General features: G+C 47.0%; 1 protein-coding gene across 2 annotated transcripts; it reads left to right on the plus strand.

Annotated features, from left to right (window-relative positions):
* The first annotated feature begins 14,811 nt into the window (after window positions 1-14,811).
* On the plus strand, window positions 14,812-83,077 carry LOC126521199 (uncharacterized). Of its 2 annotated transcripts, XM_072288621.1 has the most exons (3): window positions 14,812-14,970; window positions 78,950-79,064; window positions 81,576-83,077. In XM_072288621.1, the coding sequence occupies exon 3, from the start codon at window positions 81,588-81,590 to the stop codon at window positions 82,641-82,643; it is 1,056 nt and encodes a 351-aa protein (XP_072144722.1). In that variant the 5' UTR covers window positions 14,812-14,970; window positions 78,950-79,064; window positions 81,576-81,587; the 3' UTR covers window positions 82,644-83,077. The 2 variants fall into 2 exon arrangements, with proteins under 2 accessions (XP_072144722.1, XP_050025774.2); XM_050169817.3 differs by lacking the exon at window positions 78,950-79,064.
* The last annotated feature ends 33,465 nt before the right edge of the window (window positions 83,078-116,542 follow it).

The raw sequence follows: 116,542 nt of genomic DNA on the forward strand, positions 1-116,542 counted from the left end.
ACTCGCGAAACGCTATTGCGTTAGTAATCTTCCGGTGTAAAGTGACGGCCACAAACGCGCAAATCCTGGCGCCGATCAGATAACGGCAGTCCGATGCGCAGCAGGCAGTTCGCTCGTACGCTGCCTTGCAGAGGGACACGATGTCGCAGCTTGACATATTGCCAGTCGCTACGTTTGCAGTCCACAAGGCAACAAAGTTGAAGGTGCTCGCGAAAAGACTAAGACCGACTCTGACCGCGGAGCTCTTGTCAAAATGGAGTACGTTGTAACACAAGCAGACGACACTTGCTGTGTGCCGGAAGTGCTTAAGTGTACTGAAAAATTGTTCTTGTGCATTCTCTTTATGTTACTTTCTTTTCATAAAAACAATTTAGCTAACATTCCAACTATTACGAAGATCATTTGTTTACCATAAAGTTGGAAAAATTATCGATCACGCGCCCTGGTCAGCCAATCGGATAGCTCGCCCCAATGACGTCGTATGGGTGATTTCGGTCATATGGGTAGGGGCGGCTTAAAATTCCGCCGAGCAGTGTGCTGCGATCGGCAGCGATGGGCATTTTTAAAACCTTATGATAAATTACACGCTTTACGCGGGGCACTTAGATGTGTCAATTAATGATCAGAAGGACCTACTCTAACGACTCAGTACGTTTGTAGAAAATCGTCAAAAGCGTTTCAGGGTCCCTTTAACGCGCACTGACATCATACGGCACACGGGCGCCTTGGATATCGCCTCCCTGAAAATGCGACCGTCGTCCTCGACATCAGCAGTCAATATGCGTACCGTAAGACCTGTAAACTGCAGACATTACCTGATAAAGTCTGGATGTATTTACAAACAACTTTTTGTCTGCCCTTGCAGACCTGTAGCATGTCATTTTGACGCTCATATAAGCAATTTACTATGATTGCAGACAGTGAAGCAACAGATCTGGTCATGAAATCGTTTATTTACAAGTGAGGAAAAATATTTACAACACACAAGGTTTCAGTGTTTTCCGTTTCTTCTCACTGCTCTGCTGATTGACACCTTTAAGCAAAAAGTGAATCCTTTGTGAGGCAACAAAAACGTATAACTGAAAACTAACTAGAAAAACCTATTCTAGTAACGTTGAGTTCGTCTGCTACGCCTGCACGTGTTTTGCGATGATCTCGCCATTATCGTCGTCGTTTTCGTCGTCCAGTGGCGTCTATTTCCTGCTTGCGGCAGTCTCCGCCGTATTAGACGTGGCCAACCAAATAATAATAATAACATTAATAATAATAATAATAATATTAATAATAATAATAACACTTTATTGATGAGTTGAGTATAATACAATGCAAGAATTGGGCCTGCCGAAGCCGCAGTGGGCTTGAACGGCAGTGCCTGGCAGACAGCGACAGAGCCATCAGTAAAGGCTGTTTCACATGCTGCGACTGGAATGACGAAAATCGGTGCAGTTGCACGCGTCGCAATGCGATCTTTAGAGGGCCCATTTCACATGATTCCGATTTTAACCACAGAAAACCTATACAAATTAGAGAAGGGAAACTGTACCCAAGGTAAATATACCTGGTAGCGAAGCTTCCATAGGAGCCCATACGTTCAAAACATGGCGGTCCGTCGGCGGATGGATAGATGGATGGATGCTATGAGCGCCCCCTTTGGAACGGGGCGGTGGGTTGCGCCACCAAGCTCTTGCTATTATGCTGTCTAATGTCCTACCTAGGTTAAGAAAGAAAAGGAAAAAAACACTATGAACTCTCACAGCCAAATTTTCTGTATCGACATGTTTGCACAGCGCAAAAGACGAGGACTGAAGGAAGAGCACAACAGAGGCACTGACTTCAACTGAGCTTTATTTGCAAGGTCGCCAGAACTATATACATGAGCAAAAGTAATGAAAAAATAACTTTTGCATTAAGTCACACGTGAACCTCTATTGAATCACAGCCATATACTTGATTTCGTTTTTTGTGGGGGCAATAGACGGCATGCTCATGCAAAGGTCGCCCAGCCGCTGTATCTTGTCAGCCTTTATGGTTTCACGTGTAAGCTGTTCTCAGTGTTTGGGAATTATGACGCAGTTTTCAAATTCAGGGTTACAATGGCAGTCTCTGCAGTGAATGCCAAGATGACCTTGCACGGCGGTACAAACATTGTAAAGATGCTCCTTCAATCGCTCATTTAAACGTCTGCCTGTTTGGCCAACGTATTTCTTTCCGCAAGACAAAGGAATCATGTAAGCCACACCCACGGCAGACGCCCCAAACCGCTTCCTATGGTTAGTATTCCAAATATTCCGTCGTGGCAAAACACGGGGAAGGCAAGAGGTGGAAACGCAAGACGATGAGCAACACGAGAACAAGGTGAAAGCAGGAGCCTACGTTTCGACAAGTGGACTTGTCTTCTTCAAGGCGACGTATGCTTTCCTCGCCACAGTATATATAGGTGGGGTTCTTCTAAAGGGGAGAGGGCGTAAGGCGGGTGGGTGCAGGAACAAGCGAAGGTGTGTTAGCGTGTCGAATTGAGAATAAAGGAGTGCTGTGCACAAGGCCAGGGACCCGGCCGTCTGTCAATCACGTGTCAACGCCCGCGTGTAAACCGGCGTGTCAACGGCGTGCACAGCAGCCCTCTTTAGTGGTCGTAGGCTATCGTGTCTCTGAAAGAGATAATAGAAGGAGCGGTAGAAACCGGTGCTCGTAAAAGGAAAATACTGAAATGGTATCAATAAATAAAGGGGGAAAACGGAAATAAGAAGGAAAAAAAAGAGAACAAGAAGGAAAAGAAAGAAACGCTACGAAACAAAACTAATTGTTGTTGCCTATAGCTTGAAATTTAGCATAGCGAATAAATTCTAAAGCTCCCTCTGAAACACTTATGCCTATTGGTTGCAATGTCTTGAACTTATGGATAAGGTATGATTTTGTGTATTTTCTTTCTCGTTTAGGGTGGAAATTTGACTGTAATATGTAGAGTTTACGTTCATCAATGTTATGACATGGTTGGCTGAAATGCTCGGCGACGGCTTTGGGAAGCTTTTTAGCTGTGTCCGCGCTATGTCCGTTTAATCTGACGTTCATTGATTGTCCTGTTTCACCGATATATTGTTTGTTACAGAAGGAACATTCAAGCATATAAATCACATCCGAACTTGTACATGTGAAGCTAGATTTGACTTCAGGTGTATAACTATTTGAGGGGCTTTTAATTTTAATGTCACTTTGAAGGTGCTTGCAGGTTTTGCACCTGGGGCGACAACATGCTTTTATTACATTGGAATGCTGTTGGCTGACTTTTGCGTGCACTAACATGTCTTTAAAGTTCCTGTTGCGGCGATAGGTAACCCTAGGTACATCCGGGAACGCCTTTCTCAGATACTCGTTACTTGATAATATTGGGTGGTATTTTCGTAGGATGTTGTTTATGTTCGGGAGTGCATTATAATATTTTGTTATAAAGGCCGGCGGTCTGTCAGATTCTGGTGTGGGCTGTTTCTTCGCCAATTCCGGCTGTCTCTCCAATCTTGACGCGACATCATAAGCTCTATCGATAGCAACTTGGGGACAGTTCCTTTCTGCTCATCATCATCATCATCGTCAGCCTGGTTATGCCCACTGCAGGGCAAAGGCCTCTCCCATACTTCTCCAACTACCCCGGTCATGTCCAACTACCCCGGCTGCTAGCGTTGTTTTAAGGTCATTTAAGTGGTGGATATAACCGTGTTCTTCGCTGCAAATTTCATTCTTCTTTCTCCGTCTTTCCCCCCTTATTTATTTATTTATTTATACCATATCAGTATTTTCATTGTTTCCTTTCTTTCCTTTTTTGTTTCTTTTACGAGCACCGGTTTCTGCCGCTCCCATTATCTCTTTCAGAGACACGATAGCCTATGATAACCAGCGAAAAAGGTAATAGAGGGCTGCTGTGCACGCCGTTGACACGCCGGCTGACACGCGGGAGTTGACACGTGATTGACAGACGGCCGGTTCCCTGGCCTTGTGCACAGTACTCCTTTATTCTCAATTCGACACGCTAACACACCTTCGCTCGTTGCTGCACCCACCCACTTTACACCCTCTCCCCTTTAGAAGAATCCCACCTATATGTACTGTGGCGAGGATAGCATATGCCGCCTTGAAGAAGCCAAGTCCACTAGTCGAAACGTAGGCTCCTGCTTTCACCTTGTTCTCGTTTTGCTCATCGTCGCAAATATTTCGTCGTGTGGCATGAACACTCACACGCCTAGAGAGCACTGATAATTTTTCCGGGCAGAAAAAATAACTTTAACATCTACTTTACTGCCTGTCTTCTTAAAGCTGTGCGAAATCTTGTGCAAGTAAGGCAGCACCGCGACTGGCCTATTGTCTCTGGCAGCGCTGTCAGCTGGTGCTTTGTCTCCCAACTTGATTTTCTTTCATATATATTCTGCGACAAAAACTAACAAAAGCTTGGGGTACCCAGTATATGTTAGGCGGGAGGCATGCGCTTGGAGACTGCACGTTAAATAGTGGAAGTAATACTTGTTTAGGGCATTTGTGAAGCAAAGATTTACAATGCCCCGTTTAACCAGCTCAGAATGGGCCGACAGATAAGATAAAGGTGGCTTGTTTCCTCTGGGCTCATACATCCGGCACAAATTATCTCTAGAGATACTAAGTGACAAATCTAAAAACCTTAACGAGTCATCTACCGGTAGTTCATGCGTCAGGACAAGTGGCGACAAGCACTCGTTGAATAGGCAAAGTGCATCTGAAACAGCAGGCTCAAAACCTTGACCTTCACACGCAAAAAGTAACAAGAAGTCATCCACAAAACGGAAATCATTTACAAGCATGGTGCTATCAATGCGACTAGCAATAAGTCGGTCATGATAAGCGAGAAAAAATATCGCTTAAAATTGGTGCTATGCAATGAACCAATGCAGAAACCGCTTTTTTTTAATTGTAAATGTGTTCATGCCATGAGGCAAACGTTGACCTTAAATATCACCCAAGCAGCTCAAGGAAACCGCTTACCGAAACAGCAGAAGCATTCCGGAACGCAACTGAGCAGTAGTTGTCAATACAATCCTCTACGCGCTGTAGCAGCTTATCATCCGGTAAAGAGTAGTACAGGTCTTTGATGTTAGTGGAGCTGGCGTTGAGGCCCTTGTCATTACCTGACGTATACGCAATGATATAATCAGAGTCTTTTACTCAAAAAGGGTCGTCAATTGTTAACAGGTTAAGTTTCTCGAGTAAAAACAAAACCACTTTCTGTCAACTCCCTTTCTCGGAGATAATGACTCGTAGCGGCCAGTCAACCTTGTGGGTTTTTACAGTGACAAACAAATCCAAGCTAGGCTTTTTGCTTTTGTCAGTAGAGCTGGCTAACCGAGTTAGACTCAATGCTTTTCAAAGTTTTTTCGCTTCCGTTCTTACTTTTAAAAGCGATATGTCGTCACGGCATTTGAACACAGAACTAACAGCCTCGTGGTCTTTTGAGCCAAACACGTCATTTGGTAAAACAACAAAACCTCCTTCCTTGTCAGCAGTTAGCAACGAAAGGGAATGCTCTGTAAAGAACGGCACGACGCTGTTGACAGGCAAGCTTTTGCGGAATGCATTAGACTGCGACAAAACATGTACGCCTTCACAAACACAACGTTCAGTCTTAGCCTCAGGCTAAGACTGAACGCTTGGCTACTTGTCGAACAAGAGTGAGCAGTTCCGATGGTGACATTTGAGGTTCCACTGCAAACTTGAGACCCAAGCTTAACACCCGTTGCACTCATTCCGGAATGCGCACATCACATGCTGTGTGAACTGGGTTGCGTGGTGCAGGGGTCTTCTTGGGGGTGATGGCCCCCCAAGACCTCGTCTTTTGCGCTGTGCAAACATGTCGATATTGGATCACCAACTCGCTCAAGCTTTCACTATATCAAATTTTCTGACCACCTATTGCGAACTTTGCTTTTGTACGTCTCCGTTTTTTGTCCATAGGCGGGCCGGAAGCGCGCCCTCTCCTATCGCGAGCGAGGCAAGGGTGTGAGGCGAGGGAGGGGGGGGGGGGGGGCGTTCTTCTCCAGCGGCTTCGTATGCGCTGTGCTTTCGTCATTTCGTTCGCGTTGAAGCGAGAGATTCACGATAGTGTTCCTGTATATTCTGTCGCATAGAGCAGAGTTGCGCATAGGTCCGGCATTATGTTCCAGCTATGGAGTGAAGCCACTCCTCGCGCGCGCAGGAAGCAAATGCCGTGCGGTGTTCCATTTGCTTTTTTGTCTGCTGGTCGCGAGCTACATGCGGCATTGTTCGCAAGTGCTGAGCAAGATGACGCTTTTTAATGCAGGCTACGCTCGAACCATTGGCGGAACCGGAGGGGAGTAGTGTTCGAACCCGCCGAAATTTTTAGTTTGTATGTACATATATACACGGATTAACGTGCATGTAGGGGGCCGGACCCACCTCGATCCCCGAAATAAAATCCTGACAACGCCCATGGCTCGAACAGCTCAAGAGTTCGCGTGCAAACACGCAGTACCTTGCAACAAAAAGCAGTGCAATGTTTTTCAGCATGCATATGAAGCTTTCTCGCCGAGGCCAGAAGGCAAGAAATGTTTTAAAGGGACACTAAAGGTCAATATTAAGTCAACGTGGACTGTTGAAATACCATCCCAGAAACCTCAATACGCTTGTTTCATGCGAAGAAGATACTTATTTTAAGAGAAAATGCGTTCTGAAGCGTCCACGTACCTCTAGCGCAGTTCAAATCCCCCGCCCTCCGATCGAGGAGTGTTGACGTCATGGTCTCATAGTGACGTTGCGCCATCGGTGAGTAAAACGGCGCCCGCAGACGGCGCTACGGCTTTTCTGTGCAAAACGCAAACGCGCGGCCAGAAACAGAGCCAAGACAGAGCCGACATGCAGCGCGAAAGCGAAACTATATATTGTGGCTAGCGGAAGGGAAAGCTCGCGACGATAAGCTCGTTCTTTATTTTATGACGCCAACTTTGACGCTCGTTGCAATGGACGACCCTGACAACGACACATTGGTTCGCGATGCTGGGCTCGACTTCAGCGATTTAAGCACTGATGAACGTGACCTGCATGCTGCTGAGGGATCGCGCTGCCGGCGTCGTTGCGTACTATATACTTCGACAGCAACTGTATGTCATGGCTGTACATATTCGCAGATTTGTGTAGCTCTTTCTTCCTGAAAACCAAATGCCGCACTCACCGCCTCTTCGACCTGTAGTTGTTCTTGCGCTTCGGAGAATGCAGGCAAGACCGACGGAACAGCGCTACTGGAAATCATTTCTTTGAAAGGCATGCACTCCACACGACTTCAGTAAGTCGGCGTTGAACTCGTAATCCACTGGACGAAAGTGCAGCGAGCACACTATGCGATTTTTCGGCTCTTTGCCAACGCGTTGTGGCAGAGATAAGGCACTTAACCACTTCGAACGGAGAGGTTCGCTCGTTGGCACACAGTAATAAGTGACGTTGGATTCGCCGCTGCAACTGCCCTTGGCCTGCAACTGCCCTTGGCGATGTTCCACGGACCGTTCGCGCATTCCACGACATCACATGGACGTGCTGTTTTCGCTGCTTGTTCCAAATGCAAGTTTCGCGAGCCAGCAGAACCAGCGCAGCATGACGCGATAACGAAACAACTGAAACTCCAAAGAGCGCGCGGCGCAGAGTCGAGCGAAAACGAACCCTTTCGACCACCCATACTACTGAAGGGTAAAGTCAAGATGTTTTTTCTTAGAATCGAACAGAAGTAGACAAGTATAATTTTCTTCCGCCTTATAACCTAATGAAATGATCTTTTTAATACGAGTAGTTGAGTACTAGTGACATAAATTATGACGAGGAATGCCTTCGTTATCGGGCTAGTACCGGAATGTCGCTGGGGGGTCTCAAATCGTGTCATGCATTTACCTTAAATTCTCGGTTACTAAAGCTCAGTTCGCGATAATATTGATGCCTTAGACGTTCTTGAGCATTGCTTTATCACTTTAACTTCACTTCATGGTAACCTTTAGTGTCCCTTTAAGGGATGTTTAAAGAAAACTTCACACACATAAGGTGGAGAATTATGTGAGCGCATTTTGGTGGCCGAAACCAGCCGATTAATGATCGTCACCAAGCAGACTATCGTTACTGCAGTTATGTCAGTGACCGTTAACAGAGCGTGATTTATCACTAACCTCACTAACCGTTGTTCTCAGCAGCTGTACCTTTTCGATAAATGCGGTGCAGACACATAGATTTAAACGCATTTAAAATATTCACGTGCGCACATTTTAGGCATAGCTTATTTTTACGATTCATTCACACCACAGACTAAACAGCTGCTTCGTAGCAGCAAATCTCTAAGTGGAAAAAGATCAAGATGCAGGAGTTTATAGATCAAATTTATTTCGTACAAGGAAATGGATGACCAATGGCTGCTGGCAGCAGGACAAGAGTGCTGGTTCTTGGAGCCTTGGGAGGCAGAATTCAAAGCAACTGGAAAGGCAACAAGCTATTAAGAGTAACAACAGGTTATTTTTATTGCACTAATCACACCAAGATTGCAAACTTGCAAAGTAATTATTCACACATTTCAGACTGTAACATGGGAACACATTTTTCTTGATCTATTCATACTAATCAGATGAATTTACTGTAACACAGCGCTTATTAAACATACAGGCAGAATGTTACATTCCTCATGTGGACTAAGGTCGATCTAACAAGCAAGATATTGAAGGCGGTAAATGCTGAAGCTATCACAGCTGTCTAATAAGCGGGGGCATGTGAGGTTTTCGCTTACTATGCAAAAACACTAGCACATCAATCAACGTTACATGAAAACTACAACGCCTACAAAAAATAAAATGAAAAGCAGAAGAGAGAAAACCAGGGTGCGGCGGGCAAATTGTACCTGCTAGTATTTACACTGTTTTGAACACACTGATCAAGACCCGCATAGTCAGAACAATCGTACAAGCAACACAGCAAATTGGGCGAGTTGGTAAGTTAATATTCTTAGCGCATATGTGCAGCGTGACATGGTCATATCGTTCATTCTTCGTCCCGCATCTGTGTCGCGCTGCACATATACGCCAAAAATAGTTCAAAAAGGGAACAACCTCTCATGCCAGGCGTACGCATCTCGCCGTTAAAAGTGGTGTTACTCGGGATAAATGTTCCATTAGTGTAAACAAGGTGAACGCACCTCGCATATCCTGGTCTCTTTCGGAGCCAGCCGGTCTCAGTGCACATCTGTCCGTTCGCACGGTACCGCGTAAGAAGCTTTGCCACCAAACCCCTCCCTGCAACTCCGACCTCCACTCGGACTTCCTCGACGCGAAGCTACGCTTCTCTGTCGCCTCTGGTTAGGAGTTGCCTTCACAAAGGCATACTCTACATTAATTGGAGTGACTGACAGTGCAGCATGCGAGGTCTGTGGCACCGAAGAAAACATCGGCCACCTGCTGTGCCACTGTACAAGATATGTCCTAGAGAGACAAGAACTTGCCAAATACCCCGTTACGGGGTCTTTAAGGAATAAAAATGAAATGAAATGAAATGAAAGCTTTCCAAAAACTGGACAATCGGCCGCTTTCTGTGCAGGTGCTGCTGGAACACCGTCCCCATCGCCCGTCGGCCCATAAAGCGGTGAAGGCGCTTTTGTGTTTCTTAAGGACGACGGGTTTGTGCGACCATCTGTGACTATTAATGCAATTTCTGTAAAACCACACGCGTCAGCGCAGTTGCCGCAATTTCCTTCTTTCCTTCCCTCCTCTCTCTCCCTGTGATCTTTGTTTTCCCCTTTCCCATTCCCCCGGTGTAGGGTAGCCAACCGGACGTTATTCTGGTTAACCTCCCTGCCTTCTACTTTTCTCTTTCCTCCTCCTCCTCCTCCGTGCAGCTTGTGCAGTTTGGTGCGCTGCACCCCGTCATACTGGAATACAAGTGTCACAATGATGTGTTTCGTATCACAAGCCGATGAATGCAACGCACGCTCGACGGTCCGCTGATTGCAATGTCGATGGCACTGACGGAGACGACGAGTCGGCGTCATGCGCGTAAAGTTGGCTTCGCAGTGGCGCAGTTGAACATTTGACGTTTATTTTGCGCCACGTGATAGCGCTCGGCGAATAGCGATGCGAGCGGCGCCGGAAAAGTTATGCGCAGCTCTGTTCCCCTGCGGGAGCATATACAGGAACACTAATTCACGATTGCGCCCTCTCCTATTGCGTGCGAGGCAAGGGGGTGAGGAGAGGGAGGGCGGCGTTCTTCGCCAGCGGCTTCGTATGCGCTGTGTTTTCGTCTTTTCGTTCGCGTCGAAGCGACAGATTCACGAAGGTCAATTCGATCGCTGCTGCTAGCGCGATTCCTCACTCCAGCGTTTTGGCAGCGAGCTTTCGCGCTCATCAAGCGAGATTGTTCATGTTTACCTGTGCACGCGTGACACCATGCTTGTTAATTTAGTTAAAACACGTTGGCGGGCTACTTGGTTTGAATCCACGATAGAATGTATAAGCGCGACAGAACGAAGACGTGGAAAGAAACAGACGCATAGTGAAGCATGTGTCTCTGTGTGTGTTTCTTTCTACGTCCTCGTCCAGTCACGCTTACACATTATACAATTGATAATTTAGTAAGCGAATGCTTACAAGTTCATACGGCCGATAAAACTACTATCCTTACTTCGTATTGCTATCTACTAATTTGCTATCGCAATCGGTGCTTCGCTTTAGGGGCGAAACTGCGACTTCTTTTTTTTTTTTACTTATTTAGGTACAACTGATTTAAAAGTTGATAAGGTGGAAGCTTGGGCGGCTTGGTGATTCAATATCGACATGTTTGCACAGCGCAAAAGACAAGGACTGAAGGAAGAAGTTCTTTAGAGAGCATTTCCTTTAATTGCTAACTGCTGACAAGGAAGGAAGGAAGGAAGGAAAACTTTATTTCGTCCTGCAAGTAGTGATAATTAATCGCTAAGCGGGCCGCTCCCACGTCGGGACCGGAAGGCCAAGCCTCACGGCCACGTCGTGAGCCTGCTGGACAGCCCAGAATTGCTCATCCAGGTCCGGGCTGCGAAGTGCAGCCACCCACCTGGACGCATCCTTGATCGCCGAGTCTTCAATTCTTTCGCAAGACCAGAGCATGTGTTCGAGCGTGGCTAAAGCACCACAATCTTGGCAATAAGGCTCTGTATACGTCTCTGGATAAAACATGTTCAGTCTCCGTGGGCAAGGATAAGTACCAGTCTGTAGTAAGCGTAGTGTAAGTGCCTGAGCCCTGTTTAGTTTAGGATGCGGCAAACTGTAAACCCTGCGATTAAGAAGGTAATACTTCGTGATTTCATTGTATGTGGAAGGGGAGTCTCTGTTCTCGGGGAGTACCGCCACGCCGTTGCGCGGGGCAGAGCGGAGGGTAAGATCTCGCGCTGCCTCATGAGCGGACTCATTGAGATTCGGAGGGGCTCCCTCGATCAGGTATCCTTCCTGCCTGACAGGAAGGACCTGACATAGTCATGAAAGCGTGCGCCGATCGAGACCAAGATCCGAAATGGACTTAAGAATATAAGAGTGTCGAACGTTGTCAAAAGCCTTCTCCAGGTCCAGCCCTAGGATGGCCTTAACGCCCCTTCCATCTCCATCAATGACCTGATGCTTGATGAGCTTCATTGCGTCTTGAGTCGACAACCCGGCCCTAAAACCAATCATAGTGTGGGGGTAGACCTGGTTCTCCTCAAGGTACCTTGTAAGCCGATTAAGCACCGCATGCTCGGCTACCTTGCCCACACACGAAGTGAGCGAAATAGGCCTTAAGTTATCAATGCTCGGGACTTTGCCAGCCTTGGGAAGCAGCACCGTGAGAGCTGTCTTCCACTGCTCCGGAACCACCCCGTCTCTCCACATAGCGTTAAGCTCCCCGGTAAGGTACTTGATTGACCTATCGTCCAGATTTTTCAAAAGCTTGTTCGAAATCCCGTCCGCTCCGGGAGCCGACTTGCTCTTAAGGTTATGCAAAACCGTGCGTACCTCTTCCATAGAGAAGTCCTCATCTAGGGAAAAGTTGTCCTCTCCCGTGTAGGCTTGCTCCGTCAGAAAAGCATCCGGGTCCGCAACAGGAAGGTATTTGTTGGCCAGCTTTTCAACCAGCTCTTCCTCCGAGGCAGACCCCACTGCTTCGTGTACAGCTCTAGCAAGGACGTGCCCCTGACTAACCCTCGTATTGGTGTCGTTCAGCAAATGCTTAAGCAAGCCCCACGACCTCCCGTTGCGCACCTGCTCGTCCACCGAGTTGCATACCTCATCCCACTGTTGCCTATAGACAAGGAAGGAGGTTTTGTTATTTTACCAAATGACGTGTTTGGCTCAAAAGCACACGAGGCTATTAGTTCTGTGTTAAAATGCCGTGACGACATATCGCTTTTAAACGTAACAACGGAAGCGAAATAACTTTGTAAAGCACTGAGTCTTACACGGTTAGCCAGTTCTATACTGACAAAAACAAAAAGCCTAGCTTGGATTTGTTTTTCACGCTCAAAACCCACACGGTTGACTGGACGCTACGAGTCATCATCTCCGAGAAGGGTACTTGTCAGAAAGTGGTTGCTTTGTTTTTACAGCAGAAACTTAACCTGCTACAATTGACGACCCTTTTTGGGTAAAAGACTCTGATGATATCATTGGGTATACGTCAAGTAATGACAAGGGCCTCAACGCCTGCTCCTGTTGGGCTGCTGATCGAGCACGAGGTCGCGGGATCGAATCCCGGCCACGGCGGCCGCATTTCGATGGGGGCGAAATGCGAAAACACCCGTGTACTTAGATTTAGGTGCACGTTAAAGAACCCCAGGTGGTCGAAATTTCCGGAGTCCTCCACTACGGCGTGCCTCATAATCAGAAAGTGGTTTTGGCACGTAAAAACCCATAATTAAAAAAAATAATTATCAACGCCTGCTCCATTGACATCAAATACCTGTACTACTTTTTACCGCATGATACGCTGCTACCGTGCGTAGAGGACTGTATTGACAACTACAGTTGCGTTCCAGAATGCATGCTTCTGCTGTTTCGGTAAGCGGCTTCCTTGAGCTGCTTGGACTACATTAAAGGTGAACGTTTGTCTCATGGCATGAACACATTTACAATAAAAAAAAGCGTTTGTGCTTTGGTTCATTGCATAGCACCAATTTTAAGCGATATTTTTCTCGCTTATTATGACCGACTTATTGCTAGTCGCATTGATAACACCACGCTTGTAAAAGATTTCCGTTTTGTGGATGACTTCTTGTTACTTTTTGCGTGTGAAGGCCAAGGTTTTGAGCCTGCTGTTTCAGATGCACTTTGCCTATTCAACGAGTGCTTGTCGCCACTTGTCCTGACGCATGAACTACCGGTAGATGACTCGTTAAGGTATTTAGATTTGCCACTTAGTATCTCTAGAGATCATTTGTGCCAGATGTACGAGCCCAGAGGGAACAAGCCACTTTTGTCTTATCTGTCGGCACATTCTAAGCTGGTTAAACGGGGCATTGTAAATATTTGCTTCACAAATGCCCTAAACAAGTATTGCTTCCGCTCTTTAACGCGCATTCTCCAAGCGCAGGCCTCCCGCCTAACATATGCTGGGTACCCCGAGCTGTTAGTTTCTGTCGCAGAAAAGATAATAAAGAAAATCAAGCTGGGAGACAAAGCACCAGCTCACAGCGCTACCAGTCGCGGTGCTCCCTTGCACAAGATTTCGCACAGCTTGAAGAAGATAGGCAGCAAAGTAGATGGTAAAGTTGTTTTTTTCTGCTCCGGAAATATTAACAGTGCTCTGTAGGCGTGTGAATGCTCGTGCCACACGACAAAATACTTGCAATATTAACCATAAGAAGCGGTTTGGAGCATGCGCCGTGAGTGTGGTTTACATGATTCCCTTGGCTTGCGGAAAAAAATACATTGGCCAAACAGGCAGACGTTTAAATGAGCGATTGAAAGAGCATTTTTACAATGTTTATACCGCCGTGCAAGCTCATCTTAGCATTCACTGCAGAGATTGCCAGTGTAACCCTTAATTTGAAAACTTCGTCGTAATTCCCAAACACCGAGAACAGCATACACGTGAAATCATAGAGGTTGACAAGATACAGCGGCTGGGCGACCTTTGCATCAGCATGCCGTCTATTGCCCTCACAAAAAACGAAATCAAGTATCTAGCTGTGATGCAATCGGGGTTCATGTGTGACTTAATGCAAAAGTTGTTTTTTTCAATACCTTTGCTCATGTATATAGTTCTGGCGATATCGCAAATAATTATCAGTTGAAGTCAGCGCCTGTGTTGTGCTCTTCCTTCAGTCCTCGTCTTTTGCGCTGTGCAAACGTCGCTATTGATTTAAAAGTACCCCTATTTATTATATGTAAGCAATGTGCTTGATTCACACACGAAAATAAGCCCGTATACATCTTTCGAAATGGCAGCCGTTCTAGACACAACCCCCCCTCCCCCCGCCCCTTCAAGGAAGTGCCGGCTGACGGCCCTGCGCGCACACGCACGCACGCACGCACTCACTCACTCACTCACTCACTCACTCACACTCACACACACGCACACACGCAGCAATCTCACCCGTTGGAGACGATCACTCTGAGCAACCGCAGCGTCGCAGGCTTGGCGCCAAGCAAAATTCGCCCCGCGCCGTAATGTGGGTTTGTGAAATTTCTAGTAACGCGTGCCGGCGCCACCCAGACTAGGACCCTACCCAAACGCCCGTTTGCCTCCTCATCTCTCTGTTCCTCCACGCGGTGCATATGCGCATGCGCGAGCAGCAGACGCGGAGGAGCGGCCATGTTTACAAAAGCAGCCGCTGGGGCCGCGCAGCCGGTTCGCGCTACCCGCCGGCTGTGCCCGTGTGCAACGGCGTTTCCGCGGACCGTGAATGGTGCCCGAAGACACGACTTGCACGGCGTACCGCGCAGATCTCTATGAAAGGACCGACCAAACAGTTCGGTGAGCGCCCGTTCTGCTTGCTGTCTGGTGTGTGGCGGCCGTTGAACGGCGTCGATGCGACTACCTTGGCGTTGCGAGCTCGCACATTCATTTCCCAAAGTACTGCACTTGATTTGGAAGGAGCAAACGACCCACTGTGCATGAATCATGTTGAGAAGTTACTCGATTTCAGCTGCCGAATTGCACGCACGGCGTGCATGTGCGAATTTGCCTTCCGTTGCACGAATAAAAAATCGATTCTGTGCCTGTCTTCGCTTAATGCTACCGCCTCTATGATGCTGTACTTGCTTCACGTTCTCCGCTACTACGTCATGAAGCAGCATAAGGGTACAACACATCATTACAGGCGCTATTAGCGCCTCATCGTCAATAATAGTAATAATAGTAATCAAAAGCTTATTTACCGTGCCCAGAATCAACTTTGAGGTCTGATAATTGCGCACGGGTATAGTAACGTAAAATTAATTTCAGAAAAACTACACGATAATGAAAGTAAAAACGAAGGAATCATTCTGGCGGAATATAAGAAAAAGAAACTAAACACAATAACAGGTAAGAGGTCAATTACAGAAAGGAACAGTCAACATTAAACTAAACGCAATTAAGGAAAATTCACAGCAAGAATGAAGGATGGAATATTTCAGCAGAACTCACATCACGATGAAAGTCGAAGTTAATGCGATTAGCATTGAAGCACAGAGAAAATAGCGGGAAGGCGGGAGATGGAAATTCAAGACGATGAGCAAAGGGAGAACAAGGTGAAAGCAGGAGCCGACGTTTCGACAAGTGGACTTGTCTTCTTCAAGGCGACATATGCTTTCCTCGCCACGGTGGGTATTCTTCTAAAGGGGAGAGGGCACCCGCCGTGGTTGCTCAGTGGCTATGGTGTTGGGCTGCTGAGCACTAAGTCGCGGGATGGAATCCCGGCTACGGCGGCCGCATTTCGATAGGGGCGAAATGCGAAAACACCCGTGTGCATAGGTGGTCGAAATTTCCGGAGTCCCCCACTACGGCGTGCCTTATAATCAGAAAGTGGTTTTGGCACGTAAAACCCCATAATTTAATTTAAAGGGGAGAGGGCGTGAGGCGGGTGGGTGCAGGAACGAGCGAAGGTACGTTAGCGGCGAGGGTGTCGAATTGAGAAAAAAAGGAGTGCTGTGCATAAGGCCAGGGACACGGCCGCCTGCCAATCACGTGTCAACGGCCTAGTGTCTGATGGCCGTGGGCTATCGTGTCTCTGAAAGAGATAATAGAAGACACGGCAGAAACCGGTGCTCGTAAAAAAAAAAAGAATCAATAATTAAAAGAAAAAAACACACACTAAGCAACCAAACGAAGTGTTGTCGCCTGTAGCTTGTAATTTAGCATAGCGAATAGATTCTAAAACTCCCCTTTAAACGTTTATGCCTATTGGTTGCAATGTATTGAACTTATGGATAAGGTATGATTTCCTGTATTTTCTTTCTCGTTCATAACGGAAATTTGGCTGTAAGATGTAGAGATTAAGTTCATCAAAGTTATGACCCGGTTGGTTGAAATGCTCGGCGACGGCTTTGTCAAGCTTTTTAGGTAGACAAAGTCTTGACAAAGTTCTGAACGAGAAAGAAAATATAGAGAATCATACCTTATCCATAAGTTAAAGACATTCCAACGAATAGGCATAAACGTTTCAAAGGGAGCTTTAGAATCTATCCGCTATCATCCCCCATTGTGACCCTTTTCTTCCCCTCTTCCCCTTCCCTTACGTAGAGTAGCAGGCCAGATGCTCCATTATCCGGCCGACCTCTCTACATTTTGCAATCATTAAAATACTTCTTCTATTCGCTATGCTGAATTTAAAGCTATAGGCAACAGCACTTCGTTTGGTTGCTTAGCGTTCTTTTTCTTCCTTGCCGTTTGTTTCTTTTTTTTATTTAGTTATTCATTTATTCCATTTCAATATTTCCTTTTCTTGTTTCTTTCTTTTTCTTTTTTACGAGCACCGGTTTCTGCCCCTCCTTCTATTATCTCTTCCAAAGACACGATAGCCCACGACCACCAGACACGCCGGCTGACACTAGGCCGTTGAAACGCGATTGACAGACGGCCTTGTCACTAGCGTTGTGCACAGCACTCCTTTTTTCTCAATTCGACAACCTCGCCGGTAAGAAAAGAAAAAAAAAAAACACTAAACAACCAAACGAAGTGTTGTCACCTATAGCTTGAAATTTGACATAGCGAATATGTTCTAAAGCTCCCATTGAATCGTTTATGCCTATTGGTTGCAATGTATTGAACTTATGGATAAGGTATGATTTTCTGTATTTTCTTTCTCGTTCAGAACGGAAATTTGACTGTAAGATGTAGAGTTTAAGTTCATCAAAGTTATGACGTGGTTGGTTGAAGTGGTCGGCGACGGCTTTGTTAAGCTTTTTAGCTTGACAAAGCCTTGACAAATTGACCTTCGCTCGTTGCCGCACCCACCCGCCTTACGCCCTCTCCCCTTTAGAAGAACCCTGCCTATATATATTGCGGCGAGGACAGCATATGCCACATTGAAGAAGACAAGTCCCCTTATCGAAACGCTGGCCCCTGCTTTTATTTATTTATTTATTTATTTAAAGACACCTTACAGGCTCCTAGAGGCATAGTTTAAGGGGGGATAGTACACTCAAAGGTTTTACAATAATTAGAATACATATGTGAATATATATACAAAAAATGCAGTGTAAGAAATGCGCTAACATGCAGTAATGTAGTGTTAAAAATTGTGCAAAAGACAAACCGAATGCTTTTGAACGCGAGAGGTAAGTGAACAAGAAATTTTCCCAAAGTAAAATATATAACCAATATACAGAGCGAGCGGGAAAATATTTGGCTATAATAAAACAGTATTTAAGGGGTAGTGGTACAATAATAACAGCAAACTCCAGAAAAAGTAACACGTTAGGTTATGTAGAGTTTGAAAAATGCGTTGCTAGAAGATGCCGGAATTTTTCTTGGTCACTCTTATAAGCGATGGCATTAGGAAGATTGTTCCAAAGGCGAATGACTCTTGGAAGATAGGAGTAGTTAAATGAATTAGTCTTTCCGTAGATACGCATGAAATTGAACTGATTGTACGGCCGGTGTGACCTGTAATGAGGAGGTTCAAGAGGCAGGACTGATGGTGCTGTATTATGGCCATACTTATGAAATAATGATAGCAGAGCTATGTCACGACGATCATGCAAGGGCTGTAGTGAGAGGTCGAGTTTAATTTGGGTTATGCTTTTGTTATAGTCATAACAACGTGAAATAAAACGCGCAGCCCTTGTCCACATTGTTCTCGTTTTGCTCATCGTGTAGCAGTGAAGCAGAAACACACCCTATTACCGAATTCGCCACTTCTGTGTTGCCGACGTTTTTCAATTTTATGTTACCGACACTTCCATTTCTCTGTAGCTCAACGCCCTTCGCTCTACGCACGCTCCGGTCCCATTCTGTTCACTTTTCTATCACCACATGTACGCGGCTGCTTTTGATGCCGACTTTCTCGCTTCTTTCTGACTTGAATTTCCTGTTGCCGACTTGTTCACTTTTCACGTCTTTTTCTGCTTGTCAGTCAGTGGCACGAACCCATTCTTGGAGTTCACGTGCCCAGTTGGACATACTGAATGGCCCAAGTTGTCTGTTCGGGCAACTTGAGCAGTGACCCAAGTTATTCTTGCACATGCACACTTCCACATACCTGTAGCAGCCCAAGTTGTATACTCCCAAATTTTCCATGGACCCAGTGAAAGTTGGCGTGAAAGAACTTAGAAATGGACATCATACCGAAAAGTGCGTCAAGTTCCCAAATGGAGCCAGTCACATTAAAAGACATACACCCTTGCTATTCGTTTAATAATATCGCACTGGCGTCGGCCGCCATGTAGCGGCGAGGGGTGGTACTGATCCGAACAGCGCAGCAGAGTACATTCCATCTGGAAATAGCCCTGCACGTCCGCGCATAAAGTCGACGATGCCACCGCCCCTCTCCGCTACAATTAAGGCTGCTGCCACGCCTTGCGGTCCGCGCTTGCGCGATATCATTAAAAATTTGCAAGGGTATCTATGCGGGAAAGTAATTAAAACACAAGATTGGTGAAGCTCGGAACGAAATAATGATAGCGGCATATAAAATATATGAAGATTAACAAAATAAATAAAAATATTTTATATTCTACCTGTACGCACACTTGACGCTGCCCGCCCATCTTATGCGAAACACGATGCAACTGAGGAGTTCGGGGCAAGTGAGGATGCCATGTAGGAGGAGGAGGACAAACATTTACTGAAAGAAAGACAAACAGGTGTCTTTCTGCTTGTGCGGGGATGCGCCCTCAGTCACGGGCTCCTGCGGCTGTAGCTGTCACCCGGGCCCGCCGTACCAGTTGTTGCTGGTCACGAGGGTCGGAGCTTGTCAGCACGGCCTTCCACTGCTCTGCTGTGGGGTTGAGTAATTGCGGGGCCGCCTTTATGTTGGAGCACGCCGACGTGGTGTGATGTAGGGAGGCGTAGTCGTTACAAACGGGACATTTGTACGAGTATTGCGTGTATTGCGAGTATTGCGAGTATTGTAAGGTGTATTGCGTGTAGTCTGCCTAAATTTGGTTGGCTTGTAATTTCCGCCATGCTACGACGTGTTCAGCCTCCCCCCCCCCCCCCCTGTCAAAAGTGTGGGGGTTCAAAGTATGTCATTTGCCCCCCCCCCCCCCCCCACACACACATACTTTTGAAAGCGGGCACTTTCGGCTGCATGCTGGAAAGTCCAACAAATGTACAGCTGAAGCTAAATTTTCTTTCTCAATAGAGAGAGAGAGAAGTCATAACGGAAAGGCAGAGTGACCACATAAGTAATGCTTTCATCCTCTGCTCGGACAGCGAGGATTGTCTTTTGTGCCTTCTCGGGAAGCCCCGTAGCGAACGACGCGCGGGATTCGCCATAGACGCACGCGTAGCGGACAACGCCAGGCGTTGGGCAGTTCCCGCCGTAACAAATATCAGCTTGCGAACTTGCATCATGCCCAGTTCTTTTGGGACCGCTATATCCGTATTCGAATCAGCTTGCTACATTTAACCTGCGGGCGAGGGGGAGGTCCGGGTAAAGTATTTATAATCAACCGCGCTGAACGATTGGTATGCCTTACGACGTGAAATCATTGGATTATCAAATGCCGGAACTATTTATCTCTGTACAGAGATAGCCTACATAGCTTTGCGGTCTCAGTATCTTATCAGCATAAAAATCTAATCAACCTCTTACAGGTATAACTTTCGAATTTCATTGTGTAACCACGACTTATTGTAGATATGCTCGTGAAAATGACCTCGGTCGAACGTGCAGAGCCATTTCAATACCAACAGAACACCGACTTGAGCGTTTTCTAAAGGCATGTGACACTTCTGACTTTGATGATTTCATTTTCAGGCTGTTTCTAAATAAGAGCTACACACTATTACGCATTTTCCCGGCAGGAGGAAAAAACAGCAGACATCTCGTATTATGGAAAAAAAAATGAAGGCCAATTTTTGGTGATGAGTACTGAAGACTTGCACTGTGTAGGTTGCTTATGTGCTCTGAAACCAGTTACTGAATAGTCGCTTTCTTATTATTCCTATGCGTTATACATGCCATTAAGTTTTCTCCCCCGATATCCTCGGTAAAATATGCGGGGCGGGGTGTATATATTTATTCGAAGTACAAATCATTGTTCTGAGTGACCACTGAGATCTGTTTATTCTGCGTAGGTTCATTACAGCCTTTGTAGAAAGTTACACAATGAAGCGTTTCAGGGTGCCATACTGCCGCTAATAGAAATGTGTCCCAGACACCTAAAACAAGAGCACGAGATACAGTTGAAACCCCATGAAAATGGAAAGAATCTTAAGCGCCGTGGGTTGCGAAACTTTCACTTTCCTGCTTTAAACCCCCGTTTTTCCATGTGCTTTCGTGGATGATGCGAGATTCGTAATTTGTTTCTCCACTGTGCTCGGTGAGCTAAACAAGGCATCTTGTTTATATCTGGAGAAATGAGGGGCATGGTATGGCCAACGTAATAATAATAATAATAATAATAATAATAATAATAATAATAATGTTTATTTCCCATCAAGAAAGATGGAGGAGGCTGCAGGTAAAAGCTGCACGAACAAACGGCAGCTTGACAGGGGCCCGCAGCCCCCTCTATAAGGCGGCAGTAAAAGGGTTACAGTAAAGAACATCGAAAACATACATAGGCACCGAAATGGACACTGGGAATGAACACAAAAATCATCCAATGTGAAAGACTAGATACCTTATACATAGTGTTGCCGTATTGCAGCATTAGTTATTTTTAAAATATCAGTGGTAGTTTTGTTGTAATTATTCAGTAGAGTGGGCAGGATGAAGGACAGTTTTTCTCTAGAGTAGTTAGCCCGAGGGGTTATAACATTCCATTTTTCTTTGTGCCGGGTAATGTGTATGGAAATGTTCTCTTTTAGTGATGATAAGTCGCGTAGAAACGTTCTATTTTCAAATACTTCGCGTTTGAAGGCTAGTGTTGGCTTATAGTCATAAAGATTTTTTACTGGTATAATGTTTGTTTTTTGAAAAAGACTGTGTGTATGGCTGTTATATGGTAAGTCATAAAGCAGTCTGACGATTTTTTCTGGAGGACAAAAAGTTTCTGTAAGTTAGTTTGAGTAGTTGTGCCCCAAACCAATAAACAGTAATTTAGATGAGAGTAAAAAAGCGAATTATAGAGAAGAAGTTTGACCTTGAATGGCAGGTATGTTCTTAGGCGAGATAAGACGCCAACTACGCGAGTTAACTTTGTCAAAACAGTTTCAATGTGGTTATCCCAAAGCATATTATCGGAAAAAGTTACGCCAAGGATTTTAATGTGATCAGTTATTTGTAGTGGTTCGCCCCCATGCGTTAAGTTTGCTGGAGCGTTGAACTGTTTCGATTTCAGCCTAAATATAACAGCTTTTGTTTTATTAACATTGATTTTCAGCTGGTTTGCTATTGACCATTTTTTCAGGTTTATAAGGAGGGAGTTTGCGGCACTTACCAGTTGATTGCAATCGGTAGCTGTTATAAAAATACTGGCGTCATCCGCATATAAAATATATTTTGATTTTGTACGGATATGTGTAAGGTCGTTGATGTAAATATTAAAGAGCAGTGGACCCAGAATGCTCCCTTGGGGAACACGTCTAATAATAGATTTTAAGTCAGGTTGATATGATTCAATTTTTACAAACTGTTGCCGGTGACTAAGGTATGACTGAATCAGTTGCAGGAAATGTCCGCGGATTCCATATATTTCAAATTTTTTAAGTAGTGTACAGTGATGAATACAGTCAAAGGCTTTAGAGAAATCCACATAAAGACCCAGTACTAACATTTGTTTTTCAAAATGTGACAAAATAAATTCTTTCTGTTCAAGTAACGCCATTTCCGTAGATTTGTTTTTGCCGTATCCAAACTGTGCAGGTGAGATTAAATTGTGTTTATCAAGGAAGCTGGACATTCGAATATGGATAAATTTCTCCAATTCCTTAGAGAATATGAGTAGTACAGAAATTGGTCGATAATTACCCATGTCATTCGCATCACCTTTTTTGAACAATACAGTCACTTTTGCAATTTGCATTCTTTTCGGAAATAAGGCGCTCGACAAGCAGATGTTAAAAATGTAAGTTATATAGGGACACAGAATGTCAAGAACATATTTAATTGGACGAATTTGCATAAGTTCTGCGTCACAGCTTAGACTATATTTAAGTGAGGAAAAAACTTACATCACCTCGGATCCGGTTGCTGGACTGAGAAAAGCGCAACGTTGGTTGTGAGCAGGCATGAAGTCGATGAACTCATTGAGTACTCCACAATCAGAATACTGAAGGAAGTGATCATTAAAGGAATTGGCAAGTGCGTTGTCGCTTACTTCTCTGCCATCCTATGACAATTTCCAGATACCTGGTGTCGATTTTCTAGGCCTTATAAAGGTATTTAGTTTTTCCACAATTGATCACTTCTGTATACACAGCTCTCAAATTCAGAGTAAAGGTAACGAGATTTGCTCGTTCTAATCTCTTTGTTTAGCTTATTTCGAAATGTTTTATATTTCTTGAGAAGTTTCGGACCTTTTGTTTTAACAAAACTATGGTAAAGCGAGTTCTCGTTGTTAATTTTGCTGCGCAGTGCGGGTGTAATCCAGGGCTTACGAATATTTCTACCCAGGGTAAACGTTTTTAGCGGGAAATGTTTCTTATAAATCTCCGTTATTTTATTAATAAACCTGTTGTATGCGTCATCAGCATTTTCTATTTCCAGAAGCCATTCAAAGTCAGACTGCAGTAATTTGTTTCTAAAACTGTCTAGACCAGTCTTCGTAATGGGTTGACAAACAACGCGCTGTCGGATTTTACGGGCTTCCATATTGTGTTTCTGTATCATGAGAATTATCGGGAGGTGATCACTAAGATCGGATGATACAACTGCCGTCGTGATGTTCGTTTTGTCAATGTTTGCTATGAAAAGGTCAAGTAATTTTTCACAGTCTTTTATTACTCTTGTGGGTAATGTAATTGTATTCTCACACCCATTTGAGATAATGAGCGTTTCCATTGCTTTTTGCAGATTAGTATTTGCCAGCATATCAATATTAAAATCACCGCCCGAAATCACATAGTAACCATTGTTAGAAATGAAATCCAGGAATTGCTCATAAAAGTGAAAGAAGTTCGGAGCATTTCCATCAGGAGGCCGATAGCAAACAGAAAATGCGTGTTTGTTCACACGTGCTGAGAGCATTTCAAAGTCATAGCAAACAACGCAAAACGAATCAAGCAGTTCACAATTGACACCCGGCTTTATCAGCAACATAACACCACCACCACGACGCGTGGATCGATTTAACGAAAACGACTGATCAGAGGAGAATGTGTAGTTATTTTGGCCGTCTTTACGCCAAGTTTCCGTCAACATGACGACATCAAACAAAAAAGAAAAGCTAGAGATAAAAGCGTCAACTTCGGTTTCCTTGTTACACAGTGAACGGGTGTTTAAGTGAAGACATTTGATGGAAGTTTTGTTATAACTTGCTACAACTGTGCTTACCTCATCAGGTAAGCACAGTGTAGGCAATGTTCCAAGAGGGTAGGTTAAATACACATGTTCTAGTAGATGTATGTAAGTGGTCCATAGCGTTATTAACTAGTCGGTTTTATAAAAGGTGTAAAACTTAGACGGCTGCGCTGGCGTAGTTACAACTACAATTGAGGTCAAATTTTGCAAACATAAGGGGAACAACAGTCTCCAAGTTTCCGCCCCATATGTCAGCACCGGTAAAATTCACTGATTGTACACCTTCCGTTTCAATGATGATGGTAAGCTTCCAGACAGGAGCTGACAATGTCTGCCGTGTGCAATGCAACCCATTTTTATTATTCTGTGAATTTCCTTCTCATGATCAAGGTCCCCTGTGAGTAATTGACCTGTGTAAACGTACTCCTTCACAGACTCTAGAGGCCGACTGGCGATCCCGATTTCTTGTTCCCTTGCCCGGTTATTCATCATTATCTTTGTCTTCTGCATATTAATCTTCAGCCCCACTCTTACACTCTCTCTGTTAAGGTCCTCAATCATTTGTTGTAACTCGTCTGCAGTGTTGCTGAATAGAACAATGTCATCGGCAAACCGAAGGTTGCTGAGGTATTCGCCGTCGATCCTTATTCCTAAACCTTCCCAGTTTAATAACTTGAATATTTCTTCCAAGCACGCAGTGAATAGCAATGGAGATTGTGTCTCCTTGTCTGACCGCTTTCTTTATAGGCGTCTTCCTATTTTTCTTGTGTATAATTAAGTTAGCTGTGGAATATCTGTAGATATATTCCAAGATATTTACGTAAGCGGCCTGTACTCCTTGATTACGTAATGCCACTATGACTGCTGGTATCTCCACTGAATCAAATGCCTTTTCGTAATCTATGAAAGCCATATAGAGAGGCTGATTGTACTGTGCGGATTTCTCGATTACCTGATTAATGACATGGATGTGATCCATTGTAGAGTATACCTTCCTGAAGCCAGCCTGTCCCCTTGGTTGACTTAGGTCCAGTGTTGCCCTTACTCTACTGGAAATTATCGTGGTGAATATTTCATATAATACTGGAAGTAAGCTAACGGGCCTATAATTTTTCCATTCTTTAACGTCTCCCTTTTGTGGATTAGTATAATGTTTGCATTCTTCCAGTTTTCTGAGACCCTTGCAGTCGATAGACACTTCGTATAGAGAGCTGCCAGTTTTTCAGTCATTATGTCTCATCCATCTTTGATTACATCGACTGTTATCCCATCCTCTCCTGCCGCTCTTCCCCGTTTCATGTCTTGCAAGGCCCTTCTGACCTCATCACTAGTTATAGGAGGAATCTCTGCAACCTGTTCAATACTGCTTCGAATGGAGTTATCGTGGCTCCTCTGGGTACTGTACAGGTCAGTATAGAATTCTTCCGCTGCTTTTACTATACCTTCGAGATTGCTGATGATATGACCCTGCTTATCTTTCAGTGCATAAATCTTGGTTTGTCCTAGGCCAAGTTTACTTCTCACTGATTTCAGGCTGCGTCCATTTCTTACGGCTTCCTCAGCCTTTCCCACGTTATAATTTCGAACATCCCTTATCTTGGCCTTGTTGATCAATTTTGACAGTTCCGCGAATTCTATGTTATCTCTTGAGTTGGACACTTTCATTCTTTGACGTTTCTTTATAGGCCCTTTGTTACTCGGGAGAGCTTGCCTACTGGTTGCCTTGGTGTCTTTCCTCCCACTTCGATTGCTGCCTCTGAAACTAGCCTAGTTACGGTTTCATTCATTACCTCTATGGCATCTTCATCTCGCTGTTCTAAGGCTGCATATTTGTTTGCAAGGACCAGCCTAAATTGGTCAGCTTGTACCCTTACTCCGTCTAGGTTGGCCCTGTTTCTTCTTAACCAATTTTACTCTTTCTCTCTTCAAATTGAGGTGAATCGTAGCCCTCGGTAACCTATGACCACTGCACTTTGCCCTACTTAAGACTTTTACATCCTGCACTAAGCTGAGATTGGCAGAAAGTATGAAATCAATTTCATTTCTTGTTTCACCGTTAATGCTTTTCCAGGTCCACTTTCTGTTGCTACGCTTCCTAAAGAAAGCGTTGATTATTCGCAGCTTATTCCTTTCTGCGAATTCTACCAGCATCTCTCCTCTAGCGTTCTTAGAATGGACGCCGTAGTTGCCAATTGCTTGTTCACCAGCCTGCTTTTCCCCCACTTTTGCTTTGAAGTCGCCCACTACTACAGTATACTGAGTTTGCACTTTCACTCATCGCTAATTCAACATCTTCATAAAACCGGTCTACTATATCATCACCGTGAGTGGATGTTGTAGCGTAGGCTTGTAGTACCTTTAATCTATACCTCTTATTAAGTTTGATTACGACTACCTTTTTTCACCTTTTTTCCTTCTGGTTGATTTTAACTTCCCGAACGTAAAATGGCAATCCCAACTCGTTTCTTTAGAGCACAATTCGTCTGAGTGTACTCAATTCATAAACCTGTGTTCTGATTTCAACCTCAGTCAGCTCGTCCACCAACCAACACGCATTACTCCTAATTGCTCTAACACCCTAGATTTGATCCTCACTACCTCACCTGACCTTGTTTCTGCAATAAGTTATCAGCCAGGAATAAGTGATCATTTAATGTTGCATTTTGATATCCAAGCTCGTGTTTGTATAAAAAAAAGTGTAAAGCATATCCGTGATTTTTCGAGAGCCGATCTTCAGGCTATGACGGTAGAAATGGAACGCTTTGTTGGTGAATTTATTGCTGAGCTTGATCAGCGCTCGGTCAATGAAAGCTGATTGATGTATAAAAGCAAATTACTGTGCCTTATTGATCGTTATGTACGCAAAAGAATTGTTAAATCTGACCAACGTTCCCCGTGGTTCAATACAACATTACGCCGCCTACGCAACAAAAAGAAGCGCTTGTTTCGATGCGCGAAACGTTCTAACCACGTTATACGTTGGTCAGATTATCAAGCTGCTAACGCTGCTTATGTTCGGGCGGTTGCTGAAGCAAAACACGTTTTCTTTACTGTTACGCTTCCTTCATACTTGCACAGTAACCCTCGTAAATTTTGGAGCATTGTTGACGGGAAAACTAACAGGCAAATACATTTAGAACATTCCGACATCGCTGTTCCTGTCGATGAATGCTGCATTGTGCTGAATAATGCTTTCACATCAGTTTTTCATAAAGTGTCGCCTGTTTGTAACCCTTTGCTTGCGGTTCGGAATTTCCCACCTATGAATCCCATTGTAATAGATTGGGACGGTGTAACCAATCCAATTAACGGCTTAAAAATATCTTCACCTGCAGGACCCATTGAAATCATGTCGAAAATTCTAAAATGTACTGCCGTTTATTCACCTATTATTCTATCTAAAATTTTTGAACAGTCCTTACAGTGCTCAATTCTACCCGACGATTGGAAAGATGGGAAGGTGGTTCCTGTTCACAAGTCAGGTACTACACATTCACCCAATAACTATAGCCGTATCTCATTAACGAGTATTCCTTGCAAAATTCTAGAACATATCATATATTCACACCTAGTTAATTTCCTAGAAACCAATTCATTTTTTAACCCTTGTCAGCACGGCTTTAGGAAGCACTTTTCATGTGAAACTCAGCTATTATAATTTATCAATGACCTGTTCTTTAATGCTGACCTAGGTTTTGATACTGACTACATTTTCCTGGATTTTTCCAAGGCATTTGATACGGTCCCACATAATTTACTAATCCTTAAGCTCAGCAAACTTAATATTGACCCTAACGTCTTATCTTGGATTAGAAACTTCCTGACTAACCGAACACAGTATGTAACAGCTAATGATTACTCATCTCCCTCCTCTGCTGTAACATCGGGAGTGCCGCAAGGATCGGGGCTGGGTCAATTGCTTTTTCTCGTTTATATTAACGACCTCCCTGACTGCATTACTTCTTCCTTTATTAAGCTCTTCGCTGACGACTGTGTACTTCACCATAAAATTACTAATCCAGCTGATGCAAGCAAACTTCAAAACGATCTGAATAATGTGTCACTCTGGTGCAGTAAATGGCTAATGCAACTTAACGTAACCAAGTGTAAAGCTATGCAAATTTCCCGCCGTTCAAAATGCAGTGACACGCGCCTATACTTTCTTAATAGTAATGAGCTAACACCTGTTGACTGGTACAAGTATCTTGGTCTTCATATCACAAATAACCTCTCATGGCACACCCACATTGAGCACGTCTGTAATAATGCTAACCGCATGCTTGGATACCTGCGTCGTAATTTTTCATCTGCGCCTTCATCCCTTCAAGTAATTCTTTACCGAACATTGGTACGATCAAAGCTCGAATACGCATGCGCCATATGGGATCCCGCTCAAACCACTCTAACACTTGCCCTTGAATCAATCCAAAACCGTGCAGCTAGATTAAGTTTATCAAATTACTCGCGTCATTCCAGCGTTACAGCAATGAAGAATACCCTAACCTTACCCGATCTTTCGTCCCGCAGAAAATACGCTCGCCTTTCGCTATTTCATAAAAGTTTTCGCTTTAACCCTGTATTAAAAGAGCAGCTTCTCAAACAGGCGTTTTATGTTTCATCCCGATCAGACCGTTGCGTTAAAGTAGGTGTGCCGTCATGTAAGACTAATCTTTACAGTGATTCTTTCATTCCTCGAACAAGCACGGAATGGAACGATCTTCCCACTGTCATCGCCGCCATCACAGACACTACTAACTTCAAGAACGCCATTCAACATGCCTTTGCTTAAATCCAATGTTCTTTGCACAAACTGTTTGTTATGTTTACCCCACTCCTTTCTGTAGTGCATCCGGGCCCTGAAAATAAATAAATAAATAAATAAATAAATAAATAAATAAATAAATAAATAAATAAATAAATAAATAAATAAATACTGCTACCCTCTCACTAATGCTGTAGAATTCGTCAATGTTGCCCAGTATGTCCTTGTGCTTCTTATCTGGGATACCTCTATAGCAGAGGACATGGCCGTTAGTCAGCACTGCATGAGCCTCTCCAGTTCTAATCTCACTAAGGCCGATGATATCCCAAACAATGTCTGATAGTCCCTCAAAGAGTTCTGCTAAGCTAGCCTCACTCGACGGAGTTCGGGTGTTAATTGTTGACAGCAGGGGCGTAGCCAGGGGGGGAGGGCTTATGGGGCTTCAGCCCCCCCCCCTCCCCCCCGAAATTTTTTCGTGCTGTCCATGCACCGCCGACCAAAGCAACTCCCGGCGCCGGAAATCATTCCGGGTTTTGTCTAGAATGTCTTTTTCACGCTCAAAAGACATTTCACCGCGAAAATTGCGAACTCGGGCTGGATTTCGTGGCAACGCCCATGTACCGGGAGTCACATAACGTAAGCAGCCCCATCCGAGCACAAAGTTTCAAGGGCGTTTTGATGGCGAACGGGCTCGCCGCGGCACCTCGCGGAGGCCGCGGAATCTACGGAACGCATGGATGTCAATTCCAAAACTTTATAGGTATAAATCTCATAAACTTTTTATGTGAAAGGTAACTGAAATTTCCAAAGTTGTGCTTTAGATTTTCAATTGCGGAACTTTGTGGGTTTAATGCTGTTATAAACATTTGACGACAAAGGTGCATTGACTTTTCTAAAGTCTTACAGCACACTATCACACACTATCAGATAATTTGATAAGAGACGAAGCGTTGTGGTGGATCATTTGTGCCGTCATGTGACATAAAAAATAGCAACATTTTTTTTTTCACCTACGCCAAAGCATCCATGTCAAGACGCTAGATAGATTTTCCGAGTCAGCCGAGGTGAACGGACGTGTCGTCAGCGCGCTCCGTAACCACCGAGACTACGCGACCTTCACCGACCGCCCTTGCCCGGGCCGCTATCGTCGGGAGTCATATGGGAAGCGGCCTTCTCGCCGTTTCCCACCGACCACCTTTTTGAAGCGGACTCTGCCTACGCGGGAGCTGCGTTCCGCGCAACGCCTGCTGTCGACGCCGCCCGATTTCGCCGCCTACGTCGATACAGCTCACACGCCGACATGGAATATCAAGTCGCAGACACCTCCATCAGCCCTGCCGAGCTTGAAGCTAACTCACGCTGGGTCCGTGCCGTGAAAGCACGCCGTGCAGCCGCGGCCCACCAGCCCGTCGTCTCGCCACCGCCTGCCTCGCCACCATCCAAGACTGCCTGCACTACCTCTCTCCGTCGTCACGCTCCCCTACCTCGCCTCCCAGCGGAGGACTTCAAGATCGTCTACAGACCGGGAGGAGGGCTTGACCTCCGCACAACCACTAATGGAGCCCTGCTCCAAACCCTTTGCACTCGTGCGACCATCGACTACGCCAGCGCACGCACCGCCGACCGTGTACGGATAAATCCGTACAACAACTCCCTTACTGTCAGCACCCCATCTGAGCCGCGCGCTCGCCTCTACCTCCCGAGTCTCGGAACTCCGCCTGGGTGCCATATCTTACCCCCTGCGTGCCTACATGGCCGCACCCGACAACGCCCTCCGCGGTGTCATACACAACGCAGTGGACTCCCAAACCCAGGACGAGATCGTCCAAGACCTCCAGTCAATGAACGTGAACACCCCCTACGCCATCGCTGACGCACGCCAGATGGGGCGCTCCCAATCCATCCTCATCACCTTCGTCGGCACTTCTACTCTTCCCTCCACCATCGTCTTCAACTGCGGGGTCTACCGCTGCCACCCGTTCCGCCCGAGAGCCGAGGCCTGCACGAACTGCTGGGCTCCTGGCCACCGAGCGGATGTCTGCACAAAGCCCAAGTCCGCCCTCTGTCACCGCTGCGGCCAGGCCCACAAGCCAGTCGAGCCCCCGGCCTGCGTCCCCTGCTGCATCCTGTGCAAGGGAGCCCACGTCACGGGCTCGCGCTCGTGCGGGCTCCGGTTCGAGCGGAACGGCCCGTCATCGCCCCCGGCCACCTCCAAGCACCAGCCTCCCCCACCAGCGCCACCCACAGTGCCCATCCTCAAGACCCCCCGGCCTTCCCGTCCCCGCCACCACTCTAGAGTGTCTCCCGTGGTGCCCAGTCTGCCAGCCGCCACCGCTCCGTCTCCTTCCCGCCTCTGCCTAGGTCCGAGGCGTCCACCGCCCCCGCCACCACCACCACATCACCGGTAAGCTGGAAACCGCAGCCTCCCACGTCGGACCCCCAAACCGCGGCCCTCGAGGCCACTATCGCTGCCCAGCAGCTCCAAATTCAGGAGCTGTCGCGCCAGCTGCAGGCCGCGCTAGTGCGTCTGTCCTCCCCCGCTCCTCCTCCTACTTCCCCAGCTCCCGCACCTCCACAGCCGCCGTCGCTAGCTGTGGAGCCGATGAATACGGCCTCGGCTGCATCATCGCGCGCCTCCTCTCCAAACCGCAGTCCCCCGCTCAAACGCCGATCACCTTTCTCCGACCCCGTCGCGCCCGAGCGTGACGTGATTCGCCAAACAACCTCCTTCTTGGAGGCGTTTGAGAAGCGCGTCATGGCCCACTTTGCGCGACTTGAGGAGCGCGTCGCCAGTATCGACCCCCGGTGTGGCGGCCATCGAATCCCACCTTACCGCCCTAGACACCAGGGTCGCGGCCTTAGAGACCCGCCAAAGCGCCACTGAGGCCACCGTCGCACACCTGTCGCTCCCTGCCCCACTCACCCCAGCACCTACCCCAACTCTGTCGGGGGACTCCGCCATCCATCATGGCCAGACACCCCACGCGCCTTAATTTCTGGCAGTGGAACTGTCGGGGGTTCCGCAGCAAGCGGAACACCCTGCAGCTCCACCTCCAGAACATCCCTCCCGACACTCTCCCCTCCGTCCTAGCACTCCAGGAACCCCTAACTCCCGTGAAACTGCGCGACTACACCTCCTTCCATCCTTCTTCTGAAGCCCACCCAAACGTTGCCACACTGGTGCAGCGAAACCTTGCTGCCGTGCAGCACCAGTTGGACGTTTCGGACTGTGCCCATCTCCTCCTTGAAATCCTTCCTCGCCGTCGCACTGAGACAAGCCTCTTTGTTCTCAATGTGTACAGTCCTCCCAAAGTCCCTTCAGCTCCTCTCCTCCTCGTCCTCCGCCGAGCGCTCTCCTGCGCTGGCCGCAATGCCCTGGTCGTTCTTGGCGACTTCAATGCCCCACATACCAGCTGGGGCTACCTCCAGAACACTCGCAAAGGCCACTCACTCTGGACTTTCATCCACAACGAGTGCCTTTCGGTCCTTAATGACTTCGCTTGCCCCATCAGGATCGGATCTAGTGTTCAACGAGACACCAATCCGGACCTTACCCTCGTCAAAAATGTCGCCAATCCGACCTGGACTAATACAGGGGTCTTCCTCGGTAGCGATCACTACGTCCTCTGTACAACTTTCCCACTCCCCTCCCTTGCTCGCGCCTCTACTCGTCTCACCCAGATAGTCGACTGGGACCGCTTTCGCTCCACTCGTCTCTCTACTTCCTCCTCTGCTCCTATCACCGATCTCTCTGCATGGACCGAGACCCTTTTGGCGGACGTCCACACTGCCACATCCACACTCCCTACAGCACCACACTCCACTACGGCAGACAGCCGTCTGCTGCACCTTTGAGAGGCCTATCACCGCCGGTGGCAGGCTCAGAAATACAATCGCCGCCTGCGCCTCCGTTTGGCCCGACTCGCGTTGGACATGGAGGAGCACTGCGCCTCTCTCGTTAGACAACAGTGGGGCCAGACCTGCGACCGCATGGCAGGCAACCTGGGCCTCCGCGACACGTGGTCGCTTCTCAGGGTGCTGCTAGACCCTACACACACTAAAGCTTCCCAGCGCAAGGATATCTCCCATCTCCTTCATTCCTTCCCACTCACCGATACTGACTTCCTGGCGGCCCTCCGGGACCACTACCTCTGCACCGACCTACCTACTCCGCTTCCCACCTACTCCGGCTCCCCAAACCCTGACCTTGAGGCAGACATCTCCGTGGGCGAGGTTCGTGCGGCGCTACTCACACTCCGCACCACCTCGGCCCTGGGGGCGGACCGCATCACTAACAAGGTACTCCGCAACCTAGACACCCCCTCCCTCGAAGCCCTTACTGATCTCCTCAATACACATTGGCAGGCTGGCACTCTTCCATCCTCCTGGACCCATGCACGTGTCTCATTCATCCCCAAACCCGGCAAACCTATTGCCCTCGAACACCTCCGCCCCATCTCTCTCACCTCCTGTCTCGGCAAGCTGTTCGAGCATGTCATCCTGGCCCGCCTCCAAACCTATCTGAATGATCATGACATGTTCGGTTTTCGTCCCCAGCTGTCCACCCAGGATGTCATGCTCCAACTTTCCGAGGATGTCCTACACCCCTCCCACCACAAACGCACTCGAGCTATCCTGGCGCTGGACCTTACTAAAGCATTCGACAATGTACACCACACGGCCATCCTGGACGCTCTCTCCTCCCTCCATGTCTGACCCCGTGTCCATGCTTACGTCACTGCGTTCCTCGCCCACCGCACAGCCGAAATCTCATACGGCCCACTTTCTTCTCCTTCCTTCTCCCTTGGCAACAAGGGTACCCCCCAAGGCTCTGTCTTGTCCCCTCTTCTGTTCAACATCACCCTCTTCCCGCTGGCACGTGCTTTACGAGCTATCCCAGCTCTGTCTCATGCTTTCTACGCCGATGACATCACCCTCTGGGTGACCACCGGCAATCTTGGCGACATGGAGACCGCTCTACAGGCAGGTGTGGACGCGGTAGCAGCTCACGCCCGGGCCATCGGGTTGAGCTGCTCCCCGACCAAATCAGAGCTTTTGCTCCTTCGGCCTGGGCGGATGGCCCCCCTGTCGCCTTCTCCACTCACCGTCTACCTTGACGGCACACCCATTCCTCTCGTCTCTACCCTCCGCATCCTCGGACTCTTTCTTCAGTCCAATGGCAAGCACACCACCCTCATCACTCGACTCACAAACACTGTACACCACACTGTCCGCCTCATACGCCGCATTGCAAACCGCCACCACGGCATGCGCGAACACGACCTCCGCCGCCTGGTTCAGGCCTTTGTTCTCAGCCGCTTCATTTATTCTCTTCCGTATCTCTACCTTTCTCGTACCGAGGAAGACAAAGTCAACAGCCTCATTCGCCACGCATATAAATCAGCCCTGTCCCTTCCCACATCTACGTCGACGGCTCGGTTACTGTCGATGGGCGTCCACAACTCCCTGACGGAGCTGACGGAGGCCCATCGCACGGCCCAGCTCCTCCGTCTCTCCCGCACCCGCCCGGGTCGCGCATTTCTCTCCACCCTTAATCTCTCCCCTCTTATCCCTCTTGCCACATCACTGCCCATCCCTTCCCATGTCTTCCCCCTCCTAACCGTTAATCCCCTCCCTAAAAATATGCATCCCGAACACCACCCCTCCCGTAGAGCAGCGCGAGCCTCCGCGCTCTGGCGTCAGTACGAACGGCAGGCCGCCGTGGCTTACGTAGATGCTGCCCCGTACCGCCGCTACCCAGCACATGCCCTTGCCGTCACTGACAATTCTCTCCGACCCACTCTTACTGCCTCAGTCTACACTTCTACCTCTGTCGAGGCCGAGGAGGCAGCTATTGCCCTTGCCATCACGCAAACCTCCGCGAAGTACATCTTCAGCGACTCCAAACCTGCGGTCTACAACTACGCGGTTGGACGGGTGGCACACCCGGCCAATCGGAATCTTGCGTTCCGATACCGTTCCCTCTCGCCCCATCCGAATCATCTGGGTGCCCGCTCACGCGGCCCATCCTGGTAACGAGGCGGCCAATTCCATCGCTCGAGATTCGACTGACCGAGCAAGCCCGTCCCCGCCGGGAATGGATACGCGCGACGCGCTCCTCACGTACCGCGATATCACGCAGCACTATCGCCTCTCTCGTCTCACCTTCCCCCCTCCGCACCAATCCCTTTCCCAGCCCCACCAACACTTATGGCGCCACCTTCAGGCCCATACCTATCTTACTCCCGCACGTCTTGCCCTCTTCCACCCCGGGACGCACTCGCCGGCTTGCCGCTTATGTGACGGCTCCCGCGCCGATTACGTTCACGTCCTATTCTCCTGTCCGGCACACTTGCCCCCTGCCTCTTGGCGCCTAAGCAATCCGCAGCAGTGGGAGGCTGCTTTGTCCAGCACCGAGCCGGATATCCAACTCCGGCTGGTGAACTGGGCGGAGGACGTCGCGACTAGGCATGGCCTGGACGCCACAACCGGCAGCCTCAAGGCCGCCCACAACGCTGCTTTTTAATTTTTTAATTTGCTTCTACTTTTGGCCTTCTCATCAATAAAAGTTTTTCACCATCAAGACGCTAAAGCCGGCCAAGGTAACTACGTTCTTATTTATTTTTTCTGCTTTGGCTTTCATTCGCGCGGACACATTGAGCCTCTTCAATTTTTCTTGTTTTAGTTACGCTACCCGCGGGCTGCCAGAGCCAGCCAGAGCGCATACATTTTTCTCGTGTTTCCCCGACCACCGCGCGGCGCGCTTCGGTGCGCGTCGGTTTGCTCTGGCCGAGTGGATTCTCACCTGCCAGAGTTTTGGTCACTTTCTGGCTAGCAGACGAGACAAAGAAATAACAGTTGCTCGCCGCCATCACTGTGGGGACTCGACGGATTGCGCCGCGTTCGCTTGAGCGCAACCTCTCCGTTAAGTCTTGGCTTGCCGGTGTAGGACACCGAGCAGAATGCGTATGGTTCCCGGTGGACCAAGCGTTTCACGTTTTCTTTGATATTCCTTCGGTAGCCATTAGGTGCCCAAAGTAGGCATTCAATTGCAACCAACATTCCTATGCATTTTTTCATTTCGGTGCCCCGGCCCCACAAAAGGAAAAAATAAAAATACATTGTGGCGGCACAGTGAACTGTGGCATGGTGAAAGTTCGATTTTGTTACTTCTTTTGCGGAAAGTAATGGGCCACGGGACACTTCAGTTGCCGGATACTCTTATTATATTATTGCGATAGCAATTATATGGACACGCCAGGCGCATTCCTGCCGTCGCCGTCGACCTCATGTTTCGTATAAAGTCCTAGGGCGAAAAGCGTGGCAGTTTGGGCGAGTTGGTATGTCATGACTGTTTTAGGCTAGTAGCGCAGCTCAGGACGAGCTAAAAAGGAAGGAGGTAGGGGGTAATCAAAGGGAACGGAAAACAGGGTGAGCGCTAACTTCCAACTGATGGTTTATTTCGTGACACAAGACTACTTATACACTCGGCAAACCATGTGACATCAAGAGAAAACAAAGAAAACCAAGCAACAAAACCGATAGTAACCAAGTGGCAACATATTCAGACAGCCTGTGGCTGCAGTCGGAGATACGCCAATTCATTGCTTGATAATGATAATGAGGGTGAGCTTACACATGCATGGCCCAGACCAATGGTAGCCTTTGCTTCGATGATTTCTCTTGTGAGCTGATTACGACTGCGACCAAGAATGACGCATTCTTCTAAGACAGGTTCGCAACCACACGTTTTGCAGTGCTGCGCAAGACACCCCCTAGCTGTAATACAATTCTTGGCATTGTAACCATGTTCGCGCAGCCTGTCATTCAAACATCGGCCAGTTTGACCAACGTAACTTTTCCCGCACTTGAGTGGAAAATAATAAACAACACAATGTGCGCAATTAACAAACTTATTTTTGTGGTTCTTGTCGCAGGAAAGAGGAGCTGCCTTATTCGGATTGCAGAGTGTGTGAACGTCAGTCACGGTTCGGTTCACGCCATAATTCATGAAGATCTCGATTATCGGCTCTTTTGTGCGCAATGAATGCCCAATATTTTTAACCACCGCCAGAGGACGCGAGAATTTCGGCACCGCCTTAACTCATCTAATCCGGTATCACAATGAGGGTGACGACTTCTTGTCTGCCATTGTGATCGGGGACGAACTATGGTGCCACTACTCCGAGCCTGACACACGGCGGCAAATCTTACGTTGGAACCATTCGAATTCACCATGCCCAAAGAAAGCAAAGGCCGTCATTTCCACCGGAAAGGTGTTGTTGACCTTTTTTTTCGATCGTCAGGGGCCATTACTGATAGAATTTGCTGAATCTTGAGAGGCTATCAATCGTTTCCGGTATTGTGAAACGCCGGAGCGGCTGCGTGTCGCAATCAAGAAAAAACGACGTGGTAAATTGAGTAATAGAGTCATCTTGCTCCGCGACAATGCCCGTCGCTACGTCGCCGATGTGGTTAACACAAAAATGGCAAACTTCAAGTGGGAAACGCTGAAACATCCGCCATGCAGCTCAGACCTGTCGCCTTGCGACTTACACATATTGGGGCAACCGAAAAAAAGCAGCTCAAGGGAACCATATTTGTGTGGGACGATCACGTGAAAGAGTCAGTTGCAAACTTTTTGAAGCAGCAGCCCAAGGAGTTTTATGAGACGGGAATCACGTGACTCGTTAGTCAATGGGACAAACGCCTAAATGCTCATGGCGACTACTTTTAAATAAAGTACCCCGTTTGTCATATATTCGCATTGGCTCACTTTCATTTGACTCGACCTCGTACATTTTGCAGAACTGCTTTTTATACGTGCTCTCTGTTGCAACTATAATTTCGGTGCAATTACTCACGGTACACGACCGCTGAAAGCTGCTTCTGCGTAACATTGGAACAAATAGCGTCATTGAGATTTTTCACTTGTCATTGCATATGTACAAGAATGTACATATGCATTACTCACGATACACGACCGGTGAAAGCTGCTTCTGCGTAACATTGGAACAAATGACAGCGTCATTGAGATTTTTCACTGGTCATTGCATATGTACAAGAATGTAAACACGGTTCTTGAATGACAAAGTTTCATTAACATATTTGTCCTCAACTTGTTAATTTTATGGCCTTTACATTTTTCATATAAAGGACATGCACTGCATTGCTAGTTTCGAGCTGATATAGTTCTAAAGGTTGTGTGATGTTTTCTATACTTAATAAATAGACAAAAACATGGAAGCATTGATATCAGTAATTTAGGGCAAAATATTTGGCACATACGAGTATATTCTTTTATGAAAAAATACATATTTTATTTGTTTTGACAGTGCGTAGCGTTGAAGAATTCGTTTGCAGCATTTTTGGCATTGGCAATGCAAATATTATTCATGTATTTGATCCCTCGACAAATTGTTTGAGAGGAAGCTTTAGCTCGGGCCCAAATCCAACGCGGCCTATTCAAATACATGTAAAACGCAGTTTTTCTAAGATAACCACTGGATCGCTTTTAATAAAATTTGTTGCATTAAGATAGAAAGTTAAATTCTGGTGTCTCTTGGAAGCAGAATTTTGATTTAGGGCCTGAATTTTGTTTAAAATATTTAGATAAATTCGGAAGTTCGAAAAAAATAGAAGCACAACGTTTACAATCTAATAGCTCTGCACCAAGAAGAGATATCGCGGTTCTGTAAACAGCATCTATTATAATAGTCAAAGCGGACAAATTTGGTGTGTCAATTTGTATCTTACGTGAATTGGTTACGTTGTGTACAAGGGTTCTGCAAAAGCCGTATTTCCATAATACTAAATATTTTTGAGATTCATGTGGAACACGTCAGTTTTTTCCGCTGTAGATGTACTAATAGAGATCACTCACATAATTATGATATCATTTTTCATTGTTGAGCTAGAGTTCTAAGCTTGATAGTCTCGTGTTATGAAAATGTGCGATTTTGGCCAATTTTTAATGAAGAATTGACAATGTAAATGGAAAATTCGAAACCAGCAGTCAATAGAATGTAAGTTTTTCTTTTAAATGCAACAAACCTCGTAAAATTTGGTGCAGCGGTTGCCGAGAAAAAACTAATTCCCCTTCTAATGTATTTAGATCGGAGCACCGAAGCTAAAGCTTTCTCTTGAGAGGAAGCTTTAGCTCGGGCCCAACTCCGACGCGGCCTATTCAAATACATATAAAACGCAAAAACGTTTTTATGAGATAACCCCTGGACCGATTTTAATAAAGTTTGTTGCATTTGAAAGAAAAAGTTAAATTCTAGTGACTGTTGGAAGCAGAATTTCGATTTAGGGCTTGAATTTTTTTAAACGATTTTCAAATATTTGACCGTTTGAAAAAAATGGAAGCACGAAGTTTACAAATTCATAGCTCTGCATCAAGAACTGCTATCGCGGTTCTGTAAACGGCATCCATTAGATCATTCAAAGCGGACAAATTCATTGTGTCATTTTACATCTTACGTGAATTCGTTACGTTGTTTACAAGGGTTTTGCAAAAGTTGTATTTCCCTATTATTAATTTTTTTATATTCATGTGTAACATATGAATTTTGTCCGCTTGAGATGTGCTATTTGATGCAACTCACTGAATTGTATTATCATTTTTCGTTGTTGAGTTACAGAGTTGTAAACTTGATAGTTTCGTTTTTGAAAATGTTCGATCTTTGCCAATTTTTAATAAAAGATTGACGACCTAATTCAATAATTCGAAACCAACAGTCACTAGATTTTAGGTTTTTCTTTTAAATGCAACAAATCTCGTCAAATTTGGTGCTGTGGTTGCTGAGAAAAACGAATGGTATGGAATAAGCTTTAGCTCGGGTGCTCCTATCTAAATACATGTAACTGGATAATTCGTTTTTCTCGGCAACCACTGCACCAAATTTGATGAGCTTTAATGTATCTAAAGGAAAAGCTTAAAATCTAGTGACTGTTGGTTTCGAATTTTTATTTAAGTCCTCAATTTTTTATTAAAAATTGGCAAACATCGAAAATTTTCAAAAAAAAAAAACGAAATTATCAAGTTTACTACTCTGTAACTCAACAACAAAAAATGATAATACAATTCTGTGAATTGCATCTAATAGTACATCTAAAGCGGATAAAATTGATATGTTACACACGAACATAAAAAAATTATTAATATGTAATTACAACTTCTGCAGAATCCTCGCAAACAACGTAACTAATTCACGTAAGATGTAAAATGACATATCGAATTTGTCCCCTTTGAATGGTCGAATGGATGCCGTTTACAGAACCGAGACATTTGTTTTTAATGCAGAGCTATGAATCTGTAAACTTCGTGCTTCTATTTTTTTGAAACTTCCGAATACTTGAAAATCTGTTAAAAAAATTCAAGCCCTAAATCGAAATTCCGCTTCGCATTCGCACAGTCACTAGAATTTAACTTTCTCTTTCAAATGCAGCCCATTTTATTATAGTCGGTCGAGGGGTTATCTCATAAAAACGTTTTTGCCTTTTACATGTATTTGAATAGGCGGCGTCGGAGTTGGGCCCGAGCTAAAGCTTCCTCTTAAGGAGGAGGCCGAGTGTGGAATATATTGTGGAAAATAGATGGGGACATGGTAACTGCAATGTGAGACCAAATTTTTACGTTTCTGTTCTTCTTAACGGCGTTGCAAATAATTACTAAGCCGTCGTTTTTCTTTCCTTATTTTCAAGCGTCATAACACGTTCCGACTTGGTTTCAGCGATGTCCTCGTTGAACTAAACAAAGTATGTTGTTTATATTTGTCGAAAATAAAGGGTGTGTTATGAGCAATATGTAGGTAAACTTCAAGTACGGATGACTAATTCACGGGTTTCATTATAGATATGCATATCAGAGCCTAAGTTTAGTTACAAGTTTAGTTACTGAGGTGTCTGGAACAATTAGAATTAATTAGAAATCACTGATTACCGCACACCAAAGCACAGAACCGTAGACTTTAGAGGCGCGCCACGTTAGCACGACTTTGGCGAAATTCCAGGAAGCCCGGAAGTAGCAGGAGGAAGTAATGACGTCACTAATGACGTCAAACAGAAGAAGGTGACATGGTATTTAATTGGCTAATTAATGGAAAACAGTTGTCTGGCATAGACTGAACATCCGCCTAGCAGAGTGGATGTGACGTCATTCCCTCCTGCTTCGCTTCTCTTCTCCCGGCGTCTCCTGCTCGCTACCCACTAAAGCTGATGCCCCTGCTCCGAACCTTCGCTACAGCCGCTCGCCCTCACCTCGACGCCACCAGTCTCGTTCGCCCCCAACCCCGCCGCTTCTCTTCGCCGCCTATCGCCTTCCGGACCCAGCCGGAAAACTAGGTACTGCAGCTTCTGGAGGTGAAGCTGCGTTGTCGACCCTGCCCTCAAGTCCTCTGCTCACGTTACCTACTAACCGAAACCTTCTTGACGTTGACGGCTATCCTGTCACGGCACTCATCGATACAGGAGCACATCTTTCTATTGTGAGTGGTGCCTTCCGACGACGACTGAACAAGCTCCTCGCCCCAGCGTCGGCACGCGTCGTCCGCGTTGCGGATGGCGGTACTGTGCCTATCATCGGCATGTGCACGGTACGTCTCGGCATCGCCGGCCGCGACACACCTGTCCTCTTCATCGTAATTGCTCATTGCCCCCACGACCTCCTTCTCGGCCTCGTGCAGGTTGGAAAGGAGGTAACGCTTAAATTCCGAGCACTCCATGTCGCTGTGTTGGCTGCGGCAGCAGATGCTTGCGTCACCCGAATGCTTCGCAATGCAAGTTGCTCATCTTCAACGGCGACTCTCGGTGCAGACACAAGGGACACACTGTCCAATCTGCTTGCGCTGCTGGTTGTTGCTTGTTACCAGACTACCATAAGTGACGAAGGCAAGCACTATGCCTACAGTCGGACGGTTGAATGTGCCGCAAGCTACCCGTGTGCGTGTATGCTCACTGTTGTCATGTGGATCGTAGCCAATATATAGTGTATAGGGCCAATGTATAGATTGAGCGTTATGTTAGAGTATGCTGAAGTGATTTGATTGCAGAGTCATGGTTGCCATGTTACACTTCTCGGATGTGGCGGCCTGGCCAGTTGCGTCGGCCAACGGCCTCTCGAGGTAAGCACCTGCTCCTGCAGTTCGCACAGCGACACAAACTCCCTGTTTACATGTACTGCGATTGGTGCTCCCTGTCTGTCCTTTCCTGCTGCAGCCGTGGGTAAAGTGTGCTTGTGGCCTTCTTTGGCTGCGATTTGGCGTGAACGGACACTACCACACATGATTACATGGTTCGAAGTGTATGATATCCACATGGGTGGAAAGGCCTGCAAGAGTGGCTGCAAAATGGCGATTCCCACAAAACAAACCATGTCCATATTGAGAGCAGGTGGGGCACCAAGTGTGAGCAATAAATTAGCGGTCACCGAAAGAACAAAAAGAAACGTGCAGGTAGGAAAGGAGGTAACGCTAAAATGTCGGGTAATTCATGTCACTGTGTTGGCTATGGCAGCAGGTGTCTGCGTCACGCGATTGATTCGCAGTGCAAGTTACGGTGACTGCCAATGCAAATAGATGGGGCACTGTCCAATCTGCTTGCGCTGCTAGTTGTCACTCATTACTAGACCGCCATGTGCGACGTAGGCAAGCACTGTGCCTGAAGTCCGATAGCTGAATGTGCTGTAAGCGACCTGTAGTGCGTGAATGCCCACTGTTTTCATGTGGTTCTTAGCCAATGCATGTGTATTATCTGAACCTTATGCAGTGATATAATGCCGACTCTCATTTGATAATAATCGCCGTGTTATGTTTCTTGGATGTGGGGAACTGGTCAGCTGCATGGGCAACAGTCTCTCGAGGTAACTATGTGCGCCTGCAGTCCACACAGCGATAAAGATTCCCAATTTACATGCACCGTAAATGGTGCTCTCCCCGTTCGACCTTTCCTGCATGCTGCAGCCGCGGGCAAATTATGCTTGTGGGCCTTCGTCGGCAGTGATGCGGCGTGAACGGAGATCAGAACACTTGATTACATGGTCCGAAGTGTATGAAGTTGATAGGTACATGAGTGGAAAGGCCTGCAAAATGGTGCATGCCCATATTGAGAATGTGGGGCGCCAAGTATGAGTTACACATTAGCGGCCCCCGAAAGAAGAAAAAGAAACGTGCAGGTTGGAAAGGAGGTAACGCTAAAATGCCGGGTAGTTCATGTCGCTGTGTTGGCTGCGACAGCAGATGCCTTGCGTCACCCGATTGCTTCGCAATGCAAGTTACGGCGACTGTTGATGCAAACGGGTTTGGCACTGCCCAATTTGCTTGCGCTGCTGATTGTCGCTCGTTACCAGATCGCCATGTGCGACGACGAAAGTGAGCAGTTTACGAGCTCGCGTTAATGGTTTCAGCGCATCTCGACATGCAAATTTTATTTCTGCTCTTGTACGAGAACGTGCACTGCTTTTATTCTGCGAATAAAGTCGCACGTCCTGTTCACTCACTTGTGGCTTGTTTGTATGAGCGTCAGTGGAGGCTCTTTAGTCTCCTGGCAATTAGAACGCGGCAGCTGAGGCATGCCGCAAAGCCAGCAAGGCCAGCACGGCACGTACCCAGCGTACGCCACCGGTAAAAAGCTGCCATATTAGATATTGGGCTAAAAAAATGCATTTACGCTTCCTGTTTAAGTAGCGCCATCTGTCGGGCCCCCCGCTAAGTTTCATGCGGTGCCGCTTCTTATTTTCGTACCAGTGTGGGAGGTGCAGTTTCCCTTCTTTAATGTTGGTTCTTTATTCTATGACGCGGCAGGCATCTAGTAAAGGAGGCATTGCTCAAACACGCGGGCACACATCGCGCTGCGTGCTCTGTCCGTCTTAACGCCAGCAGAAACTCCGGCCATGCCGCCTTAAACCACTTCAGCACGGCTCACAGAACCATTTTCCACATTGAAGACGCCACGTGATACTAAATAGACGGCAGGAGCGCGAAAACAAACGCCAGTAACCAGCGCCGAGCGTATACCTGGCATACAAGACGGAGCACTCGCCCAAGCCAGCGTGCCGACTGCCCATAGATGGCACCACTGTGTAGCAACATGTAGAGTTACTGTATATGCTACTACCAAAGGTAGCAGAGTTGCGCGTAGGTCCGCCATCTTGCCTGGGAAGCAACCAAGTCTATGCGGCGAAGCCGCACTCCGTTTTTCCAGGCGGCATGCCTACCGTATCGTCGATCGACCGTGGGCGCTTTTGCATCGCTTGTGGACTGCTTTTCCGCCTAATCGCAAACAAAGCGCATCAAAACAGCTGACTGCATAAGATCGTCAAGAAAACGGCGCCGAGATCGGTCCCCACCGAAGCTTAGACCTAGCGTATCCGCCGAGTCCGTCTGCACGCTCTCGAGGCGCCTAGGCTCAGGAATCAAGAAGTCTAACAAGGATAAATCACTCTATATTTCAACTTTCGCATCGGTGTTCTTAAATAAACCATTTTTTTATGTTTACAGTGCCAGCACAAGTAGCGATGAGCGCCGATGTGACGCGTCATAAACACAGGTATATATGTGCTGTCGCCGAGGGCTCCCGGCACTAGCCTGCGCTTCTCTGACGAAGATATATGACTAGACCGACGTGTCGACTGAAAGGCATCACTGGACTAAGAAAACGTTGCATATCCTTCGCGTGAAGAACAAGAAACAGCTATCCAAATCAGTAGTAACAGCCCATGCAGCGTCCCGGGTCGGCGGTTTATTTGGGACTTTTTTTCGAAGTTAAAATGCCAGTCGCAAGTGAAAATCGATGTTGTGGCACTTCCGAGCATGCTACTAAATACGGACAGCAAAATTTTCTTTGTGGTACAGGCGTGAGCTTTAGTTGCTGGGCGATAGCGCATCTACCATGACTGAGCGAGACGTATCGCTGTGCAACTAAAACTGCTTCTCGATCCTTGACATGGCAAATTATCCGCTAATGTTCGTCGACTGGTGTGGCGTAGATGACCAACCGAAGCAACAACCCAAAGGAGCACCCGCTACCACGGAGCCAGCTGCTGCCCAGCAAGCGAATGAGGGAGCCGGCGATGACTCATCTGATGCACCCAAACATCTCGACACGTGTGCTGAGCCGGCAGAGGACAGACGAAGTAACGCGGATACTTCAGTTCCGAAGCGCCGTGCGACTAACAGATCGGAATCAAGCACAGACAGCGAGACGACCAGTACCACAAGAAAAGCACGTCGCCGCAAAACATCGAAACACTCAGGGAAGTGCCGACGATCACGGTCCAGAAGGCCAGGTGGGGTTTCGGAGGGAGCCTCACCGTTGCCCTCTAGGACCGATCACATAGATCATTAGGTCCAAATAGTTGGTAGTCACCATGGCCCTGTCCCAGCAACTTCTGTTCGCAACCTTGAACGTACCAGGCCTTAGGTCTTTGCAGAAACAGGCGCAACTTCACCGGCTTTTGTCTAGGAAGCGCCTCGACTTCGTCGCCGTGCAGCAGACGAAGATTGAGAGTGATGACGAGACAGAAAGGGCTTTGAGACCTTTCCTGTCTGAGTATAATGTTTGCGTTTCACACGCTCTTGGTTTATCCGCGGGCTGTTTCCTGTTTCTGAAAAAAAGCCTACTTTATTCAGCATTTAGTTACCATGTCGACACTGAAGGTCGATATATAAGTTGTGATTTTGTGTTGCAGGGTGTGCCATGGCGCATAGTCAACGTCTATGCATTTAATGACGCGGCAAAACGAACTATTTTATTTGATACTGTGTCTAGTCTATTGGACTGTGATCGCTGCATTGTTTTAATGGGAGATTTCAATTGTGTATGTGATCCGAACGATCTGAGCGGCATTAACACTCAGCGGGATAGGAGTGGTGAAGTTTTGTCTAACATAATAGAACATGCAGGGCTCGTTGATATAGGGGTGTCGGGACAGGGAGCTCGCTCTTATACAAGAATTCAAGGTCATTCCTATGCCCGCCTTGATCGGATTTATGCTTCTTCATCACTCCTCTCTCGAGGACTATCCTGTATTACTATCCCCGTTTCATTCTCTGATCATTGTATGGTTATCGCAAACATTGGTGAAAAATCTGTAACTAATTTCCGACCACAGTGGGCACTCTGGAAGCTTAACTCTGAGCTCCTAAAGGATCAGGAATTTATTAATCGCGTGCGCATGGCTCTAACCAATTCTCTTTCTAGTGACTTGCCATTATTTGCTGCTTGGGAACTCTTTAAACAAGAGGTCCGTACAGTGGCTATAGAAATTGGATCGGTGAAATCATTCTATAGAAATAATGAAAAAAAAAACGCTTCTTAAGAGCCTATGTAGCCTTTATGAGATTGAATGCGAAATGCCAGGCGCCTACATTGTTGACATAGAAAACATTAAATGTGAGTTATAAAAGTATGACGCGCTACGTTACAGAGGTGGGCGAATTCGATCTCGAAACAGGCGTGCTCTGCAGTCTGAGCAACCAACACGTCAAGCTTTACTTGACGAGCGACGTCACGGTATTTCCAAAGTAATTCCGGAGATATACTCCCAAGGTAGCCTTCTAACAAATACTAATGACATAATTTCTCACTTCGAAACTTTCTACACTATGTTGTTTAGTGCCCCTCCGGACGATCACGATGCAAAAGTTTTAGAGAGTTTTGTATCTCTTGTAGAACCGTTACAGGATGATGACTGTGCAGTCATCAGTGGTAGCCTTACGATTCAAGAAACTGAGCTAACTATTGATCAGCTGCCTTTGTCGAAAACACCCGGCCCCGATGGACTTTCAAGTGAAATTTACAAAGCTTTCAAATCAATTATCAGCCCCATATTATTGGATATTTTTATTACAAGTTTAGAGGTTGACGCCCTTCTGCAGTCTTTTTGCAAAACCCACACAGTTTTAATTCCCAAAAGTTCAGATAAAGAGAAACTGCGTTCTGTTGAAGGCTATCGACCAATCACATTGTCAAACGTGGATTACAAAATTTTTGCGAAAGTTCTATCTAATAGATTGCAATTTGCGATGTCAATTCTAATTGGTTCCCATCAGACGTGTGGAATCAGGGGCCGATCAATTCAAACCAACATACATATCGCCCGTACCCTTCTTCAATACTGTTATGGTTCCACTGAGCAGCTTGCAATGCTCCAGGTAGACCTTGCTAAAGCTTTTGATCGTGTCAGTCACTCCTATTTATTTTCTCTTCTGGAGCATGTCAATGTTGGCTCCATTGTGCTTAAAGGCGTTAGGCTTTGCTACACCTGTTGTACTACTCGTTTAGTTATTAATGGCCAACTCTCCGAACCCATTTCTATTTGCTCATCAGTAAAACAAGGATGCCCGATGTCCCCACTACTATTCGCCCTTTACCTGGAACCGCTATGCTTAAGCGTAATTCAGTCGAGTCACATCCATGGCTTCAATATACTGGGTAATGAAGTTAAAGTTTTAGCTTATGCAGACGATCTAGCGTTCTTCTGCACGGATAAGTCCAGTGTTGAAAAGGTAGTATCGAAAATAGAAGAATTTGGCAGCGTATCAGGAGCGCGAATGAACTCCTCAAAAAGTTTAGGCTTATGGTTTGGCTCATGGTGCTATACACCAGAACAGTTTGCAGGCGTTAAGTGGACTGATGTCCCGCCTAAGTATCTTGGCGTGCCGCTAGACGCATATAAATTAAGCGCACACTATTGGAAAGAACGGGTTTCGGTCCTGCAAAGTTGCGCCCAGACATTCGTTCCACAACGACTTTCTATTTTTGGGAAAGCCGAAGCCTGCAATAAGTTCTTGGCAACAAAAATTTTCTATGTAATGCAAGTTATCCATTGTGCTAGGCTATACATACAACGCTTTCACCGTATCTTTGCAACTTTCGTATGGTCTTCAACGTTTGAGCCCATGAGGCGAGACAATATTTTTAGGCCTGTTAGTGAAGGTGGGCTGGGCTTAGTACATCTTTATGTGCGGCAAATAGTGTCTCGTTTCTTCTTTTTTCGCGATACTTCCCATCCTGTGATTCGTTCATACATGCAAGTCACACTTGTTAATGCGTTACCTGATTTAGTTGTTTCTTCAAGTTTTTCTTCGCGTTTATGCTTGTGGGGGTTCATGCAAGAAGTTTACTTGGCGGTTCGTTTCCTGACAGTTCGGTTTTCCACTGAATACTTGTATTCTGTGTAGCGCAATACGTTGTACAAAGACTTACTATCCATGCTATTTCCGCCGCCACTTTACCGATCAATATACATTAAATTGCCAGGCCACGATGTACTAAAGCGAGTTCGCTAAATGTATTTATCCCCTTGCTGCAAAACATTCTTTTACAAAGTTCATAGTGAAACCATACCGTTAGAACATGGCTACAAAAAAGGGTATCTTTGTCTCTTCTGTTAACTGTCGCCTTTGTGATGTACCAGAGACAATTGAACATTATTTTATTAGCTGCCCCGACGCCATCCTATTTTGGGATGTCCTCCAACGGACTTTAAAGAAAGACTTTGAGATTAACGCTCATACTATGCGATACCTGCTGCCAACCTCTGATAATAGTGCACCTTTCGATATGTTTTTGTCATGGGAACGCACAGATTGTGGAAAACGCGAATGATGGACCGAAACGCCGAAACGGTGGTACCTACAAGGGTACATTTTATCCAAATGACCCTAGACCTAAAACATGTTTATGATGGACTCGGTGTACAACCGGACTGGTACCCTATTTTGGTGAGGTGCTTATCCTTGCCACCATTCTAAAGTGAAACGAACGTTTCTACTCACAGTATGAACGCTGCCTTTTCTGTGTGTGACTTTCATTGTGCCCTCCATTCTCTGACTATGCAGAACTGGTGAACGTCTGGTTGAATGCAACTATAATAAATACCATGAAAGAAAGAAAAAAAGACTGGTGTGGCGTAGTGGTAAAGTAGCGGGCTTGGGATCTGCAGGTCGAACAATCGAATACTGGTTGGAGCTTTTTTTTATTTTTACATTACGTTTTTTTCTTCTTTTATTGCACCAGAACGCTGTTGGTTTCTGTATTCCAAAAAATATACACGGTGTCTAGGCGCCGCGTATTTAACGCGCTAGAGCTATTTTTCTCACCAGTACCCAGCGCCTCCGAGTACGCCGCGCCTGCCCAGCATCCAGCACGCGGCACTGGGCCCATAATCCGGCGCTGCACTGAACACTGGATAATGGGTTTTGCATTAGGGATACCTGCTTATGTGCCAAAGCTCTCAACGTGTAGGCAGTCTAAAATATTACTGGTGAATCAATGACCAACCATTGGTATTTCAACACTGGTACCCCATTAGACTTGCTGTAGAAACGTACCCACCTACTAGCAGGCACTGGATATCAGCCACACCTGCAAGTGCCACTTCATTATGTGCCTTTTCACTGCAGGGATTCCAAAAGTAACCTTCTCTGTGAGTGTAGTGAAAGTTTTTCTCTTACAGGATTGACATAGCTACATAGCTAGCTCTCCGCGGCTAGCCCGCACGCGAACAGCTAACGCCAAGATCGGCCGGATTTGCTTTGAATTTGACTGGCGATAACTTGTGTCAGTCCAGTTCGCTGCACTGGCGGCATCGGGAAATACAAAAATTGGCCCGAGCATCTGCTTCTCCGCAATGCACGGTTGCTTGACTACCACGTGATGACGCTCTGCCAATAGAGGCCCTAGCGGCGTGATAAAATAGACGCGCAACTCTGCTACCTTTGGTAGCATATACAGTAACTCTAGCAACATGTTGGCACCCATGAAAAAAACTGTCTGTACATGGAAGGAGCGTGGCAGAGAGATAAGGCGACGCAAGAAACTTGTTTAGACCTTTCCATCGCGTCGTAGGTGCTCAATGCCCTCTGGAGCTCCCTGGACCTCGTCTTGACAGCTGTTATTATCCGTGATTACCCGCAAAAGCATTGCAGAAACTGCAGCGCTTACCCTTTTATTAACGTGGAGGTCCTGAGGAGACCCTAGCGAAAATTCTAATAGGAGTTTGTATTAGTCTAATACAGTTTAGTATTAGTTTTATAAGTTTTGTATTAGACCAGTCGAAATTTCTATTCTACTGATTGACCTATAAGACCAATAGGTCCTGTCTATTAGTCGTATTAGTCTTATACAAACAGTGTTGCAGGTCTGCTAATTTCTTTATTAGACGTCCTATTGACATTATACAGACTGTTGCTGGTCTCTTATGCAACGTGCATTGTTGAATTCCGTTGCCCTTGTTTGCTGCTTGTTTAAGTCGAGGGTGAAAGTTTACGAAAAATCATTCTATAATGGGGACCGTTTGCGGAGAGATGTCTCTGATTATTCGCTGAATGATTAAGAATTCTGCTGTACGAAATGTGCAGCACACGTACTGCAATCGCATGTTCGTATAATTTTCGTCGCACTAAGCCGGTGAAAGTGGCCCCTATCTCTCAGCGATATACAGGAAAGTGACGCGCGCCTGTACGGGGTCTTGCCAATTTTGCTTCACTGGCGACGTCTCATAAGTATAGGCCGCTGTTCAGCCTCGTCGCGATGAGTCGTTGAGGAAACAGCTAGTGTTTACAGCACAGCAAATACTTTGCCACGAAAAAAATAAAGCGCAACGAACAACCAGCCGCAATCAGCAAGGCAGAGTGGCGGTGCCCGGTGAGTTTACGAACGATGGTGCAATCGCAGCAATCATATTTGTTTGCCACTGAAGTTTCGTTAGTCCCGTATTTTCTGTTGAAGCGCGCATAAAGTAATGGTAAACTTGTAAGTTAAATTGATAACTTAATACCGCTTATAAAAGGTCGTATTATTTATTGACATCAAAGAGCAGTATCGCAGTATCGCAGGGAACTCGGCGGGCGGGAAGATCGCAAAAGTGCGACCGTAGTCAGCCGTAGCAGTGCACAGCACGCTTGCACTGGCGGCTGCCATGTTGCAGTGTACTGGCGCCTGCGCAATCTTACTCGTGCAGTAGTATATTTGGATAGTTTCATCTATCGATTTTGTGTGACTTCAAAACAACGAAGGCAACTGTTTTTACCCCTGTGCTTCGCGGCTTTGTGAATCAGCGTGCATCGATGTGATGTGTTTTCCCCGGCGCCGATTCTACTATTTGGAGGTAATTATCTTACTTATTTATACTTCTATAGTAAAGCATAAAGTTGTTTCTTTCTTTTTATGCCAACGGTGGATGTACCTCAGTACAGCGTCATTGGGCCGATTGTTGTGCGCATAGCAGCAATGACATGCCTGTTTCCGACAATGCTATGCAAGATTTCTGTCTACAATTGTTCCCTATCTGCCTACAGTTTCGATGTAACACACAGAACATCTTATGTTCCTTTTATGTGCCGCCTAATTGTTCTGTCGTGTCAGGTGACGTCATTCTTCATTATGATAAGCGTGTCGAGCTAAGCATATCACATGATCTTGGATTGTAGCGCGAAGTGACACGGACACAGACTAGAAGCAGACAGGACGAGCGCTAACTCTCAAATACATTTTTATTGAAATTAACAACATATATATATATATATATATATATATATATATATATATATATATATATATATATATATATATATATATATATATATATATATATATATATATATATATATATAGGTGATAGCAAATACCGCAGCATATGAACATGACAAGACATCAGTTAAACATATAAACATTCAACATATCAATTTTTTTTGGCTTTCCTACCTCTTGATATATTTAACTGATGTCTTTAGACCTTATCATGTTCATATGCTGCGTTATTTGCAATCACCTATATATATGTTGCTAGTTCCAATAAAAATTTAGTGAGAGTTAGCGCTCGTCCTGGCTGCTTCTAGTCTGTGTCCGTGTCACTTCGCGCTACAATCTAAGACTATGTTACCGTACCAACTCGCCCAACTTTCTATCCTTTTGCATATCACACTTTGTCCGAAAATTAGTTTGGAAATTGCGGGCCATATTATTCCACTCTAAAAGCAAATATTGCCAGCTTATGCATTTAGTGGTAGTACTGGCACCCGTTCTTTTAAATGTTTCTATATCTGTATATGTTTCTGTCCAGATTTTTTTAATCTACTCAAAAGTACGTTCTCTGGTCGAAGTAGTGGAGTAAAAGCTTTGGCAATCAAGATTGCTGACCTGACGAAGATCTCGAAAGAGGAATCTAAAAATACATGATGTGCTAATAAATGCTTCTAGCAATTATGCCTGTTTTTCGTCTGTATCTGGTGCATTGCAACCTATTCTTTCACACCAATAGACCTACTAGACTAATACGCCGATAGACCTATTAGAATAATACACCAGTAGGCCTATCAGGCTAATAGACCAATACACCAATAGATCTATTAGGCTAATACGCTAATAGACATAATAGATTGTATTAGTGTCAATAACCTCATAGGCTACTAGTTTTTGTATTAGAATTTTCGCTAGGAGAGGTAGCTATAACGGTATACAGAAGCAGCAGGGAGAAGAGGCAGACAACGGGTAGAACCGGCGCAACCGCGAAACGAGTGGACAGCCTCGCCACTCTTCGGTCGCAGTTTTCATACAGGGTGGGTGGCGGGGGGGGGGGGGGGGGGGGTGAAGGTCGGGACAGGGAAAAGCGATGTGAGAAAATAAGCAAACGCTGCAGACCCAACAGCGGTTGCGGGCAAACTGAAGGTATGGTACTGTGCGTTGTTGCTATTTCTAAACCATGCAAATTTGTCAAGCGGACAACTAACTCAGGGTGTGAGACACAAAGCCGCATTAAATCATCGTAGTGTCTACGCAACATTACGAAAGAGATTGCACGTCAAATCAACACTTCTGTGTCCGCCGCGGTAGCTATGCGGTTATAGGATTGCTCGACGTCGCAGGTCCGATCCCCGCCGTGACAGCCGGATTTCGACGGAATCGAAATACGGAAACGGTCGTAAAATTATTCGGGAGTCCGCCACTACGGCGCGCTTCATAGAAATCCGATTATGGCACGTGCAGCCCCATCATTCTGCCAACACTTCTGCCGCGGTGCGATGTGAGGCAATGAAAATGCTCAACCCTCTCATAGGTTTTAAACAGTGGTGCACAACAACGCCTCAAGCAAACACGTTTGCCTGTATGTTGTGTGTACTACGCAAAGAAACAGCACTGGCGCACGCCAGGTGACATTTACCAACAGCTGACCAATTTCGCATTGCACTAAACGCCTAAAGGGACCCTGAAACGACTTTGACGATTTTGTACAAACGTACCTGTATTCGTTAGGGTAGGTCCTTCTGATATCATTAATTGACGCTGCTAAGTGCTCCCCGTAAAGCCTGTAATTTTATTGCGAAAGCAATACTGCTCGCACTTTCGGCCCATCGGTGGTCGTGGCGCCTCCTTACACAGCTGCGCGTCACGTGACCGTGTGACGTCACGCCAGACCGAGAGACGGGGCCCCAGCTCGCGGCATCGATGGTGGAGGCGAAGCCTTGCGCGCCGCTGCTGCGGCGCTACCGAGAGAGGGCGCTCGCTGGTGCGACGTCACGCTAGGAGGATAAATGGGGCTACAGCTCGGCTCCTCGCAGTGGTCGGCGCGCTGCCTTGCGCTATGTCGGATGATGTATAGCCATAAGTTTAACAAAGGGCAACCATGTCCACACCATCAGCCGAACCAAGGCGCAGCCAAGGGTATTGCTTTCGCAGTCGTCCAGGCTTAACCAAGCTAAGCCTTCAGCCAATTTTATCATAAGGTTTTACAAATGTATATCGCTACCGATCGCAGCACGCCACTGGGCTGAATTTTCAGCCGCCACTGACCATTTGACGCAAGTTGCCCTAATAACGCTAGTTGGGCGAGGTATCCGATTGGCTGCCCAGGGCGCGTCATCGATAATATTTTCAACTTCATGGTGAAGAAATGTTGTTCGTAATAGTTGGAATGTTAGTCCATTTGTTTTTATAAAAAGCAAGTAACAGAGTATGCACAAGGACAATTTCCCACTACACTTAAAGGGCCCCTGAAACGCTTCAGACAAATTTGTAGACGCGTAGGGTACAGCTAAAGTTAATCATTCGCACCATAATTTGTGTGAAGCGTCTCATATTAAGAGAGCTACGGATGATTACAAGTTACCCTCCTTCATGGTCATACATTTTCTCATCAACTCGTTTGCCGAGTGACCGGGGCTAAGCTCCACTTTCACTGCTTCTGCGTCATGATGAAACGTCGTGTCGTCGACTTCCGGTTCTCTAGGAGTGAGCGCGCGAAGTTTCTTCAAACTCTCCGCCAGCTGCTTGGCAGTCGACTCCAAGTGAGAGCTCTCGAAGCAGCGTGCGTTGCGAGCATTCTGTCGCAGCGCCGAACGTGTCCGGTATTCCGGTAGCCACAGGCGAGCTGGCCGTTTCGACGGTTGGCTGGAGGCATAAACTCGAGCTGATGAAGGAACTTTAGTGTACACGCACAGAACACCTACATAGGTAGACGTACGTGAGCGCCCTGATCGGTCTGCACGGTCCAGCCACCTGTTGGCGCAGAGCTTAAGCAGCCAAACAAAATGCTAATATTCCTCTAAGCAAGTGTAAAACATTTTAAAAATATACAAAAACAACTTGTTAATGATTGCACTACTGCGAAAAATTTACTCCAGTAGCAAAGAAGATACAAGTCGTTACTGCTACTGTGCATGGTTGAGCTCTGTCCCACTAGGTGGCTGCACCATGCAGACCATTTACATTTGCGCTTCTGCTTGAGTATTCTAGTACACTCTAGCCTTCTGCTCATCCCGTTGGTTCTTTATTCTATGCTCATCCCTTGCACGGTCAAATGTCCAGGCCCTGTACGCTTGCGCTTACCCGAGTACCGGACTCTCGAAACGCCAAGTAATCCTCCGGCGTAAAGTGACAGCCGCGAACGCGCATATCCTGGCGCCGATCGGATAGTGCCAGTCCGGTGCGCTGCAACCAGACCCCTCCGTCTGCTGCCTTGCAGACGGATACGATGTCGAAGCTTGACATATTGCCAGTCACGGCGTTTGCAGCCCACAACGCAACAAAGTCGAACCATGGTGCTCGCGAAACGACTGAGATTGACTCCATAGAATAAAGAACCAACCTTACAGAAGGAAAACTGTACCTTCCACAGTGGTTCGAAAATAAGAAGCGGCAGAGCACAGAACTTAGCAGGGGTTCCGACAGATGCCGCTACTTAAACAGGAAGCGGAAACGCCTTTTAACACGACAGCGTTAAGGAGCTGGTGTCGGAGAAAAGCCGGTGTCGTTGGCATCGGCGGCGCTAGCCGTGAGCGTAAAATGGCGGAAGGCAATACATAAATAAAAACACCTTGCAAGATGGGCTGGGTAGGAATCGAACCAAGGTCTCCGGAGTGTGAGATGAAGGCGCTACCACTCAGCCATGAGTTCGATGGCGCGAAGCGGGACAAAAGCGCCTCTAGTGAATGTGGTGTTGCCTTACAAACGTGCCGTAGAAAGTTATACTGCGGTGTATATCGGTAATTATCAGCATGTAAATTACAGAAGTCGCAGCTAAACGCGTAGCGAAGTACGTTTCCGCTACATTTCTTTTGCGCTTGGCGCACACACAGCGCCATCTTGCGGCAAACACAGAAGACCCCATCCTCGCAATGTACGGCGCTGCCCCGACAGCTGGCGCGCCACTCGCCCGCTTCTCCCCTTCGTCTCGTTTGAGCGCATTGGGACCGTGCGGGAACCGGTGCGAGGATACTCCAGTATACCCTTGCGTTTAATAAGTTTTCTCGCTCTCTCCCCTTCCAACTTCTAGTGTGCGTCACCCGAACCCTCGTGTTTAGGCGACGCGGCTCCTCTTTCCGCTCACAGCGCGATTCCTAGGTGCAGCGTCCGATGCGGGACACCTATGACGTGATCGCTGCGCCGTAGCGCCTCTGGTGGGAAAGCGTACGTACCCTGCGATGTGTGCCGCGCTGCTGGCGAGGAGTCATGCGTCTGCGTGGTGCTCCCAAGCGAGGTAGAGGACGATGCCATCGAGGCGTCAGCCCCATGATCGCGTCCGCCTTCATGGCGCGTCGTGGCCCGGCTGTCCGTGCCGATCACGACCTTTGGCTCGTGTAGATCGTTTCTCCCTGCGAGACACCGATTTCTTTGGTCCGTGCCGCTTGCTCAGACGCATGTTTCGTCTTTGTGTCTCAAGAGCATGCCGACCGAATGAGTGGGCGGTGCGAACGCGGTGCGATAACGCTATCGCGTTTCACTCGTGAAGGCGAAGCTTAAGCGTCCTCCCTGTTTTTATTTTGTTTAGTGCAATATTCAATACGGCCGCTTTATACCGGTGGCGTACGCTGGGTACGCGCCGTGCTCGCCTCGCTGGCTTTGCGGCATGCCTCAGCTGCCGCGTTTTAATCGCCAGGAGGCTAAAGAGTTTCTACTGACGCCCATACAAACAAGCCAAAAGTGAGTGAACAGGACGTGCGACTTTATTGGCAGAAGAAAAGCAGTGCACCTTCTCGTACAAGAGCAGAAATAAAATTTGCATGTCGAGATACGCTGAAACCATTAACGCGAGCTCGTAAACTGCTCACTTTCGTCGTCGCACATGGTGATCTGGTAACGAGCGACAATCAGTAGTGCAAGCAAATTGGGCAGTGCACGACCTGTTTGCATCGACAGTCGCCGTAACTTGCATTGCGAAGCAATCGGGTGACGCAAAGCATCTGCTGCCGCAACCAACACAGCGACATGGACTAGTAGGCATTTTAGCGTTACTTCCTTTCCAACCTGCACGTTTCTTTTTGTTCTTTCGGGGCCGCTAATATGTAACTCATACTTGGTGCCCCACATTATCAATATGGGCATCACCATTTTGCAGCCACTTGCAGGCCTTTCCACCTATGTGGCTATCAACTTCGTACACTTCGGACCATGTAATGAAGTGTGCTGGTCTCCGTTCACGCCACATCATGGCCGATGAAGGTCCATAAGTATAATTTGCCCGCGGCTGCAGCAGGAAAGGTCGAACAGAGAGAGCACCAATTACGGTGCATGTAAATTGGGAGTCTTTGTCGTTGTGTAGACTGCAGGAGCAGATGGTTACCTCGGGAGACTGTTGCCCATGCAGCTGACCAGGTCGCCACATCGAAGAAACATAACAAGGCGACCATTATCAAATTAGACTCTGCTTTCAATCAGCGCATAAGGTTCAGACAATACACTGTTTATTGGCTAAGATCCACATGAAAACAGTGGGCATTCACGCACTACAAGTCGCTTACGGCACATTCAGCTATCCGACTTCAGGCACAATGCGTCGCACATGGCGGTCGCACATGGCGGTCTAGTAACGAGTAGCAACCAGCAGCGCAAGCAGATTGGACAGTGCCCCAACTGTTCACATTGACAGTCGCCGTAACTTGCACTGCGAATCAATCGGGTGACGCAGACACCTGCTGCCATAGCGAACCCAGCGACATGAACTACCCGGCATTCTAGCGTTACTTCCTTTCCTACCTGCACGTTTCTTTTTGTTCTTTTGGTGGCCGCTAATGTGTTGCTCACACTTGGTGCCCCACATGCTCGCAATATGGACATGGTCTGTTTTGTGGGAATCACCATTTTGCAGCCACTTTTGCAGGCCTTTCCACCCATGTGGATATCATACACTTCGAACCATGTAATCATGTGTGGTAGTATCCGTTCACGCCAAATCGCAGCCAAAGAAGGCCACAAGCACACTTTACCCACGGCTGCAGCAGGAAAGGACAAACAGGGAGCACCAATCGCAGTACATGTAAACAGGGAGTTTTTGTGTCGCTGTGCGAACTGCAGGAGCAGGTGCTTATCTCGAGAGGCTGTTGGCCAACGCAACTGACCAGGCCGCCACATCCAAGAAATGTAACACGGCAACCATGACCAAGTGAGATAACATTGAAACAATACTCTGCAATCAAATCACTTCAGCATACTCTAACATAACGCTCAATCTATACATTTGCACTATACATTGGCTACGATCCACATGACAACAGTGAGCGTACACGCACACGGGTGGCTTGCGGCACATTCAACCGTCCGACTGTAGGCATAGTGCTTGCCTTCGTCGCACGTGGTAGTCTGGTAAGAAGCAATAACCAGCAGCGCAAGCAGATTGGACAGTGTGTCCCACGTGTTTGCACCGACAGTCGCCGTTGAAGGTATGCAACTTGCATTGCGAAGCAATCGGGTGACGCAGGCATGTGCTGCCGCAGCCAACACAGCGACATGGAGTGCCCGGCATTTTAGCGTTACCGCCTTTCCAACCTGCATGTTTCTTTTTGTTCTTTCGCATGCCACTAATGTGTAACTGACACTTGGTGCCCCACATTCTCTAAATATGGGCATGGTCGGTTTTGGGAACATCACCATTTTGCAGCCGCGTTTGCAGGCCTTTTCACACATGTGGATATCAACTTCATACACTTATAACCATGTAATCATGTATAGGAGTCTCCGTTGACACCAAATAATGGCCGAGGAAGGCCACACGCAAAATTTGCACACGGCAGCAGCAGGAAAGGACGGAACGGGGATCACCAACCACGGTGCACGCGTGTAAATTCACAGTCTATGTCACTGTGCGGACTGTAGGAGCAGGTGCTTGCCTTGAGAGACTGTTTCCCAATGCAACTGACCAGGCTCCTACATATGAGAAACGTAACACGGTGACAAGTACCAAGTCGAGAGCAGCGAAACCAGATTCTGCAATCAATCACTTCAATGTAACTTGCACAAAAACACAGGCTGTCGAGCAAGAATAGCAATCCTGAATGAGACTAGGAATTCAAGATGGTAATGAGAAAGCTTGCATTAAAAAAAGAAGCCACTCTACCTTGCAAGCACTGAAAGCCAAAAACATTTAAGAAAAGTTAAATGCTACATAGCACACAGTGTAACGGTTAATGCAAGACACATGCCAATGCCACATCAGTTATTTCAGGAGAGGAATTGCACATGGCAACATACACTAGAAAATACTGCTACAAATATGTTATGCTTCTAGACAGTGACTGGTATTAGAGAATTTTAGAATAGGGGCCCCAAACGCTTTGAGGCACCAAAGAAATAGCGTCGAAGCCACTGCGCATGCGCGAGACGCAAACTGCGTTTGGGTTTTGCGTTGGGAATGCTAAGAAAGGAAAAGTGGGCAGAGATTGAGGAGCAGTTACACAGAGAACAAATAGGGGTGTATGCGGTTACGGAGACGCACCTTAGAGACTCAGAACAGCCGCCAGTTATTGAGAATTATGTATGGGAAGGGTGCAACAGAACTAAGTCGGAAAGAAAGGGATGGGGAGTCGGAATGCCCATCCATCAGGGAGCCAGATGGAAAAGAGTAAATTCACAATGTCAAGAGCATCTTTGGTTATCAGGTACAATGAGTGGGAAAGAAACTTGGCTGGGAGTTACGTATTTGTGTACCGGAAAAAAATTGCACTGAGAAGAATAAAGAGTTAGTGGAATGCATAAGCGCTGATATTAAGGGTTTCGGGAATGGTGCTGAGATTGTCATATTAGGTGACATGAATGCCCACATACAGGATTTAGATGGCTATACCGACAATAATGGGAAGTCAATGCTAGACCTTTGCGAGCAACATAACCTCGTGATCGTGAAAACAGGGCCTAAGTGTGAAGGACAGATCACGTGGGAAGTGGGAAACCGGCAATCGACCATTGATTACAGTCTGATGACAGAAGGAATTCATAAGTTGAGAGAAATGGTCATCGATGAGGAAGGGTTTAGCAGCATAGGGAGTGACCATAAACGCATCATTTTGAAAATGGGATATGTAGTTAGGAAAGAGAGCAAGGAAAGCATAATGGCCAGTCCAAATTTGAACGCTGAACGAATAGCAAATATAGTCACTAGAGTTGAGGAAGAACTTGGCAAGTGGCCAAGTAAGGAGTGGGAATATGGTGAGCTCCTAAGTGTAAAAACGACAGAAATACGGAAAGAGAAACAACATGTTCGTTGGAAAGGAAAGAAGAAACCGAAAAGCTGGTGGAACGAGGAGATACGAGATGCGATCGCCGAACGACAGAAAGCATCTCGAGAACACAGGCAGGCAAAGAAGGCGCAGTTGCCACAGGATGAAGTAACCAGTAAATGGGAAATATACCGGGCGAAAAAGTTTATGGTTCAAATACTGGTGCAAGCAAAATTAAAAGGTGAAAGTGAACGTTGGGCGTCAGAAATAAGTGAGAAAAAGAAGGCCGCACCTAGAATATTTTGGAATCACATAAAATTATTAGGCAGGAAGTCAACAACAATACAACAACATATCCTAGACGAATATGAAAACAGACTGGAAGGAGAGGCGGCAATAAATTACATCCAAAAAGTAACAGCCGAATCTTTCCAAGGCAAGGACGAGGTTGTATTTGGAGAAAAAAAGAGCATGAAAGAGACCCAAGTGGAAAAGGAGCTGGTGCTGACAAATTTAGACTGGAAGAAAGCGGAAGAGAAATTTCCTAAGCGCACAGCCACAGGGCTAGACGAGGTTCCCCTTAGGCTGATAAATGAACTGGGACCAAAAAGTAAGGAAGCTCTGGTGAAAGCAGTGGAAAAAACTTTAAAAGATAGACGAATACCAGACAGTTGACGACAAAGTAGAATGAATTTAATTTATAAAGGTAAGGGGAAGAAATACAGAATTCACTCGTATAGACCGTTGACCATTACATCGGTAATATACAGGCTAACAATGCACGCAATCAAATTAAAGCTTCAAGCATGGGCAGAGAATAATGGCATTTTGGGAGAGCTTCAGAATGGCTTTAGAATAGGTAGGCGTTTGGATGATAACTTGTTTGTTCTTACTCAGTGTATTGAAATATCAAAAGCAGAAAGCAGACCGTTGTATGTGGCCTTTTTGGACATTACAGGAGCCTACGACAGCGTATACGGCAACATTTTGTGGGATATTCTGGAAGGGGAAGGCTTAGGTAATGATTGTCTACAGCTTTTGAGAGAGATTTACCTAGGAAATACCGTTTGCGTTGAATGGGAAGGGATGAGGAGCGCGGAGAAAGTTCATATCAACAAGGGACTGAGGCAGGGGTGCCCTTTATCCCCGCTGCTGTTTATGATGTACATGGTGAGGATGGAGAGGGCGTTAGGAGGAAGTAATATCGGGTTTAATCTCTCATACAAACAGGCAGGTACAGTAACAGAGCAGCAACTTCCAGGTTTATTTTATGCGGACGACATTGTGTTGCTCGCTAACAAGCAAAGTGATTTGCGACGTCTGGCTAATATCTGTGGACAGGAAGGCAAGAATTTAGGTTTGAAATTTAGTGTTAGAAAATCAGGTGTTATGGTATTCAATGAAAACAGTGAACAGACAGTGGAGATACAGGGCCAAGAAATACCTCGGGTAACAGAATATAAATACCTTGGTATATGGATAAACGAAGGCAATGGATATATGGAAACACAGGAAAAAACCATAACAGTCAAGGGGAAGAGAAATGCAGCCATAATGAAGCACAGAGTGCTATGGGGATACAATAGGTACGAGGTCCTCCGAGGTATGTGGAAAGGGGTAATGGTTCCAGGACTTACTTTTGGAAACGCGGTTGTTTGCTTTAAACCAGGGGTACAATCAGGACTCGACGGGAACCAAAGGTCAGTGGGTCGCCTCGCATTGGGCGCTCACGGGAAGACTACAAATGAAGCTGTGCAGGGGGATATGGGCTGGACGAGTTTTGAAGTGAGGGAAGCTCGCAGTAAAATTGAGTATGAAGAACGGCTGAGGAATATGGAAGAAAGTGAATGGCCTGGGAGAGTGTTCAGGTATCTGTACAGGCAACACATTGATTCACAGTGGAGGAAAAGAACTAGGAAGCTTACCAGGAAGTATGCGGCCTGAGGGGTGGGCAACACAGGAACAAAGAAGGTCAAGCGGAAAGTCAGAGAGGCTGAATTATTCTCATGGGTGGCGGCAATGGAAAAGAAACCTGCCATGAGTAACTACTTAAGAGGAAAAAACGAAATCAGGAAAGAAACCATTTATGATAATTCAAAGGGAAGCTCATTACTTTTCGAAGCGAGATCGGGATGCCTTAGAACACGCACCTATAAAGCGAAATATAAGAAGGAAGAAGAAGGATGTGCTTGCTGCGGTAAAGCTAGGGAAACGACGGAGCATATTTTATTAGAATGTGAATACGTCTACCCAGCGGTCGATTTAGGCACCACTGGCCTCCTTGAAGCCCTTGGGTTCAGCGGGAGCAGTGGTAAAGCAAACAGGTCCGCAATAGACATTAGTAAGAGGCGATTGGAGGAGTGGAAGAAAAGTAGGGAAACGACAAAAGACGGAGACGTACAAAAGCACAGTTCGCAACAGGGGATCAGAAAATTTGGACGTGGTAGTTCATAGTATTTTTTTTTCTTTTTTCATTGGTTAACCTGGTTAGGATATTAGGCAGTACAGTAGCAAGAGCTTGGTGGCGCAACCCACCGCCCCGTTCCAAAGGGGACGCTCATAATATCCATCCATCCATCCATCCATGCTAAAGAAATTGCGAGATGCCCCGCCTTCCCTGCGACGCGGGCCGCCAGGCAAGCCGTCTGGTCTGAACAGGCACGCGCTCACCGCCTCGCCGCGTTGAAAATCCGCTTAGCCGCTTAGACGCTTCGCTTTCGGTGTGAATGTGAAGGGCGTAAGCTGACGGAACACTTTTGCCCCGCGTCGTCTGTGCTTGTTCAGAGGTTGCGGGTACATCTGAAGACGCAGAACTTTTGTTGTTGAGGTACCTGGATGACTCGGCCAATATCCGTGCTGGTGGAATGATGGACTGTCCGTAGACTTGATATCTCATCCAAATAATTCTGGAATGACTTCTTTGTTCGTTGTCTTGCGAATTCGGCTCCAGCCCCTTCCTGTAGGTGTAGATGGGGGCTCCCGTGATGACCAAGATGTACTTGGCACAGACTCTTTTTGGGCAGAACAGTGGCACATGAGATACAGCAGAGGTTATCCAAACTAATGTATTGTTTTCTTTTATTTTCGAACCAACTATGCGAAACTGTAAACATGAACAAACGTTCATATCATCTGCTACTAACAAATGACATGTATCTCAAGACTAGCAATCCAATACAGCATATATCAAGCATATTTATTTCTGAACCAGGTGTTGTTTACTTTGTAGTAGCAGCCAAAGTCCACACAATGACCTTGTTGTAGCAGGCAGCAGCTTCTGTTTAGTGCATGGAGTGTGTTGCTTTATACTGGTGCCGTCCTCATCGTTGCATGTCTGGAACAGAAATTTTGACTGCATCAGAAATTGAATAAGCACAATTTTGCAATATAAAATGCGAAAAGTTGTGCCATATATACATTGTAATGGTTTGTAACTACAGAACACAAGCAAATGTACAGTGTTTGTTCTAGGGTGCATAAGCAGCATGGTAAATAAATATTGTTACTCTCCGTAAAATTGATATCCGCGTAACTACAATGCATGTTAACAGCTTAAGTATTAGTAAGATCACAAATCAGAACATTTGTGCGCTCGTTTATACATTAGAAGAGATCACACTGCTGGTTTCACAGGGAAATAGATGAAAGACATGAAGCTATTAGAAATGATGCATTCTTTTTGTGCATGAACGTGATGCACCGCTTCACTACTGCAAAAATGTCCTGAGGTAACCCAAACTGAACAGCAAGAACATTTGGAACCAACAAGTACGAAATATGGGGGAATTATCATGCTTGCAACTGCTTAATACATTAAATTCTGTACATTCACTTCAGTTTACCTTGGAATGCATCATGTAACCGCGCAAACGACAGCGGACGAGGAAAGAAACCCACAGGACAGGCGCGGAACTTCAACTGAGATTTACTGCGGGAAAGCCCACATTTATACATGTATCTTAATCACACTTGATAATCATCGGACAACCATCACTCGTCATTGGCATGCGGGCGTGAGTGGCACAAATTTGCAGGTAAATGATTAAACTCTTTATTACTCAGTGACATTGAAGAGCTGCTTACGCAGCTGCCAGATTGCATTTTTATACAGTAAGCTTCATAGATTTCGCGGCTCAGTTGTGACGCGAACATCTTCAAGACTTTAGTGCCACGGAACCTAGGCGTGCAATTACGACAGTGGCGACAATGGTCAGCCAGTTTGCCCCCTCCCCCCCCGGCAATCCTTCTACCCCTTAGCGGTGCTCCTGCAATCTGACGTTAAGACACTGTCCCGTCTGCCCTATGTAGCTGTTGCCACAAGAAAGGGGTATCTGGTACAGTACCCCTATTCTGCAAGGGACGAACCTGTCAACGTGCTTGATATTGCATTCATTTATTTTCTTCCTTCCCTGCGCCATGTTGCACATGCCCGCCAGTTTCTTGGGCGCCGTAAAAGCCACCGGGACTTCACATCTTTCAGCCACCTTTTTGAGGCGGTGAGAGATTTGGTGGTAGTACGGGATGGCAACAGGTCGTCGGCGTTGCGGCTCTACGCTTGGGCGGCGCTCTGATGGACCCTGCGCTTCCTTGTCAAGGGTTTCTAGCACCGAGGTGACCATCTCATATTGAAATCCTGCGCTGTGCAGTCTTTGTAGCTGTAAAACACGCTATGTTGCATTTCATGCTGGCAGGACTTATCAAGAGCAGCACACAGGCAGTTTTTTGCAATTCCCCTTTTGACAAGCTTCGAATGAGCCGACTGGTAGTTTAAAATACCTTTTTTTGAGCGAGGCTGATACCTCCAGCACGCACGGAATCCAGAAATAACAATGCAAATGTGAAACTCAACCCATAGGCGCTCTCACGGAAAATTTCAAGAACACGGTTCACTGCAGTTGAACCCCCTCCCGCCGATACCCTTTTCAAGAAATGAATGAATGAAATGAACGAATGAAATGAAACGAAACGAAATGAAATGAATGAATGAATGAATGAAAAGAAACGCCTTACCTCGGAGCAACAGGACGTTTCCCTCCGCATGTTTGTTCTCCAGGACGGGACCTTATACCGACGCAATATGAGTCCACAGGGTGCTCAACTGCTTCTCGTCAGTGCCCAGCACCTGCGCTCGACAATTCTATCGCAGTTACACGATGCGCCCACCGCTGGTCATTCGGGTGTCTCCCGTACGTACGACCTTGTCCACAGGCGATTTTTCTGGCCTGGGCTATATCGCTCTGTTCGAAGTTACGTCGCAGCCTGCAAACTTTGCCAACGCCGCAAGCAGCCTCCATTTTCTCCCGCTGGGCACCTTCAGCCTATAGATAACCCCAGTGAGCCATTTTACCGTGTCGGCCTGGACCTCCTTGGCCCATTTCCAACTTCATCCTCGGGCAACAAGTGGGTGGCCGTTGCGACGAACTATACCACGCGTTATACCATAACGCGGGCCCTCCCTACGAGCTGGGCAACTGATGTGGCTGATTTTCTCCTTCATGAGGTGATCCTACATCATGGTGGCCCACGTCAGCTACTCACTGATAGGGGCCGCTGTTTTCTTTCTAAGGTTGTCGACGACCTTCGCTCTTGCTCCACGTCCCACAAGTTACGACGGCCTACCACCCACAGACAAACGGACTTACCGAGCGTCTCAACCGTACACTCACGGGCATGCTTTCCATGTACGCGTCCGATGATCACTGGGATTGGGACTGCACCTTACTTTTCGTGGCGTTTGCGTACAATTCCTCGCGTCACAATATTACTGGTTATTCTCCGTTCTATCTACTATATGGCCGTGACCCACTCCTGCCTCTTGACTCGCTGCTCCCTTCCGATACCGCCACTACAATATTCTATGCTCACGACGCTATTGTTCGCGCGGCCACAGCACGTCGCATTGCCCGTGACCGTCTTCTGGCGTCTCAGACTAGCCAAAAGCACAGTTAAGACAGTTGTCGTCGGGACGTTCATTTCAGCCCTGGATCACTTGTCCTGCTTTGGTTATCCTCCCGTCGCGTCGGCCTTTGCGAAAAACTGTTGCCGCGATACGTCGTGCCATACCGAGTTCTTCGCCAAGTCACCAGCCTTACATATGAGATATCACCTGTGACTTCGACGTCTTCTACCCCGCCATATCTTACACGTTTCGCGACTAAAGCCCTGTAACTCGCACACTGATTCGACACCCTAGGAAGTATCGAGACGATGCTTCTGCCGCCGCGGGTTAATGTCACGTACGAGTTTGTGCCGCTGTGGGCGAAAGGACGTTGTGAGACGAAGAGGAGGTTGAAGTGGCTCGACGATCGGTAGATGGTGGTACCCTGACTACTGAGCTGCTACGACCTCGTAAGTGTATATATTGTAAATACACACATTTTATTTCCCCGCAGCAATATATATATATATATATATATATATATATATATATATATATATATATATATATATATATATATATATGTATATATATATTGCACTTGAAGAAACTTCGTGTGACCACGAAGAATTGTTTCATTTCATTTCATTTCCTTAAAGACCTCACGAGGGGGTATTACATAAGGGGTGGAATCAGCTAAAAAACATGAACAATGCCACATGTGTTTATATACAAAAAAGGTTATTTAAATTTTCAGGGAAGGATGACGCACATGTGATATCAACGATATATTGGGGAAGGCCGTTCCAATGTTTAGCTACACGCGGGAAGAAGGAAGCTGAAAAAGTAACCGTTCGGGCACGTGGACGGAAAACTTGAAGGTTGGGGTTGGTGTGGTGAGAAATGTCCGAGGCTAGCATGATGTAAGGTGCACGATTAAGTGATGAGTAATAGAACTTGTGGTACAGTAATAGGGTGGCTATGCGACGGCGAACTGAGAGAGGCGATAAGGCAGATTTGGTTTTCAGAGCTGAAACACTGACGTCATATGAATAGGAAGAATGGATGAACCTTGTAGCACTATTTTGGACTGCATCTAGATCTTTTATGAGGTTAGCACGATGCGGGTCCCATATGGCTGATGCATATTCTAGTATAGGTCGAACGAGCGATTTGTAAGCAAGCAATTTCACGTGAGGTGGGACGAGGCGAAGATGACGTTTAAGAAATCCCAATGTTTTGTTGGCTGATGATATCACGTTAGTAATATGTTCGTTCCGTGTTAGATCATTAGATAATGTGATGCCTAAGTATTTGAAAGACGACACAGATTCTACGGACTCGTTAGCGATTGTGTATTGAAACGCATGAATCTTGTGTCGACGGGTAATGGAAAGGAGCTTGCATTTTCTAGGGTTAAGAATCATGAGCCAATCTTCACACCATTGTTGGATGTGGTTAAGATCCTGTTGAAGGGCTTCTTGATGCATAGTGTTAGTTACTCGGCGGTATATAACGCAGTCGTCAGCAAACATTCTAATCTGGCAAGGTACAAGCAGTGGGAGGTCGTTGATATATATAAGAAACAAAAGAGGGGCGAGAACTGAGCCTTGTGGGACACCTGAGGTTAAAGGAAGAGGATGGGTGGACTGGTTATATATAATAACAGATTGAGAGCGATTAGTTAAGAACGTCTTGATCCCCTTTAGTACGTTAGAATGCATACGTTTAACCGAGAGAGTTTTTGTATTAGCCGTTGATGTGGAACTTTATCGGGCCACCCCCACCCCCCCGAAATTAAGCCGCATACACCCCCCCTTCCCCGACCACACCACCACTATTCACACACATTCCTAAAGCGCTGACAAATCAATCTACTCGGCAGCCAACATTTTGATGCCTTTTACAGCGAGAGCTGTATATGAATAACCTTACATAGTTTTTCCGTCATCCGTCAACAGAAAAAATCATCATGTGGGCCGATCCTGGTGATAGTGCAAAAAGGGTCCAAGCTCAATGGCCCATACCCCTGTGGGCTCGGGAACCTATAACGCGCCCTTCGAGATCTTCGGGATGGGCCCACGTATGGGGAGCACTCAACGCCTGCTTCGCCTCCGTCGTGGGTGGGCCATGTATTCCACTATCTTCGGGACTGACCCACGTATGGGGAGTGCTTTATGCCTGCTTCACCTCCACCGCGGGTCGGCCCGACCGTAGTGCAATGCCGGGCCTGCCCGCGGTGGAGGTGAAGCAGGCGTTAAGCACTCTCCATACGTAGGCCGATACCGAAGATAGCGCAATGCCGGGCCGACCCACGGCGGAGGTGAACCAGGTGTTAAGCACTCCCCATACGTGGGTGAAGCACTTTGCTTTTCGTTTGAGAGCTTTGACTGTCGTCAGCTCTCGCTGCCATTCCATCTTCACAGAGTGGAATGGTTGTCAATTCTTTCACACCTTTTGGATGGCGGTAGTTATCGACATCTTCAGGGGCGCGAAAGGCAGTTTTCTCATCGATTCGGTGCCCGCGCGATTAAATCGAGATGAGTTCAGTTGTCACCATCTATTCAACGATCACGCGCATCGCTGCTGCTTTAATAGTTAAACCTTCTTTGTTTAGACTGATACAGCGACTGATTCGGTTCGTAGTGAGCTGATCTTTGTGCTCGAGGAACGAGTTGCGGCCGGAGAAAACGCCACTTGCGTTACAGTTTTCCTTTTGCTTCATTATTTCCTTGAGTCACGGCTCGCCGCGACGCTGGCAGATCCTCGGAAGCATAAAATGATGCCAATCAGCTTCCATCATCAGACCCTGCAATAACCGGTAAAACCATAAACAATATCATTGTCACCCGTTACCTCGTCTGGCTTTTCTCTAAATGTACAGCACTTTTCGTGCAAAATTGGCAACTGGAAAGAAGTATCGCAATAAACGATCTACTACGGGGAAGAGCCAAGGCGACAGCCAAACAGGAAGGAAAAGCGAAAATTAACAAATTTAACTGTTGTTTGTGAAAATATTTATGGATCAACATCTCAATATTTCAAAAGGAAGTAGAGAAAAGGCCGTCGGAAGTGGAGAATAATTCCATGTGTTTTGAATCACGCTTCTTCAGTTATCAGTGGAGCTGCCTGACGTAGCCACTTCTCTGCTGCACTAATGTGAGTGTTTTTCTAACTTTCCGCGGTGGGCGCAGTACGTCTAGAACCGCAGCGTCTTGCGCTCTACGTGGTTGTACGGGTCTGGTGACCACTCATCGTTACGCAACTTCCCAAATAGCAACACGGGTCGGTTTTGGCAACTTAATTGCTAGAACAGTAAACGAAGGATCCAAAAAACTGTAATTGTTCCGCAAACATATATATTTCTCTATAATTCTTCCAAGGCTAATTCAAAAAACGCTATTAGAATTCTTCATTTTTTACTTTCGCTTGTTTACGTGTTCTTGGCAGCGTTATTCCTGCGCTTCTGTCATGCGCGAGTCCATTTTATGTGCTTCCTTGTTTGCCAAGTAAAGGAGGGGTGTATCTCACAGAGAGATACACCTGTGAGGTACAGCTTATTTCAGTTCTCTTTTGCGGATTTACGCGTCCTTGTAGCGAATGGTGGACATTATTCACATTTGTACTAGTAAAGCCCCCCCCCCCCTTAATTCCATAGGAAGAGTTACCTTGGTTTGCCCCCCCCCCCCCCCCCGAAATAAACTCCTGGGTACGTGCCTGGTTCAGGGTTAGACTTATTTGCAAGACATAACGAGCTGCAATGGGAAGTAAACGTGTGGTACAAAGGCGACCTCCTCACTCCGGAGCAGCGGCACACGCTTCTTCCGCAGTGACGTACTTGAGCAGCCGTCCTCGGGAGCCGCAATAGCGTGCACACTCCTACATCGCTGGCCGCTGTTAGGAATGGCCGTACGGGGTGACAAAGTGCCAGCTTTCAGCCCGCTGCACGTGTTCCAATCCGGCCGGACGGGGCGCACTTCGGAGAACTGCGAATGGCCGGCAGCCACGTGGCGCGCGGTCAGCTCAGGAATGTGGTACTTGGTCGCGCCACCCGGGACAAAGCAGAGTTCTACGAAGCCTTCTGACGTCGGCTCCGGCCCTTTTCACCTGTGTGTATGTGCGGCACGTGTATGTGAGCCCTCATCCTCCAAAAAGGCGGGTCATCTTGAATGACGTCGAACTATGACGTCGAGCAGAGAGCTTATAAGCAGCGATTGTCGGCTGCTAGGGTGTGCTCGTTGTGTGCTCGTCGTCGGGAGCTGAGTGCTCGTTGTCATGCTAGAAATGTACTAGTGAGCTGTGTGCTCGTAAGCTGTTTGCTGTAGGTTAGTCTTGCGGGCTCCTATGGGAGTCACGCTAGACTGTCGATGTATGTCTTGCCTAAAATGTTAATATGTAAATAAATCCTGTTCACCGAGTTCCTCTCTACGACCGTCAACTACTTCAAATGGTGGCAGCGGCGAGATCGTCCGACGACTCCTCCATCTGGTCGACAGCGGTAGGATCGTCCGACGAATCTAATACCGCCGACCTCCGCCGCTCCGACACGTCAATGTGCAGAGCGCGCGCGCCCGCTTTTCTGCGCAACAATACCTGGCGTGACAGCAATTACTAAAGTTAAAATTCGGCAGACACTCAAGACTCTACGAGCTCACTCAAGTCTCCTACGAGCTCAGGGAGAGAGTTTGGGTTTGGACTCCCATTCGCCATCGCGGCCTTTCGAAGAAACTGTTAAGGCGCTACTTCGCGCCGCATAAAGTTCTTTGGCGGCTCACCGATGTCAACTATTAGGTTGCTCCCGATAGTCCGCATTGCTCGAGGCGTCGACGGCGTCTACCGGAGATTGTGCACGTGGTCCGGATGAAGCCCTATTTGTCGGAGTGAATTCACTGCACCGCAAGCGTGTCCCGGTCCTGCTGCCGTGACGATAAAGCATCGGCACGAGGCTTTATAGGAAGAGCGTCTAATGTCACGACTAAACGCTAGCAAGAGACCTGGTCAACGTAATGAAACTAGCATGAACATACTAAGCAGTCAGTTAAGAAACAAGATCAAGCTAGCTAAGGACTTTTTTTACCGTTAGTTCAGGCAACTTTCTCAGTGAAGCACCAGGAAAGTTCTGGAGAAACATTAATGGTAATAAACTAAGGAGTATCTCCTTAATAGCTAACAATTCGCCCCTTACAGATCCAAAAGCTGTTGTAGATATCTTTAATGAGTACTTTCATTCGGTGTATGCTGATAATGATGTCAGTTCTTGTTATAAACCAGAAGGCTACACTTCTTCTGTGTCTGACGTTGTTATTTCCCGCGAAGGTATTTTTAATCTACTTCTGAAGCTTGACATTAAAAAGTGGAATGGCCCTGATAACATTCCTGCAGCTTTCCTGCGCCGATATGCAGAATGGATATCCTATTACCTGTACGTGAATTTTAACGCCTGTTTGGCGCACTGCTCTGTCCAATCTGAATGGAAAACCGCTCGTGTTATACCCATCTTTAAGGATAACGATCGTTCCTGCGCGTCCAACTACTGGCCAATATCCTTGGTCGCAACCAGCTACAAAATATTTGAACATGTAATCTGCCGATCCTTAACTGAGTTCCTAGAGGAGACTCATTTCTTATCTGATCTGCAACATGGTATTGGACGCGGTTTATTGACTGTCTCTCAGCTGGCTTCTTCTTGTCGTGACTTTTTCATCGCAGTTAACAATAGACAGCAAATGGATGCAGTATTTTTGGACTTCGCCAAAGCCTTTGACAAGGTTTCCCACAGTAAACACATAGAAAAGCTTTACGTAGCCGGAATATCTTCCAACCTTATTGATCTTATCAGAGCACATCTTGATAACAGATTTCAATACGTCCAAATCGATAACCACTGTTCAGATGTCCTTCCTGTCTCATCTGGTGTCCCTCATGTATCAGTACTGGGGCCTATTCTGTTTCTAATCTATATAAATTACACAGTGAATGTGGTAGATTCTGAAGTTAAAATTAAACATTTTGTAGACGACTGTGTTCTGTATACAACGGTGAATTCCACAGCGGATCAAAATAGGTTAAACAACAATCTGTGTAAAATATCGAGCTGCCGCTCTGAATGGCGCACGTTTCTTAACTCTGAGAAATGCTTAGTACTCCGAGTATGTAAAAAGAAAACGGTTCTGCAATATCCATACACTATAGGTGGAGTGACGCTTAGAGAATCACCAGTTGTAAAATAACTTGGAGTTCAAATCACTAGCAGCTTGAACTGGGACATGCATATTGACACTATTTGCGCGAGTGCTCTTAAGTCCCTCTGGTGTTTGCGACGTAAACTGCCCAATGCTACATTTCAGGTGAAGTTGGCGCCGTATAAGGTTTTGGTGCGGCCTCGATTCGAGTACGCTTCTTGTTTATGGGATCCATTCACAGCAGAAAACATAGCAAAACTTGAAAGAGTACAACGGATCGCAGCTCGTTTTATTTGCAATAGATACAGAGGAACAGACAGTGTAACAAAAATGATAAATTTTCTTGGCTTAAAATCACTTCAGGCGAGACGCACCGAGGCCAGACTGAATTTTTTTTACTTAGTATATAATAGTATAGTCAAAATCAATCATCATGAGTACATATTACTCATGTTTCGCACGCAGGTAGACGTTATAACAATGGAAAAATGATTCAAGAATATCGAGCTCATAGTAATAAATTTAAGCACTCATCTTTTGTAAACACATTTACCAACTGGAACAAATTGCCGCAGTGTGTAGTGGATAGCCCGAATGTGGAAACGTTTCTTGTTAACTTGAGAGTCTCGAGTGTGTGAACTTTGTAATGTGTTCGTACGATGTGTATGTGTACTGTTGGAATCGCACCGCTGGCCCGAGTTGTTGGGGTCTCGGTGCTAACGCCCGTTATTGCCAATGGGTCGCAAGCCCCAAGGGTAGCGTTGGCCTGGCGGCCTGGGGCACTGGAAGCATCCGAAGGTCCCGGCAAAGCATGAGAAGACTGGTAACAGAACAACTGGTTTATTCTAACATAGCAAAAGAGCGGCCGGTCAGGTCGACCGAAGTGGAGAGACGGGAGAGCACGTAACTCAACAGTACAAATCGGAGCCTCTCCCCTGGCGTCCGGGGGCAGCTGCTTTTATACTCTCGGCGTCGCGGTCCAAAAGGGAAGGTCACGGGATGAAGGTCACGGGACGGCGGAGCATGAGCCCACGACGGCGCGCACGTCCGAGCCGAGAGACCTGCTGAACCGAGTGTAGTGACGCATCGCCAACCCTCACACACGACGGCGCGAACGGTTGAGCCGAGAGACCTCCAGGCTCCTCATTCGGGGAACTCCGCTCCCCGGCTGCCGCGCTTTGACAAGCGAGGGCACACACACACACACGCACACACGAAGACACGTGGCACTGAAACACGCCTGGACACGCTTGGCGGGTAGGCGTTGCGGCGGCGTCGAACAGGCCAAAATGTCCGCCGTTTTGAACAAAGCCCCGGCGTCCGTTGCATCCGCGCCGGCATTACCGCGCGTTGTAGGCGAAACGTAACAGACCGCCCCGCCGGGGGAAAGGAGATCCCGATGGTCAGGGGACTGCATCCGCTGTCCGGAGGGATGTCGCTCGATGATGCTCATAACCGAAGTCGGGCGTCCTTTGGCGTTTCTTGAGCGCAGCGCACAGAGAAGCCCTCGTTCTCACGTTCAGGTGCACACAGGACACTGCAAAGTGACTTCGGGAGAGTTGACATTTTTGTTCTCGTTTCCGGCAAGCGTTAGAACCACGCCTGAAAGTCAACCGCTCAGTCAGCAAGCACGGCACAACCCTCACTAAGCCCTGCCAGGCTCTTTCCCCTTTTATACTGCTGCCTAGTTCCTTACAGTAGTTTAGCAGCACTCAGAACGCGTCCACAAATCGAAAAAATTGCACTAAAAAGCACATCATCACTTTGAAACACTACACAAAAGCAATAGGTTAAAAATCCTGCCTCAGGAAGAAAAACATCAGTAACAAGCAATTTTGAGGCTGATTCCCACGTTAGGGGCTTCGACTTAAGCCATCGGCGTTACCGTTGAGACTCCCCTTTTTGTAACGTACCTCAAAGGAATATTGTTGCAAAGCGAGGCTCCAGCGCAGGAGGCGGCCATTTTTGGGAGAGATGGTCTGCAGCCATTGGAGAGGGCAGTGATCCGTTTCAATGATAAACCTCGAGCCGGCTAGGTAACATGACAATTTCTGAACGGCCCACACGATACACGCACACTCTTTCTCGGTGGCGCTATACGCCTGCTCACGACTGGTCAGCTTACGACTAGCATACAGGACGGGGTGTTCTACTTCTCCATTTTCCCGTTGGCACAGTACAACGCCCATGCCTCGCTCACTAGCATCACACTGAACAACGAACCCTTTTGTGTAGTCGGGCGATCGTAGCACAGGCTGGCTTGTTAGGGCGCTCTTTAGGGCGCTAAAAGCTCTTTCCTTCGTCTCATCCCAGACGACTGTTTGCGGCTCTGTCTTTCTTAGAGCATCCGTCAAGGGAGCCGCGATATCAGAGTACCTGGGGATGTACCTCTGATAGTAGCCGGCGACACCTAAGAACGACCGAATATCGGTCTTCGTGCGCGGTTGCGGGAAGTCTCGCACAGCGGCCACCTTTATTTCAGAGGGGCGGCGACGACCCCGACCAATCACGTGTCCGAGGTAGACAACCTCGGCCTGTGCTAACTGGCACTTGGGAGCCTTGACTGTCAAGCCCGCATCGCGCAGGCGGGTTAGCACTGCCCGCAAGTGCGCCATATGTTCAGGCCAGGATGCGGAGAATATCGCTACGTCGTCTAGATACGGTAAAGCGAATTCTTGCTGTCCCCGCAACACTTTATCCATGAGGCTTGAAAAGCAGTATGGCGCGTTCTTCAAACCAAAACTCAAAACTTTAGGACGGAATGTCCCCATTGGTGAAATGAATGCCGCATACCTACTAGCCTCTTCTGTAAGTGGAACCTGCCAATAACCCCTGACAAGATCTAGGGTGGAAATAAACTGAGCGCTACTCACTCTCTCAAGGCGCTCCTCGATGTTAGGGATCGGATAAATTTGATCCTTAGTGATGGAATTAAGCCTGCGGTAGTCGACGCAAGGACGAGGTTCCTTGCCCGGTACCTCAACTAAAATCAAAGGGGAGGTATAATCACTCTCACCCGCTTCAATAACACCGAGCTGTAGCATTTTCTTTACCTCAGCCTCCATAATATCGCTCTGGCGGGGTGACACCCGGTACGCCTTGGATCGTACTGGCTCTGGGGAGGTAAGTTCTATGTCATGAGTAAGGACAGAAGTCCTACCAGGCCTCTCAGAGAACAGACCTTGAAACTCTTGTAAGAGCTGGTGTAGTTCGGTTTTCTGCTCAGGCGACAGCGATGCTTTACTTATTAAGTCACTAATGACTTGATCGGTGTCTTTCCTGTTCGTCACTGAGCCTAGTCCCGGAAGCTCTTCTAACTTTCCCGCATCGGGAATTTCCTCTCCAGTATCTGGTGCCTTTAACGCTACAGGCTCAATTTTATCCCGTTCGGGCGTGCTCTGAATACTAGCTTGCTGCGCCTCTGACCCTTTCTCATCGTTCAACAACGTCGGCCCCGCAACTACCGCCTTTGCAGCGAGCTCCCGAACCTTCGATCTGGTTAAGGCCTGAACGCTAGCCTCACCAAACAAAAGCCCCTTCTCGCGCAGGAGGTGATCGGACCTGTTCGAAAATAGGTACGGGTACTGGGGGGGCAGCATAGATGACACTGCGGCCTCCGTCTCAAGTGCTCCGAAAGGTCCTTCAATAAGCACTTTTGCTACCGGCAGACACACGCTATGAGCTTCCACTGCTTGCTTGATCCATGCGCACTCGCCCGTGAACATATCGGGTTCTACGTAAGAGGGGTGAACTACATCCATTGTAGCTGCGGTATCGCGAAGCACTCGGCACTCTTTCCCGTTCACGAGGAGGTCTCGCATGTAAGGCTCGAGAAGCTTGATGTTCTCGTCAGTGCTGCCTAATGAAAAAAACACGACTTTTGGTTTTGTTTCTGGGCACTGCGCCGAAAAGTGACCCGGCTTCTGGCACGTATAACACAGGCGCGCTTGCCTCGCCTCGAACCGCTTTCTGCGTTCGGCTTCGGTTGCCGCCGTCTCCTTACGTTCGGTCGGACTGCTTTCACTCGCATCCGCACTACGTGTATCCCCCTTTGCTCTCATGGGTGTGAACTTCGGCCTCTCAAACTTGGAGCCAAATTCACCCTTTTGACCGTCCTTAGCTCCACGAGCCCGACGCGTCACAAACTCCTCGGCTAACTCAGCGGCTCTAGCCACCGTACTAACGTCTGGCCTATCCAAGACCCAGTACCGCACGTTCTCAGGTAACCGACTATAAAACTGTTCTAGCCCGAAACACTGCAGAACTTTCTCGTGGTCACCAAACGCTTTCTCTTCTTTGAGCCACTCCTGCATGTTTGACATAAGCCTGTACGCAAACTCTGTATATGACTCACTTCTGCCTTTCTCATTTTCCCGGAACTTCCGACGGAACGCCTCCGCTGACAGCCGGTACTTTTTTAGCAGACTCGATTTCACTTTGTCGAAATCCTCTGCCTCCTCTCTCTCCAAGCGAGCGACTACGTCGGCCGCCTCGCCGGGTAACAAAGTGAGCAAGCGCTGTGGCCACGTTTCCCGAGAGAACCCCTGCTTCTCGCACGTTCGCTCAAAGTTAACCAGGAACAAACCAATGTCCTCTCCAAGCTTAAACGGCCGCATCAGGTCAGTCATTTTGAACAATACTCGTTCTCCTGCACCGTGTGCCTGACTTCCATTACGAGCGCGTTCCATCTCTAACTCGAGACGCTTCATTTCCAAAGCGTGTTCGCGCTCTTCTTTTTCTTTCTGTTCTTTACGTTCGCGCTCATCTTTCTCTTTCTGTTCTTTAAGTTCACGCTCCTGTCTTTTTGCCGTCTCCCTCTCCTCAATGGTCTCAAGGCATTCCGACAGCTCGTCATCCTCAGCTTCTAACTCAAGAATAGCCCTTAGCAGTTCTGGTTTTCTGAGTTTGTCTGAGACATCCAGACCCAACTCTCTCGCAAGCTCCAGCAATTTCGGTTTGCGCAACGACTTCAAATCCATGGCTGCTCTGAATGCTGCTTTCTCTACTGCCTACTATTGTCTTGCCGCAAACTAACCCGGTAGCAACGACAACCACAATTACCAGCTCTGTTTCTAACACTAACAAAAGCCTGGCAAAACTCAGAAGAAGAAAGTCCCGCACTCACCAAACCTCGCAGCCAAGACTTCAGCGCAGTCGTTCCGCTGCAGGCAACCAGTCATCACACAGGGCTCGTTGCACTGCTCCCGGATGGTCGTTGTGCTGCTCAGCATACAGTCAACCGCATCTCTTCGCTGCTGGCCTCCGTTGTCGCGATCTCACCGCTGGCAACCAGATGTTGGAATCGCACCGCTGGCCCGAGTTGTTGGGGTCTCGGTGCTAACGCCCGTTATTGCCAATGGGTCGCAAGCCCCAAGGGTAGCGTTGGCCTGGCGGCCTGGGGCACTGGAAGCATCCGAAGGTCCCGGCAAAGCATGAGAAGACTGGTAACAGAACAACTGGTTTATTCTAACATAGCAAAAGAGCGGCCGGTCAGGTCGACCGAAGTGGAGAGACGGGAGAGCACGTAACTCAACAGTACAAATCGGAGCCTCTCCCCTGGCGTCCGGGGGCAGCTGCTTTTATACTCTCGGCGTCGCGGTCCAAAAGGGAAGGTCACGGGATGAAGGTCACGGGACGGCGGAGCATGAGCCCACGACGGCGCGCACGTCCGAGCCGAGAGACCTGCTGAACCGAGTGTAGTGACGCATCGCCAACCCTCACACACGACGGCGCGAACGGTTGAGCCGAGAGACCTCCAGGCTCCTCATTCGGGGAACTCCGCTCCCCGGCTGCCGCGCTTTGACAAGCGAGGGCACACACACACACACGCACACACGAAGACACGTGGCACTGAAACACGCCTGGACACGCTTGGCGGGTAGGCGTTGCGGCGGCGTCGAACAGGCCAAAATGTCCGCCGTTTTGAACAAAGCCCCGGCGTCCGTTGCATCCGCGCCGGCATTACCGCGCGTTGTAGGCGAAACGTAACAGTACAATGTAACATGTGTATGATCGTATCTTTTTATTACAAATAAAACGCTTCTGCCAAGCATCACATGCTATGTACATGAACAAAATGTTGACACTATGTTGTAACAGCTGTCAACACAAGGCTCGTCAAAGTTAACTGGTTTTTGGCCCATCGCAGTTAAGAAATTAGAGGCTGGGCTTTTCGATGCTCAGGGAAAAAAAGTATACGTTAATACTGGCACCATACTTTCGATTTTCTTGTGGACTTGTAGAACATAAAGTTTTTTTCACCCTCCACACAAAAAAAAAGAAATCACAATACTTGACCATGCAATAATACATGGCACATTTCACTGCCAAAAAGCTGTGGGACCTTGAGCCAAGGCTGCGCTTTAGCCAAATGAGTGTCTCGACAAACACACAAAAAAGGAAAAACCAATAAAGTCACAGCAACAAAGTCAATGGCTTCTCTTGAGTTCTATGAGAGAGGCAACTCGTACCTATAAAACACAGTGCAAGCTCAGACGATACGTAACAAATTGAGCATCGAGCGACGATTGTGCCAAGTCTCTTAAACCAAGTCAACAGAGTTGCGTTGACAATACACTTGTGTGTGTTTGTATGACGTTTTTTCATATTATGGTATTTTATTGTGTATTTTCTGTGCCCACCCCTGCTTGCAGTCACGTGACTCCGCAGTATTAATAAGTAAATAAAAAAGAAAACGAATTAAGGGACACGAGGAGCGACCACGCTCCCTTTGAAAGAAGACTAAGTTGGCGCGTCGGCCTTGTGGTCTCTGAACACAGAGCTGGTTTTTATTTCTCGCATCCTGGTCCTGCGCACTGATTTTTTTTTTTTTTTTTGATGTCGCGACAATTTACATTGTACAGCGTGGTTCCGCATAGAGCTGTCGCTGAGTGCTTCCGCCGAAAGGAAAAGGCAAGGGGTTTGAAAAAACCGTGGCTGCCTTTTGGGAAGCCTCTGAAAATTCCGTAATCAATCATCGTGGGTTTGCCTAGTCAGACTAAAAGCTTTTAGAATAAGTCAACTCCAACCGACGAGCGGTTGGAGATGTTGGAGATCTTAAATGCTCTTTAGAACACTGAGTCACAAGCTTTGTGGTTAAGTTTAGTGCGCAGGGATGGCTTTTAATACTTTTATTTTTTGTTTCGTTAGCGCCATCACGACGTCCCCAGGCGAAGTTTGAAAAGCTTAAGGTCAATACGCCACGTGGTGCCACTCAAGCGAACTAAGCCCTGATGTCCAGGAAAGCTGGATATGGTTACGTTAGGTAAGTTAGTGACGGATCAGCAGCGTTAATGGTCGAGCATGATGGAAACTTTTGTTGCTCAAACGTGTGTTTAAATTTGAGAACAAAAAAGGTAAGTGCTCAAAAGCGAGAATGTGAGAACAGATCGAAATTGTGTGGCTGAGCGTTATAGGTCGTAGAACCACCTGGCATTTCCATGCTTATTTCACTTACAATAAGAAAATTATCGGCCCTTTGTATATTAAGTGACGTTCGATGAGAGTACGTTTTTTTGACGATTCATCAGATGGTAACAGAAAGTCGACCGAACTCACAGCTGTCGCCGTCTGCATTTCCATGCGTAGCACCCGCCGTGCACCCACAGGCTCTCGGCAATTATGAAATGTCTGGATACTCTAATAGACGAGCGGAGTCACGTAGTCCTGTACTGAAGCACTGTCCTGCGTTACAAGCAACAAAAACGACACTGCACTGTCAATTGCCTTACTTTGTCCCTTTGACGAAATGCCCGCCCTGCATCGTCCAAACCACGCTCAATAGGATGTTTTGTTCAATATAAAGTTACATACCCAATTTCGCGTTCTTTTGAGTGCGCACGTACTCGTCTCTATTAAGCATAAGCAGAAAATAACTAGTTGCAAAGGTTACATGCAATTGGAAATAAATATATGAAAATGTACTTGCTTTTGTATGGCTTTCATGTACGAAAAGGCGTTCGATTTACCAGCAGTCATGAAGACATTGCGTAGTGAAGAAGCAGAAGACGCACTCGTGAATATGATGGAAATATCTATGATTCTACTGCTACCTTAATTCTTCACACGAAAACAAATAAAATACCGATTAAGAAAGGGGTCAGCAAGAAGACGCAATCTCTCCAAAGCTGGTCGCTCCATGCTTAGAAGTATTAAAACTGTTAGGCTGCATGGATAGGATTAGGTGTGAGGGGCAACAGGAAACATATCAGGAACCTGCCGTTTGTAGGTGACATTGTCCCTGTTCATCAACGCTGAACATTACTTGCAAATAACGACTAAGGACTTCAGCCGACATAGTGTAAGAGTAGGTTTGAAGATTAATATGCAAAAGACCAAGGTAACGTTCAATACCCTAGCAAAAAAAAAAAAAACGAAAATTCGTGATTGGCAGTTAGCCTTTAGAATTTGTGCGACAGTATGTTTGTCAAGGCCAATTAGTACCGGTGCACACGGGTCACAAGAAGGAAATTTACAGATGAATAATGGATTGGAGCACATACAGCAGGTATTACCAACTGATGACCGACAGCTTCTCACTGTTGTTTAACATAAGTGAACAATCATTGCATTCTATCAGTACTATCATCATCATCATCATCATCACCCTTTTTCTTCCACTAGAAGTACGAAGGCCTCTCCCGGCGATCTCCAATTACTCCTGTCTTGCCTTAGCTGATTATAACTTGCACCTGTGAATTTTCCAAGTTCATCACGCGACCTAGTTTTCTGCTGTCCTTGACTGCGCTTCCCTTCCCTTGGCTCCCATTCTGACACTATAATGGCCCACCGGTTATCTGCCCTGCGCATTAGATGGCCTGCCTAGCTACATTTTTTTTTCTTAATTTCAGCTACAATATCGGCTATCTCCGTTTTCTCTTTGATCCACAACAATATATTCCTGTCCCTTAACGTTACGCTTAACATTTTTTGTTCCACTCATTTTGTGCGCGGTTCTTAACTTGTTCTCAAGCTTCTTTGTCAGTCTCCAAGCTTCTGCCCCATACGTTAGCACCGGTAGAATGCAATGATTGTACACTTTTCAATGATCGGGGTGATCTCCCAGTCGGGATTTGGTAATGCTTGCCGTATGCACTCCAACACATTTTTGATTCTTCTGTAAATTTCCTAGTTATGATCAGGGTCCCCTGTGAGTAACTGACGTAGATAAACGTACTCCTGCACAGACTAACGCACGGTACTAGCATGTGGAGCCATAACTTGCGAAAAGTTAATAACCGCGTAGTGAGCGACGGAATGAAAAAATGATTTGCATAACGTTAAGATACAGGAAGACAGCGTTGTGAATTATAGAGAAAAGGGAGAAGCCATTATTCTATATTTAAGATCAAGAGGAAGAAATGGAGTTGGGCAGGACATGTAATACGTAGGGCAGATAACTTGTGGTCTATTAAAATTGCAGAATGGGTACCAACGGAATGAAAGCACAGTCTAGGACGACAGAAAACTAAATGGAGTGATGTAGTTGGGAAATTTGCAGGCATAGGACCGTGTCGACTGGCACAAGACAGATAACAGGAGATCGCAGGGAGAGGCAGTCGTCCTGCAACAGACATCAAATAGGCTGATGAGGATGCCTTGCAATACCTACAAAGAGCCCATTTATGGTTTCTATGTCGACATTCGAACTACGAGGCTTGGAGTTATGCAATGCATTGATTTATGCAAGCTTTGTGAAAAGAGAACCATTGTAACGTTCTTATGTCCTTAAGGGACAGCTGCTGTCGCAAAGCTGATTCCTTGTCCTTGCTTGCAGGAGGAAACAACCATGAAACTCATTCGCTGGGTAGAGGTGCACATCGGCCGGTCACGCAAGAGGTCCAAAAAGACACCCACAAAGCAACAGGCGTCGCCCCAATGCAGCTTCCCGTCTGACAAGTGCATCTCACCGCTGCATACGACCGCTGAAGGCGAAGGCACCTCACATTTAGGATGCCATGCCCGCCTAGAAGTGGAGCCGCGAACCAGCAATCTGCCGAAGCTATCAGTGCACATCCGCACCAGCTTTCTGGGTCAGACGTCGCCGGCAGACGCGCGCCAGAGGAGCGGCATCAAGACAAACCCGTGGATTGCGTCTTCGCGAAGCCCCTGCGGAAGCAGCTCGGCAGACTCCGGTTGGGCCGGATCGCACTCCTCCACCGGCTCCGAGGGCGATTATGGGGATATGAGCCTGCTGCTGCCGCCGCGCGAGCCTCGCGACCATTGGTCCTCGATGGGATCGCTGCGTAGCCGCGCGCCTTGCGACTCGAGCATTCAGGGCGGTTCTCCGCTTCGTCTTCGCACATCGTGGGCCTTGGACCGGCGACCATCGCCCCTCACTGGATCCAGTGACCTGTGCTTGACGACGCAGCTACCGGAATCGGCGAGACAGCAGCGGGGTGAAACCTGTATCGCCCGTCGAGCATTGACGGGTACCCGTATCAGCGACAGTAGCGACGACGAGGCCTACTCTGAGGACTTCCTCCAGTCCGAGGGTAGCAGCGACGCGGTGACCGTTGTGAAAGCTGGAACACCGCAGACTGACTCGGCTTGTGACCCTGGAAGCAGCTGCACCACGACGCCCCTATCTGAGTGTTCCTCACAGTTACAAACAACTGAGACGTTTGCCGACAAAGTACGGCGTCTGCAAGCCCAGAGGGTGGTGGTCGAGCAGAAGATCCACGAGGCCCGTATCGAAGAGCAGGCTTCGCGCGATCAGAGGATTCAACTCCACCGCGAACTGATGCACTTCCGCAGGCTTACGCTGCTGCACTCGTTGCAGGAGTTGCGATCCGATCTCGAGCAGCGCACAGCTTCCGAGACTGCGCACGGAGGGCGGCATTGACAAGTTCGTTGCTTGAGGTTGAAAAGTACATGTGTTCGACGCTGTACACAGGACGCTGTGTGACCGGCTATTTCGGACGAGTCTATCTGGCGTACTAACGTCGTGTCTATACCGTAGCGCTGTATGCAGATAACTGGCAGGTCCACCTACAGCAAGAAGCCTTGACTTCCCAACGCATTCCATGTAAAGATATTATTTGTCCGTAATGGGTACAACGCACAGTGTGGTACAGTCTCGTTAGAACAACATTGTAAGATCAAATCATCGCTTAGTTGCATTCATTAGATATTTTGAATATAGCTGTTCTGAAAGGGGTCATGTTTTCGCAATGCAGCTTTATGTTTTATGTACCGGGTACATAAAACGTCCACACTGTAAAATATGAGTAAATTTTAGGGTCTCAATATTTTATAAATATGTTCTTTTTTCATTTACTCTTGACTGCCTTGGTAGTTTGGCAACGCGCGCATTTGCGGCTACTGACGTCATAGGGTTCAACTGACATCATACTGACGTTTGTTACCATAGACACATAGAAGGCTCGCTTGACTTGAAATGAGAACAGCGCTTCGCTGAAATTATAGAACAATCTGTTAACTCAGCAGTACGTCAAATTTATCCAACTGTTTACTAATGTCACTTAGGGAAATAGTGGTTGAGTGCGACCTGACGAGTTCGAGAACGGTGGTGGAACGCTTACGCCGCGGGCACTGCGTATTGCATGCGCTCCCTGCGACGTAGAAAATAGTTTATAGCAAAGAATCATGTCCCTCCGGTGAAGTTAAAACGCATTATGTACTATAATATCCCTGAACCCATTCAGGCGTATGCACGCGTTGGTGTGCACTCATTATCAATACGTCGTCAAATAAGGCACGTTCACTCCTTTAATTTTTCTGCAATGTTTTACATCTGGCATATATTTCAAGTGGCCGGATAGCTGCTTTACAAGTACACTTTAGACATGAAAAAGGTTGTTCTTAAATGAGCATGGACGTTCGTGTACACGTTAACTCTGTAAACAAAACTCATTGAACTGAAAATTCTAAATCTGTTTAGGATCTCTATGTTTTTCATGATTGTAAAGGCGCAATAACTGCAGGCAAAGCACATTTTCAATAGACTGAATTAATTAACGCCTGAAGAGGTTCAAATACGCCTAAATGCGACAGCTGCAATCAGTACGGTATGCCTAACCTTCGCGCATAGTGCGACGGAGACGAGATTGGCGAGTACAGGCGCGCGCATCAGACAAGTACATAAATTTGTACGTTTGAGCATCAAACTTTTACAGCGAAGCTGTTAGCCTCTAGTCGGTCGGAATTTCTCGTGGCGCGCTCACCCAAAAAACAAACGGCAGTTCGAAGGATTTGTGTTCGTGTTACCGGGTAACATAATTATGTTTTCCCATCTATTCGAATTACAATCCAATGCTATCACGTCTGCAGGTTGTGTGTCAGTCATACTTTACGAACTTTCTGACGCATTTTACTTTCAGAAATTCAATAACGCACTTAAAAAAATGAAATTATGGGGTTTAACGTGCCAAAACCACTTTCTGATTATGAGGCACGCCGTAGTGGAGGACTCCGGAAATTTCGACCACCTGGGGATCTTTAACTTGCACCTAAATCTAAGTACACGGGTGTTTTCGCATTTCGCCTCCAACGAAATGTGGCCGCCATGGCCGGGATTCGATCACGCGACCTCGTGCTCAGCAGCCTAACACCATAGCCACTGAGCAACCACGGCGGGTAATAACGCACTTGCGTTAGGCGGACGGCCTACAAGAATGAGGATGTACGATGGATGGATGGATGTAATAAGCGTCCCTTTTGGAACGGGGCGGTGCGTTGCGCCACCAAGCTCTTGCTATTATACTGTCTAATGTCCTAGCTAAGTTAAACAATAAAAAAAGGGAAAAGGAAACACGATGAACTCCCACAACCAAGTTTTCTGATCCCCTATTGCGAACTGTGCTTTTGTACGTCTCCGTTTTTTGTCGTTTCCCTACTTTTCTTCCACCAATCCTCCAATCGCCTCTTACTAATCCCTATTGCGGACATGTTTACTTTTCCACTGCTCTCGCTGAACCCAAGGGCTTCAAGGAGGCCAGTAGTGCCTAAATCGACCGCTGCGTAGACGTCTTCATATTCTAATAAAACATGCTCCATAGTTTCCCCAGCTTTAAAGCAGCAAGCACATGCTTCTTCTTCCTTCTTATGTCTCGCTTTATAGGTGCGTATTCTAAGGCATCCCGATCTCGCTCCGAAAACTAATGAGCTTCCCTTTGAGTTATCATAAATTGTTTCTTTCCTGATTTCGGTTTTTACTCTTAAGTAGTTACTCATAGCAGGTTTCTTTTCCATTGCCGCCACCCATGATATTAATTCAGCCTCTCTGACTTTCCGCTTGACCTTCTTTGTTGCTGTGTTGCCCACCCCACAGGCCGCATACTTGCTGGTAAGCTTCCTAGTTCTTTTCCTCCACTCTGAATCAATGTTTTGCCTGTACAGATACCTGAACATTCTCCCAGCCCATTAACTTTCTTCCATATTCCTCAGCCGTTCTTCATACTAAATTTTACTGCGAGCTTCCCTCACTTCAAAACTAGTCCAGCCCATATTCCCCTGCACAGCTTCATTTGTAGTCTTACCGTGAGCGCCCAATGCGAGGCGACCCGCTGACCTTTGGTTCACACCGAGTCCTGATGGTACCCCTGATTTAAAGCAAAAAACCTCATTTCCAAAAGTAAGTGCTGGAACCATTACACCTTTCCACATACCTCGAAGCACCTCCTACCTATTGTATCCACATAGCGCTCTGTGCTTCATTATGGCTGCATTTCTCTTCCCTTCACTGTTATTGTTAAACCTGGGAGTTGCTGCTCTACTACTGTACCCGCCTGTTTGTATGAGAGATTAAACCCGATATTGCTTCCTTCTAGCGCCCTCTCCATCCTCACCATGTACATCATAAACAACAGCGGGGATAAAGGGCACCCCTGCCTTAGTCCCTTGTTGATATGAACTTTCTCCTCGCTCCTCATCCCTTCCCATTCAACGCAAACGGTATTTTCTAGGTAAATCTCCCTCAAAAGCTGTATCCAATTATCACCTAAGCCTTCCCCTTCCAGAATATCCCACAAAATGTTGCGGTCTACGTTGTCATTGGCTCCTGTAATGTCCAGAAAGGCCACATACAACGGTCTGCTTTCTGCTTTTGATATTTCAATACACTGAGTAAGAACAAACAAGTTATCATCTAAACGCCTACCTATTCTGAAGCCATTCTGAAGTTCTCCCAAAATGCCATTATCCTCTGCCCATGCTTGAAGCTTTAATTTGATTGCATGCATTGCTAGCCTGTATATTACCGATGTAATAGTCAACTGTCTATACGAGTGAATTCTCTCCCCCTTACCTTTATAAATTCATTCTACTTTGTCACCAACTGTCTGGTATTCGCATATCTTTTAAAGTTTCTTCCACTGCTTTCACCAGATCTTCCTTACTTTTTGGTCCTAGTTCAAAAATCAGCCTAACGGGAACCTCGTCTAGCCCTGGGGCTGTGCGCTTAGGAATTTTCTCTTCGGCTTTCTTTCAGTTTAAATTTGTCAGCACCAGCTCCTTTAGCCCTGGGTCTCTCTCATGCTCTTTTTTTTCCTTCAAATACAACCTCCTCTATTGCCTTAGAAAGATTCGGCTGTTATTTTTCGGATGTAATTTATTGCCGCTTCTCCTTCCAGTCTGTTTTCATCTTCGTCTGGGATATGTTGTTGTATTGTTGTTGACTTTCTGCCTAATAATTTTATGTGGTTCCAAAATATTCTAGGTGCGGCCTTCTTTTTCTCAAGTGTTTCTGACAACCAACGTTCACTATCACCTTTTAATTTTGCTTGCACCAGTATTTGAACCGTAGACTTTTTCTCAGGGTATATTTCCCATTTACTGGCTACTTCATCCTGCGGCAACTGCGCCTTCTTTGCCTGCCTGTGCTCTTGTGATGCTTTCTGTCGTTCGGCGGTCGCTTCTCGTATCTCCCTGTTCCACCAGATTTTCGGTTTATTTTTTCCTTTCCAACGAATATGTTGTTTCTCTTTCCGTATTTTGGCCATTTTTGCGCCACTAAACAACACATATTCAATTCAATTCTTTCCGTATTTCTGTCGCTATTATACTTAGAAGCTCACTATATTCCCACTCTTTATTTGGCCATTTGCCAAATTCTTCCTCGACTCTAGTGACTATATTTCTTATTTGTTCAGCGTTCAAATTTGGACTGGCAATTTTGCACTCCTTGCTCTCTTTCCCAACTACATATCCCATTTTCAAAATGATGCGTTTATGGCCACTCCCTAGGCTGCTATACCCTTCCTCATCAATGACCATTTCTCTAAACTTATCATTAATTCCTTCTGTCATCAGGCAGTAATCAGTGGTTGATTGCCTGCCCTTCAAACTTAGGCCCTGTAGTCACGATAACGACGTTATGTTGCTCACAAAGGTCTAGCATTGACTTGCCGTTGTTGTCAGTACAGCCATCTAAATCCTGTATGTGGGCATTCATGTCACCTAATAAGATAATTTCAGCACCGTTCCCGAAACACTCAATATCAGCGCTTATGCATTCCACTAACTCTTTATTCTTCTCTGCGCAATTATTTCCGGTCCACAAATACGTAACGCCCAGCAAAGTTTTTTTCCCACTCATTGTACCTGATAACCAAAGATGCTCTTGACATTTTGAATTTACTCTTTTCCATTTGGCTCCCTGATGGATGAGCATTCCCACTCCCCCACCGTTGTCTTCCGATTTAGTTCTGTTGCACCCTTCCCAAACAAAATTCTCGATCAGTGGCGGCTCTTCTGAGTCTCTAAGTTGCGTTTTTGTCACCGCATACACTCCTATTTGTTCTCTATTTAACTGCTCCCAAATCTCTGCCCACTTTTTCTTTCTTCTGCCGCCTTGCATGTTTATGTAGCCTATTGCATGGCGAGCTCTCTTTCTTGCTTTCCTCTTTTTTCTGTTATCGACGGTGATGTTCTTCTGAGGTTCCCCTAGGGGACCTTTTTCATTACTACCTACTCTGATCTTCTGAGTGACCGTGGGCCCCCTAAAAAAGCAACAGTGCGACCACCAAGTCGCCAGCCCACTTCTCGTGCCAGCCTGTAATTGAAGTGGATCCCGTCTCGTTTAAAACCCCCACACCTTCTCACTTCCCTGTTTACTTCGACAGCCTCGAAGCCTTTCTCTCGGCTCATTTTCCATGTCGCCTCATTAGCAGCTCTTTGTACGTGACTGTCACGTACAGGCACCTCCGGCACCGTGCACACCACGATCTGCACCTGAGGGGATAGCTCGCGCAAGTCGTCCACCCCCTTTGCCAAGTGCTGGGCTAGTCCTGTCCCTTTCCTGTTTAGGGCGTCATTAAGCCCACCTGCTACTATGACAAAGTTGCGCACGTGGGCCTTTTCCGCGAGCTTTTCTTTTACTCGCTCCATGACAGAACCCAGTGTCCGCCCTGGAAATGTCCCTACCACCACTCCTTCGTCGCCTTTCACCCTCTCCACAATTGCTTATGAGCACCCAGCCAGGTTTGAGTCGCCGGCGATAATCACCCTTTCACTCTCTCCTACCTCTCCCTGCTTCCCTTTGTCCTTTTCCGCGTGATTCGGACTCGACAAGGGGCATTGTCCCCTGTGCTCCTGCTTTTTCCGCCTGGCAGCCTCAACGTAGGTACCGCTCTTTCCAGCTAACCCTTAACCACGTTGCACGCATTCCACGTACTTTGCTAGCACTCCCTCTCCTGTCACGTCGGGGGACTGCGTTCCATTGTCACGTACTATCGTGAGCAATATGAGCAGGAACACGCGAGCGCGTGGGAAATAGCCTCGAAACCGACGTGGGGCGATGCGTTGCGGCCGCTGTAGGAAACAAAGTGGAAAGGGCGCCGCGGTTCCGCCAACTGTCGGCACTCCCGCCTCACTAGCGTTACTGCGTAATGGCAGCTGATTGCGTGTCACCGGGCGCTAGCGATGATAAGGCGGTTATGTCATGCAGAGCGTGGACCGTGCTGTCTGTAGTTGAGCGCAAAATATCTCTAGCTCTCTTTTTATCATACTTGCGGAACGTATCGCAATGATACCGGCGTGATACTGTGGCGCCTGTAATAGCGCTCGCACGCAGGAAAAAGCAGGGTTGTTTTGTTATGCGTGTTTTTCTATGTCTCGGTTATTGTGAACAAAGAAAAGTTGTACGCAGCAGTGAATTTAAAGGTTTTATTAGACGATTGCTTAATGGTAACAAAATTTTCATCCACACAAAAAGTATCCCAATACATCAGTGTTACAGCTTGACCTTTCCTTGCAGGCTTCATGCGTTAATAACGGGTCATGGCTCCGCCTGCTTGAATGACGGCCTCCATTCTTTTTGGCAGAGACACGTAGAGAGCCTCGATGAAGGCTTTGTCATCTTGAAGATGTTTCCACTCGCGCTTTATGGCTTCCCACAGTTCATCACTGGTCGTCGAGTCCAAGGAGAGTCTTGAAAGGTTAGCCTTCATACGTGCCCAAACATGTTCTATGATGTTCATGTCTGCACCCTTCGCACACCACTCCAAGCTCCTTACCCCTAGTTCGCCTAAAAGACGTGCCACGACCTTTGCTGTGTGAACGGGAGACAAGTCCTGCTGGAATAGATAATACCCATCCGGGTGTGGACCATTCAGTGCATAGGGGATCATCTCGTGCTCCAGCAATGTGCAATATGCAGAACTCGTAAATCTCCCAGGGATTCTTACAATGGGACTTAGGCCATCCCGCGAAATAGCCGCCCACACGTTTACTGACGTGCGTCCACTTGCCGCCACCTGCTTGACGTTCTGCGGAGAGAAGCGCGTATTCTCCATGCGCCACACTCTTCTCTGCTGGTCCCAGCGGCTTGAGAACGTAGATTCATCAGAGAAGATGACATATTTCCAATCCTCGACCTTCCAGCTGCGGTGATCGACAGCGAACTTTAGGCGAGCAGTCTTGTTGGCAACTGTGAGAAGGGGCTTCTGAGCAGCGATACGACTACGGAGGGCGGCTTCCCTTAGCCTTCGCCGCACCGTGCTGTCGCTTACATGTTCCAGGGCAAGAGTACTGCGCACCTCCTTCGCATTTAGAAATGGCTTCTCGTTGACTGCAGCAACAATTTGTAGGTCTTGATCCGCCGACGTGGCGCGAGGTCGCCTCTCGTGCGGCGCATCCTTAATGCGTCCTTCATCTCGGTACGCCTGCACTATCCTGTTGACTGTGTTCAACCGGCAGCCCGTCAAGGCAGCAATGTTTCGCTGCGAGTAAGCTTTCTTCGACAACTCAACGACTTCTTCCCGCTTATTCAACGGCACTCGAGACATCGCAGGACGCTGAAACGCACTTCTAACCGCGGGCAGTCGTGGTCTCCCTTATAAGCATTTGCCACGAAAAAGAAATTAAAGATGCGCGTCGGCCGTGACGTAGCGTTTTTACTTCTTTTCTTGTTCATCAAAGATTCGAACGTTTCCATGAAAGGTGCGACTGGCCTTACGATAGACCTTTTAAGAAGTCGGCCAGAAAATATTCCCTGTCGCATGCTTGCAAACATCTAAGAGTCGGGTGTGACCGCTCCACATACGCACACTCAGACAAAGAAAAAAGGAACAAAAAAGGTTAACAGCGGTATTTTGCGCTGAACTACAGACAGCGCGGTCCACGCTCTGCATGCCATAACCGCCTTATCATCGCTAGCGCCCGGTGACATGCAATCCGGTGCCGTTACGCAGCAACGCTAGTGAGGCGGGAGTGCCGACAGTTGGCGGAACCGCGGCGCCCTTTCCACTTTGTTTCCTACAGTGGCCGCAACGCATCGCCCCACGTCGGTTTCGAGGCTATTTCCCACGCGCTCGCGTGTTCCTGCTCATATTGCTCACGATAGTACGTTCTCGTTCACAATGGCGGCCCTGTTCAGCTTTTGCTCGGCTGCTTCAAGTCTTTTTTCAACTACCTTCCGTGCATCACGCTCCCTGTTTAGCTCAATTTTGAGCTGTTCCACCTGTTTTACAAGCTCTTCCTGGAAGGCCTCCATTTTCTGCAGCCTAGTATCGACATCACAGCGTGTGCCGGTTGACTCGAATCCCTCTCCATTCTCATCCGTGCCCTCATCTGCCTTGAGGGACCCCCGCGCACTGCCTGCTTTCCCGCCTTCTTGCCATGTATTGCACGGCTTTTTCTGATGCAAATGCTATAATAATATAATAATGCAGAGCACGAGCCTTTTAGCAAAAACCAATACGCACATGATCCAAATCCTCAAAATGTCGCAAAGCAACTCTCACCACTGTTTCAAAAGCAACAAATGCTGCGGAGACCCAAGATATGACACGTTCTCGCACGCGCTCAACCACGCGCCCACGCTCTCATTTTACCAAAACAAGCACAGTAAAACCACTAATAGCTATTAGTCTCAACTGTTAGTCAACTAAGCTATTAGTAGTCTCGACTATTACTAGTAGCAATTAGTCTCTCTAATAACTCAACATCCCACCCGGCTGCACGTGTTGAAGCACGTAGCCCGAAAGGACGCTCTAACCATCCTGCAAAATCAAATGTATATGAAACACATCCGCGCACGCGAAATACGAGAGACAAAAAAAAGGAAAAAAGAAACACCCAATTACTATATAAAGGAAAAAAAAACGGCAAATCAAAAACAGAAGCAAGCTAAGCATGCACAAAAACTGTGCATTTTGTCGCCGCCACGGAGCCCGGAAAAGCACGTCAATTCGCCACAATATCTCAAGCTTTCGCTGTGCTAAGGGTACCGCCACTTAGCGGCTGCGGTCACTCAAAACTTCAAACGGCAGCTGAAAAAGGGCTTTGTCTTTCAGCTTCCGTCAACGTTCTTCAGATCTAAAAATGTTGGTTTGCGAGTAACATATTGTTATGGGGACGTTGCGAGTATATAAAAACTATATTTACAATATACAGGATGAGTCAGGATGAGTCAGAATAGTTAAGATGGCTGACCCCCAACAACACGCAGCAGCCGGCGTCTCCGATCTTCTTCTTCCTCTGTCTTCTCTCATCTTTCCGTAACAGGACCCCCGGGTGGCGAAGCGCCGTCTCGGCGCATGGCAGGCGAAGAATTGCGAGCGAAGTATGGTTACAGTCGCGAAACGTGCACAACGTCGACAGGCGTCTGACTTGAGGATACATCAAAGAGTAATGGCGAAATCTCGTAATTGACGTCGTTAACTTGGCGTAGGACTTCATAAGGCCCTGTGTAGCGAGACAGAAGCTTCTGGGAGAGGCCAACCCGACGATATGGTGGCCGGAGGAGCACTCAAGCACCTGGTGCGAACTTAACATCGCGATAGCAGCGGTCGTAACAATCTTTCTGTATATGCTGTGAGGCTAATAAACGAGATTGGGCGACTTGACGTGCCATGCGAGCGCGATAGATGACTTCACGAGCGTACTCAGTTGCAACACGTGGCACAGAAGGGAGGATGGTGTCAAACGGCAGTGTGGGGTCACGACCATACAAGAGATAAAAGGGTGAATACCCTGCGGTGTCATGTCGGGACGAGTTACACGCGAACGTCACGTAAGCCAGCGTGGCGTCCCAGTCGCGCTGATGGTTGGAGACGTACATCGACAGCATCTCCGTGAGTGTTCGGTTGAGACGTTCCGTAAGACCGTTCGTTTGTGGTTGGTAGGCGGTGGACAGCTTGTGCTCAGTGGCACAAGAGCCGAGGAGGTCGTCCACAACTCGACGCGAGAACGAGCGGCCGCGGTCTGTAAGTAACTGTCGAGGTGCACTGTGCTGGAGAATAACGTCGTGAAGGAGAAAATCGGCGACGTCAGTTGCGCAACTAGTCGGCAACACCTTTGTTGTCGCGTAGCGTGTCGCGTAATCGGTAGCGACGGCGATCCACTTGTTCCCTCTAGTCGTTGTCGGAAAAGGGCCAAGCACGCGAACGAACGGTTCAGAGGGAACTTCAATGGAATAGAGTCGTCCGACAGGTGACAGGGGAGGTTTCTTCCGGCGCTAACACAATTCGCTAGTTGCGACATAGCGACATACGGAGCGGTAGAGACCCGGCCAGAAGAACCGGCGTTGTACGCGGTCGTATGTACGCAAAACTCCAAGGTGTCCCGCCGTCGGTGCATCGTGAAGCTGTTCGAGAACGACGGGTCGCAGATGACGAGGAAGCACAAGCAGCAACTCAGGGCCGTCAGGGTTGATATTGCGGTGGTAGAGGATGTCGTCATGCAGCACAAACATGCGGCACGTGCCGTCGGTGCTGCCACATTGCACTCTGGCGATGATGGACTGTAAGGATGTCTCGCGTTGTTTAGCGCGCCTGTCGGTCATGTCAGTCAAAGCCATCACGCAGGTCACCGGATCATGCGCAACAGGATCGGGAGAATCCACGAGGTGACGCGAGAGGCAGTCAGCGTCCTTGTGGAGACGTCCAGTCTTGTAATGGACACTAAATGAAAATTCCTGGAGCCGCAAACCCCAGCGACCAAGCCGTCCAGTCGGGTCCCGTAGGGAAGACAGCCAGCAGAGTGCGTGGTGGTCTGTGACGACCGAAAACCTGCGGCCGTACAAATATGGCCGGAACTTGACGACAGCCCAAACTAAAGCCAAGCACTCCCTCTCGGTGATGGAGTAATTTCTCTCGGCAGGTGACAGCAGGCGGCTGGCGTAAGCTGTCACGCACTCGGTACCATTCTGGTGTTGGGTGAGAACAGCGCCGGTGCCATAGCCGCTTGCGTCAGTGAGGACTTCGGTCGGTGCAGACGGATCAAAGTGGGCAAGTATGGGAGGGGTGGTCAGAAACCCGATGACAACGGCGAACGCGTGAGCCTGCTCCGGGCCCCATGATAATGGCGTGTTCTTCTTTAGAACATCTGGCAAAGGCCGAGCAACGTCGGCGAAGTTTTTGACCAAACGGCGAAAGTAAGAACACAGGCCGACGAAGCAGGGCACGTCAGAGGCAGAACATGGCACAAGGAAAGTGCGTAGGGCGCGAACTTTTTCCGGGTCTGGTAGGACACCGGATGCGTCAACGAGGTGTCCCAACACGGTAATCTGATGGCACCCGAATCGACATTTCGTGGAGTTCATTTGGAAACTGGCTTTTCGGAAGACCGCAAGAATTGCAACGAGACGGGTAAGGTGGCTGCCGAACGTGGGAGAAAAAACAATAACATCATTGATGTAACAAATACAGGTGGTCCATTTGTAGCCCCGCAGAAGAGAGTCCACCATACGTTCAAATATCGCAGGAGCATTGCATAGGCCAAAGGGCATTGCTTTGAAATTATATAAGTAGAAACCGGATTTTAGGAACAATCACAGTTCTTTTGGATCCCTCGTTTACTGATTACCAAGTTAAATGCCAAAACCGACTCGTATTGTTATTTGGGAAGTTGCGTAATGATGCGTGGCTGCCAGTCCCGTACAGCCGCGCAGAGCGACGCTGCAGTTCTAGACGTACTGCGCCCACCACGGAATGTTAGGAAAACACCCACATAAGCATAGTAGAAAAGTGGCTACGTCAGGCAGATAGACTGATAACGGTAGAAGCGTCATTCAAAACACACGGAATCCTTCTCCATTTCCGGCGGCGTTTTCGCTACTTCCTTTTTTAAGTAAAAAGGTGTTGATCCATAAATAGTTTCACAAGCAACGGTTAAATATGTTAATTTTCGTTTTTTCCTTTCTCACTCTGAGAACAGTTTACACCCTTTGGCGTGCCCCTTCTGCCACACAACGATAATCGTCATCTGCCCTGATGCGTTTCCTTTCCTTAACGCTGCGAGCCCGGTACTTTCCAGTTACGAACGGCACGCGCGTTATCAGCATGATAGCAATGCCGACAGGAAATGCTATCATGCTGATAACGCGCATACTGTTCCTTACTGGAAAGTACCGGGCTCGCAGCGTTAAAGAAAGGAAACGCATCAAGGCAGATGACGATTATCGTTGTGTGGCAGAAGCTTGGGGCACTCCAAAGGGTGTAAACTGTTCTTAGAGTGCTGTTTGAGTGTTGCCTCGGCTCTCTCCTTTAGTAGACCGCTTAATTTCTCAACTCCTTGCGACTCTTGTTTCCAGTTGACAATTTTGCATGAAAAGTGCTGTACAATTAGGGAAGAACCAGGCGAGGTAACGGATGACATTCACATTCCTTATGGGTTTAACGGTTATTGCAGGGTTTGATCATGGACGCTGTTTCGCATGATTTTATTTTCAACCTTATCTAACCCATATCGCGGGTACATGGTTTCGAGAATATGCCAGCGTCGCAGCGAGCCGTCACTCGAGGAAATAATAAAGCAAAAGGAAAAGTTAAACGCAACTGGCATTAGTTAGTAGAGACTTTTAGCTTGTACGCTATCCCGGTAAACGGGAGCGGTTTGGGCGGATTACCGGATGGTCGGGGCGTAAACGTGAGCGGTGAAGCCGCCTGGTGTTGTAGAGCTCAACCAGACAAACGCAGAGCTAAAACTGCAGTAACTCACCATATCCTGCTTCGCCACTCGTGCAAATTTTTGGCAGCGGCGTAATTGTGAACACGATTACGCCACTGTCGAAAATTTACGCCAGCAGCTAAGCAGAATATAGTAATTAGCTCTGTGTTTGTGTGGTTGAGCTTTGCGCCACCAGCTGGCGCCACCAATCTGCCCGCTCACCTTGACGCCCCCGCTAAACCGGAAAACCGCCCGCGCTTGCCCGAATACCGGACACGCTAAAAGTCTCTAGTTTTAGAATAGCGTTTGTCGCTTTACGTACGTTAAACATAAGACAGCTTTAGTATAGCGTAAAACGCTTGCGTTAGCGTTAGCGTGCGACGCAACGCTAACACAAAGAAAGGCTGCACTGCGCGGCACAAGGTAGTAGAGACTTTTAGCGTGTCCGGTATTCGGGCAAGCGCGGGCGGTTTTCCGGTTTAGCGGGGGCGTCAACGTGAGCGGCCAGATTGGTGGCGCAAAGCTCAACCAAACAAACACAGAGCTAATTACTATATTCTGCTTAGCTGCTCGCGTAAATTTTCGACAGTGGCGTAATCGTGTTCACAATTACGCCTCTGCCAAAAATTTGCACGGGTGACGAAGCAGGATATGGTGAGTTACTGCAGTTTTAGCTATGCGTTTGTCTGGTTGAGCTCTACAACACCAGGCGGCTTCACCGCTCACGTTTACGCCCCGACCATCCGGTAATCCGCCCAAACCGCTCCCGTTTACCGGAATAGCGTACAAGCTAAAAGTCTCTAGTGTTTTAGAATAGCGGAACGGAGAAAAGCGCTAACGTTAACGCAAACATATACGGCGCCATCTAGATGTAAAAACACGAAATACTGACAAGCCAAATCCACAAGAAATGTGGAGCTAATCCAATGCCGAATCCGCAAGTGCGTCCCTAAGTCAAGCTTGTCCAAAGCCACAGTCGCTGCTTTAATTACGGATGTAGGGGTATGGTGTCTAGATAGTAGACACCATAGTAGGGGTGCTATTCTCGACACGCATGGCGGCTGCACGGCCGCCATTATCCGCCATGTTGACTCTCTGATTGGCTGTGGCGAGCTCACGTGCCTTGAAATTTGTGCCGGGAAACGGAAGTTTTGCGAAATGTCATTTTGCGTTTTCATCAAGATGACGAAACGTGATGTGGAGCTGCAAATTTTATGGATTAATACATATTTTCGGTCCTTGGCAGATATATTGTGATGTTAAATTCATTAAAACTTCTTTCTGGGCGAGTTGGTGCATACTTGACGTGAAACTGTTTACAGCGCAAACACATGCAACCACAAAGTATAAGGGACAGGACACACAGCGCTTGTGTCCTGTCCCTTATACTTTGTGGTTGCATGTGTTTGCGCTGTAAACAGTTTCACGTCAAATATTGTGATGTTAGCGCTTCAAAAAGAATGTGAGCGGTAGCGTGCAGAAGCCAGTGCAATGCATCTGCAATTGCGCTAATATGTGGCGGCGATCCAAGATATGCGCCATGCCAGCTTGCTGATTGGCTGAAGCAATATCTCGTGAGGAGCGTCACAGGAAGGGCTGTTTCGTAAACGTCATTTTGACGATGCGTGACGTTGCCCTGGGCCGCCATTGCTGAGATTTTCCGCCATAATTTTTGCTGCGACGAGCCGCGCGAATTATGCTAATGAGCAGCCATATGCAATGGCAGCCGAGAGGAATGCGTATCGCCACATTTTCCCCGCCGTTTGGCGCCACGAAAATATTTTGTTCATAGCGCGTGCTCATAGTATATTTGCATCGCTCTCGGGTGGTGTTGGCATTTGTGTTTTGGGCCATCATTTTTTAAAAGAATCGAGTTTATACGAAATAATATTGGTTGAACATAGCAAACTTTCGCCAATGTTGTCCACTTTTCACTGCTTCATTTGTATTGTAATCAAGATTAATGCCTTTTCGCACAATCAGAAGTTATGACAACGGCCTCTTTCTAATTTATAAAAAGAAATGTACGCAAGGCATCGCCTTGAAGTTTCCTCCCGCACCAGCGAAATGAACAAAAGATGGCAGTGCCGGCGCTTGCGTCGCGCTAGTGGATATCTCTGGCGCGCGCAACGCTATCGGTGATATTCGGCCGTTTCTCAGCCAGCCGAGTCGGGCTGAGTCACTTGCGTTTCACGAGATAGCGATAACGTGGCCTGGAACGTGCGCGCATCACCACTGGTAGGTCGCGTATGTTGTCTCAAGCAAGAAAACAAGCGCGTTGGCGCCAACATGCGATGACTCATTCCATTTTCCAGGGACACGCATCCTAGCTATTGAAGCAGACGACGGCTTGTACGCAGCAGACGACGGAAGCGAGAAGCGTTTTCGACGGAATAATCATATGCTTTGAGATAGCTGCTTTATTTTTACTGCGGAGGAAAACTGTTTTGCTTTACTGATAACGCTACATTCAGTGCCATCATTTCAGTTTCTTAGGCGAAACGTCAAGTTAGCGTGACGTTACGTAAGCAAAACTGGGCCACCAGCGCCATTTGGTTTGCGTCGCGCCTACGTCACGCATTCTAGTTCACTATAGTCACGCACCGAAGAAAATGGCGGAATGTCCAGAATAGTGCCCTAGGTCTTTGGTTTCAGTGTTGTTTTGTCGAGAGTCGCGAAACACACCGATTATTCTTAGCATGCCGCGATCGAGTGTTCTGTGGGACCCATATTACCTGTACTTTCTAAGTTGGGATGACATAGACGCCCTCATGCTTCGGGAACGAGAGCGACCGCGCAGGTTGTACGTGTTCTCAAGAGGCGGCCTGCTCAATATCGAGGTGTATTCCGGAGGGGACGTTTAGCCGGCAATTTCGCTTCCAGATAGCGGATTTCCCACTTCTTTCCACTTTTTTGCAACTGACGCCCATCTTGACGTCTGTCCGAATGGGTTCAAGGCGAAAACCTCGTTCAGGAGGTTCATGTCGTCGTCGTTAGTAAAGCGCACACACATTGTGACCACTGCACCGACCACACTACTTTGTTTTGCCGCGGAAAATGTGGCATGCATCGGCTTGACATGCGGCTTTACACCAAGCGAACGAGCGAAATAAATCAAGGGGCTTTAACGGCCAGCACGAGGCGCCAGAAGGCGACATGAAAGAGAATTCAAAGAAAAAGCGCCGCAGAAAGAAGCGCGCTAAAGATCGGAATGCGGTGACTAATGTAGCGCCGCCAAAGACGGCGAGAGACCCAAAAGGGTAGGGCGCGAGGAAAAGAAAGGTGCGGTGTCACTGACGATGTTGACGCATCAAACACGTTCGAGCCACCGGTCAAAGGGGGACCGAGAAGCATGTTCTGCACGGACGTGGACAAAGGGCACGGGGCAGTTAAATTCCTCGTCGTTCCGTCGTTCTTTTCGAAGCTCAGCGTGTAGAACAAAGAAGGGCAAGGTGGCAAGACGAGACCAGGTGGGGAGTAGCGACGCGGTCAATGAAGGTCATGATGAAAGCGGGGCGCCAGGACGCAAATTGGCAGGAGACTTTAACGTCTTGGGGGAGCTGATAGTGAGTCAGCCCTTTTGTTGTTCCTCGGTAGCCAGAATAGCTTTCAAACCGCGACCACCTCGAGTACGGCTCAAAAGTGAGTCAGTCGAAAACGTTTGGAACGGGAGGCAAAGAGAGCTTCCGTAGAAGTGAAGCGTGTTTTGTATTATTTTTGAGCACTCGGATAATTTTCGCGATTTAAGTTTCTTTCAATATGTAAGGTATGAGCTCTGTTTATGTTTTGTTTGAGAAGCTCGAGATTTGAAAGACGCGTTTTTTTGTAAACATGTAGTATCGCGAGGTGTTCATTAATAAGTAGATAGGCTTTCTTTTTTTTGTGTGTGAGTAACCTGAATGTCAAGGTTATCGGTAAGAAGCCTATCGTAGCGCGCGTGCGTTTTAGTTAACCTTCTTTTTTTTTTATAAGCGTTTTTTTTATTTTCTAAGGTTAACCGCGTAGGTTTTCAGTAAGTGCATCATTTGCACTGAGAAGCGTTCTTAGTTCCACTGGCGCGTGTCCTTTGTGGACGGACGGAAGCAGATTTTTGACTGGGTTGCTCGTGTGTGTTGAGGGCAGCCGTATTCTGACTTCTTTAGTGAGCGTGCGTAGAACTAGTAATTAGGAGACGCATTTTTTTTAAAAAGGGTTTTGCGGAGTGCGTAAGTTACGCAAATTAAGTTCTGGTTTAAGGTACGTGTCCTGTATGGACTAGAGAAATACACGTGAGTAGGCGTAATGAAAAGTTTGCCTACAACGCAAGTACGCGTTCTGTTTAGTGGCCACAAGGCTAGCGCGCTTGTGATTACGTACTTGTGAGGTTGACCAGACTGTTCAGTGGCACCAATACGTGCGATAAGTACGCCACTGCGATAGGTTGAAAACATGCTGTTCGTGTAGTTAGGCCACTTAAGTTATGTTCGGCTGTTTTCACTGTTTGTTTGCAACGGCAACGACCCATTGTTTTGCTACAGCAATAGCACTCTGGTCTTGTCGGCATTCGGGGAGAAATGGATAGCGGTTTGGAAAGGTGGTTGGAACTGCTTTGTCAAAATTGGGGAAATAAAAGATCAGGGTTCATTTTCACTCAGTAATAGCCTGGCGAGTCAGGTGTGAAGAGCCTGCGCTTACACGTGGTGCAGCGCTGTGTTGTTTTGTTTGTTTGACGTACGTTCTCCAGGGCCCAGGATCCCGAAGTTCGTCAAACGAGGCTCGACACCGGTGCCCTGCAGGTTCTTTCAGCGTTCCTCATGGCCAGCGAATTGAGTTCACCGGCCATTCCGAACTTCCGAAGCGAGGACGAGCTGTTAGATACGGGACCGTTTCCTGAACCTACTTCGAGTTCCCCAGACCTCATCGAATCGCACCACAGCTAATTGAGGAGCGAAGAAGCACGGATGCCACATTCCCTAGGCGCGGCACGAGCAAACAAGTTGGCGGACCCCACTTCGTGTGCAGCCGGTGGAGCTATTCACTGCTTGGCTCTTCCCGAAAGCGAAGAGAGAGCCTGGCACTGTTCCAGGTAACGTGGGTCCAGAAGCAAGACGGCTGTAATGCGCCGTGACAACCTGGCGGCGTCGCCCCCTACCCTCTATGGTGACGGCGCATTGCAAGTCAGCAAGGCAAGACCGCAGGGGGACCAAGGAGCGACTCTCTTCGCCGGGTGTGACTCCATCGCACGGGCGCCTACCATTGGCCGAAAATGACGACACCCGAGCGGGCTCGCCGATTGGCCGAAAATGGCGTCACCTGATCGGGCTCTCCCATTGGCCGAACGTGACACCGAAGGGCTTAAAAGACGCAGACCGGGAGCAGCAGAGGAGGATTCCTAGAGCATTCCCTGATTCATCTCTCTCGAACTTCTTGCGACGGGCCGCAGCGTCCGAGTTGCTGCCGGCCCGAAATGACTTTACTACTGTTAATTGACGCTCACTGTAAATAATGTAAATAAACCTCCCAAGTTTTTCATCTCGAAGTCCCCCTCAACTCCTACAACATGTCGTTTGGCATTTTATGCACTTTTAGACAAAAAGATCTAAAAAAGTTCTTGAGTTCCACGTTCTGATGTGTTTACCAATATAGACTCTAGTGACACCAGTAGTGGGTTTTGCCGCAGATAGAATATATACTAACATATTCCAAGTGCTGAGGTTATGTTTAGAAGAAATTCTATTTTCAGTCTTATCATAGACCAAGACGTCCGTAGCCGTTTGTAGCCGTTTCAAGAAGTTTTTAAGAGGTTCTGTCTTTCATGGGCCGCGGGCACAGAAGTGTTGATTTGACGGTCGACCGCTTCGGTACTGTCTCCTGGACCCTGCGGTACGCTTTAATTAATGCGGCCCTGCTTCTGCACGCCCTGCGTAAGTTGCCCGCTTGACCTATTCGCATGGCGTTTATTTTTCAGAAATAGCAGCAACGTACTGTACCGTACCTTGAACTTAATATCCTGTTTCTCCGCAACCGCTGTCGTATCATACCCAGGAATTCTGGACACGCGTTTAGTTTCTTTTTTTGGCCACCACGTGGCGTATCGACCTTATAGATTTAAAATTCGCGCCGTGACGTATGCCAGACGCACAACCAAAGAAAACATAATAAAAAGAAGCACACCCAGAGACAGTTGCTTCACCTCGCCACTTGGAAACGAGTGCGCTTATGTATCAGCCTTATCTTGAAGACAACCTGCTACTTGCTCAACTTGCAATGGATCGACGATTTTGCTAGACACCTTGCCAGACAGCGCGTCGGCATTCCGGGTGAGATTCCTGGCCGAGATAACGGCTCCCGCAAAGCTTCGGCTGGGTTTCCTTTCTTCATTGTTTTTTCTTATTATTTATGCGCCACTACGGCCGTGGGCTTCCGCATAGTCAGCGTTATTTTTCTTGCGTTTTCTAAGAACGGGTGTGATTCAATAAGACGAAGCTTTAGCTTGGGCCCTTCTTCGATGCCAGCTGATCAAATACATGTAAAACGCATAAATGATTTCATGAGAAAATCGCTGAACCGATCTGAACGAGAATTTTTGCATTCAAGAGAGAATGTTAGGATGGATGGATGTGTGTTGTTTAGTGGCGCAAGCGCCAGGTGTGGCCAAAGAGCGCCATGACTGATAATGATGTGTTAAGCGCTGATTGGTGAGTTACGATGATGGGGTGTAACATGGCTGTAAAGTGGCCTAATATTAATCGCTATCGTAGAAGCATAAAACGATATATAGTATAAAATTATGACAGTGATACGTGGAGTGGTCTCTGAGCACGAATGACAAGTGATCATGGGGCTAAAATTCATGAATATGGAAATAGCACATATGTATCCTTAAGGCCTTTGAGCACAAAGGCTGGGAGGCAGGTGCTTTCTTTTAATGTAGCTACCGCAGCAGAAACCTCTGTTAAGAGGCTGTGCTACGGATTTCCTGGGGCAATAATATGAAAACTATGTACAGCTTTTAAAAATTGAAACAGGGATTGATATTTAAAGAGAGGTTCCATACCTATAATCACTTGAGGATGAAGTGGAATTTGTTGCCGGTGTGGTAATGGAAAATGCTTTTTCCTATTTGCGTCTAATTCTCTGCATTGCATCAGGATGTGAAGCACAGTAAGTGGCTCACCACATTTATCACACGTGGGTGGATCACCACCGGACAATAGGTATGCGTGTGTACTGTATGTGTGTCCTATTCTAAGTCTGCAAAGTGTTACTTCCGTGCGGCGGTTCTTTGATACCGGCGGCCAGTTGCCAAGATATGGCTTGATAACATGCAGTTTATTTTCTGTTTCTTTATCCCACAACCGCTGCCAGTAAGCCCTGAGCGTTTTCCTTAGGGAGGGCTTAAGGTCCATTACAGGGACAGTCGTGGAAGAGTTGGAAGCGTTCGCGTGGACGGATGTGGCTAGCTGGTCAGCCAACACGTTTCCTTCAATCTCGCGGTGCCCCGGCACCCAGCATACTATGATATGCTGCTTGGACGCATAGGTGGTGCATAATGCTGAATAGAGAGATACAATTATAGGATTTTGATATTTCTTGACAGTTTTCAATGCGTTTACGACGCTCAAAGAGTATGTATATATAACTGCCTTTGGGGTATTCAATTCTTTAATGTGTTTAACGGCAGCCAATATCGCGTAGGCCTCTGCTGTGAAGATGCTTGTGCTCGGGTGCAGAACACCGGTATCCGAAAAGGATGGACCGACTGCTGCGTAAGACACGCGAGAATAACACTTTGATGCGTCTGTAAAAAATTCAGGAGAAGAGTGTGCTGTAATTCGAGGAAGTACATTCGGATATGCGCGATAGGCGCGCGCTTTGTAACAGCTACGAAAGATGTATCACAGTGTATAGGTTGCCACTGCCAGGGCGGGGGCCGTATAGCAGGGGGCATAAGGTGGTATTCAAGCAGTGGAACCCTTGTTTCTTCAGCTGTGTCTCTAACACGCAGTGAAAAAGGTTGTGCCACTGTGGGCCGGTTGCGAAAAAGTTTAGAACTGAACAAATCGTTTATAGTAGAATACGCGGGGTGCTCACTGTTTGTGTTCACTCTCAGAAAATACACGAAAGACGAATATGTTCTCTGCAGATGAAGAGACCACTCATCCGATTCTACGTAAAGGCTTTCGGCTTGGCTTGTTCTAAGGCGCCTGTTGATAGGCGAATTCCTAAGTGGTGGACAGGGTCTAGCATCTTTAGAGCAGTTGGAGTAGCCGACTGGTAAACTATGGCTCATTAGTCTAGTCGTGTGCATATGAGGCTTTTATACAAGTTCATGAGGCATTTTCTATCGCTGCCCCAGGTTGTGCGTGACAGCACCTTTAAGATATTCATTGTTTTCATACATTTGTTTTTAAGATACTTTATGTGCGGTACAAAGGTTAATTTCGCGCCTAAAATTATGCCTAAAAATTTATGTTCCTTGTTTACAGGCAGACGCTCACCATGCAACACAATTTCAGTATCAGCGTGCTGGCCTATTTTTCTAGAGAAAACGACACAGGTGCTTTTTGTGGGTTCAGTCTGAACCCGTTCTCATCAGCCCATTTGGAGACCTTGTTAAGGCCAAGCTGGACCTGTCGCTCACAGAACTTGATTGAAATCCTATCTGCACATCGTCAACATAAGTTGAATAGAAGATGTTACGTGGTATGTGTAGACGAAGAGAATTCATTTTTACTATAAAGAGCGTGCAGCTGAGCAAACCACCCTGCGGCACTCCTGTTTCCTGTACAAATTTCCGTGACAGAACATTGCCCACTCGAACACGGAATGTGCGATTAGACAGATAACTTTCAATAACATTAAACATATTACCGTATATACCTGTGAGAGGTCTCTCAATATCCCAAACCGCCACGTAGTATCATAGGCTTTCTCCATATCTAAGAATACTGATAAAAGAACTGCTTATGAACATAAGCTTCACGGATACGTGCCTCGATACGTATGTGATGGTCACTGGTGGATCGACCCTCCCGAAACCCACACTGGTATGGGTCGAGGAATTTGTTTGACTCGAGAATATGTAGTAGGCGACAGTTAATCATTTTTTCGAATACCTTGCAGAGGCAACTTGTTAGCGCTATAGGTCGGTAACTTGATACAGAGGAAGGATCCTTCCCGTGCTTCAGAATTGGAATTATAATAGCCTCCTTCCAAACAGAGGGGATCTCGCCGGAAAACGATATAACATTGTAAAGGGAAAGGAGGGTTTTCTGTGTTTCGGATGGTAGTTGTTTTAGCATCTCATATATTACGCTGTCTGAACCTGGGGCGGATGTATTACAATAGTTCAGTGCTGCCTGCAGTTCTGCTATGCAGAATGGTTCGTTGTACGCCGCACTTTTAGAAATTTTCTTTCTAACTTTTGCCGTTCTATTTGCGTTTTGTACTTAAGGAAGGTTTCGGAGTAGTGTGAGGAGCTCGATATGTATTCAAAATGTGCACCAAGAAAGTTGGCTTGATCTTCAAGGCTTTCTCCATGGCTAATTACTATAGGTAAGGAATACGTTTGTTGCTCATTAACTTTCTTAACTCTATTCCAGACTTTTCTCTCATCTGTATACGAGTTGATGCTTGATATAAAGTTTGCCCAACTCTCTCGCCTTGCTTGTCGGCGCGTTCTCCTTGCCTGGGATTTGACATGCTTAAAGTTTTCCAAGTTTTCTGCTGTTGGCGAATCGCGAAACAGCGCCCACGCTTTGTTCTGGTTCCTCCGTGCTTGCCTACATGCATCGTTCCACCAGGGAAAACGCCGCTTGGAACCCATGCCGCTCGCTTGAGTAATACATTTACAGGCGGCATCCAGCATAAAAGCTGTAAAATATGCAACAGCATCATCTATGGTTATACCAGACATCTCAGTCCAAGTCATGTGTGTAAGAGTTCGGTACCGTTCCCAATCGGCTGAGTCAATCTTCCACCGAGGGCCCTGCGGGGAAAGTTGATCTTGTTTCGGCGTAGTTAGGATTATTGGGAAGTGGTCACTCCCATACGGGTTGTTAAGCACATTCCATTTAAAACAGGGTAAAAGCGTCGGCGATAAAATGCTAAGATCTATGGCAGAGTATGACTTGTTGGCTAGGTTAAAATATGTGGGCTCCTTCGTATTCAAGAGACATGTTCCGGAGGAAAAAGCACTTGTTCAATGACGCGACCTCGCGCATCACAGCGTGAATCGCCCCATAAACTACTGTGTGCATTAAAATCACCAAGAATCAAATAGGGCTCCGGGAGCTCATCTATTAATGATTCTAAGTCGCGTCTGTGAAGCTGATAATGTGGTGGTATGTACAAAGAGCAGATGGTAATGAGTTTATTTAAAAGTACGGCTCGAACGGCCACGGCCTCACGGGCCGTTTGGAGCCTCAAATGCTGACACGCTACACTTCTATCAGCAATGATGGCTACACCGCCAGATGATGCGACAGCATCCTCGCGGTCTTTCCGGAAAGTCATGTATTCTCGGAGGAAGTTAGTGTGCTTGGAAGTTAGGTGGGTTTCTTGCACACACAGCACTTTAGGCTTAAACTTACAGAGAATTTCTTGGACGTCTTGTAGGTTTCTTAATAATCCTCTAATATTCCACTGTATGATGTCATCCATGTTGAAAAAAAAAAGTTGTGCTGTGTGTCTCAAGAGAGAGGATAATGACATTACTTTACAGGGCCTTTGTTAGGCCCTGTAATTGGAATTGTGCCTTTTTTGGAGCGGTCAAGAGAACCTCGCCGCTCCTTCGACGCTACTTGCGCCGCAGTCCATAGCCTCTTGCGAGGCACTGGACACCCGCTCCAGAGAGCGATGTGTTCGTCGCGTAGACTTCGTCTCAAGCGACGGAGTCTTCTTCGCCACGGGGCCGAGGTCGACAGGACCCCTGTGGCCTCTGCGGTGCCCTGGCTGCTCCCGAAGCCTGAAGAGGCTACTGGTGTGGACACTTTGAGAGATGGCAGGGCAGCGTTGGCTGCTCCTACCGTAGGGGCGGGTGGCGTTAGCCTCGGCACGCTAGGCGCGGTCCGGGCTGCCGCCAGAGGCCGTTGTGGTGCCGCCCCCCGATGCACCACTTCAGCGAAAGATGTTTTCAGTGAAAATAAAGAGGAAACCCTTTGTCGTGCTTCACGGAATGTTATGTTCTCCTTAAATTTAATAGTAATTGTTTCCTTTTCTTTCTTCCAGGCTGGACAAGCTCTGGAGTATGAAGGATGACTGCCGTCGCAGTTCGCACAATGTACCTCATTATTGCAGTCGTCAGCAGAGTGACCGGTTGTGGCGCACTTTGCGCACATAAGTTGTCCTCAGCAGCTCTGGGATGCGTGACCAAATCTCTGACATTTGAAGCAACGTCGCGGGTTCGGAATGTAGGGTCGAACATGAAGCTTTACATAGCCAGTTTCAAGAGTCTCGGGTAGAGTAGTTGAGCTAAAAGTGAGTATTAAATGCTTTGTTGGGATTTCATTGTCATTTCGTCTGATTTTAATGCGCTGCACATGGATTACGCCTTGGTCCTTCCATCCATCCAGGAGTTCTTCTTCATTCAATGTCATTAGGTCTTCATCTGATACTACGCCTTTTACTGTGTTCATGGTTCGATGTGCGTTCACAGAAACAGGGATGTTACCAAAGGCTACGAGGTGTGCGAGTTTTTTGTACTGTTCCTTGTCTTTTAGCTCGAGGAGCAAATCCCCACTTTCCATCTTTGTTACCTTATAGCCAGCTCCAATGGTCTCTTTTAGGCACTTGGCCACAAGAAATGGTGAAATTGTTCTAGCTTTTGTGGATAATTGTTCGCAGTGAAGGACGTGGAATTTCGGGAAAGTTTCTTTGTTCTTTGGAATGAATAGAGAGGTTGCGTCAGTGCGTACCCTTTTCGAGGCACGATCGGGTGAAAACGGGTTCGAGGATCCCATAGAAAAAGTGATTTGTTCGGCAACGGCGTCTGCCACCCACCACGGAGCCCAACAAGGGGACGTGGCAGAACATGTAAATAAGTCTGCACAGCGCCAGCACTATGCCGTTACTATAACCCAATATGGTATACCCAAGGTAGGACAGCCACACCAGATTAACCCTTGCCGCCAGGAAAAGTCGAAGTGAATGGAAAAGATGAGAAGACAGGAAAGATCAAAAGCGGAAGAGAAAGACGAAGATTAGGGTAGAGAGAGACAGGAAAAGGCGACTGCCGCTTTCCTCCAGGTGGGTCAGTCTGGAGGTGCCGTCTATGTGAAGCAGAGGTCAAAGGGGTATGTTGCCTCCGCCGGGGGGCCTTAAAGGTCCAAGCACCCAGCATCGGCTCAATCCCCAGGATCCCCCTTTCCCCAGACACGGCTAAGCTGCGCACGGCTACACGCGGGAGGGTCCAACCCTCGTGTGCTCGGGTACGTGGTGTCGCAACACACCAAACGTCTGCCGACGCAGACGCCCCTGCGGGGAAGAGAGAACGTTAGATCACAGTGATCGCTGCAATAATAATTTTGATTTAGGCCATGACATTATTGACAAGAATTATCGGAAATCGGCAAATCTGGAAAAAGAATATAGTACGAAATCCGTTAGTTCGGATAAAAACTGATATCGCATCCCTCTAAACTGCATCACTTCGAGCATCACAATCGGACGAATTCGATGTATGAATTTATAACTTATGTGAAGTTAATTGTTACAATGCCTGCAAATATATTGCGAATACCATATTCAGAAGTTAGTGGTGTATTTCAGGGTGGCATATGATACATCATTTTTGTCCGCATTAAATGGATATTAGGTGCAGCTTACAGAATTCCGATATTGTCTTTAGTTGCTGAGGTACAGAGTCGTATATTTCAAGTATTGTTTCTTGAAATTTCGAATTTTTTTTAGAATTTAAAAAAGTGGAAGCTAAATATAAATTCGCTTTCTGAAATCTCATTTTAACTGTTTCTTTTAAGTTCAACATAACTCATGAATTGTGGTGCAGTGGTTGTAAGAAGAAAGGATTGCTCATTTCCCATGTAGGAGCTAAAGCTTCCCGTTAAGTTAGGTTTATAATAATATTTTTGCTGAGAGAAGCAAGACGGGTAGCATATATAACAGGCACATACCCAGGGAGGTGCCCAGGAAGGCCCGCCCCCCCCCCCAAAAAAAAAAAAAAGATTTCAACGGCATACCCCCCCCCCCTCGTCGCCCACACCATCACTCCTCACACATATTCCTAAAGCGCTGACAAATCAATCTATTCGGCTGTCAACATTTTGATGCCGTTTACAGCGAGAGCTGTATATGACTAGGAAGGAAGGAAGGAAATCAACTTTATTCGAGGCCCTGCAGGCCACGAGAGCTTTGGGCTCTCATGGAGTGGGCGTCTCCCACGACGGAATCGGGAGGTTGAGTTTCCTGGCGGCGTCGTGGACCTGCTGGACGGCCCAGAGTTGGGGAGCGAGTTCTTCGCTCCGGATTGCTTCTTCAAACTTGCGCTTGTCCTGTTCGCAGTTTATGTGAGCTTGCGAGCCGTGACCTTACATAGTTTTTTTCGTCATCCGTCAACAGAAAAAATCGTCCTGTGGGCCGATCCTGGTGATAGTCCAAAAAGGGCCGAAGCTCAATGGCACATACCCCTGTGGGCTTGGGAACCTGGAACTACAGAAAGCTGAGCTAGTTGGTAAGAATTCATTATGCAAAAAAAAGAAGTGAGGCGCCTCACTCTAAAAAACGCCTCACTTCCTTTTTGCATAATGAATCCTTACCAACTAGCTCAGCTTTCTGTCGTTCTAAGCTTCATTTCTAGTACTCTGAGCCCTTTTCCATGTTCCCCTACTTATCTGCACAATCCTGATTCGATAGCTTCCTTAATTGCGATATGTATGTTCCGCGCTAGAACCTTGTCGTGGTTTAGTCGTAATCGTGTCGTCCCATTGGAAGTTCAAATGATGTGCGGCTTCCTTCAACCATCAACTGGGCATGCCAGGAGGATCGGGGCTATTCTTTCCGCTGAAACATGCTACCAGGAGTGTCTAAGGGTCCGTTGCGAGGCCCTCGGAGACGGTCGCCATTGGAATCGCCCCTACGCCAATTGGAATAAGTTAGCCGTGCAACACGCGGACTTCCTACGGAGGATGAAACTTCCGGAGCTTCAACAAAGTAAGAGGAAACACCTTTCTAATAATTCACCGTCAAATAACGTACTGGTTCTTGGATACGCCATCGTAAGTGATAACCATAGAAGAACCCTTGCTTTAGGTCCTAAGCACTGTTTTAAGCCTAACATAAAACCCGTTGACGTTTTAAGCATACCGCGCTGAATAACCAGGTTCGTCCCGGAAGAAGAACGCTCACGCTGTGTTTCGGATTGCATTGCTAGCATTAAACAATCAAATTCTCATTTTAAGACGTCTGACCCTGTCCGACCGTTAGTTGATTACCTTGTGGAGCATAAACTTAGACCAGTAATATCTGACAAGGAAGGTTATTTCGTAATTGTGCCAGATGACATGTTTTCACAAAAAGCGATTTCAGCCATAGAAAAGAATTTACAGTCAGTAAAACTCAAGCCTTCGGTAGTTAAGCATGCAACGTGCGGTTGACCTCTTGTCAAGACATAATCTTGATAGGGTTGTCTGTAATGTCAAGAAAGCTAAATCCCTCACCTTAGAACTGTTTTTCTCGGCCAAGACCCATAAACAAGAAATTCCGTTTCGTGCTATAGTGTCAGAGAAAGGGGCATGGCAGGTCTGCGTCGCTAGTTGCCTACAGAACTGCTTAGCTTCACTAGTTTTTTCAGACCCCTTTTGCTTACGTAATTCTCAGGCACTAGTTCAATATTTGAGAGAGGAAAATCCTGGTGATTGTACAGCTTTTAGTATGGATATCGAAGACCTGTATTATTCCTTGCCGCATGACGGGTTGCTAAATTCCGTAAATGAGTGCATTAAAGGACAACTGCAAGAGTCGGCTTTTATTGACAGATGCGGAGATTAACTCTTGTGTCCTGTCTGCACGCCTCACTTCTTTTTTGCACATTGGGAACCTGTAACGCACCCTTCGAAATCTTTGGGATGGGCCCGCGTATGGGGAGTGCTAAACGCCTGCTTCAACTCCGCCGCCAGTGGGCCCAGTATTGCACTACCGTCGGGCCTACTCTTCTAGTACACTGTAGTCGGGTCGACCCGCGGCGGAGGTGAAGCAGGCATTAAGCACTCCCCATACGTGGGCCGATCCCGAATAATGTGAAATACTGGACCCACCCACTGCGGAGGTGAAGCAGGCGTTGAGTGCTCAGCATACGTGGGTCCATCCAAAGGTAGTGCAATGCCGGGCCTACCCACGGCGGAGGTGAACCAGGCGTTAAGCACTCCCCATAAGTGGGTGAAGCACTTTGCTTTTCGTTGAGAGCTTTGACTGTCGTCAGCTCTCGCTGCCATTCCATCTTCACAGAGTCGAATGGTTGTAAATTTTTTCACTCCTTTGATGGCAGCAGTTATCGGCATCTTCAGCGGCGTGAAGGCCAGTTTTCTCATCGATTCGGTTCCTGCGCGATTAACTCGAGACGAGTTCAGTTGTCACTATCTATTCAACGATCACGCGCATCGCTGCTCTTCGTTAGTTCAACCTTCCTTGTTTGGGCTGATCCAGGAACCAGGAAAGGGATTCGGTTCGTAGTCAGCTGGTCTGTATGCTCGAGGAACGAGTTGCGGTCCGAGAAAACGCCAGCTGCGTTAAACGTTTCCTTTTGCTTCATTATTTTCTCGAATCACGGCTCGCCGCGACGCTGGCAGATCCTTGGAAGCATATACGCGCGATATGGATTAGATAAGGTGGAAAATAAGATAATGCCAAACGGCGTCCATCATCAGGCCCTGCAATAACTGGTAAAACTATAAACAATATGATTGTCACCCGTTGCCTCGTCAGGCTTTTCCCTAATTGTACAGCACTTTTCATGCAAAATTGGCAACTAGAAAGAAGTGTCGCAAAGAGTTGAGAAATTAAGCGATCTTCTAAGGGAAAGAGCCAAGGCAACAGCCAAATAGGAAGGAAAAGTGAAAATTAACAAATGTAACTGTTGTTTGTGAAAATATTATGGCTCAATTTCTTTTTATTTAACAAGGAAGTAGAGAAAAGGCAGCCGCAAGTGGAGAATAATTCTGTGTCTTTTGAATCACGCTTCTACAGTTATTCAATTCAGTTATTCATTTGTTCAATTCCAAGTTAAAAAGGCTTTCCAACCGAAAAAAAATTGACTATCAAATAGCGAATAAAATTTCACTGGCATCAAAATGAACAGTATTTACACAGAAGCTATAAAACTGGCCAAAAAGGCATTCCAAGTACACACTTTGCCCACAATGCTTGTGAATGACCCTAAAAAGTTTTGGCATGTTATTAACCCTTCCAAAGATAATTCAGTCACATTGATTGATTCTAGTGGTTCACCGGTACCAGAAGATGTATAACCCCATATCCTTAATTCTGTGTTCTGTAACAACTTTGTCGTATGTAGTAACCCTGTGCTTCCAACTCTCGAGTGTTGCAATTACCCACCTATGGGCTTTATCATTGAACCTCTCGGGGTCGAAAATGTAATTAAACATCTGAAGTTGTCATCAAGTCCTGGTGCTGATTTGGTTAACGTGAAATTTCTCAAAAATACTGTCGTTTATTCATCTGTTCTGCATCAGAAAATTTTTCAGCAATCCTTAGATACCCATCGGCTACCTCCAGAGCGGAAGGTCGGGGAGGTGGTCCCACTTCATAAGTCCGGTAGCAAACATTCGCCCCTCAACTACCACCCCATTTTCCTCACCAGCATTTCTTGCAAGGTTCTTGAACATATTTTGTACTCACATTTAGAAGAGCACTTAGACAATAATTCATTTTTCACAAAAGCACAACATGGTTTCCGAGAAAACGTGTCTTGCGAAACTCAACATCTTTTTTTTACTCACAGCCTTCACCTTCTTCTCGACAAAGCTTAATTCCCAGAGTTTTTCTTTGATTTTGCCAAGGCCTTTGACAAAGTGTGTCATAAATTGCTTCTATTTAAACTTAGCAAACTTAATCTTGATCCTAACCCGTTTGCATGGCTTGTGTATTTTCTCCTTAATCGGTCACAGTATGTTGTGTCAAACAATCATATGTCCCCACCTAATCCTGCAGACTCTGGTGTGCCCCAAGGATAAGTCATAGGCCCTCTTCTTTTCTTAATTTACATTAACGATTTACCCAATGGTGTTTGTTCTAATATTTACCTTATTGCAGATGACTGTTATCCTCCGTGAAATCTCGGACAAATCTGATAACAAACTCTTACAAGACGATATAAAGGCTATGCAATCGACAAATAGAACCAGGTAAAATACTTGGGCCTTAACCTCGTGTCCAACCTTAACTGGGAACCTCATATCTCCTCCATGTTAGAGTGCCGAAGGCGAAATCTTTTTTAGAAAGGAATTTGTGTAAACCTCCCCCACATGCCAAATTAAATGCCTGCAAGACACTTATTAACCCATCATTAGACTACGCTGACCTAATCTGGAGCCCCTATCAGAAACACCCAATTAATAAGGTAGAGTGAACACAAAAATTAGCAGTCAGTTTCATATACTCTGATTATTCAAGACAGTCCAGTGTCTCAAATCTAATAGCGAAGGCAAATTTAGAGCTACTTTCCCAGCAGAGCAATTTCAAAGCTAAAGTTCCTTTACCTTCTATACCAGGATTGTGTTTCGGGGAGGGGGGACACCACCTCCACCATCATCATCATCAGCCTGTTTTATGTCCACTGCAGGACGCAGGCCTCTCCCTGCGATCTCCAGTTACCCCTGTCCTGCGCCAACCGATTCCAACTAGCGCCCGCGAATTTCCTAATTTCATCGCTCCACCTAGTGTTTTGTCGTCCTCGATTGCGTTTCCCTTCTCTTGGTACCCATTCTGTAACCCTAATGGTCCAACGGTTATCTAACCGGCGCATTACATGACCTGCCCAGCTCCATTTTTTCCTCTTGATGTCAATTAGAATATCGTCTATACCCGTTCGCTCTCTGATCCAAACCACTCTCTTTCTCTCTTAACGTTGTGCCTAGCAATCTTCGTTCGATCGCTCTTTGCGAGGTCCTTAACTTGCTCTCAAGTCTCTGCCCCATATGTCAGCACTGGCAAAATGCACTGATTGCACACCTCACTTTTCAATAATAATGGTAAGCTTCCAGTCAGGAGCTGGCAATGTCTGCCGTATGCGATCCAACCTATTTTTATTCTTCTGTGAATTTCTTTCTCATGATCAGGGTTCCCCGTGATTAATTGACCTAGGTAAACGTACTCCTTCACAGTCTCTAGTGGCCGACTGGCGATCCTGATCTCTTGTTCCTTTGCCCGGCTATTTATCATTATCTTCATCTTCTGCATATTAATATTCAACCCCACTCTTAGACTCTCTCTGTTAAGGTCTCCAATCATTTGTTTTAACTCGTCTGCATTGTTGTTGAATAGAACAATGTCATCGGCAAACTGAAGGTTGCCGAGATATTTGCCGTCGATCTTTACTCCCAAGCCTTCCCAGTTTAATAGCTTGAATTCTTCTAAGCACGCAGTGAATAGCTTTGGAGAAATTGTCTCCCCCTGTCTAACCCCTTTCTCTATAGGTATCTCCCTGCTTTTCTTGTGTAGAATTAAGGTAGCTGTAGAACCTCTGTAGATATTCTTACGCGAAGGACGAGTCAGTAAGACGAGAAACTATTTACAGATTATATTTACAACGGTTGCAGCGCTGACCGGTTAGATTCACAGCGCGAGCCCAGTTCGTTCTTCCTCCTCTTTTCTGGAGTGATGGCGCCTATGTGCCTCGTTCAAACAAACAAATACCACACGCATGTAGCAATATTTTCCAAGCTTTTTAGGTTAGCGTTCTATACTCCTTGATATTGTAGTGCCTCTACGATTGCTGGTATCTCTACTGAATCAAATGCCTTTTGGTAATCTATATAAGCTACATAGAGAGGCTTATTGTACTCTGCAGATTTCGCGATAACCTGATTGATGACATGGATGTGATCCATAGTAAGGTATCTCTTCCTGAAGCCAGCCTGTTACCTTGGTTGACAAAATCCAGTGTTGCCCTTATTCTATTGGATATTATTTTGGTAAATATTTTATATAATACTGGGAGCAAGCTAATGGTCCCATAATTTTTCAATTCTTTAACGTCTCCTTTTTTTGTGGATTAGTATAATGTCTGCATTCTTCCAGTTTTCTGGGACCCTTGCAGTCGATAGACACTTCGTATAAAGAGCCGCCAGTTTTGCAAGCATTGTCTCCTCCATCTTTGATTAAATTGACTGTTATTCCACCTTCTCCTCCCGCTCTTCATCGTTTCATGTCTTGCAGGGCCCTTCTGACCTCATCGCTAGTTATAGGAGGGTTTCTGTATCCTGTTCATTACTGTTTCTAAGTGAGGTATCCTGACTCCTCTGGGTACTGCATACAGGTCAGCTTAAAATTTTTCCGCTGCTTTTACTATATCTTCGAGATTGCTGATGATATCCTTCTTATCTTTTAGTGCATACATCATGGTTTGTCCTATGCCAGGTTTCTTTACTGATTTCAGGCTGCGTTCATTTTTTACGGCTTCTTCAGTCTTTCTCATGTTATAGTTTCGAATATCAGTTATTTTCGCCTTGTTGATCAGTTTTGACAGTTCCGCGAATTGCGCAACACTGTGCGGCCGCCAGTCCCATACAACCGCGTAGAGCGCAGGACTCTTGAGATTCTAGACGTACTGTGCTCACCGCGAAAGGTTAGAAAAACACCCACATAAGCACAGCAGAGAAGTGGCTAGGTGAGGCGGTTCAACCGATAACTGTAGAAGCGTCATTCAAAACAATTGTTCTCCACTTCCGGCGGTGTTTTCTCTACTTCCTTTTTAAATAAAAAGATGTTGATCCATAAATATTCTCATAAACAACGATTAACTTTTTATTATTCGCTTTTGCTTGCAGTTTGGTTGTTGCCTTGGCTCTCTCCCTTAGTAGATCGCTTAATTTCTCAACTCCTTGCGATTTTTGTTTCCAGTTGCCAATTTTGCACGAAAAGTGCTATACAATTAGGGAAAAACAGACGAGGTAACGGGCGACAGTCATCTTGCTTATGGGTTTAAGGGTTATTGCAGGGTTTCATGATAGACGCTCTTTCACATTATTTTATTTCCCACCTTATCTAACCCATATCACGTGTATATGGTTCCGGGCATCTGCCAGCGTCGCGGCAAGCCGTAACTCAAGGAAATAATGAAGCAAAGGGATAGGTTAAACGCAATTGGCGTTTTCACCGGCCGCAACTCGTTCCATGAGAGTACAGACCAGCTGAGTAACAGCCGCATCCCTCTCCTGGTCCCAGGATCAGCCTAAACAAAGAAGGTTGAACTAACAAAAGCAACAGCTATGCGCGTGACGGTTGAATAGATGGTGACAACTGAACGCATCTCGAGTTAATCGCGCGGGTACGGAATCTATGAGAAAACTGTCCTTCACATTACAAGATATGCCGATAACTACCGCCATCTAAAAGGAGTGAAAAAGGCAGCATAATGCTGACCGATGAACAGCTGCCAAGTCTCAACATTGATCTGGCGGCGCTTTAGGAATGTGTAAGCAGTGGTGGCGTGGGTGGGGAGGGGGGGGGGTATGCCACTTGACCCCCCCCTGGGTACGTGCCTGTTCTATACCGTGGCCAATTCAATATTCTGCAGTCTTATTTACTTGACCCTTCCTACACTCATCAAGAACCAACCACATTAAAACAATTCGACAACATTCAAGCTGCGTTAACACACAAATACTTGCTATTTCCCTCAGCAACCTTTTACTAGAGCATCTTACCTAATGGCAAGCTTACCCAACAGTGCTGTGTGTTGTAGTAACCTTTCGTTATCCAAGTTCAAACCATTCATTTGTGTTCGTGATGGCTTTTCCTTTTTTTTTCACCTCTGTAGCCACTTCTGCAACAGCCGTTTAGGCCTGCTGTATGTTTAATAAAAATTCAGCAGACATGCTTAAGACTGCTTACATGTGGGAATGCAAAAGCACGATACTGTTTGTAGACCTCGGAACGTCACGAACGCACTCATTTTATATACTCATGACGTGGCACCACCACCTCCCCATTGGCAGCGCTGTCACGTGCCCAATGACGCCACGCGTAAGGCCAGTCAGCCAGATGGCTGCAATGCAAAGTGCGCAGTGACGCATGCACTAGGCACACCTTTAGATCAACCAGAACCATAGAGCAGCCATGGTGTTGGGGAAGCATGCTCTTCTCACACCTTGGAGGTTCGAATCCCACCCAGGCCAAAATGTATCAAATTTTCTTTTCAAAGTCATTAATTTTTTGCTT

The sequence above is a fragment of the Dermacentor andersoni genome, chromosome 6, assembly GCF_023375885.2.
Source record: "Dermacentor andersoni chromosome 6, qqDerAnde1_hic_scaffold, whole genome shotgun sequence".
NCBI lineage: Eukaryota > Metazoa > Arthropoda > Arachnida > Ixodida > Ixodidae > Dermacentor > Dermacentor andersoni.

What these genes read in the sequence shown, in the direction of transcription:
- LOC126521199 (XM_072288621.1), top strand. Translation starts at nt 81,588, where the DNA reads ATGAAACTCATTCGCTGGGTAGAGGTGCACATCGGCCGGTCACGCAAG.